The sequence below is a fragment of the Hyperoodon ampullatus genome, assembly GCF_949752795.1.
Source record: "Hyperoodon ampullatus genome assembly, chromosome: 19".
NCBI classification, from domain to species: domain Eukaryota; kingdom Metazoa; phylum Chordata; class Mammalia; order Artiodactyla; family Ziphiidae; genus Hyperoodon; species Hyperoodon ampullatus.
Genome location: NC_136932.1, coordinates 50,085,883 through 50,228,041, shown reverse-complemented (window position 1 = coordinate 50,228,041; position 142,159 = coordinate 50,085,883). Strand labels below are relative to the sequence as shown.

General features: G+C 52.7%; 1 protein-coding gene across 1 annotated transcript; it reads right to left on the bottom strand.

The window, feature by feature from the left end:
- Nucleotides 1-83,690: 83,690 nt before the first annotated feature.
- On the bottom strand, nucleotides 83,691-132,536 carry TMEM132E (transmembrane protein 132E; the record flags this gene model as incomplete). Its single annotated transcript, XM_079724988.1, has 9 exons — nucleotides 83,691-84,746; nucleotides 85,672-85,863; nucleotides 87,059-87,347; nucleotides 89,169-89,374; nucleotides 91,846-91,989; nucleotides 92,650-92,842; nucleotides 93,090-93,236; nucleotides 94,893-95,823; nucleotides 132,470-132,536. 9 exons carry the CDS (start codon nucleotides 132,534-132,536, stop codon nucleotides 83,691-83,693), a joined length of 3,225 nt encoding a protein of 1,074 aa, XP_079581114.1.
- Nucleotides 132,537-142,159: the final 9,623 nt, after the last annotated feature.

The window sequence follows — 142,159 nt, the reverse complement described above, 5'->3', positions numbered from 1 at the left end:
GGGTATATGCCCAGTAGTGGGATTGCTGGGTTGTCTGGTAGTTCTATTTTTAGTTTTTTAAGGAACCTGTTTTTTAAAAAGCTGAGAGCCAAGTTCTGTGAAGCTGCATGGAGTTCTGTAGCATCAAGTGGAATTCTGTGTGTGAGGGCAGGCGTCTGGGTCCACGAAGAGGTCTCTGTGGCAAGTGCGCGGTTATGTGTTTGGGGGTCAGAAAGCAGATTTCCATTTGGCAAAGAGGGGCTCTGTGTAAAGGCTGAATAGGGTTCTTCTAACAGATTGCAATCCTAAATGACAAAGCAGCCCTTCCTGTGATCTCTGTGCAGCAGGCAGGGTCCTGGGTGACAGAGTGAGGCACGGCATGCCTCGGGTGAACCAGCCCAGGTCACGTGCCTGCAGCCTAGCTGCAAGGAAGACTGGCAATGTGATTATTTGACATTTTTAGTGCCCAGGGTGGGAAGCTGCTCTTGCCAGAAAAGCAGGGGACTCCTCAAACATAGGAAGGGGGTTCTAATGCTGGACAGCCAAAAGGAATGACATATTTCCATTGCTCCTGCCTTCAATCACACCAAAGTCTCCCTAACCACAGGGCCTTTGCTTATGCTGTTTTTTCTACCCCATTCCCCACCTACCATTGACCGGTACGCCCTCCACAGAGTCCAGGTCTCCATTTAAACACCATCCTCTCCTGGAGGTTTGCCCTGCTCCTCCTCACACAGCCTCTCTATAGGCTCAGACAGCACCTGACTCTTTTCCTTCTTTGTACTTATCACATTGTGTTTGAGTGTTTGTCCATCTCCTCTCCAAAGGTTTTGGTCACCCCTGTGCCTAGACCTGGGCTTCAGCTCCTTAGAGAGATGGCCCCTAAGTCTCCACCTCCAGCCCCCCAAAACTCCCCTGCACCCTGGAGGTCGTGCACACCCCTCAACTCCATGGGTCCCAGACTGGGCTCATCACCTCCCCTCCCCTCCCAGGTGGCCTCATCTCCCCATCACGCCCTGTAACCAGCTCTGTCATCATTCTTCTCATCTTCCAAACAAGACGTCTTGGAGTTCATCACACACTTCTCCATCTTCATCACCCTCCTCCCTAATGCAGTCTCTTCATACTTAATGTCCCATTGGTCCATTCTCACCTCCACCCTCAGGTTTTACTGGAGCAGCTTGCATGTGCACATCACTTTACTGTATGCAAAAACCTTTCTCCTCGTGTTTTTTTCACTCCTCATGATCAAGCTGCAGTGGTAGCTGTGGAGACTCAGGAAAAATAGTCTTATTTCAACTGAGATACAGCTTCAGTTGCTGTACCACAAGCCTAAGACAACAGTGGCTTGAACAAGATCAAATTTTCTTTTTCTTTCTCTTTCTTTCTTTCTTTCTTTCTTTCTTTCTTTCTTTCTTTCTCTCTCTCTCTCTCTCTCCCTCTCTCCCTCCCTCCCTCCCTCTCCCCCTCTCTCTCTTTCTTTCCTTCTTTCTTTCCTTTCTCATGTTTATAGGCTGGTCTCTTGGTGTTGGGGATCCCTTCTATCTGACTGCTCCACCTTCCTCAGGGTGCCGCCCTACTTGACACAGGCAAGATGACTTACCAGCATGTCCACTGGGTCTGCCTTCCAGCCAGTTAGAAAGGAGGTGGGGAACTAGAGGCCCCCAGCCACCTTTCCCAAGAGCACAGCCCGAGTTGCACAAGCCCCTTCTCACAAGCAGCGTGGATTGAGCTGCAAGGGGGGGCTGGGAAATGTAGTTGATCCTGGAAGGCTGTGCGCCCAGCTAAAACCTGGAGCGCCATCCATCACTTAGGGAAGAGGGAGAGACAACCAGCCATCTCCACTGCACAGATTTAAGGGACTAAAATAACAGACACTAAAACCAGGCATTTATCGAGCAGGCACGCGCTCTCATTTGCACCTCTCGGCAACACTGCCGGCAGCTGCGATCACCTCCTCTTCACTGAGGAGGAAACTGGGGTGAGGAGGGGTCATTGAATGACTCGTTCAAGATCGCAAAGCTTGAAAGTGACAAGATGGGGTCCACAGTGATGGCCCCTGAGGTCAGAGCCCAGGACTTTCCCATCACATCCCATGGAAGGGATATTCCAAGAAAGGAAGGACATTGTCAGTTTTCCTCACGGCTTTATTCCCAGCACTTATAACAGTAGGGGGCGAATTACTAACATTTCTGGAATGAGTGAATTTCTGTTATTTTCTTTCTGTTGGCACCTCAACCCAAGAGGAGAGACTTCCATTTTTTCTTGCCCTGTGGGAATGTGCCGGTGGGGTCTCCATTTCTTTACTTATTCCCTCCCATTGGGGGTACCCACCACTGCAACTTTGCTTTCCTTGCTCTGTGTGTGTGTGTGTGTGTGGTGGCATCGCACAGTGAGTCTGATTTTCAAGAGCGAGAACTCGGCCAAAAAGAATTCTTGCTGTGTGGTTTCCTGGCCCTCAAACCGTATCTGCGTCTCACTCTTCATGGAACACAGCTTGGGAGTTAGAGGCTGAGTAATCGGAGGGAGGCTGTGCCTCTTGAATCAGTTTCTTCCTGGATATAACATTAATAGCTAACATTCATCAGTCCCTTACTGTGTACTGGCTCTGTTCTAGATGCTTTAAATATACTGCATTTACTTCTCACCCAGTTCTTTGATTCGGGCACCTTTATTAGTTCTATTTTGCAGACAAGGAAACTGAGGCACAGAGAGGTTAAATAACCTGCCAAAGATCACACAGCAAGTGGTGGAGCTGGGATAAACGCCAAGCACTCACCAGTGGCTGCGACACTATAACTGTGTACAGTTGACAAGTTCTGGTTGTAGCTACGATGTATTTTGATTTGCAATGAAACCCATTTTCCAGATAAGAAGACCGAGGCTCAGACAAGCAGGTATGCTCCCCAATGGCCCAGCTTGCGTCCGAGCCTCTCCAGGGCTCCATGTGGTCTATAGTCGGCTGAGGGTTTTAGGAGAATCTATCCTGAGGTCCTTCAGCTCAGAAGGCAGGTCTTACTTCCTTCTAGGGGAGCATCCCTGCTTTCCTCGGGGATCCACGCCCCCGGCGGGCCTCCTTCCCTTCCCATTGTTGCAGCTGTGCATGGTGAGGGGGCATGATGGTGGATGGTGGGTGCTGAGTGGGGGAAGAAGTCTGTTTATTTACAATGTGACAATTTTGATGTATTTGCCAGTGGGAAAAACACCCCAGCACCACACAATTAAATTAAAAGCCCAGCGCTTGTGGGCGAAGCTCTTCTACAGCTGACTTAGAACCAAATGGATCGAAGAAAAACAATATAATTTGAAGAGGCTCCAGTTCCTCAGCCAAGCAAGTCCCCCCGCAGCTCTTAGATGCTGCTCTGGTGGGGTTGGGGGATTTGCAGCTCACCCAGGTGAGCACCCTGGCTAGGACACTGCTTAGGTGGGTGGTGGGGTTCCTGGGGGAAGCTCTGTGTGTACTGGCTTTCAAGGTGTGACGGACCTCCCTGGGGCATCGTGGAACAGAAGGCGTCTGTATTCTTGGTGAACTGCTCCATCTCCTCCCTGCTGCCAGGAGGGTGGCTGTTATTGTGAGCTTCTCTTGCCTTCCTCCTCTCTTTAGCCAGTTACTCATCAGGTCCTGTGGGTTTGGTTCTAGCATCTCTGTGCCTCTCCAGTCCATACCCTACCCTCTCCCCTCTGCTCACTGGGACATTCATCCTGCATCTCATCTGAAACATGGCAACAGCCTCCTACCTGGCCTCCCTGCCTCCAATTTTGCCCAGTTAGACCTACTCCACACTCAGCTTTTATTCTCCTCCCTGTACTGATCCCAAATTACTTGGTGTGTCGTTCAAAGCCTTTGTATTCATCAGGCTTCTGCTGTGATGATGGTGTATAACGAACAGTCCCCCAGACTTCAATGGCTTGCAAACCCAAGCACTTCTTTTTCTCACTCCTGAGTCTTCAGGTCGGCTAGGGCAGCTCTGTTTCAAGCTGCAGGCTGGATTCAGGAATGTGACACATGGCTCTTGTTCTGGGACCAGCAGCTACCCAAAGCATGCTCTTCCCATGCCAGATGGCACAAGCACAAGGCGCCAAGCTGACCCACATAAGCGAGATTAAAGTCTCTGCTCACGGCAAGTCCACTAACACTTCATTGGCCAAAGCAAGTCGCGTGGCCAAGCCCAGTGGGGCAGAGAAATACACTCCACTTCCTCTAATAGGAGAGGGCAAGCTCCATGGCCAAAGGAGCAGATATGTGATTCTATTACAAGGAGGAACTGAAGAACTGGGAATAATAATGCAGTTTGCCACAGTCCTTTACAACTGTGGTTCATGAAGGTATAGTCAGTCCCTGGACTAGTAAGTATCATCAGCCTCACCTGAACCCCACCCCAGACCTACTGAAGCAGAAACTCTGGGAGTGGTGCAGGCTCTAGTTTGAGAGCCACAGGTGTACAACCAGGCTGCCCCTTTCTTTATCCCTGAGTGCCACAAGCTACGTCCCTTCCTGGAGCCTTTATCTTCTCTCCCTGCCGGAATGCTTCTCTCTCCTTCCTCCCTCACTTGGCAACTTCCTGTTTATTTTTCAAGGCTTGAGCCACATGTCCCCTCCTCTCGGAAGCCTCTCCACCCCACCCCAGCCCCAGACAGAAATAATCACTCCCTCCTCTGCATTTCCTCAGGATTCATACAGGCACACTCAATATGCAGGCACCAGATTGTGTGACAACTCTGTGTTTGGGACAGGGGATCCCCCAGGGGCAGGACCGTGTCTTATTGGCTGTTTCCTCCCCAGCACATTGCACGTGCTTGGCACGTGATAAGCACTCGATAATGTTCACTGCTTTTGTTGCTGACTTTCAGGGACTGTCGCCAGGCTGAGTGGACACTACTATTTCTGCCTTAGGAATCCAGGCTTTCCAGAATGTTTGGTGGGGAATGTGGATGGAGGGGCAATGGGTGAGAGTGGGCAGGGCAGCCCAGGCTGGGCCCTGCTCAGGCTCTAAGTGTGAGTAGTGGGGAGAGGTCCTGGATCCCAGGGCTGGACAGGAAGCAGATGAGGAGAGCATCTGGTGCCTAGACACCCAGCGGCTGTCTGTGCTTATGGCAAAGCTGGTAGAGGCTCATCCAGGGAATTTTCAGGGCTAGGGAATCTCTGGTTGTTTGATTGTTTATTAGATATTGGAAAAGCTGACCGACCATCAGACTGGGGGATCTTGGGTAGAGCTGTCCCCTTCCATCAGTGTAGGAGCACGTCTGAGGTAAGGCTGTGTCTCCTCTATCAGGCTGGGGCTCCTGGGAAGCATGAGTTGTCTCTTGTCTCTGCCCCGTCAGACTAGGGGAACCCTGCTTCTCCAGTTGGGTCATGTCTTTCCCATTAAACTGAAGGCTCTGGTGCAAGGACTGGGTCTTTGCTACCAGACTTGGGCATCCCTGGGATGGGGTAGGGATTGTGTCATTTTCAATCCTTAGATAGGTGTCCCTTTGCTCTGATGAAAGAGGCAAAGCATCCTCAATTCACTTTCTATACCTGAGAGCCTTTTAAGGATCCCTCTGCCTTCAACCCAGACATGTCTCCAGAGGAGCTTTCTCCTCCCTTCCCGAAACACCCTGAGAATGAGCAGTCAACCCAACGAAGAAGAGATTTCAGTAGCTGTGTTGAGGGGGAGCTGGGGGATTGGGGGCCAGGCAGCAGGGCAGATGCGGTAGGCCAAAAAGAGCCCTCGACTCTCTAATCTTTCCCTTCTGGGCTGACAGTACATTTCAAGGGAAATTGAATCTGCACATTTCAGCTGCATTTGCAGTTAACACATCTGGTTGGCCGTGGGCAGGAGGCTTTTGATGTCTGCATCTTGGTGCCCAAACCTTTTTAAGCCTCTTTTCTTTGAAGCCAGGGAGACTTGTGTTTCTGCCAAGGAGTAAACAGACTTGTGTACCCTCTGGTGCCTCAGTCTTTGGAGACCTGACTCCTAAGGGCCCTGTGGGCTGGGGTCCCCACTTTTTCATTCAGGACTTACTATGTGAAAACTTCTGGAAAATTGTCTTCGATAGAAGGGGATGGGGAGAAAGCTGGTAGATTTCAGAATGGGACTCACCAGGCTCATCCTTCTAAGAAGCCAGGCAAGGGGGGTTGCCTCCTGCCAAGGCTTCTGGAGTGGCTTTTGCTTCCCCAGGATTTCATCAGCCTCCCTATCTCCCCACCTACCTCTAAAGTCACCCTTTAAAGTGGTGGGATCATTCGCAATATAGGCAAGTGATGATTTCTCAATCTCATGGGAAGTATGAATAAGGCACCTTTAGAAGCTTGGCTGTTTTCATTGATCTGAAATAATCTACAGAGTAATAGCAGGCTCACTGTGCAAAGGCAGCCCATGTTGAGGAGTGTTGGAAGCTCCTTTGGAAGAAATTTGTGCCCTGGAGCCCTCCGTATAGAAAATTTGCAAGAGACACAGGAAAACACCTTGACCCCTTCTTTCCAGGCCCGCTGCCTCTGCTGCCAGCCCCCAATCTCACCCCATCCCTTTCCCTACTCCTCTTGAGCCTCTGGAGGGAGATGTCCCACTTTTGGCCCTGACCTGCAGGGAGGTGGGCTGGGAGGAGGTGGGCATTAGCTGCTGCCATTGCTCTGATTGGAGCATTGGTGTCTTGATGGGAGGGGGAGGTGCAGACCTCTTGCCCTGCTTACTGGCCTGGCCTATGGACACTGAGATTCAGGGGGGCCCTTCTGAGGGCTGGATGGCTTTCAGAGCTTCAGTGGGGTCCGGGGCATCTCTCTGCACTGCTCCCCTGATCAGACATCTCCATGACCAGCGGGGGTACAGCTCTAAGAGGCTCCAACCCAGCTTGGTGCTTCGGGGTCTGGGGGGAGGTGGAGTCTGAGCCTAGTGAAAGGGGTCCTGAGGGATCTGAGGACGGAGGGAAGCAGCATTTCCATGGAAACGGGTCCCTTGTGTGTGGTGGGAGACCCACTGTGGGCCTGGAGGAGGCCCCATTCCGATAGAGAAGGCACAGCTCTTTATGGGGGAGGAGGGGGCATCCTCGACTACACCATCATGTCACAAACAGGAACGGCTGGACCTTGGCCCCAGGAGCTGTGGAGTAGACATTGTTCTCCCTCTTCATTGTCTTATGGTGACTGAGATGGGTAGGGCAAGCCGATGAAGGGGCTACGTGGCTCTTCTGGGGCCTGAGCAACAGATGAGAATGACCTGCAGGATGTCTCGGGTTTGAACCATAAGCTGGCAGAGCTTCAGGAGTCTCCAGTCAATGGTGGGGGGAGGGATAAGTTGGGAGACTGGGACTGACATATGCACACTACTACATATAAAATAGATAACTAATAAGGACCTACTGTATAGCACAGGGAACTCTACTCAATACTCTGTAATGGCCTATATGGGAAAAGAATCTAAAAAAGAGTGGATAGATGTATATGTATAACTGATTCACTCTACTGTACACGTGAAACTAACACAACATTTTAAATCAACTATACTCCAATAAAAATTAAAAAAAAAAAAAAAGAATCCCCAGTCAAGCACCTTTGACGCAGGGGTGGGCATCCAGCATGTTAGTGGCAGATTCAGGACTGGAACTTGGGTTCCTTTCAGGCTAGTGTCTTAGCCCTTCCCATCACAGGTTGAACTTGAGAAAAAACTCCCTGCCTCTGACAGTTGACACAAACACAGAGGGATCTCAGAGTTGGTTGAGAGAGAGCTCTCTGGTAGCTCATCCACCGAGGGCAGCCTGAGAGTTCCAGCTGTACATCAGGGAGGCCGAGCCTGGATCTCCAGCTACATGTTCCCAGTGGGTCTCAGCGGAGGTTTCCTGTGACTTGGAAGGGCGGCTCATGGACAGCAGGCCTTAGTCAAGAGCCGAGGTCGCCGTAGGAGGGGGCACATGACACCAGCCCCCTGCTTAAGAATAGACATAGAGTCATTATCCAGCAAATAATCCTCATCATCCTGGAAGACGTGCGGTTCCCCTCCGGTGCCTTCAATCACCACCCCTGAATGGGAAACTTGAAGCAGGCATCAAACCCACGCAGATGGGAGCTGTCAGCATGTCTCCCAGCCTGCTCCCGCTGCCGCTCCCAGCGCAGCCTGTTTCCAGGTGCTTGGAGGCACCTGGTTCGGTGAAGGGGCTGTGCTTCATCCTTACCAACTCTGACCTAGACGGGGGAGGAGGAGGGAGCTCCAAGAGATGGGGGGGTGTTGGGGTCACCGACATGGGAACCTCGGATCCTGGCCGAGCTACTCACTGGCCGTGTGACCTGGGCCTCGGGGCCCTCATTGCGAACATGGCAGTGATGCTCTCATTTAACAGAGGGGTGCATGAGACGGCATGTGGAAAGCCTGGCACAAGCTTAGCTCTTTATCACGATGATGAACCTACTATGTCCCTGGAGCTCCATCCTCTCCATCTGCTGTGTCATCTCACCCCCACCCAAACCATAAGAAGTAATTATCCACTGGACCAAGATGACATTAATCCAGTCATTCCGGCCTCCCCAGCACCCACCAGTTGGTACTGGCTCAGGGTCCAGGCTTCTCAAACGGCCCCCGAGCCTGTGGGAGGAGGAGCTCCCACAAGGGGAGGGTGGCAGGGGGTGAGTGCCTTTGTCTCAGCCCCCCACGGACTGGGGAGCTTGGCTATGTCCCTGCACTCCTGTGCACCCCAGCTTCTCCACCTGCCAAATGCAGGGAGGGTTGGTGGAGAGGGTCCCTAATGATCATCCAAATGTAGACCTTGTGGGCTCTTTGAGCCTTTCCTGGGGATCCCTGAGGGGACAGAACAGAGGAACCCTTGACCCCCAAGGGTCAGGAAGGAGGGATTCAGGAAGTGGTAGGGGTTGACTGCTGCTGGTGGCCACCTCTATGGGTTTAATCTGCTGGGTAGTTGCCAGGAGGCCATGTCCCCCTCCCCATCGGACATGATCCGTGTGGCAGCTGGCACATCCAACGAGGGACATTTAGCCCAAGTTTTCCACTCAGGCAGTGTAATGCCGCAGAAAAAATACAGGTCTGGGGCCAGAGAGATCTGGGTTCAAATCCTGATTCTGCTACTTCCAAGCTGTGTAGCTTTGGCTGAGTCCCTTCTCCTCTCTGGGGCTCAATTTGCAGCCTCTACGGTGGAGACAGAAGTGCCTTCCTCGCAGGGCTATCTGAGGATTAAATGCAGCCCGGGGTGGGAAGGGATACCCCTTCGCCCCCCACAAGGGTTTGACACTGTTTGCTTCTCCAGAGGGGTTAATTGCCTGCCCTCTCCCTGGCCCGTCTCCCTTAGGGCCCACAGCCAGATCTCAGGGTGGCAGGAGTATGAGGTGGCTGCTTGGGACTCACACTGCACATGCTCCCAGGCCCCGTGCCATCCTGCCCTGTCTCTCCAGTGCGGTGCCCCAGCCACCAGTACACACCGCGGTCACAGTGCCCTTTCGAAGCAAGCCCCGAAGGTCAGATTTGGTGAAAAAAGTCATTTGGGGAAATTTCCATTTCCTGGTAAACATTTATTCAGGAACACTCAACCGAGGCATTGACAGGGAGCCGGGTTCCAGGAACCAGGCTGAGGTGGAAGCTGGCCCTGTAGATGCTGAACTGCGCGAGGACATGGACTCCAGACCCAGGGGCTGCTCCGGGAGGTCTGCCTGCCAGGGCTGGGTGTCCTCACCCCACAGCTCCTCCACCCTGCGGGTAACAGGTGAGGGGGCGGCAAACCCGGGCTTCAGAGCCAGGCCGCCCCGGCGTGAATCCCCGCTCTGCCCCTCACAAGCTGTGCGGCCTTAGGAGAGGAAGTCAACCTCTCTGAATCCCAGCTGCTAGGTGGGGACAGCCACAGCTCTCTGAGCATATTGAAGTGTTGCTAACATGAGGCAAGATACGTGAATTCTCCTAGCAGAGAGCCTGATTCACAGTGAGTGCTTTAATAAACACTTGCTTCTTTCGTCTATTGTGACACATATTTATTGAACTTCAATTAAAGGCAATTTACTGTGTTTGATACTGAGGACTCGACAAGGAATACGATCCAGTTCCTCCTCTTCAGGACCTCACAGTCTAGTGCAAGGGGCCTCTCCTCCCTCCCCTTCCTCCTTCCTTCCTCCCTTCTTGCTTCATTAATTCACTTCCAATGGGGCTGGGGAAGACCTGTGGAAACTCAGGAGGGCTCAAGTTAAAAGAGGCTGCTGCTTAAAAAAGAGGATGGGGCTTCCCTGGTGGCGCAGTGGTTGAGAGTCCGCCTGCCGATGCAGGGGACGCGGGTTCATGCCCCGGTCCGGGAGGATCCCACATGCCGCGGAGCGGCTGGGCCCGTGAGCCATGGCTGCTGAGCCTGCGCATCTGGAGCCTGTGCTCCGCAACGGGAGAGGCCACAACAGTGAGAGGCCCGCATACCGCAAAAAAAAAAAAAAAAAAAAAAAGAGGCTGCTGCTTAAAAAAGAGGATGTTCCCAGGTCCAGGCTTTATCAGCTGGTGGTCCCTGTGTCCCTAATCCCTTGTCCTTGTCTTCTCTTAATTTCTCAGTTGAGTGATGTCTCTTTCTAGGGCTGTGTACCAAACCCCTTCTGTTTTGAGCCCCGCTGGAAATGGGCAAAATCCTGGGCTTATGAGGAACCTGAAACGGCTGAACCTCGCTCCTCGCACTGAGTTTCATTCCCTTCTCTTCTGCCATTCGGAAAGCTCACTTTATTTCCTCAACCGAGCAGAGCTCAAGGTCAGGTTTAAAGAAAAAAGGTTTTACAAAAGAGCAGGAGTGGGTCAGGCTGTCCAGACAGCCTCTAAGTCAGGTTGGAGCTGAGATTCCACACCGGCAGGGGTGGCAGGCACTGCCTGTCTGGTCCTTTGGAAAGCTGGGGGAGGGGCTTGGCAGACAAAATGACCTAGCGCCTCTCGCAGCCTCGAGCAAGTCAGTCCTCACTGGCCTTCTGTTTCCTCACCTGTAAAACTCAGGGGAGAATGTACTGGGCTCCCACTGGCTAAAAACCTTTGCCACCCCCATTTCCTGTTCACAGCAGCTCCAGCTCCGCCAAGGAACTCAGGGTCCTTCTGGCTCCCAAGAAAGGGGCTGGGGAAACTGGGGTGACTCCCTCATGGAAGGGCTGTGGGGTGTCCAAGAACCAGAGAGCAGGGTCTCCAAGGCTCCTGCACATCTGAGCTCTGACCCCAAATCCAAGGTGTGACTATGCCGCCGAGTGCCTGGATTTTCTTGGAACAGAAAGACGAGACGGCATATGTGACCTGAGCTCTGTCCACCGTGCTGGCATTCTCTCGGGAGGCACAGCACTTGTTCTGGTGACACTGTGCTTGCTTGGACTGTCTGGGAGGTCCTCTTTGGGCAAGGCCATTAGAGCTACCAGGAGACCTAGGAGGAACTGACAAAGTGCTCCAGGCACTAAGACTTGGCCAGTTCTTCAGATCGCATCCTGCATCCCCTTGGGATGAGGCTGCAGAGAGGAGCCAGTGGGGCTGTGAGCCCCACATGGTGCTGTGGAAAGAGGGCAGGAGGCCTTCCCGCCCCTCCCACTCTTCCCGTGGCTTCTGCCCTGGTCCGGTGACCCTCCTGATACCCCCTTTACCTCCACCCGCTCCCTCTCCAGGTGTCCTTCCGTCCTCCCCGGCTAGAGACTCTCCAGGGCTCTTCCCCATCCTCAGGGGGACGTCCAAACTCTCACTTGGTACTCAAGGCCATCTACCACCTGCCCTGTGCCCACTTTTCCAGCCTTGGGCTCTCTACTCCCCCTTTGCCAGTTCCCACTCCAACTGCACCACCCTCCTTGCCATTCTGCAAGTGCAACTCGCTGTTTCCTGCTTACCTCTGTGCCTTTACGTATGCTGTTCCCTGCCTGGAATGCCTTTCTCTCCCTGGCCAGTGTCTTAATCAAACTTGAGCTCAGGTGTTACTGCCTCAGGACAAGCTTCCCCCCAGTCTGCTCTTGCTTCCATCCAGCACAGGTCACAGAGTCACCTCGTCTCTCTACGGGTTTCCACAACCCCCTAGTCTGTGAGGTCCACAAAGAAGAATTATTATTTTTATTAAATCTTGTATCCCCCGGGCCAAGAACAAAGCTTGGCAGAGTGTGTGTCAACAAATGATTGTAGAGGGTCAATTGAGGGTGCAGGCTGTCTGGAATCTACCAGGATGAGGAGGAATTAATCATTAGCATGCTTATTGAGTGTTTACTATGTGCCAGGCACTTTAATAACAAGAGCTGACATGTATTGTGTTTATACTCTTGAAGCAGACTTGTATTTATTCCTCACAAGAACCAGGAGAGGCAGGTACTTCTATCATCCCTCTTTTACACAGATGAGGAAACTTAGGCACAGGGAGATGCCAACATTTGTGACAGAGCTTACTGACCAGCTGAGGTTGTCTGCTCCAGAGGCCAAGCTCTTAACCTGGCTCTGGGCTTCCCTTCTCCAGACAGAGCAGTGACTGCAAGACCCAAAGTGGTCCTGACGACCCTCTGCTGTTGTCTCTTTACATAGCGGGCAAGGAGATGCTTGCTGGGCTTCTCCACTCCCGCTGGAGGGCCATCTCTCTTGCCTGGCTTCTCCTCTCTTCACTTCCCCCCTCAGAAAGAGGGGAAGGGGCTGTTTCTGATCGGACCCTGCCCATCCTCAGCACTGTTTCCAGGCAGCCTGTTTCCTGGGCAGTGCCCCCTGGTGCAGTTGTGTTGCCATGGGGACTGCATTGGGTACAGGTGCATCTTCAAAATGGTGAAGGAAACAGCTCCAGTTCCTAACTGGCTTTCAGTTCCCCTCCAAGGGAGACCCAAGGGTGTGCAGACAGGTCCTCTGACACGCAGCGCTCACTAGGCATGTCTCCGGGGAGGACAGGGTTAGGCTTCTGGTGGGGGTGGCGCTGAGGGGCAGAGACAGAAGAAGCGTAGGGGGGAGGGAACAGGGCCCAGAGTCCGGTTCACTTGAGAGCAAAGCATATTCCCCTTGAGAGTTCTGGCTTCAGAATCCACGGCACCGGAGCATCAACGTCTAACCTCTGGCTGCGTCTTCCTAGAGCAAAGAGGAGATGGGGATTTTGTATTCTTCAGGGGAGGATGTATTCTGCATCTTTTCTTTTCATTTTTAACTTGAAAAATATATTAAAAATACCTACTGCAAGGTAAAAATTGCCTGTCCCACTACATAAAATTGCACAAAAATAACATTGCTGCCCCCAACATTGTCTTATCACTGAGAGGTTTCACTCAGAGCTTTCACAAGCTATGAACCATTTGTGAAATCTACTTACTGATTTTTCTATGCGTATACAGATATATGTCTATATACTCATACATACAACAATATATTGTATTAAATTGGAATCATACTCTACAAATTGGTTTCCATCTTGCTTTTTTACCTTCAGGGTATATGCTGCAGATCTTCCATACTGGCAAGTATTGATCTATCTTATATTGCTGACAAGGATTAAGAGCAGAAGAGGAGGAGGCCTGAAGTGGGGCAATCCTGAGAGGCTCCCTAGAGGAGGGGGCGACTCACTGACCTAACCTGAGAGGAGCAGGGAGGTGGTTACAAGCAAGGCAGGAAAATAGCATTTGTTATAACTACGAGGTGCCAGGTATGTTACTCCCATCACCTCCTTTACTTCTCACACCATCCACAAAAGACCTGTGATCCCTCCCACGTTTACAGATGCAGAAGTGAGGCCCAAGCTCCCAATGCCAGGATGTGGGGAGAAACTGTGACTTGATCCCAGGCTGGTATCTGCGAAGCCTGTTGGGTTTCCTCCACCTCACAGTATAGGCAAGCTGTCCAGCCCCTGGCATGCAGGACCTGGGAGACCACCCACCCCACCCCTTTCTCCAGCCCCTGTGTCCTCTCCACGGCAGTCAGAGCCAGGTGGAGCTCTGCCCTCCACAGAGCACTTTGGAATTCATAAAAATGGTAATTTACTGAACCAGCCTTTGGAGAAGGGAAGTAATGAAAACCACAATATAAATTACGAGGCCATGTGTGTTATATGGGGCTGCAGCTAATGCTGTTAGTCCCCAGGAGGATACAGGGAGCCTCCCCCGACTCCACCCTCCTTGGCTGAGTGTCTGCTCCTGGGAGCCTCAAGGAGTGAGTGGTCTGTGCTTCCACAAGGCAGGCAGACTTTTGCCTGGGTTTAGCTGGGGGATCCCTGGGAGGGTGTATGCCCTCCCTAAGCCTCAGTGTCCTCATCACTGCAGTGGAGAGAACGGTAACATCTGCCATACCTCGTGGTGCTCTGTCAATGGACAAGGGCTACGTGTGTTGGGCTGTGCATCTATTAGGGTTATTACCATGACCGTATTTCCTCAATTGAAAGCCTCCCCGTTCTCTTTCCAACATTTTAGTTTTGCCATCAGGAGGCATTCTACACATAATGTAATGTAATATAAGGTATTGTAATGTAGGTCTCCTTCTGCCCTTGAAAAGCTGTTAACTTGACTTTTAACTTAAAATCAATGGCATCTTAGAATTGAAGAAACATTACCTTATTATTGTTGTTATTTATTGTCATTAGTAGTTTGAAGACCTGGATGCCACTACCTATTCCTCACCTTAAAAAGTAAAAGAACTCCTGGAAGAGGGAGGAGAAGGAGGCTGTGGGGACTCATGCTGTGTGACCCTGAATGTGTGGCTTATTGTCTAGAGTGGCCAACAGTCTGTTTTTTTTCCCACAGCCGAGGATGTGGGACCTTCAATGCTAAAGTGGGGAAAGTCCTGGCAAACCCCGGGGTGGTTGGTCACCCTGCTGTCGTCTCTGGTCCCTGACCGGTTGCCTCCATCCACAGGGGCTAATAGCCACAAGGAAGGTGTGATGATTTGTCAAAGTCAAGCAGCTTCGTTGCCGTCCAGGGGGTGTCCTTCTCCTCTCCAGGAGGCAGAAAGGGCACATCTCAAGTTGCAGATGAAAGAAATGAGGCCCAGAGAGGGCAAAGAACTTCCACACAGCACATCCATGCCAGGCCCAGAAGGAAGGGTTATGGAGTCATCAGCTACCCCTTTCTTGTGGAAGGCCCTACCCTGACTTTCCACATTTGGTTACTCCATGGGAAGTGGAGGTAGAGATGAGGGGCAGGTGGTGCCAGAGGAGGCCTGGGGCTGCTAATGGTCCTCCAAGTGGAAAGTGAGCTGGGACTTAGGTCTTACCTACTTTGGCCTTTTGCTGTGTGACCTTGGATCAATCACATACCCTCTCTGGGTCTCAGTTTTCACATTTGTAAAATGAAGAATTTGGGTTAATAAACTCATTTATAAACCTATATACAAATCTGAACTACTAAAGGCGGTTGTTAAATACAGATCCCTGGGCCCCACCCCAGCCAGGCCTAGCATCTCTGGGAGAGGGCTCAGGAATCTCTGTGTTGAACCAGCTTCCCAGAAGGGCAGGGCTTGGCTTCAGAACAAGTGAGGTTTTGTCTCTTAGCTAGGTGACCTTGGGCAAGGCACTTAACCTCTCTGAGTTTTAGTTTCCTCATCTATAAAAAATGGGGGTACTTATTCCCTGGAAGGGCCATTGAGAGGATTAAATTACATGATCAGTGCAGAAAGATTCCTATTTCCCTCTTCAATCACGCATCTCAAACGTCAGCCTGGTCCAGTCTTGGCTCACCCTGTGACCAACGTCTCTGTCCCTAGAATCTCTAGGGAGTGAGTGACAGGGCCAGGGTGGGCAGGGGAGGGGCTTGACAGAGGAGGAGGAGGAGGAGGGGAACAGGAGGCAGAGGGAAGGAGGAGGGTCCTCTAGGGACTGAAATGCATTCCTTCATTCTGGAATGTGCCTCTTAATCAACTTAATGGGCCTCTGGCTGAGCAGGGGCCATAGAGGGTAGGAGAAGATGGAGATGGCGGCTGAGGCTGCGACTGTGGCATGTGGGCAGGGGGCCAGCAGAGAGGGGCTGCTGCTGACCAAGGGGCGCCTGAGGGGGGGGCCCGGGGGAAGCCTGGACACTGGACTGGTGGTCGAGAGTGTCATCATTTCCCTCCTAACCTTCTCCCCAGCCCACGGCCTGGCCCCTCTGGGATTTGGGAAGGGAGAGAATTCTTCCTGGGAATTGGGAGCACCTGACCAGAGGCATCTGATTTCCAACCCCTGACCCAGCTTAGCAGCCCCTGCAATCCAGGTGCTGGGCTGGATCCAGAGAAGGTGGGGAAGCCCACTCTAAGTGGGTCAGGGATCATGGTCACGGGGGTGGCCCTCAGTGGTGACTCTCAGACACCATCAATCACTGGGGCTCCAGAAATCTCCTGGCAGACAGCTGCATTGATCCTCAGCTTCGATTACCGGTGCCAGCGTCCTGAGCAGGGAAGCCTCGCTGCCTCAGGGGCACTAAGGCTGGGGCGTGGGGTGGGGGGAGGGAAATGGGCTGACATGGTTCTCTCCACCTCTTCTCCTTTCTCCACCCTGGAGCTATAGCCCAAGGGAAGGAATCCCAGCATAGTGAGCCTCCGGACTCCCGGCTCACCTTTCCAGCAGGGTGACTTCTTAGAAGTTGCTTCGTTCTGAGCCGCAGTCTTCCCATCTGTAAAGTGGGTGTCCTGATACCACCCTCCCAGCAGTGAGGGAGAAATGTGAAAAAGTGGTTGAAGGGCCCAGCGCAAGGCAAATGTACACCTTGGTGGTATGCGATCTGCTGCTCAGTGCCTTCTCCCTGATGGTGAGGGATTCTCAGGCCAGTCCAGGCAGAGGGGGAGGGGGCCAGGGTGGCAGGGTGGGGGCAGTGTGGGCAGGGGTGGAAGCAGGAAGACCAAACTCTTCCCGGGTGGCTGGGCAGTGTCCCAGCTCCCTGGCCTGCACAGGGATGGCCCCAAGGGCCCTTCCCATTTGTAAGAGCTGAGGAGTACAAGGGAGGTGGTAATTTGCATGTGTTTTACATTGTGCTTTGCATATGACAAGATGCCTTGGAGTCTGTTCTCAGGCAGCCTTGGAGCAAGCTGGGAGCTACTCAGTCCGATCTGCTGTGTCACAGTTTGAAGGGGGCCTGGACCAGTCCCTTCGGGGAACAAAGGCCAAAAGGGCTAGGGGATTTTCCCAAAGCCACACAGTGGAGGAAGGCCTCTACCACGTGATGATGATGGTGGTGATGGTGATGATGGGGGTGAGGGTGATGATAAAAACAGTAACACCAATGAACACTTCCCAAGCCGTTGCCTATTCAGGGCTCAGCTCTAAGTACTTTATGTACATTAACTCATTCTCTCCTCACACTAACCCCACAGGGTCGGTGTCACAGTTTTTCCCATTTGACTCTCAAGGGCACCGAAGAACAGAGAGGTTCCGTGACTTTCCCAAGGCCACAGAGCTGCATGTGGCAGAGCCGGCATCCAGACCTGGGCAGTGTAGTCCAGAGCGCATGCTCTTGTCCACTACACCTGCACTGCAAGTTCACAGTAGAGCAAACTGAGGGGCACTCCTTGCCCTGGGGTCTGGGCCTGGCCCCCTACTTTCCGAGCTCCCCACCTCCAGCTCCCCCAGCACTGACCTCTGGGTGGGGGTCAGAGAGGCAGGGTCCAGAGAGGATCAAAGGTCGATTGTCTTGAGAACATTCTTTGTCTCCCAGGTGTCAAGCCCCCCGGAACAGCCCGGGAGACAATTTCTGCAGGAGTCGCATTTGCTAATCTTGCGTTCGTTAATTTATTTTATTTTCCGTCCTCAGAATTAGGACGAGCCTCTTGAACTCAATATGCAAATGTATGCAAAGCAAGATGAACAGGCATCTTTAAAACCCTGACACATTTTTTTCCTCCTTGCATTAGTGGAATTGCAGCTCTCCCCAGTCTGCGGGTGGAAAGGTGGCAGCGATGGCAGATGCGGTGGAGGGGGTCCTGTGTCACTTTCCAAAGCAAGTTCTAGTCCACTTGCTCCTCCGCCCCTCCCAGGGGCCCTCGGTGGGTGTTAGTAACATTCCCATTTTACTTCAGAGGCCAGTGAGGCCCGAAGGCGGGAAGTGATGTGCTCAAGATCACATAGGAAGGAAAGGGTGAAGTTGGGCCTTGGGTCTTTTGCTTCCAAATCCCATTTTCTTTACTCTGCCCTGCACACACGCCTCCTCCTGCCCGTGGCCTCACCACTGACTTCTTCCCTGGCCCTTGTGTGACGGGAACTGCCGCTCAGAGGGCCTGGTGGGGGCCGAGCGGGGCCAGTGGCCCTTGGAAAGGTGGCCTGTGGGGAAGGACTTTGGAGGCCCGTATGCCCGCGGTAGCATCCACCGCCCTCCCCAGCCCTTCCTGTGGTTGGCCTTCCCTTGACCAGGAGATGGAGGGAGGCCCCCACTACGGCCCTCTCCCTCCCCCTGCCTCCCCGCAGAGCTCAGCGGAGCGAGTTATTGCTGGCCAGGTGTTCAGCGATCTCTCGGATCAGAGGCCTTGGCCTAATTGCTAGAAAAGCCTTCCTCAGCTCCCCAGGAAGCAAAACCTGACAGATTTCCCAGCAGCAGTCATGTCGCTAGAGGGGGAAATAAAGAGAGAGAGGATGACAAAGAGAAGAGAGACAGAGAGAGAGAGAGAGAGACAGAAGTTAGTAACATAGTAACAAGACTTCTGGTCTCTAGAACGGAGGACCCTCTTTCCTCCTCGCCTCTCCTCTTCCTTCCCCTCTCTTCCTTAGTCTACCAGGAACCCCTGGTTGAAAGCTAACATCCTGAAGACTGAGGACAGAGCAGCAGAAGGATTTGGGGACTGGGGTGGGACAGAAAGCTCCTGGGGAGGATATGGAAATGCAGAGGACGATGGGACAAGCCCCCAGGGGCAGAGGCAGAAAGCACCAGGGAGCCTGAAGAGGAGACGATTGGACACAAATTAATACAAAAGGGGAGGGAAATGTTTCTATGTTCTTTAGACCAATCCCCAATGGGTTTGTGCAGACTCTATATTCTGAGGTTGGAATATCATCCAGGACGTGCCCCGTTTCCCTGCCTGGACCGCCCCACCCCTGGCTCATAGCCCTCCTCGGTCCTTAGAGACCTGGGGAGTCAGGAGGGCGATAGAGACCTGGGGAGTCAGGAGGCGGAGAACCGGGACAGGGGTCCTGTAGACAGACCACGGCCACCTCCCTGGGCATCTCACACTGGGTCCCTGCACGCGCAGAGCGTATTCTAGGCTGCAGCCTGTTGCCCGGGGAATTATGCCCAGGCAGAAAGCTAGACTGCAGCCTGGAGTTGAGGGAGAGGTGCCCACCATCCGTTCTGTGAAGAAACAGGCACCATTGGCTCAGCCAAGTCAAACAGCTTGGATAAAAACAGGTTCCCCCTGAATCCCAGCACCAATAGCCAGCTTCTCAGTGACCATCCAGGGTCCTAGGCAGAGGGACCACCCAGCCCTGCCCAGCGCAGCAGCTTGCCTGCTCCCCCCAGGGCATGTGGGTGCCCCTCGGTTGCCCACCCCCATGACACTTTCCTTCCACCCCTCTTCCCTTCACTGAGTTATTCTCCATGTCAGGTTTTATTGAGAAAGAGTGGGAGGAAGTTTGAAAACTAAACATTTTAATGAGAAATCAATAAATAAGGGAGCAGGCCACTCTTTTCCCCTTTAATTTTTTAAAGGAAAAATTAATGTTCCCTTTGCCTAAGTACCTGTCACCTTAAATTAATGTCTCTGAGAGCGAAAATGATGGAGAAGTTTGGTCATTAGGCAAATTTTAATTAGAGGCTCAGATGTCCTTTACTAATAAGATGTTACATATATTTCATTCTGTTCTTGCCTCCTGACTGCCAGGATATCTTTGCAATGTAATCGAGGTCCCTGGGGGACCAAGGAGATGGGGCCTTAGGGTGTGGCGGTGGGGCAAGGGAGGGGAATAGTGGGTGACTTTTTTCTCATTGAGTGGGCTGGGCAGGCGAGAGGGATCATGGGGAGAGTTATTTCTGCATTTTTCCCAGGAAGGGGGTCAACTCTAGGGCCCAAACCAGCCTCTCTCCAGTGGCTCCCAGTGTGTGTGTGTGTGTGTGTGTGTGAGAGAGAGAGTGTGTGTCCTTTTGTGCAAAGGGCCAGCCAGTACGGCAGAGATAGCAGAGCAATTAAGAGGTTGGTTCTGAAGCCAGACTTCTCAAGATCCATCTTTAGGCTCTAACTCTGTCCTTGAATAGTTACTTAATGTCTCTGTGCCTCAGTTTCCTTACCTGAAAAATGGGGACAATGGGTACCTACCTCCTACGGGTGTTGAAAGGGTTCAACTTGACTTAATAACCCTTTAGAATGGGGCCTGGCAAGAGTAAGTCCTTAATGTTGGCCACACGCTCCCATGTGCTGGTGAGGGCGTGTGTGGGCCCGGCACGCATGTGTGTTCTTGTGTGCGCACTGTACTTCATTGGGAACGGCACTGGATTTGGACTCAGAAGTCATGGCTGCGAGCCGTACATCTGCCACTTCCAGCCTGGGTGATGTTGGTTGACCCCTTTTGGGTTTGCCATCTGCCAAGAGGCTCGGAGATGAGAACCGGGACTCTGGATGTCCCTCCCTGGGTGGGACGAGTCCCAGAGGGGACACACAGAGTGATGGGAAGCACTGGCCATGAGTCAGGAGGGGGGTCTTCTCCCACTCACCTACTCACCTGCAGGCAGCCCTCATCAACACGCTCAGCAGGATGCAGCTTGTAGCACGTCTCCAAGCAGGTGTGTACACCTGCCTGTGAATGTGACGGGGGAGGGCGTAGGGTGGGGAGGATCTTCAGAAAGCTCCCCCTGCGCCCCTCAGGGGCTCCTCTGTGCTCTTCTCAATCAAGTCCTCCTCTGGTTCTGCAAATGGGCATCATTTCAGCCATGCCCATGCAGACCACATGTGCAGGCCCAGAGCTTGGGGGCCCCTCCGAGGGTCTGGTGGTGGTTGGGGGCAGGGCAGATGCAGAGAGTTAGCTTATCCCACCCAGATCAAATGTGCTCAGACTCAAGGCTGGGACATGACCCAGAACAAGCTTCTCTTACCTTGCATAGGAACCCAGGCATGAGGGACCCCTGGCCTCTCTGGAGACACGATTTCCCACTTCTGGACTTTAATTCCCTCTAGAGGCCATTCAACATGGGGCAGGAGGACACACTGGCTGCGAGCCTCACCTGGGTATTCTTGCTCCCCTGGCAATGTCTGGGGAAGAAATGGAGAGTGGAAACCCGCACAGGGTCTGAGAATGGGGCTGAGAGGGACTCATGCATTATGAAGTGCCTGCCGTGTGCCAGGCACTGTGTGCACCACCTAATTAATTAATTTATTTTTAACATCTTTATTGGAGTATAATTGCTTTACAGTGGTCTGTTAGTTTCTGCTTTAAAACAAAGTGAATCAGTTACACATATACATATGTTCCCATATCTCTTCCCTCTTGTGTCTCCCTCCCTCCCACCCTCCCTATCCCACCCCTCTAGGTGGTCACAAAGCACCGAGCTGATCTCCCTGTGCTATGCGGCTGCTTCCCACTAGCTAGCTATTTTCATTTGGTAGTGTATATATGTCCATGCCACTCTCTCACTTTGTCACAGCTTACCCTTCCCCCTCCCCATATCCTCAAGTCCATGCTCTAGTAGGTCTGTGTCTTTATTCCCATCTTACCCCTAGGTTCTTCATGACCTTTTTTTTTTTTCTTTAGATTCCATATATATGTGTTAGCATACGGTGTTTGTTTTTCTCTTTCTGACTTCCTTCACTCTGTATGACAGACTCTAGGTCCATCCACCTCACTACAAATAACTCAATTTCGTTCCTTTTTATGGCTGAACAATATTCCATTGTATATATGTGCCACATCTTCTTTATCCATTCATCTGTTAATGGACACTTAGGTTGCTTCCATGTCCTTGCTATTGTAAATAGAGCTGCAATGAACATTGGGATGCATGTGTCTTTTTGAATTATGGTTTTCTCGGGGTATATGCCCATTAGTGGGATTGCTGGGTCATATGGTAGTTCTATTTGTAGTTTTTTAAGGAACCTCCATACTGTTCTCCGTAGTGGCTGTATCATTTTACATTCCCACCAACAGTGCAAGAGGGTTCCCTTTTCTCCACACCCTCTCCAGCATTTATTGTTTCTAGATTTTTTTGATGATGGCCATTCTGACCGGTGTGAGATGATATCTCATTGTAGTTTTGATTTGCATTTCTCTAATGATTAATGAAGTTGAGCATTCTTTCATGTGTTTGTTGGCAATCTGTATATCTTCTTTGGAGAAATGTCTGTTTAGATCTTCTGCCCATTTTTGGATTTGCTTGTTTGTTTTTCTGTTATTGAGCTGCATGAGCTGCTTGTAAATTTTGGAGATTAATCCTTTGTCAGTTGCTTCATTTGCAAATATTTTCTCCCATTCTAAGGGTTATCTTTTGGTCTTGTTTATGGTTTCCTTTGCTGTGCAAAAGCTTTGAAGTTTCATTAGGTCCCATTTGTTTATTTTTGTTTTTATTTCCATTTCTCTAGGAGATGGGTCAAAAAGGATCTTGCTGTGATGTATGTCATAGAGTGTCCTGCCTATGTTTTCCTCTAAGAGTTTGATAGTGTCTGGCCTTACATTTAGGTCTTTAATCCATTTTGAGCTTATTTTGTGTATGGTGTTAGGGAGTGTTCTAATTTCATACTTTTACATGTACCTGTCCAGTTTTCCCAGCACCACTTATTGAAGAGGCTGTCTTTTCTCCACTGTATGTTCTTGCCTCCTTTACCAAAGATAAGGTGACCATATGTGTGTGGGTTTATCTCTGGGCTTTCTATCCTGTTCCATTGATCTATATTTCTGTTTTTGTGCCAGTACCACACTGTCTTGATTACTGTAGCTTTGTAGTATAGTCTGAAGTCAAGGAGCCTGATTCCTCCAGCTCCATTTTTCGTTCTCAAGATTGCTTTGGCTATTCGGGGTCTTTTGTGTTTCCATACAAATTGTGAAATTTTTTGTTCTAGTTCTGTGAAAAATGCCAGTGGTAGTTTGATGGGGATTGCATTGAATCTGTAGATTGCTTTGGGTAGTATAGTCATTTTCACAATGTTGATTCTTCCAATCCAAGAACATGGTATATCTCTCCATCTATTTGTATCATCTTTAATTTCTTTCAGCAGTGTCTTATAATTTTCTGCATACAGGTTTTTTGTCTCCTTAGGTAGGTTTATTCCTAGATATTTTATTCTTTTTGTTGCAGTGGTAAATGGGAGTGTTTTCTTAATTTCACTTTCAGATGTTTCATCATTAGTGTATAAGAATGCCAGAGATTTCTGTGCACTAATTTTGTATCCTGCTACTTTACCAACTTCATTGATTAGCTCTAGTAGTTTTCTGGTAGCATCTTTAGGATTCTCTATGTATAGTATCATGTCATCTGCAAACAGTGACAGTTTTACTTCTTCTTTTCCGATTTGGATTCCTTTTCTTTCTTTTTCTTCTCTGATTGCTGTGGCTAGAACTTCCAAAACTATGTTGAATAAGAGTGGTGAGAGTGGGCAACCTTGTCTTGTTCCTGATCTTAGTGGAAATGGTTTCAGTTTTTCACCATTGAGGACGATGCTGGCTGTGGGTTTGTCATATATGGCCTTTACTATGTTGAGGAAAGTTCCCTCTATGCCTACTTTCTGCAGGGTTTTTATCATAAATGGGTGTTGAATTTTGTCTAAAGCTTTCTCTGCATCTTTTGAGATGATCATATGGTTTTTCTCCTTCAATTTGTTAATATGGTGTATCACGTTGATTGATTTGCATATATTGAAGAATCCTTGCATTCCTGGAATAAACCCCACTTGATCATGGTGTATGAGCCTTTTAATGTGCTGTTGGATTCTGTTTGCTAGTATTTTGTTGAGGATTTTTGCATGTATGTTCATCAGTGATATCAGCCTGTAGTTTTCTTTCTTTGTGACATCTTTGTTTGGTTTTGGTATCAGGGTGATCGTGGCCTCGTAGAATGAGTTTGGGAGTGTTCCTCCCTCTGCTATGTTTTGGAAGAGTTTGAGAAGGCAACACTTTAAATATGCTGACCCATCAATCCTTTAACGGCCGCAGAGATGCCATCATTGTCACCTTTTACAGATGGGAACATTGAGGTTAGGTAATTTTCCCAAGGTCACATAGCTAGTAAGCTAACATTCAATTTAGGTCTGTCTGGGTTTTCATTCTTTCCTTTGTAGATAAGCGCACGCTGGGCTAGCGGCAGGGCCCCGGGGAGTGTCAGAAAGTCTCGCAGCCTCTGCCAGAGGGGGGGTCTATGGCTCAGAGGCCGAAGCGTTCTGAGCAGCTGTGTGCCTTCAGGTGAGACCCTGCCCCTCTCTGGGCCTCTGTCTCCCCCTGGTGCACTGGATCAAATGAGCTCTGGCCGCTTCTCCTGAGACCAGGTTTGGGGGACTCCCGGGAGAAGACAAATACTGCAGAGGGTTGAGGAGCTGGTGTGCGTGCTGGGGCTGAGTTGAAGCTGTCGCTCCCCCTGACTCATTGGCCCCTAGTTCATCTTTGGGGCACGAGGTACAAGCGGAGGGCAGAGCCATTGCTGGGGCCATTACTCACCACGGCAACACCTTAGCTGCCGCTGTCTCACTGAACCCAGCTTCCCATGGAAAGGAATGGAAATTGCACTCATTTTCCAGGAACAAAGAGGCCAGCTTGCTGACCTTGCCGGTTTCTTCCCACCTTGTTCTGGTCCCTGCCTCCACTTAGTTGTGTTAGAACCTCTGCTACCCCTCAGAGATGGGTGGAAAGACAAAAAAGAGTGAAGCAGGGAGGGAGAGAGCTCAGAAGGGACTCAAGAACTCTCCTTCCCCAACTTACTCTGGGGGGAGGGAGTTGGGGGCACTTAGACGGTGGCAGGAAAGGTGAGGGCAGAGGCCGGTGGGGAGAACAGATTTGCTGATGGTGTTGAGAAGGAGCTGTGGAGGAAATCCAGACTGGGGAAAGAGACTTCCCTTCTTTGATTGTCTGTTACGTATGAAGCTCTTCCACACATGCCATCTCATTAAATCCCCACAGTTCCCATCATCACCAAGGAAACAAGCTCAGAGAGGTTAAGTGATTTGCCCAAAACACAGCATGTCAGGTGGCAGAGTCAGGATTTAGACACCAGTCCTGTCTGAATCCGGAACCTTTTCTACTTTACCATGGTGCCTCTCTGTGGCTCAGGAGTTGGAAGTTCTGATTTTTGGAGATGTATGTTGATGCTAAATTGCCATGTGAATCTCTCTGGGCCTTTATTTACCCATCTGTAAAATGAGAAGATTTGATTAGATGATGTCCAAAGTCCCTTTTAGTGCTGTCTTTCTGCACTGAGGAGGTGAGAGTTTTGGGGCTCCCTCCCCAACCCAAAGTTGAGAACAATGAATAGCTTGGAGGGATATCCAGGCACCTGGGCTGACCTTTGTCATTAGTGAAGTAGAGTGGAGTCTTCTTGCCTCTTAGGACCTCATCATTACCACCTTCAGACACCGAGTCCTCTGGCTATTGATTCTAGTTCGGCAGACATGTGACTGCCGCCAGGAAGGGGGAAAGAGACAGCCCAGTCTCAGGGCTCCAGTGCGTAAGGAAACCTGAACAATTCCTCTGTAGCACAATAACTCCTCCTTCTTTGACCCCTCCCTCGAAGCCACAGACCCCAATTAGCAGCTTAGCAGCAAAGTTCCCAGATGCTTTCCTGCTGTTGGATGCACTGATTAATGAAGATGTTTCTGGGGCTGGGATGAGGAGAATGGGAGGTAGGATGTGAACCTGTAAAAATGTAGTGAGATTTCAGACTCCGGGGTGTTGCACTTTCTTCACACTTTTAGGAAGGTGTCTGGTTCCTGAAAGGACTCCTGGCCCGAGTATAATTTTCTTATAATTACCCCCATTCCTCTGGGCTTATACTATCATCCTAAGTATTGAGGAGGAAGAGGAAAAGACCAGGCTCTGCCTACTGGGGTAGACCAGTCCCTGTCCTGTGGGAATATGAGCCCAATGAGGGAGGCGTAGCTCCCAATGGGAAGGAGTACTCACCCCAAAGAGACACCGTGGCTGCCTCCCATAGGGAATTCTTGGGCTGGTGAGGAAGATAGTATGCTTGTCTTAGCAGGGGCTGGCCTGAAGAAGTTAAGGGGGCTGAAAGGGGAAAATATAAAGTTCAAATGCAGAAAGATGACTGAAGAAGAGTATTCAACTTGATGCTGGTGGCGGGGGGGAGAGGAAGGTCTCTGCCCTCAGGTGGCCTTTCTCTTGAAGGGAGATGAGTCACCCTCAGGGAACCCAATAATATTGATTTTGTGTGTGTGTGTGTACAATTTCATGATCAGGACTGGAACTCTTACTTTCTAAATTTGTTTGACAGAGACTATCACAAAGAAACCTCGAGAGAAGGATTCTCTTGTCCTTTTCCTTGTCATTTGGAGCAGAAAAGCTCAAATTGGGAACAAACATAGAAACATCATCTCCCTTTACCAAGTTGAAGTTGTTGGACTTTGTATTCTTTGTTGAGTTATGAGAAAAAGGTCTGGGAGTCATAAGAACATACTTGGTCACTGTATGACTTCAGAAGAGTCCTTCCTCCTCTCTGGGCCTCAGTTTTCCCATCTCTAAAATGATTAATTAGGGCTTCCCTGGTGGTGCAGTGGTTGAGAGTCCGCCTGCCGATGCAGGGGACACGGGTTCGTGCCCCGGTCCGGGAGGATCCCACATGCCACGGAGCGGCTGGGCCCGTGAGCCGTGGCCGCTGAGCCTGCGCGTCCGGAGCCTGTGCTCCGCAATGGGAGAGGCCGCAACAGTGAGAGGCCTGCGTACCAAAAAAAAAAAAAGATTAATTAAATTTAGAAAATCTCTCTGGTCTCTTCTAGCCCCTGACATTCTTGTTTTTGTTTTTGTTTTTTTCCCCCTTCTGAGTCTTCTCGACCAACTTCCCCTTGGGGGCAGGATCAGTCCATGGTTCTGAAGACCTTGGGGCCAGTGAGAATTGCCTATCTGGCCCAATTAATTGTAATTTTTTCAACTTATCAGTCGTCGAGGTTTTTTTTTTTTTTTTTTCGGTACGCGGGCCTCTCACTGTTGCGGCCTCTCCCGTTGCGGAGCACAGGCTCCGGACGCACAGGCCCAACAACCATGGCTCACGGGCCCAGCCGCTCCGCGGCATGTGGGATCTTCCCGGACCGGGGCACGAACCTGCGTCCCCTGCATCGGCAGGCAGACCCTCAACCGCTGCGCCACCAGGGAAGCCCGCGTCGTCGAGTTTTGTGCACACATATGGAAAGCACAATAATCAGATCTAAGGGTGACATAGTCAAAGTACAAGGTTCAAACCTTGCCTACAAGCAGCTTGTGTAAGCCACTGTATACTTACAACCAGATCAGGGCTGAAGGAGCTTAGAGGACATTTACTCCAATCCTCTCACTGTATAGTGATGCCCACCACCTGGTTGCATTGGTTAGGAAGGCGTCTGGTTCCTGAAAGGACTGAAAGCACCATGCCCATTTTCCCAAATATTTGCATGTGTATGGAGGAAGGGGTCATGGAGAGGAGCTATGGGGACATGGAGAAGAAAAGGAACAGATTATTTACTTAAATGGCTCTTTTTTCCCCCAATTGGATGAGTGTGGGTGCTCTATTCCGTGGTGTGCCAGTGATTCTTTTATCAATGACTAGTATCCATGACCTTACGATTTCCCCCCCGAATCTTAAGAACATGAGAATTGGCCTCAGAAAGCCCACCTTTCTCTCTAGTCCTGGCTTTAGAGCATGGTAAGAATTTGAGCTTCAGCAATCTGAAGTTCAAAGAGCCTTTGCTTTTTGGGTTTCTGAGGAGGTGTTCAGAGTCTCATTGTATATCTGAGAAGAGTGAGGCACAGAAGGGAGGACAGGAGAGAACCCCTCTCCCCATTGACTGAGGCCTCATCATGCTTTGGGTGTTTTACACTTATTATTTCATTGAGTCCTCATGAGAATCCTGTGAAGAGGGATGTTGTTATGATGCACTTTACAGATGTGGAAGCAGAAGTCTAGAGAGATTAAATACCTGGCGCAAACTCACCAGCTAGCAAGTGGTAGATTATAATTTTCCAGTTTAGAGCCCATACTTCTTCCACTCCAAAATGAATGACAAGTCCATGGGTAAGAGCAGAAGGGACGTAAAAGAATCCCTTAGGGAGTTCTTTCAAATCACCCATTTTTTCCCATTGTAGCCCTGTCTGGGTTGTAGCAGGTAAAATACCAGATTTCCTCATACAGTGAGTCCATCCTTCTCCCTTGTCTGGAGAGTGGAGCTGAGGTGGGGCTTCTCCCTCTTTATCCTTGCCCTCCAGATCTCAAATCTGCCTCTTGGGAGAGTTTTTTTGTCACACTAAGTGGCTTTGCAAAATTTGAAATGTTCAAACAACCCACTCTGCTCCACAAGGGCTGTTTGGTGGCTCCCTAGAATACTAGATCTTCAGGTGGAGAGGCGTCCTGCTGGGACCAACTTGACTCACCCAGTAGCTCCTGCTGATGCCATTCTCTCTCCACTTCTCACCTCTGCATCGTGGGTAAGGACTGTGTGAGAGGCAATGCTGTGTTAGGGGGAGGAGTCCTCAATGTGCCCAAAGGAAAACACTTTCTTGGAAATGTGATAGAATTGTCAACATTACTTGAAACAGATTGCATCAATTGTGAAACACAAGTTACAATTCTGTTTACAGCAGTGTAAAAATTGCTAAAATGTCATCAAGAGAGGAAATAAAAGCAAGGGAAGATTGGACAGGAGTCACCAGAATCCTGGGGTTAGGGAGAAACAATCAGGACCAAGTGTTACAAGCATGAGTCAGCACCAGGGATAGAGACAGAGCTTGTTACCTGCCCTCCTCCCATTGCTCTTTGTTCAGTGATGCTGTACCTATGGCTAGGGTCAGGTCCTCCAACTGGCAGGCCTTCTTTTCTTGACCTGTTTATCTGACCCCTGCCCTCCCTTTGCCTTAGCCTGGGCATCTCCTGGGGCCGTGAACAGCTGGCACTACCCTCGCACACTTAGAGGATGAACTTGCTACTTTCAAAGCTCAGACCTCCAACACAGAGGGCATCTGGGCTGCTCAGGCCTCCTCCCTACAGGGTAGGTGACCTTCTTCTTTGATGGAGGAGCAGGTGGGTTGGTTTGGCTCTAGCAAGAATTTTTGCTGTGACAGGTGGCCTAGAGTGATTGGGCAGGAACCCTCTCCCTTCTCCCACATCCAGGAAACTCTGGCTTCAGGGTAAGAGGAGAAAATTAAAACTAAGGTTTAGTATGGAATTAGGGCCATAAAAGCACAGGCTACAGCAATGCAACAGCTACAACCATAAACCTAGAGCCCATTCAATCATAGAATAGGTGTTTTTACACATTAAGTAGGAGCATTTATGTACCGGTGACAGAGAATAACTCCTGATCTTTGTTTGTAGCAATAACGACCTTTGTGGAGTTTCTGTGGCTGTTTAATTATGGTGAATGGACAAAGAGGTCTGGAATGGGGAAGGTCAGGGCATATAGAACTGTGGCTAAGGTTGAATTTCATGACCAAGGAAGCAAAATGTGGTCAAAGTCAATTTGTCCGTGTTTCTGACCCCAGGAAGGATGAGCCTAATGTCCAGGTCAGATTGGTGGTGCTCACTTTAGGATTTAGGAAGCAGGATATTTTTTTTTGAACATTTTTATTGGTGTATAATTGCTTTACAATGGTGTGTTAGTTTCTGCTGTATAACAAAGTGAATCAGCTATATGTACACATATATCCCCATATCCCCTCCCTCTTGAGTCTCTCTCCCACCATCCCTATCCTACCCCTCTAGGTGGACACAAAGCACGGAGCTGATCTCCCTGTGCTATGTGGCTGCTTCCCACAAGCTGTCTATTTCACATTTGGTAGTGTGTATATGTCATTGAGGAAGCAGGATATTTTGAACTATTCCTTGGGGTTTCGTTCCCCATCCCCTCAAATCTTGATTCAATGAGTCATGGTCACTGTCAGCATCAGGAACTCTGGGTTGGTCTTCGATCTTAGGATCCTCTCTTCCCATCTGCTTTAGCCTTTAGTCTTTTAAGGTCTCCTATGATCTGTCCAGGTCATAAGGCAGATGTGGATTTGTGCAGTAAGGCTCCTGCTGCTTCCTAAGTTCTAAAAAAGGCAAAGAGGTGCAGTTGACAGCTCTCCAGAAATAATTCTAACAACTAATGACACATTCTAACCTCTAAACAAAAATTCACTCAAAAATTGAGCTACTGTAGTATGCTAGGCTCTGAACACAAGGGGTATAAAGTGAATCCCTTCCTTCAAACAGTTCCCAATCTGGAGTTGTAAAGGTAACTTTAAACTTTATGAGGTGTTCCACTTGGGTGTACTCAAAGCCCTATAGTATGAACAAGTTGGAAAGGATTATCAGCTTCATTTTATAGAGAAGGCACTTGGACCTTGGAGAGATTGCCTTAGGTGGTAGAGCTGGGGCCACAACTCAGGTGTCCTGACTCCAAGGCAGAACCCTTTGGCTCTACCACACTTGAAGCTCTAACTCAACCTAACCAGAATTCTTATTGCCGCACGTGATTCTCCTTTCTCCTTTCTTGGTATTTGAGAGGATCCACAAGGGGAGAGCCCCACATGCTTTGAGGTTACCGGGGCTTAGCTCATATTTCCTGAGTAATAGCGATAGCTGGCATTTATTAAACACCACTTGCAAGCATTGTTCTAAACGCTTCACATATATTAACTCACAACAGCTCTTTGAGGTAGGTACTGTTATTATCTTCACTTTGCAGAAGTTGAGGCACAGGGACGATAACTGACTTACCCTAAGTCCCATAGCTGGCAAATGGCAGACAAGGCAGCCTGCTCCAGAGTCTGTACTCTAACCACTACCCCACACTGTCTCTCCTGTGGAAAGAACACTGGAGATTTAGGCTCAGGCTCTCATCTACATTTACTTACAATGTGACTTTGGATGAGTCACTTAATCCCCCTGGGACTCAGTTTCCTTCACTGACAAATAATAACAGTCACTCACATTTATATGGTACTTTGCAGTTTACAAAGCACTTTGTCAAGCGTCGACTCACTTGATCCTCATGAATATCAGTGAAGATGACAATCTTGATTTTATACATGAGAAAACTCAGGGCTCCGGGGTCTGGCCAAGGTCATATAGCTAGTACATACTGGAGTAAGTCTTGGAACCCAGGCCTTTGTGGTTTCCTTAACTTGGAATATGTAGGTCTTGGACCAAATGTGCTCTAAGCATCCTGCCAGCCCAGATCTTCTCTGTGCTGGGAAATTAAGAATCTGGGATGGTCTTAGTCAGTTCGGGCTGCTACAACAGATTACCATAGACTGGGTGGCTTATGAGCAAAAGAAATTTTTTTTTAACATCTTTATTGGAGTATAATTGCTTTACAATGGTGTGTTAGTTTCTGCTTTATAACAAAGTGAATCAGTTACACATATACATATGTTCCCATATCTCTTCTCTCTTGGCGTCTCTTTCCCTCCCACCCTCCCTATCCCACCCCTCTAGGTGGTCACAAAGCACCAAGCTGATCTCCCTGTGCTATGCGGTTGCTTCCCACTAGCTATCTATTTTACGTTTGGTAGTTTATATATGTCCATGCCACTCTCTCACTGTGTCCCAGCTTACCCTTCCCTCTCCCCGTATCCTCAAGTGCATTCTCTAGTAAGTCTGCGTCTTTATTGCTGTCCTACCCCTAAGTTCTTCATAACCATTTTTTGGTTTGTTTTTTAGATTCCATATATATGTGTTAGCATATGGTATTTGTTTTTCTCTTTCTGACTTACTTCACTCTGTGTGACACACTCTAGGTCCATCCACCTCACTACAAATAACTCAATTTCGTTTCTTTTTATGGCTGAGTAATATTCCATTGTATATATGTGCTACGTCTTCTTTATCCATTCATCTGTTGATGGACACTTAGGTTGGTTGCTTCCATGTCCTTGCTATTGTAAATGGAGCTGCAAGGAACATTGTGGTACATGAGTCTTTTTGAATTATGGTTTTCTCAAGGTATATGCCCAGTAGTGGGATTGCTGGGTCGTATGGTAGCTCTATTTTTAGTTTTTTAAGGAACCTCCATACTGTTCTCCATAGTGGCTGTATCATTTTACATTCCCACCAACAGTGCAAGAGGGTTCCCTTTTCTCCACACCCTCTCCAGCATTTATTGTTTCTAGATTTTTTTGATGATGGCCATTCTGACCGGTGTGAGATGATATCTCATTGTAGTTTTGATTTGCATTTCTCTAATGATTAATGATGTTGAGCATTCTTTCATGTGTTTGTTGGCAATCTGTATATCTTCTTTGGAGAAATGTCTGTTTAGATCTTCTGCCCATTTTTGGATTTGGTTGTTTGTTTTTTTGATATTGAGCTGCATGAGCTGCTTGTAAATTTTGGAGATTAATCCTTTGTCAGTTGCTTCATTTGCAAATATTTTCTCCCATTCTGAGGGTTGTCTTTTGGTCTTGTTTATGGTTTCCTTTGCTGTGCAAAAGCTTTGAAGTTTCATTAGGTCCCATTTGTTTATTTTTGGTTTTATTTCCATTTCTCTAGGAGGTGGGTCAAAAAGGATCTTGCTGTGATTTATGTCACAGAGTGTTCTGCCTATGTTTTCCTCTAAGAGTTTGATAGTGTCTGGCCTTACATTTAGGTCTTTAATCCATTTTGAGTTTATTTTTGTGTATGGTGTTAGGGAGTGTTCTAATTTCATACTTTTACATGTACCTGTCCAGTTTTCCTAGCACCACTTATTGAAGAGGCTGTCTTTTCTCCACTGTATGTTCTTGCCTCCTTTACCAAAGATAAGGTGACCATATGTGTGTGGGTTTATCTCTGGGCTTTCTATCCTGTTCCATTGATCTATATTTCTGTTTTTGTGCCAGTACCATACTGTCTTGATTACTGTAGCTTTGTAGTATAGTCTGCAGTCAGGGAGCCTGATTCCTCCAGTTCCATTTCTTGTTCTCAAGATTGCTTTGGCTATTTGGGGTCTTTTGTGTTTCCATACAAATTGTGAATTTTTTTGTTCTAGTTCTGTGAAAAATGCCAGTGGTAGTTTGATAGGGATTGCATTGAATCTGTAGATTGCTTTGGGTAGTAGAGTCATTTTCACAATGCTGATTCTTCCAATCCATGAACATAGTGTATCTCTCCATTTGTTTGTATCATCTTTAATTTGTCTTATAATTTTCTGCATATAGGTCTTTTGTCTCCTTAGGTAGGTTTATTCCTAGATATTTAATATTTTTGAGCAACAGAAATTTATTTCTTACAGTTCTGGAGGCTGGAATTCCTAGGATGGAGTGCCAGCATGGTTGGATCTTGGCGAGAACCCTCTTCTGGGTTGTACACTGCCTACTTCTCCTTGTATCCTCACATGGTAGAAAGATGGGGAGAGAGATCTCTGGGGTCTCTTTTATAAGGGCACTAATCCCATTCATGAGGGTTCCACCTTCGTGACTTAATTACCTCCTGAAGGTCCCACATCCTAATACCATCACATTGGGGGATAGGATTTCAACATATGAATTTGGAAGGAGGAACATATATTCAGCCCATAACAGGGATAATAGTGAGCTCTTAGTTTGGGGCCAGCTGAGGCTGGTGGTAGATAGCATCTAATTTGTACACTGCACTCAACTGGGCATATGAAGCTGTCCTTTGCAATCCCTCAGCAATCTCAAGACTCAATGGGGACCTCCCACAGACCATCCTCCTAACAGAAGCTGGCTTTAGGAAGCAGCCATGAAACCACCTCTTGACCAACGGTCTCTTCCCTAGCCTGAGCAGCCCTGTCTTCCTTGCCCTTCCTTCTTTTTCAGGGATCAACCTGAGGATGGCCAAGAAGCATGTCTGAACTGAGGCTCTGTGCCCAGAGAGGCAAAGGGATAAAGGGCAAAAATATAAAATAAAGATTATGCAAAAGAATTACCCTGCGTGTTTCTCCCGTCTCCCTCACCTTTCTGTGTAAATTACCCTATTATTCTGCTGCCTTAGGACTCATGGTCGTCCTTATTTCTTCTTTTGAGCTAAAGTCATTCATGCAGTAAATTAGTTCTTTGCTTTGAAATAGCTCTGATTGTAGCAGTTTCTGCTACCACCAGAAGCAACACCACATCCCCCGGACAGTTTCCAAAAAAAAAATAATAATAATAATGAGAAAAGAAAGAAAGAAAAAAAAGAACCCTCAACAACTCTCGCTTCCTCCCACTCTATTCACCCACACACAGGGAGAGACATGGGGTGCCCATTTCCTGGGAAATGTTTTCTTATAAAGGCAAATAAATGCATGCTGAGAGGGACTGCAGACGAATCCTATCCTAGTAACAACTCAGGTTGGGACAGGGAGAATTATAGTCATCAAGGCTAAGGATCAACAGCCTGAAAACTTCCCCTCTGTTCTCCCTCCTCAAAAACCAAGTCTTGGCTCACCATGGGTTACTGGGGAAGCAGTATAACACAGAGGTTAAGAACCCAGGTTTTGGAGTGAGTCCTGGGTCCTGCCACTTTTTAGCTGTGTGACCTTGTGGAAGTGTCTTAGACCTGAATATTTGTTTCCTTACCTCTGACGTATCTCACTCCAGACTTATGCATCCAGTTCCCTACTCAGTAACTCTTCTTAGACATCTAACAGGCAAATCAACCTTAACATGACCCAGTACAAACTCTTGATCTTCGCCCTTCCAAATCTGCTCCTCCTACAGCCTCCCTCTCTCTGTAAATGTCAACTCCACTGATGCTTTGCTCAGGCTTAAGTCCTCAGTGCCATCCTTGACTCTGCCCCTTCTCTCACACTCTAATTCCACGCTGTCTGTACATCCTATTGACATTATTTACAGAAATGTAAATTACTTCTTACCACATCCACTGCTACATCCTGGGTCAGGCCACCATTGCACCTTACCTGGTAATTTCAATAGCCTCCTAACTGGTTTCCACACTTCCCTCATTGTCTCCAAAGTGGTTCTTTAAAAACCTAAATCAGTTCACATCTTGCCCCTTCGAAACCTTCCAATGGCTTTCCGTCTTACTTAGAGTAAAAGCCAACTACCTACACAATCTGCACCCCTCCCCCAATATGGCTATGATGATAGTTCATAGCATGTATCAGAACTTCATCCTTTTTATGGCTGAATAATATTCCATCGTGTGTGTATACCACATTTTACTTATCCATTTACCGTGTTATTTGGGTTGTTTCCACCTTTTGGCTAATGCAATGAACATTGGCATACAAGTATCTGAATCCTTGTTTTCAGTTCTTTTGGGTATATACCTAGGGGTGGAATTGCTGGGTCATACAGAAATCTATGTTTAAATTTTGGTTTTTCAACCAGCAAACTGTTTTCCAGAGTCTGTACCATTTTACATTTCTACCAGAAATGCATGAGAATTCTAATCTCTCCAAATCCTAACACTTGTTAATTTCCATTTATTATTATTATTATTAATACCATCTTTGTAGATATGAAGTGATAACTCATTGAGGCTCTTATACACATTTCCCTAGTGGCTAATGATGTTGAACATATTTTCATGTGCTTATTGGCCATTTGTATATATTCCTTGGAGAAATGGCTATTCAAGTCCTTTTTCCATTTTTGAGATTGGGTTGTTTGTCTTTTTGTTGAGTGTAGGAATTCTTTATATATTCTGGATATTTAGCCCTTAACAAATGATTTGCAAATAATTTCTGCCATTCTGTATGTTTTCTTTTCAATTTCTTGATAATGCCTTTGATGCACAAAATTTTTAATTTTGATGAAGTCCAATTTATCTGTATTTTTCTTTAGTTATTTGTGCTTTTGGTGTCAAATCTATGAATCCATGGCCAAATTCAAGGTTATAAAGATTTTCCCCTATGTTTTTCTAAGGTATTTATGGTTTTAGTTCTTATATTTAAGTCATAATTCCATTTTGAGTTAATATTTGTATTTGCTGTGAAGTAGGGTCCAACTTCATTCTTTTGCATGTGGAAACCCAGTTGTCCTAGAACCATATGGTGAAAAAAGTGTTCCTTCCCCATTGAATGGACTTGGCACTCTTTTAAAATTTTTTACTATTATTATTTTTTGCAGTACGCGGGCCTCTCACTGTTGTGGCCTCTCCCGTTGAGGAGCACAGGCTCCGGACGCGCAGGCCCAGCAGCCATGGCTCACGGGCCCAGCTGCTCCGTGGCATGTGGGATCTTCCCGGACTGGGGCACGAACCCGTGTCCCCTGCATCGGCAGGTGGACTCTCAACCACTGTGCCACCAAGGAAGCCCTGGACTTGGCACTCTTGTTTAAAATCAACTGGCCATGGATGTATGAGTTTATTTCTGGACTTTCACTTCTACTCCATTGGTCTATAGGTCTATCCTTATGCCAGTACCACACTCTTTTGATTATTGTATCTTTGTAGTAAGTTTTGACATTGGGGAAATGTGAGTCCCTGTCTTATTACTTATCAAGATTGTTTTGGCTACTCAGAGTCCCTTGCAATTTCACATGAATTTGATGATTGGCTTCTTTTTTCTACAAAAAAAAAGGCGATTGGAGTTTTGATAGGGATTTCTTTGAATCTGTAGATCACTTTGAGTAGCATAGGCAATCTTAAAAATATTGCCTTCCCGCAGTGGTTGGGAGTCTGCCTGCCAATGCAGGGGGCGTGGGTTCGCGCCCTGGTCTGGGAAGATCCCACATGCCGCGGAGCAACTGGGCCCATGAGCCACAATTACTGAGCCTGCACGTCTGGAGCCTGTGCTCTGCAACAAGAGAGGCCGCGATAGTGAGAGGCCCGTGCACTGTGATGAAGAGTGGTCCTCGCTTGCCACAACTAGAGAAAGCCCTTGCACAGAAACGAAGACCCAACACAGCCATAAATAAATAAATTAAAAAAAAAAACAACTTAAAAAAATATTGCCTTCCTCTCCATAAACATGGGATATGTTTCCATTTATTTAGGTCTTCTTTAATTTCTTTCAGCAATATTTTGTGGTTTTCAGTGTATATGTCTTTCATGTCCTTGGTTAAATTTATTTCTAAATATTTCATTCTTTTAGATGCTATTATGAGTGAAACTGCTTTCTTAATTTCCCTTTCTACATTGCAGGTGTGTATAAATACAACTGATCTTTTGGTTTTGATCTTATACCCTACACTTTTACTGAATTTTAGCTCAGGTAGCTTTCTTGTTGATTATTTGGGATTTTCTACATATAGGATCATGTCGTCTATGAATAGACATAGTTTTACTTCATGCTTTCCAACTTGGATGTCTTTATTTTCATTGTCTAATTGCTCTAGTAGTACAACATTGAATTTCAATGATGAAAGTAGATATCCTTGTCCTGTTCCAACACCTGCGTTTCAAGTTGTCTTGCTGCTTGTTATTCATTGCCTTAGTTTCAGTGAATTTGGGGGGATGGATGGGACTATAACATATTTCTATTACTTATGTTGACCCCAGAAATGCGCTCAAGACTCTTTTAGCAGAAGCTAGTTGTTTTGTAGTGAAAAGACCTTTTACGTTATCTAGTCTGCTACTGCTGGAAGTAAACAAGATGACACTTTGAAAAACTCTGATGTAGAAAATGGCAGATTAGTTCTCATGGCCCAGCTTGATGGTCCTCTCTCCATCTCACCCAGAATAATAACAACAATCTGGGTTATGACAATAGAAGCTGAGTCCCAAAGAAAATCTGGAAGTTAGTCAAATTTATAGGGGTCAGAGTTGTCTGTGTGTTGGGGGTGGGGTCTAGGGAAACTGGTTTGAAGGATGAGAGATAAATATCAATAGATCTTGTATCCCATATAGCAACCAGGTTTGTTCCGTTTCTCAGCCAGGCATCTACTCTAGTGTCCTGTATGCAACACCTTGCAAATGTGTAATCAGTTGCTAGGGAACTTACCCTTGTGAATAGAAATCATATTTTAAGTTTAAACTCCATCTGTGTGTGTGTGTATGCATGAGAGAGAGAAAGAGAGAGAGAGAGAGAGAGAGAGGGAAATGAAGGAGACATATTTTGGCTCTTCCCCTCTCTTCTCTTGCCTGTTCTTTTTCCTGGGACCTCAGCACCACCCCTTACTCTCCGGATCTCTGGGTACACCCCGCCCTTAGTTCCTGTAAGCCCAGGTGTGTGGAGGTGGCTGTGCTTCCCCCTGCCCAAGGAGCTGTTGAGCTGCGTGACCTCCTGCCGATGCCTGGGGGAGATGTTTCCCAGCTACAGCTGCTGGGGGAACCTCATGTTAGAATTTCTTCACTTTAGAGTGTGTAAAGTCTCAGTCACTCCAGTGAATTAATGTTGCTTTCCCCTGGCTAAATGTGAAACCCATATAAGTGAGTGCTTGTGGGATGATTGAAGTTACAGCATTCCTGCTAGGATACTGTCAATCGCTCCTCCCTCCTCTCTGCTGAGTGAGCTCAAGCTGCAGAGCCCAAGTAGGAGTCTTGAAGGAAATAAAGAAAAATGATTGACAGCCCTCTGAGAAGCCCCTATCAGGTGGCAGATACATCCAGAGAGGCCTTCTGGTCTGATGGTGGAATTAGTCCCCATTCACAGGCTGATGGGAGATACATACTAGTCTAAGGAAGCTCCTGGTGTGATGGGGAAGATCTAGGTCCTGCTTGAAGTAAGCTCCTAGTCTGATGGGGGAGACCCTGCCATGGAGAACCTCTGGTCCAAAGGGGAAGACACCCTCCACTGGGAGACGGAAAATGTGATGGAACCATCCTGTCCTCAGATATCCTGTTGGATAGGATCAGGCTGGCTGGGGGGTGACTGTTGACAAAAGAGCCTTGGGGACACATGCTGACTGGTTTTCTTACAGACGAGGGCTATAAACCCTAGCTGAACCCTCTCTGTCCCTGGAAAATCCTGATCACTCCTTCCTGCCCTCACCTCAAGGCTATTCTGAGTTTTTTTTATTCTTGACCAATCCTGAAACCCCTCTCTTGACTCCCCTACTGAAATTTTAAACATATAGAAAATTGGATAGAATTTTGAGTACTCACAGTTGAGTACTCAGCATTTAGAGTCTACAGTTGTCAACGTTTTGCCGTATCTCTTTCATCAAATACCTATCCATATATCTAGCCTTCAATACATCTTATTTCTGGTATATTTTAAAGTAAGGTGCAGACCATCAGTATACTTCATTCCAAATACTTCAGCATGCATATCATTAAGTAGAATTCAATATTTGCTTGTGGTTTTTTGTGTGCATGTGTATGGGGGAGGGGTGTTAAATTTACATCAGTGAAATGGTGAAATGCACAAATTATAAATGTATTCTTCGAGGAGATTTGACAAATGCTTTGTATGTGTAACCCAAATCCCTATCAAGATATGGAACATTTCTATCACCCAGGAAATCTGTTCATGCCCCTTTCCAGTCAATCACTGCTTTCATCCTGCAGAAGCAATCCATTTTCATTTTTAAAAAAACCTTTCTAAAATTTCACATAAATGGAATCAAATAGTATGTACTCATCATATTTTTGAGTTTCATCCATTTTGTTGCAAATGTCAGTACTTTGTCCCTTTTGTATCACCAAGTAGTTGTTACAATTGGTGTATCCACCTTCCTGTTTATGGACGGTTTATTTGGGGTTGTTTTCAATTAAGGTCTACTGTGAATAAAGCTGCTGTGAATATTCTTGTACACGTCTTTTTGTGGACATATGTTTTCCTATCTTTTGGGTAAATACCTGGAAGTCGAATTGCTGGGTCATCGCGTAGGCATGCATTCAGTATACCTTCCTTACTGTGAAATGTCTGTTCAAGCATTTGCCCTTCTTTTTACTAGGTTGGTTTTTTTTTTTTTATTGCATTGTAGTTTTTTATATATACTTGATACAAGTTCTTTAATAGAGTGTTTTGCAACTATTTCCTCCTAGTCTGTGACTTGTTATCCATTTTATTTTTTGGATAAGAAGTAGGATATATTGGTGGGTGTGAGTAAGGAGCAGGCAGTGCCGAAGCCCTTAAGAGTGCAGGGCTCACCATGTGTCCACGGCACCATCATTGGGGATGTATTTGACCCCAAAGCCATCCAGGATGAGCCACTTTTCAGTTGCCAGGGCTTCAAATTCATCTGCGTTAAACTTGCTAAAGCCCTCTTCTTGGAGACATGGATCTTCTGGCAACCAGGGAACTTGAACTGGGCCCCATGTAGAACCTCAGTCACATGCTCCTGGTCCTGCAGCTTGGTGTGACAGACATGATGACTTGGAAAATGTGGACCCTGGTCACCATGTCCTGGGGCTTTCTGAAGGCACCTGAATACCTGTCTGGAGCCGCGACTGGGGACAACATGAGGTCAAATATAAACATCCACCAGAAAGGGTGGTCTCCAATGTCCCTTAAGGCAACCCATGTAAGCAACAGGTTTCACACACTACTGAGGAGGCTGCTGTTCGCAGCCATTGCACATCATTGTTTTCTTTTTTCTTTTTTTTTTTTTTTTTTTTTTTTTCGGTACGCGGGCCTCTCACTGCTGTGGACTCTCCCGTTGTGGAGCACAGGCTCCGGACGCACAGGCTCAGCAGCCACGGCCCACGGGCCCAGCCGCTCTGAGGCACGTGGGATCCTCCCGGACCGGGGCACAAACCCGCGTCCCCTGCATCGGCAGGCGGACTCTCAACCACTGCACCACCAGGGAAGCCCTCATCATTTTCTTAATTATGTTTCTGATGAGCAGGGGTTATAAATTTTTATGAAATCTGAATTATCATATTTTCTCTGATACTTATTACCTTTTGCCTCCTTTCTAAGGAAACTTTGCCTATCTCCAGGTGATGAAGACGTTCTCCTACGTTTTAGTCTAGAAGCTTTACAGCTTTCACTTTTGAGGTTAGATCTGTGATTCATCACAAATTAAATTTTATGTATTATGTGAGATAGAGGTCAATGTTCATGTTTTTCTTATACTGATGGCCAGTTGTCCCAGCCACACCTCTTGAAAAGACTGCTTTACCCATAGAATTGCTTTAGTTCCCCTCTTGAAAAATCAAATGACCACTTAAATGTGCATCTATTTCTGGGCTCTCTATTCTGTTCCATTGAATGACATGTCTCTCTTTATACCATCATACTGTCCTGATGACTGTGCACCAGTTTTATAGCAAGACTTGAAATTAGGTAGTATAAGTTCTCCAACTTTGTTTTTCTTTGTCAAGATTACCTTGGGTATTCTAGGTCATTTGCATTTCCATGTACATTTTAGAATGAGCCTATCGATTTCTACAAATAAAATCTGCTGGAAATTGGGATTGGGATTCTGTTGACTCTATATATCAAATTGGAGAGAATTGACATTTGAATAATATTGAGTCTTCTCATACAGGAACATTTATTTAAGTCCTCCTTAACTTATCTCAGTATCTTTGGGGGTAATTGTCAATGTATAGGTCTTGCACATCTTTTGTTAAATGTATTCCTAAGTATTTTAATGTTTTTGGGCCTTAGTGTAAATGGAATTTTTAAGGATTTCACTTTCCAATGGTTTGCTGCCAGTATAGAGGAATACGATTGAACAATGAGTGTTGCTCTTTTATCCTGTGACTTTGCTAAATTCATTTCTTAGTTCTAGTTGCTATTTTATAGATTACCAGGGATTTTCTACATAAACAATCATGCCATTTGTGCATCAAGTTTTAGTTCTTCCCTTTCTGTGCCTTTTATTCCTTTATCTTGCTTTATTGCCCTAGTTAAAACCTCCAGTAAAATGTTAAATAGATGTAGTAAGAGTGGCCAGCCTTGCTTTGTTCCTGATCTTAGAAGGAATGTCTCTTAAATCATATTAAATATGATGTCAGCTGAAGGTTTTTCATCGATGTCCTTTATCAGATTGAAGAAATTCCTTCCCTTCTTAATTTGCTCAGATATTTAAAATATGCTGAACAGGTATTGGATTTTATAAAAACAATCATATGGGATTTCTTCTTTCTTCTGTTAATATAGTAAATTATATTAGTGAGTTTGAGCATTCAAACGATCTTACATTCTCAGGATAAACCTTGGTCATGATGCATAATTATTTTTGTATATTGCTGGATTTGATTTGCTAGTAATTTGTTAAGGGTTTGTGATCTATATATGTGATGGATATTGTTTTGTCATTTTCTTTCTCCTTTTGTAATGTCTTTGTCAGGTTTTAGTATCAGGGTTAATCTGGCATCATGAAATAAGTTAGGAATGTTCATATTCCTCTATTTTCTGAGTTTGTGTAGGATTGGCGTTATTTCTTTCTTAAATATTTGATGAAATTCATAGTGAAACCATACAGTGCTGGAGTTTTGTTTGTGGGAAGATTTTTGGCAACAAATTCACTTTATTTAATAGATATCGGGCTATTTACATTTTTCTATTTTATCTTGTGTCAGTTTTAGTAACTTCTATTTCTCAAGGAATGTGTCCGGTTTGTCTAAGTTGTTTATAAGGTTCTTACTTACCCTTCTAATGTCTGTAGAAAATGTAGTAACAGTCCCTCTTTCATTGGGCCCCTTATACTCTCCCAAACTTTTTTTTTTTTAACTAAAGTCCTTGCCTCTGACTTTTCTGGAAAGGTCAGGGATGGACCTCCTAGGCCTGTCAGTTCTCACTCCCTACTTCAAAATGTCTTGTGCTTGGGCTTCCCTGGTGGCGCAGTGGTTGAGAGTCCGCCTGCCGATGCAGGGGACACGGGATCGTGCCCCGGTCCGGGAAGATCCCACATGCTGTGGAACAGCTGGGCGCGTGAGCCATGGCCGCTGAGCCTGCGTGTCCGGAGCCTGTGCTCCGCAACGGGAGAAGCCACAACAGTGAGAGGCCCGCGTACCGCAAAAAAAAAAAAAAAAAAAAAAAAGTCTTGTGCTTTCTTTCCTCCTTCCCTCCTACCTTAAAGGAAGAATTGTCTCTGATTTTTCCCAGCCAAACTCTCCTCTTATGTGTCTGACTCCAAACCCACGTTGTAAACTCCTATCTCCTTCTCCTTCAGGGTTCCCACATCCCAGCACAACTCTGTTCTTGATCCTTCCCTCTTTCTGTATGATGGCCCACACTGCTGTCCAGCCCATGGTCCCTTGAGGCATCTCCAGCCTCAGCTCTGGATCTGAGAGTGCTTAGTATCAGAGTGACTTATTAGTGTAGAACATGGCATGGCTTTTCACCCGCTGGTATTTCTCTCATGCTTTTCCTTCCTATGGGTATGTTTCCCCCAGTCTTCCTGGAGAACATCTACTCAGTTCATGAGTAACTTCTTCCTTGAAGCCTGGTGAAATCAATCACTTCCTTGTTCTGCAGCTACTTGGACAGATACTGTGGATAAAAGTATCTGTTATGCTTGTTGCATGCGTTTGGGATGTCTTTACTTCCCGCACTGATACTACAAGGTCCTTGGGGGGCAGGAACCATATCTGTTCATATTTTTTTTCTTATTTTTTCTTGCTTTATTTTCCTCCTTTTCATTTGGCACAAACATTCTTTTTTTTTTTTTTTTTTTCGGTACGTGGGCCTCTCACTGCCGTGGCCTCTCCCGTTGCGGAGCACAGGCTCCGGATGCGCAGGATCAGCGGCCATGGCTCACGGGACCAGCCGCTCCACGGCATGTGGGGTCTTCCCGGACCAGGGCACGAACCTGCATCCCCTGCATCGGCAGGCGGACTCTCAACCACTGCGCCACCAGGGAAGCCCATATTCTTTTTTTTTAATCTGCAAAAATACTCAACAAAATACTAGCAATCCAAATCTAACAATACATTAAAAGGATCATACACCATGATCAAGTGGGATTTATCCCAGGGATGCAAGGATTCTTCAATATCCGCAAATCAATCAGTGTGATACGCCACACAACAAATTGAAGAATACAAACCATATGAGCATCTCAACAGATGCAGAAAAAGCTTTTGACAAAATTCAGCACCATTTATGATAAAAACTCCCCAGAAAGTGGGCATAGAGGGAACATACCTCAACATAATAAAGGCCATATACGACAAACCTGCTGCTAACATCACACAACGGTGAAAAGCTGAAAACATTTCCTCTAAGATCAGGAACATGTCTATTCATATGTATATTCTTAGTGCCTAATGCACTGTAGGTGCTCTAGATATGTCTGTCAACTGAATAGGGAACACTTGCATCGTATGAAGATCGGGGTTTCCACGTGGAACCACTCACCCTTTTCCCCATCAGTCCCTCTTGTTCTGTCAGTCCCCCTCCCTTCCCTACAAGTGTGGAGCCACTGTGAGTCCTTGCTCTTCTCCTTTAGTTACCAGCTTTGCTCTGCTGCCTCTTCCTTCAGGCTGCCCCCTTTCCTTTTTCTTCCTTTTGGTCTCTCTTGTCTCCATTAAATTTTGAAGCAGCATTGCCTACTCACGAACCACTATCTCTAAATCGATCCCTTGGCCCTAACAAGTACTAAGCACTGGGGAGACAACCAGAGTGGAGGACGAGGATGAGATGATGATGGTGATGGTGATGGTAGCACATGGCTATTGGGTACTTGCTCTGTGCTAGGTTCTATCCCAAACACTTTAGATGCGACATGGAATTCAGTCCTCACAATAACTCTATGAGGTGAGCACTGTTATTAGCCTCATTTTACTGATGAGGAAATTGAGACACAGAGAGATTAAGAAATTTGCCCACGATCACACAGTAAGCGGAAGACCAGGAGCCAGTCGTCTTGGCTGAGTCCAATCCAAACAGCTGGGAGCTCCCATTCCTTTGTAGGTTTCCTAATTACAGAATACTAATAATAACAACTTATCAGGTATTCAATATGGGCTAGGTACTGTACTAAGCACTTTAGATACATTGCTTCGCTTTAATCCCTTCCAGAAAATCTTATAAATCTGGTATTATGCCTCACATTTCACAGATGAGGAAATAGAGGTTCAGAGGAAGTTAACTTGTTTAAGGTCACACAGCAAGTAAGATGCAGAGCTGGGACCTGAGCCCAGGTTTGTCTGACTCCAAAATACACACTTGTAACCACAATATTCTTCTGCCTCTGCTAACACAGGATATCAGAATTGAAAGAGCCACCCTCAGAAGCTACCAGGCCCAGCCCAGTTTGAATGCTTCCAGGGCTGGGGAGCTCACTCCCTCCTGGGGCAGCCCATCTGTGGTTGGGCAGTGCTGATTGCCAGAGAACTGTTTTTTTCTAAGGAGCCCAAGAAGTCGGCTTCCCTCAGTTCCCCCAGCCAGTGACCTCTAGAACTGCCCCACCCCCACCCCCTCAGGACAGATCCTGTGTTCCTCCAGCTTTGCCTGTGGAAAGATTGAGTCAAATCCTCTGGCCAGAGAGGGGCTGACCTGCCCAAGGTTGTGCAGTGGGGCTGGGGAGCCGGGGAAGTCACAGGCATCCCTGGGATGTACAAATGTTCTGGGTCTTTTATCTTAAGTGGTTTCTGATCTGTCTGGCTGAGTGATTGCCTGGAGCCGCCCCGTTTAACATTCATGTAGATTCTGGGCTGGGCTGTTACAGGAGTAAATCACCCGTGCCTGCCTTCACCCCCCACCCGATCCCCAGACCCCCAAGACAAGTGGCTCCCTGGTCTCCACGGCAACAGGCCCATCTGTTTTACACAGCTTCCCAGGCCAGGAGAAGTTCATTCTGTCCCAACTCTGCTAAGTTCTGGGCAGTGTGGGAAGAAGCAGGAAAAGGAGGGGGACGAGGTGGGGGGAGCGTGAGCCTGTGCAGTCCTTCTGATCCCGTTTAGAACAAGGCAGCCTGTCAGAGCTGGAAGAGCCCTCAGTGGCCCACCGGCCCAACACTCTCATGTGATACGTGAGAAACTGGCTTCAGAGAGGAAAATTGGTAGTCCACAGTGTATCAGTGACAGAGATGGGTCTAATAGGCAACCAATAAACATTTCTTCAATGAATGAATCATAGAATCCTAAAGAGTTAGAGGCAGCCAACAGGTTATGCCCAAATTCCCATCTAGTGCATGAAAATGTCTGGAAATCATACTCTACAACAGATGGTCATCCAAACTCTACTTGCGTGCTTGAACTGTGCTAAATCACTATCTGAGCTGCTTCCATTGCCGGGCACTTTGAATGTAGAAAACTCTTTTATACACTGAACGTAAGCCTGATCCCCTGTAAATTTACCCATTGGTTCAGATTCTGTCCTTTGGAGCCACAGAGATTCCAGTCCTTTACATGTATTGTCTTGTGTGACTAGCTCTGGTGTAGGTCTGAGAAACCATGATTCCCCATCTGACAGGGGTCTGGAGGGGTGAAGTAATTGACAAGAGCCAGGTTAAGAGCCCAGGTGTCCCGGTCCTTGGGTTGGGTGGGGGGCAGTTTTCTCTTATGTCCTCTGGGTGCTTTCCATTCTCCTCCCATTTGGGAGACAGGGGCTGGCCCAGCCCTTTCCTTGTCTGCACCATCTGGGGAGTTAGTTCCTGAGATGCCTCTTTTCCTGGCCTGCCCCTCCCTGCCCAGACCTATTGTCTCTGTAAGGAAAGAAAGCAGTTCCTCTGCTCAACTTCAAGCCCAAGCTTTGTGGGTGGATGAAGATGGTGCCAGGCCCTGTCTCCCCAACCCAGCCGTTGCCCCCCAGCTCCTCCATCACTCCTAGAATAGCCCTCATGATCCTAAATGGTGTGAAGGCTGGAGAAGTGAGGAAGGGTCAGAGTGTCTCTCATCTCCCTGCTGGTAGAGACTCTGCTCTTTAATTTTTGGAGGGCTACTAAGCCCCTCAAACATTTCCCTTTCCCTTCCTCAGTGTCCCTTAGTGCCTTGTATTTCCTGCAAGAAGCTCCAGGTGGGGGAGGGTCTTTGGGGTGGGCTTTCGGCACAGTGTCAAAAGGGTGGTGGCCTTGGCACAGAGGGCCAGAAGAATAGGAGTAGTTGGGGCAGGATGCAGAGTTAGTTAGGGCTGGGAAGGAGGCACTAGAAGGTGACCATTTTAATTCTTTCTTCCCACCTGTCTTAAATTCCACCCCTCACTTCTTACAATTACTCTGAGGAGCCCAGAACAGTAACAGACCATCCTTCCTAGGCCTCAAAATAAACAGACTGCCATTGGATGGATGGACACTTGGATTCCCTCTGCTTTAACTGGGAGCTTACTTTCTACTACAGGGGCTGTGGTTTAGCCAATCAGTGCAGGCATGCAAATGAGAGAATCCTGAGTAGCCTTTTCCCTGGCCATTCATCAGCTGAGCTAGAACCTTGGCTCTCTGATTGGTCCATCAGAAGACTGGGCTTGGGTGGTCAAGCTCAGTTAATTTCTTTAATGGTCCAGTGGGCAGGGGAGAGAACAAAAGCGTAGATCATTAGAAGAACACACACACGCTTTCAGTTCACTGGAATGCATTGCATCAAAATTTTGCAACATGTTTGACTTCAAAGAATGTTAATAATTAGTGACTTCTGGACTTCTCTGGTGGCGCAGTGGTTAAGAATCTGCCTGCCAATGTAGGGGACACGGGTTCAAGCCCTGGTTCGGGAAGATCCCACATGCTGTGGAGCAACTAATCCCGTGCGCCACAACTACTGAGCCTGCACTCTAGAGCCCGCGAGCCACAACTACGGAGCCCACGGTGCCACAACTACTGAAGCCCGCGCGCAACAAGCCCGTGCTCCGCAACAAGAGAAGCCACCGCAATGAGAAGCCTGCGCACCGCAACGAAGAGTACCCCCACTCGCCGCAACGAGAGAAAGCCCGCGCGCAGCAACAAAGACCCAACACAGCCAAAAATAAATAAATAATATAAATAAATTTAACAACAACAAAACAAATAGTGAATTTTGCTAGTTGGAGGATGTGAGTGTTTGGAGAGGGTTGAGAAAGGCAGACCGGGACGAACATGGGATGGATAGGGTAGCTACCTCCTTCCCTCTCTCCCCCTACCAGTTACACTTCACATTATATTTTGTCTCGTTTTTGATGGTGTCATACCCCTTTCCTTTGCCCCCTCCTCAGACATGTTCACCCCGAGCTCTTCAACATTTAGCACCAAGGCCTCTGGGCGTGCCTGGAGCAGGGTTCTGTGTGCACAGACCAACATGAAGATGGATTGTTCCCTGCAATAAATATCGACTGATTCATAAATCTGGTTGCCAGATTCGATCAAAGTCGCTGTCTGTATAATCCAAGAGTGGGAAGATGCCAGCTAATTCTGTGCTGGGCTGGCTGATTCCCAGTGGAAGATGTTGCATAAACGTCAGTGTGTCTCAGCTCTGTGCAACTTGGGGGCTGTGTGAGGGGTTGGGGAGAACAGATCCTTCCAGCTGAGGAGCCAAGTGGCAAAGACTAGAGTGAACCAAGGGTCAGAAGGTTCCTCAGGGCAGGACTGTGGCCCCTTCTCCCCGACTGTCTCCACGCCCCCTCCCCCCCAGCTTGAACCTGTCTCTACAGCAACCATAGTCGGGCTGAACATCTGGACGAAAAGCAGAATCAGCCAGCCCGTCACCCAGATGTTTCTAAATACCTAGAGCTTTGTACAGAGAAAAAACACCCTGACAATGAGGATTTTTCACTTTTCATCCAGATGTTGGATGTCAGGTAAATATAGCCTTGGGGGCTCTTCATTGCTCTTTCCTAGAACTTCCTTACTGACTCAGGTACCACAGCCCCTATGGGGAATTTACTAGAAGGGAAAAGGCAGTTGTTTTGCTGGCACATACCCTTTGGGTGCTGTTGGTCTGTGGCTGCCTGTTGACTCTGAATATGTTTTTCTAAAAACTTCTCTCTCATCTCTCTCTCTCTCTCTCTCTCTCTCTCTCTCACACACACACACACACACACACACACACACCCCCCTTAGTGTTGGTCTAGACCCTCCTGGTTGAATAGAAGCAGATGCTGCAGTGGAGAGAAACGAGGCTGTAATTACATGATAATTGGGACCACACGGTGGAAATTTCCTCCCTGCCCTGGCTGGCCTCCCACTGCCCTCACTCGCACACTCGTTCACAGTTGGGTAGTCTTACAGGTGCCTGGATGTGACCAGTGGTTGGTGTTTGCCACTTCCAAACATCCACCCAGACTGTGGCCCAGGTGATGCCCATTTCTGCCTTTGGAAAGTTTAAGACCTCATTCAAGGACGATGCATGTACGCGCAAGGCACTGTTGGAAACTCCAGGAAGAGAGCAAAACAGACAAAATCCCTGCCCTCACAGAGCATATGTCGGACAGACAAACAAATACAGGCATCCATTAGGACAAAATATATTATACTAGACGGCCAGAGGTATTAAATAGAAAAGGTGAGAACGGGGGGGTAGGCAACGGTGAGCTGACTTGCCGTTCTAGGGAAGAGATGAGTCAACCGTGTGAGGTCTGGAGGAGGTGCAGGCAGAGGGACCTGCAGTTGCAAAGGCTCCGGGGCAGGACTGTGCCTGGGGTATTTCAGGAATAGCGAGGCGGCAGATGTGGCTGAGGAAGAGCAAGGACCGAAGAGGGCATGAGGTCACTGAGGTCACAGGTCATACAGGGCCCTGACGGTCATCTCAAGACCGTGGGCTTTTACTTGGGTGAGCACCAGTCCCACGGAGAGTCCTCCTAAGACCCAAGCTCTAAGGAGAGAGCAGCTTCATTTTTCTACTGCCAGAGGCTTCTCCTTCTCCCTCTCCTCCACCAGTGCAGGACTTTCTGGAATGGGGGCGGGTCCGTCCACGGCCCTGGCACAACTCGCTTCCATCTAAGTCTCCTTTGATGCCACCCACCCCCATGGTCCAGGGCCACACCCCTGTTCAGGTACAGGTGTACAGGTATCTTAGCCTTGGAATGGCCTTGGAATGGCTGGCCTGTCCACACAGGCAGGGTCAGCCTCCAGGGGAAGAAAAGAAAGGCCTGATCCCAGGTGAGTGTCTGATCCGCTGATGCTGCCGGCTGGGGTCCACCCTGGTTGGCAACAAGGTCAGCCATCTGCTGATTTGCATGGCCCCAGGCACTCATGACAGACAGCATTTTTTTTTTTTTTAATTAGTGGATGGAATGGCCCTCAGTCCTACTCTGGTCCTCTGCCCCTGGCTCCTTCCCAGCCTGTGGAACTTCAGAAAATCTAATCTGAGGGGCGTAATGGGAAGAGTGTGGGCTCTGGAGCCAGACAGCTTCTGATCCCAGATCTACCTTCTATCTGCTGTGTGACCTTGAACAAGTTGCTGGGTTCCTCTGAGCCTCAGTTTCCTCATCTGTAGAGTGGGTATAGTGGAATGGTGGCGGCCTCGCGGGATTGTTGCGAAGGCTGGATGTGACCGTGTGGGTGCAAAGGGCCTGGCACCTAGCAAGCCCGCAGTGAACCTCGAGCTCTGTGATGACAGCAGCCAGAACAAAGGGTAGATCCTGGGATCCCGGCCTCACCTGGAGTGTCAGGGAAGCAGAGGCACCAGGGCCACTATTTCTTAGTGCCCGAGGCCCTGCTTGGGGGCCAGGGGGCTCTGGAGGCAGCTGTGTTCTAGCACTGCCCACTAGGCCCAGCCGCCAGCTCTGTGGTCACACAGTGATTCTCCTCATAATTGTTCTGGTCTGTGCTGGAGCTGGTTTGTCTTCTGCCTTCTCTCAGGTGATGCTGGCTGATCTAATTCCCTCCTGTCTTTCTCTTTAAGCACATAGTTGCTGCAAGTTAGAAAAAGTGACCATCTGCAGCAGAGTGAAAATAGAGGAGTCCAGAGGAAGGGCATCAGGAGACCTGGGTCCTCAGCCCACCTGCACTCTGTGACCTTGGGCGGGTCGCCTCTCCTCCTGGGTCTGAGCAATCATTTCTGTAAAGGCAAGAGCTCGATCAGGATCAGGGGGTCCCTCTGGCTGGGAAAAAAAAATCTATTCTGAGGATCAAAAAATAAATATATCAAACCCCAGTTCTAGTGCCAAAGTTGAAAGCTTCTCAGCTGTGAAAAGAGGATTTAAATTACCCTGTGTTTAAAAAAGAAGAGAGGGGAAAAATTTAATGGGGCTTAGAATGGAAAGTCCAAATCAGACCCTGCTCTACAGACAAAGGGGGTGAAGAGGGCGGGATTATTATCTTCAGCATCTGAGCATTTTGACTGTGAGCTCTACTTTAAAAGATTTTGCAGGTGTGGGAGGAGGTGGAAGAGTAACCCGCCCCTGAGAGTTTCAGATAAGGTGTTCAGAAGGGGGGGAGATGGGCCCCAGAATGGGAAACTTGGGAAGATGGGGGCCTCAGGGGGAGTCTGGCCGAATAGGTCTGGTCTGAGGGTGTGGGGTTAGCTTGGAGGCTGGGCTGGCAAGGAGACATTTTCTCAGGCTAGAGGGGGAGTCAGCTTGGCTGCGGAAAAGCCTGGGTTTTCTCAGTGAGTTAGCCTCACTGTCCTGATTGGGTCTGCAGAATATGCAATTGCTTTTCCCCTATTCAGTTTGTTTGAACATCAGTGCAGGGTAAGGGGTAAGGACGTTGTGCCCGGGCAAACTGCGGCTGGGCAGGACCAAATCCGTGTGCACTGGGGAAGAGCCCAGATAAACCAGGAGTGAATCATTGGAAGAGGCCATGGGGGGAGAGGTGGGGTAGGGGCCCAACCCAAGGTGTTGGGGGTGGGGGCTTTACCCAGCTGGGGGGCTGGAGAAATCAAATAACTTGCTCTGGACCACAAAGGACAGAGATCTGTGGGCAGGTGTTCAGGCGGAGAGACAGCAAGAGCAAAGGCTGGCAGGGATAGGTCTGTTGGAGGATCAAGAAGGGGCCCAATGTCAACCGTTGTTCTAGGCTCACTGCCGGCTCTTAGAGACCCTGAGCCCTTAGACAGCCCTTAGACAGGGCAGTCCTATGTCCAAGGAACTCCATCCCTTGTCGGCACAGCTGACTGGACCAGACGTAGAGCCCTGACCTATGCTGAGCCAATCAGAGCCCTGCTTCTGGGAATTTGAACCCTGAGAACTAGTCAGATGGATGGCGGTGAGCAGGTGAGTGGACAGGAAGCTCATCCCGGAAGCGGGAATTGGTGTCAGCCCACATTATGGAGCTACGGGTAGGCAGAGAAGGCCGGCGTGCTTGAGGAGCAGAAGGGAGCAGAGAGAAGCCTGGGGCCCCAAGAGGTGTCCTGTGTGCTTCCCTTAAACTCCCTTGAGTGAGTATGAGTGGCTTTATGTTCCTGGCCATCAACAATCCCTGCATGGAGACCCCTGGCTTGCTGTAGGATGAGGTGTGTATGCTGGGAGGTGCCAGGTGTTAGAAAATGAGCTTGAAGAGTTTGGGGCCAGGCTGGGCAGGGTTTAGAATGCTGGGCTGTGAGAACACAGATTACGTGCGTGTGTGTGTATGTGTGTGTATGAGAGAGAGAGAGACTGAAGTTTCTGAGCAGCCCTGGCAGCCCCAGTGTAGTGGAAGGGAAGTCCCTGAAGTTTAGGCCCGGAGTGTCCCCAGACAAAGAGGCTCAAGGGCCAGGGGGCAGCTCAGACAGCCTTGCTGGGTGCTCCCTGCAGGGCCCGAGCCCAGATCACATGCATGAAGGGGGCGCTTTCGGTCTGATTCCCTAGCAAACCACCTCCTTCCAGTACGGTCCGTCTCAGGTAGCTGCCCGCCCCACCCCAACCACACACCAAGTGGTCACCAGCCATCCACAGCTTCATCCCTGCCCAGCCCACAAAAATAAGACCCTTCTCCAGTCTCCAGCATGGTGGCCTCAAAGGAGCTCAGGATTTGGATTCTGACAAATCTGAGTTCAAGTTACGGCTCACACTTACAGTGGTGTGACTTTGAGCAAAGCCCTTGACCTCTCTCAGCCTCCCAGGGCCCTCATCTATAAGTCATGTTCGATGTACTTCTTCCTAGAGTTGCCATGAGGATTAAACGATATGGTGAATGTAAGAGGTCAGCGTACGCCTGGCACCTTGTACATATTCAGAGAACTTCCTTCCCTCCCTCCCCCTTCCTCCTCCAAGGGGGGAGGTCTGGTCAGGTGGACGCAGCTCTCATTGCTGCGTTGTGAGGTCCAAGAGCGCAGGACCCTAGTCCATCACGTTCACTCTCCCATCCCACGGAAAAGGGAGGGCCTACCTTTTGCATCTGGCAAAGCTGGCTTCCATCCTGCTCAGTGCTGGCTCTGTGGCCCCAGGCAAGTTCACTGGGAGCCTCTGTGACCTCAGCCTGGATATTAGGCTTCGACTTTCCAGCTGCTGAGAGTGAGTGATGCTGTGTATTCAAGGCCAAGCCCAGTGGCTTGGATCCGCGCTCCACAGAAGGTGTTTAACTGGAATCGCAGTAGCAGCCCCTGGCTGCAAACACCCAGGGTGGCCCTGGTCTGCAGCTTAGAGCTGCAGCAGCCTCCGGCCTCCCTCCTCTGTCCCCCGTAGGGTGACAGGTGGGAGGGGGACCTGATAGCCCAAGTGGGAGAAGAGCCTGCCCCGGAGAAGATCAGATGGCCCTGAGCAGCATGCCCAGCCCACTGTCCAGCACCTGCCGCTCTTCTGGGAAAGAAAAGACCCAAAAAAAACCTTGCTGTCATTAAGCAATTAAGTGGAAATCAAATAAGCCCAAGAACAGAAAAGCCAATTAATAAAGGAGCAACAAAAACTAACAGAATCATGGGGGCTGCGGGAAATACTGAGAAAACACAAACAGGGCCGGATGCTGGAGGCTGTTGGGAGAGGGCTGGGCTCTGGGCTGTGGCATCTGAACGCAGAGGAAGCCCTGCAGTCCCCTGAAGATGCTCTCACGGGAGGATGCCCTAGTCCGATGGGGGAGACAGAGGCTGGCCCGTGGGAGCTCCCGGACTTATGGAGGAGACATGGCCTCTGCCCTGGAAGTTAGGAATTTCAGTTTATTAAGCTGCTGTTATATTTCAGCACTTGTGCTATGTATTCTTACACAATATTAATTCTTGAAAAGTTCTTACTCTCAACTTGACCATCTCATTTGATGTAAAACCCAAAGTGCCCCCTATGGCCCACCAGGCCCTAGTGACTGTGACCCCCATTGCCTCTCCAAAGTCCTTACAACTTGCTTCCTTTCACCACCCTGGTGTCCTTGCCACTCCTCACTCTCCAGGCACACTCCTGCCTCAGGGCCTTTGCATGTACTGTTCACATCTGCCTGGAATGTCCTTCTCTTGATATGCATTCACAGGCCTTGACCCATCCACTCACTTCATTCAGCTCAACTGTCACCTCTTCAGAGAGGCTTTTCTTGACCACTTTTCCTAAAATAACCTCTCACCCCACCCTTCAGTCCTTTTACCCTTCCCCTGCTTATTTTCCTCCATAACAATTATTCCCACCACCTGACATTTAATATATTGATTTGGTTCTTTTCTGTCTCTCTCCCACTAGGAAGTAAGTTCCATGAGAGGAAGTCCTTGCTCTATCCCCTGAACTTAGACTCATTGTATAGTAGGTGGTCCATGCATAGTTGTTGAATGAATGAGATAGCTGAAGCACAGAGAGGTTAAGTCACTTACTTAGGGTCATCCCAGCATTGAGGGGCAGAACAGTTTGTGAGCTGAGACCTCCTTACTCTCCAGCCCACGCCCTTTCGCCCTCAGTACGCTGCTTCCCTGGCTTCCGTGGCTGTTGGCATAATGTGGTAGGCAGACAGTGGCCTCTCAGAGACGTCCACATCCTAATCCCTGGAACCTGTGAATATGTTAGGTTACGTGGCAAAGGAGAATTAAGGTTGCAGGTGGAATTAAGGTTGTTAATCAGCTGACCTTAAGGTAAGCAGGGTGTCTTGTATTGGGTTGGCCAAAAAGATCGTTTGGGTTTTCCCGTAAGATGTTACAGAAAACCCAAATCAACTTTTTGGCCAACCCAGTATTATCCAGGCGGGCCCAAAATAATCACAAGGGTCCTTAAATATGGAAGAAGGCAGAAGAGGCAGAGAGGATGTGATGGCAAAAGCAAGGTTGGAACCAATGCAGTGTGAGGGGCCACCAGCCAAGGAATGTGGGCCGCCTCTAGAAGCTGGAAAAGGCGAGGGAACAGATTCTCCTCTAGAGCCTTCAGAAGGAACACAGCCCTGCGGACACCTTGATCTTAGCCCAGCAAGACTCATTTCACACTTCTGGCTTCCAGAACTGTAGAGTAATAAATATGTTTAAGCCACCAAGCTTGTGGTGCTGTGTTATTGCAGCAATAGGAAAAAAACACAATGATCTCAGGGTGGGAGCCCAGCCACAGGACAGAGACAGAAGGGGTGGTTGAACCTGGGGGCAGCACAGTACACAGACCTTCAGTAAACCTGACACCCTTTGGGTTTGGGGAAGGCAGCTGGGAGAAGGGGCTGCCTGTGGGCTGGGGTGGAGGGGAGGCCCAGCAGGAGGACATCTCAAGCCTACATTCTTGACGATGATCCCCCTGCCAGGACTTGGGTGGGGTAGGACCTGGCTGGGTGGAGAGGTTTTTTCCAGAGCACCATGAAGACACGCCACTGACCCACAGTCCCTGTGTCAGGGCAGGGCACGTTGCCCTCGTCCCATCTTCTCCATGCCTGCCTTTGGCTCACAAGTAAGCACACACATGCCCCCATGGGTACCAAGCTGTAATGGACCTTTGACTCTGGCCTGAGTGAGGCCTGAGGGATGGGCACTGTGTAAGGAAAGGGCCTGGGCTGGAGAGAGAGGCCAGCAAGGAAGGCAGGTGAGGGCAGCAAGGACAAACCCCTGGATCACTGCAAAAGTCACTCCCCAGTCTGGGACTTAATGCCTTGTTCACAGACATTAAACCTCCCCAGTTTGCCCCTCGGAGATTACCGCGTTGGAAGAGGGGACCTGACATGAAGGCACTGGGTAGGAAGCAAGAGGCAAAATCACGTACTGATCACTCCAGAAGGTGAGGTGACCACACAAGGACTCAGGTCCTGGACGCAGCAGACAGGCCTCAGCCCTGCTTCCACTGGCTGGGCGTCCTGGGGCAATGCAGCCTGAGCCCAGCTTCCGACGCCTCACCTAAAAAATGGGGATGGTAATTCAGGTCCACCTGCAATTCAGGAAGCCAACAATGTCAGAAAACTGAGTTTTGTTTCAAAACTCATTTGGTGAAAAATTTGACCTGATGTGAGGCTGTAACCAGAGAGTTATCACACGATTAGCCGCAGATGCATGTCTCTGATGATGGGGTGCGCCCCTGGAGGCATCATGAAATAAACAGAACATGCACTGAAGTCCTTTTCAAAAATCTGGTTCCAAGGATTCTGGAAAATCGATTTGAACTTGCAGCATCTACTCTGTGGGGCAGAAAAGAAGCAGTCCTTTCGTGGCTCCTGGGACTCAGTGGGCCCTCAATAAATGCCCAGATGACCCCTGTAAGGAGGCGGTAGTATTCTCATTTTACACATCAGAAGATAGAGGCTCAGAAAGGTTAAGTAACTTTCTCAGGGTCACCCAGCAGCTAAATGGCAGAGCTGCAGTCCTACAAAATTTACGATCTTAGACACTATGTAAGACACTCAATTAGGTTGCCTATTGTCAGGTGACTTGTTTTTCCCAGAGCCAACCCAGAATGAGTTCTAGCCAGTGACTTGTGCACTGCCCACCCCCCTTGGCTCTTACCCCTACTGGACACAGGACTCAGGGACAGGCCGGCTGGAGTCCTGGGCTCCTCTTCCTTGTCAATTTGACGCAGGTGGAGTTTGGGAAACCACAGCTACCGCATCCCTGGGTGACTGGGGCCTTGTGCTGAGAGCTGTTAAGTACCAGCACTGGGAAACAAGCTGCCATCCAGTAGCCTCTCCTCCCGTGGCCACGCTTACCAAGGCCTCCGGACATCGGAAGGGCAGGCTCCTGCTTCGTCACAGCTGGTGGGAGGGTGCAGCCTCCCTCTTTGTTATCTGGAGCTTGTGTGAGCTCTACGTTTATGGAGTCAGGGAACTGTGGGGTCAGAGATGGCTGAATGGAGGTGCCTCAGCACCAACAGACCACCTTGGGCCATGTGAGCCCCGTCCCGTGACGCCAGGATCCCGGCTCTCTGGCACAGCTAGGCCACTATGTGTAGCGTGAACGGGGAGCTTGATGGCAGTGGGCAGTTCAAAGAGCCAGAGCAGCCCACACGTGGATCACCACTGAGGAGCAAGGGGAGAGAAGGGTGCCTTGTACCCAGCAACACCCAGAGTGCCCCCAGAGTGCCCCTGGGCCCATCCCCGGAGACTGAATTGGGACCAGAAGGGATTGCAAATAAGCTGGGTGATGCAATCAGGATCTAAGAGCATCTCTGTTGATTGGAGCAAAGACCAGAATCTGACAAGATGAAGCTTAACAGGGACAAAGAGGACATCCTGCTTTGAGGGTCCCAAGAGCCAAGGCTGGGCCAGCAGGAGTGACAAAGACCTGGGGGTTTAGCAAGTAGTCAGCTGATACCAGCCAGCAGTGATTCTTTTTTTTTTAATTGAAGTATAGTTGATTTACATTGTTGTGCTAATTTCTGCTGTACAGCAAAGCGACTCAGTTATACACATATATACATTCTTTTTTAATATTCTTTTCCATTATGGTTTGTCTTAGGAGATTGGATATAGTTCCCTGTGCTATACAGTAGGACCTTGTTGTTTATCCATTCTATACGTAATAGTTTGCACCTGCTAATCCCAAACTCCCAGTCCGTCCCTCTCCCTCTCCACCTCCCCCTTGGCAACCACAAGTCTGTTATCTATGTCTGTGAGTCTGTTTCTGTTTTGTAGATAGGTTCATTTGTGCCATATTTTAGATTTCACATATAAGTAATGTCATATGGTATTTGCCTTTCTCTCTCTGATTTACTTCACTTAGTATGATAATCTCTAGTTGCATCCATGTTGCTGCAAATGGCATTATTTTGTTCTTTTTGATGCTGAGTAGTATTCCATTGTGTGTGTGTGTGTGTGTGTGTGTGTGTGTGTGTATCACATCTTCTTTATCCATTCATCTGTCAATGACATTAGGTTGTTTCCATGTCTTGGCTATTGTGAATAGTGCTGCTATTCATAGGGGTACATGTATCTTTTTGAATTATAATTTGGCCAGGTATATGCCCAGGATTGGGATTGCTGGATCATATGGCAGTTTTATTTTTAGGTTTATGAGGAACCTCCATACTGTTCTCCATAGTGGCTCAGGCAGCAGTAATGCTTTTTAAGGAGCTGGCAGGGAGAGGTACCTATACCCAAGCAGCTAACTTCTCCTGGACTCTGTTCATACACAACAGCAGCCAAAATAAGGGGCAAGCTTGTTTTACTCTGGGCAGGTCCAGTTCCGCGTGAAGATTTAGGAAGGATATTGACAAGGTGGGCCAGTCCAGAGGTAGGCACAGGAGGGGCCTGGAAACCTATTTGAAAGGAGGGCCTGGGACTGACACTAGACATTGAGATTTAGAGTCAGGGATAGAAACTCCCTCTCTGAGAGGTCACCCAGTCTGTTTTTAGGCAGGGGGGAAACCTCAGGTCTAAAGGCTGGAGGGCATGGAAAACCATGAGGGACTCAAGCTAGAGACAAAGGAGAAGTTTCTAAATCCATAGGAACACCAGTGCTAAGGTTTTACCTCCCTCAGGCTGCTGTTAAGAATAAGATGCGGGCTTCCCTGGCGGCGCGGTGGTTGGGAGTCCGCCTGCCGATGCCGGGGACACGGGTTCGTGCCCCGGTCCGGGAGGATCCCACATGCCGCGGAGCAGCTGGGCCCGCGAGCCATGGCCGCTGAGCCTGTGCATCCAGAGCCTGTGCTCCGCAACGGGAGAGGACACAACAGTGAGAGGCCCGCGTACCGCAAAAAAAAAAAAAAGAAAAGAATAAGATGCTCTCCACGTGTAGGTGGGCTGACTCAGCGTGGGTCATTGGCCGAGGTGTGGCTCTCCCATGCCCAGGGTGTGGCTATGAGCTGGCACTGAGCCAGGAAGAGAGGAACACGGTGGGGAAGCGGGTGAAGAGCCAGGGACCCGCTCCAGACCGGCAGCCTCAGCTGGCTCCCAGGCCCGCAGGGGAGGAGGCGGGCAGGGCACTAGCAGGCACAGGCTCCCTGTTAATTACCCCTCAGCCTAATTAGTCTTCCAGCCTCCCCTCCCGCTGCTAGGAAAAGGCCTTTGTTTGCTGTCTGCATGTTTACCAAGCAAATGGTTTTTAAAAGCTTTCATAGACACAGAGAACCCATTTAGGAGGCTCGGTGGATAAAATTATTTATAGAGTTTAATGGTTATCGTTCTCATGCCTTTAGGAAATCAGGAGCCATGTGGGTGGTGGGTCTGGGGGTCCAGGCTGCCTCTGCCCTCCCTCCTCCTCTTCCTCTCTTCCGGACAGTCCTCTTGCTCCCGTCCTTTCTCTGCTTCTGTTTCTTCTGCACCTGTTCTGTCTTCCTTTTGAAATCACCCTTTAGCTCACTCTGTGTCTCCCCTCTTCCCTTCCCTTCTTCCTCTCTCTCTCTCTAGCTGTTAGATTCCCTGTTTTCTCACTGCCTGTCTTCCTCAAGGTCTATATTTGGATTTGTAGGTGTATCTCTGTCTTTCTCTCTGCGTGTTCTCTGTCTTGGTGAATCTCTCTGGCTCTCTGTCTTTTTCTCCGCTTCCGTCTGTGTGTCTCCGTCTCTGTCTCCCTCTGTCTCTTCTCCATCTCTCTCTTTCTGTCATTTATCTCGCCCATCTCTTGGTCTCTGTCCCCGGCTTTTTCCCTCTCTCTTCATCTCTCCACCTGCATCCTGTGTACTTTGTCCAGACAACCGCATAGGCCCCAGGCATTGGTGGGCAGCTCATTTCCATAAGAGCCTTTCACACGTGTCTCCTACCCTAGTGCGAGGGCATCCAAGTGGCTGGTGGGTTGGGTTCCTGAGTGTCCTGGGCCCACTGCCTCCGCTGGGCCGGGTCCTCTCATGGGTCAATTTGTGTGCGGTCTTGAGGGTGGGACCCTCTTCTTCTCCCGCAGGGACAAGGCCCAGAGTGGAAGTGCCTGCCGCCCAAGGTCACCCAGGGGTGGACGGGAGCAGAGAGAGATGAGACTGGGAGCCAGTGCACCCTTCAGGCTGAGACCGTGAGACAGAGGGTAGGTCATAAGGGGGGTGTAAGGGACTCCCAAGGGTCAAGGATTCCAGAGGAAGCTCTTGGGAACTGGGTAGAACTTTGAGGTTCCTCTGAGATCGGGTCCACGGAGGCCCACCCCAAGCAGGTCTCTAGCGACCTTCCCTCCAGCCTCTGATACAGACCTTCGGGGATAGGAAACTCCCTACCTGTTAGACAGCTGTGCCCAAGGAAGCACCTTCTCTACGGGGAGTCCCTCCTGGCTGCGTCTGTGTGAGGAAGGTCTGGAAGTGGAGAGGTGACAGGCCCCTAACTCTGGCAGCACCTGGTCTGATGGGGAAGATGTGGACTCCACAAGTGCAGTGTGTATGGAGTCCTGGAAAGCGGTCTTTGGAGTGTGGAGACAGACATGCTGGCACTGGTCCTGATTAATGTACTACTGTGTGCCCTGGGCTAGTCACTTTGCCCTGAGGGCCCTGGTTTCTTCTTCTGGAAAATGGGATTGGCGATAACACAGCTGCATCTCAGGGTTGACAGCAATATGACATGGTGATGGAGAGCCCGAGCTTAGGGTACGGGTGGCTAATATGAATTAGCCCTGCGTCCTAATTCACATTCTCCTTACTTCTTAGCTGTGTGGTCTTGTGCAAGTTACTTGACCTCTCTGAGCCAGTTCCTTTCTCTATAAAATGGTGATAAAAACAGTCCCTTATACCACAGATTTGTTGTGATAACAATTCAATGAGGTGCTGCATGCCTAATGCTTTGCTTGCACAAGTGACTGAATCTCTCTGTGCCTCAGTTTCCTCATCTGTAAAATGGGGATGATAATACTACTCACCTCCAATGGTGGTTTTGAGGACTAAACGAAATAGCACGTGTAAAGCATTCGGACCAGTGTCTGGTACAGAGCAAGCACCACATGAGAGTCACCTATTGTAATTAGCACAGTCTTAGCCCATAACAGGGTATGATCTCATCCCTATGGACTCTGACAACCTCCTCCTACTCCCCTCCTTGAGCCCCAACATGTCCACCACGGGTGGTGGGGAGAGAGTGGGGCGGGGAAGTGGGACTGTCCTCTCCTGGGAAGATCTGGCTCCACTCTCCTGTTCATCCATCCATCCATCTTGCAGCCGAGCCTCCAAAAGCTCTTTAACGAGCCTCCAAGGGGGCTTTCAGATCATCTGCTTCCCGGGAGACCCGCTTGCATCTCGCAGCAGGGTGGTGCCCATAGCGGGAGGTGGAGGCCAGGTGGGAAAGCATCCTGAGCAGAGTGGCAGGTAGAGGGGTCTCCGCCTCCACACTCCCTGGCGGGGTTGCCTGGAGCTCTCAGCCTCGGTGCCAGGAGCAGCCTGCTGCCTACATGGCCCCGTTAACTACACCAAGCTAGACACAGCAAACTGGGCGCAGGACTCCTGGGACTTTGGTGGCTGGGCCTTTGCAGCCAGTATGATCCTTCGGCCCCATTGACTCATTAAATGGCCCTGTCCTTTTTCCTTCTGGGGAACTGATGAGGTGAATCCAAATTGGGGTGTGTGGGATCCCCAGTCCTTGCTTTCTGGCTTCATACTTGAACTTAGATTTAGGGACATTTTGAACCTCCTTAACATCTGGATTTCAATTTGCCAGTTTATAGGACGGAATTAACAATGCTGACCCCACTTAGCCTTTTATGGGGGGATTAATAATTAATAACGACAATGATCGCAGCCGGCATTTATTCAGAACTTGCTGTGCACTCGGCCGTGTGCTGAGACTTCTCAGCGTGGTCCTAGTTCACGTTCACAGCCTCATGAAGTAGGGGCTCTTATGGTCGTGTCCTCGGTGTGGGAAAACGGACAGGGAACACCTCGGCATAAGGCCACTCAGAGAGTAACAGGTGTATGATGCGCTGCCCACTGCTCTTTTCACTGACCCACACTGGGGCTCTAAAGACCCAGAGGTTTTGGTGAGGAAAAGGTGCCCATTTCCTCCCTGGGGAAGGAGGCCCCAGTGTAAGGAAGTCTCCCCTAGGGGAGGAAGTGGCCGTTGAGGCAGATCAGCTGCCCAGGAGTCTGGGAGCCTTGCATCCCACGGGAGGATTTTGGGGCCAGGCTTGCTGGGCGGCTGGGGGTGGAAACATAGGGCCTCTCTGGTTCCTGAAGGCCCCATCTGAAGGCAGGGTCAGTTGGGAGATGAGTGACAGCAGGGCTGAGGCCTAGGGAAGGTGAGAGAGACCAGAAGGGGGAATCCTCCTGGTTGACTCTATTCTCAGAGCACCTGGCACATAGTAGGTGCTCATTTAATGCTGCTTGAATGAATATCTCACCGAGGAACCCAGCAAAAGATCTTGCACCCCGTTTTTCCAGAGCCCTCCTCTGTGAGCCCCATGGTCTGGGCATGACTGGGAAGAAGGCCCCTTTCTGCTTGGGAGGGAGCACTGAAGCCTTTCCACGCTTCTGTCAGGAAAACTTAGTTAGTGAGTAGCATCACTAGGACCCCTCCCTCCTCACCCCTGCCCGCCGCCATGCCCGATGACAAGGGAACAAGTAGCTGGGAGCAGCAGTACTGGGGCCAGTCAGACATTTGGGGTCACACTCTTGCCACCAGGGGCACCCTGTCCCTAAACCCCCACCATCCTAGTTTCCAGATGCCAAGCTGGCCGCAGGAGTATTAAAGGATAGTTTATTTTGAATAAGTACCATCATGACTCTCCTACCGGAACAAAATGAACATGTGTCAAAGATTGTATTTAACTCATTAATTAGCTTCGGACCCCATGAGATGTTACAACCTGTTCAAAGGAGAATTCAAATGATCTCATGTGTAGAGTCAAAGAAGGCGTCCTGAAATGAATTCACACAGAGTTGCGAAAACTGGCAAATCTAGTCTGTATCCACAGAACAACAATCAATGGCGTTCCTCTGAACACAATTTGCATTTCTATGGGCAAGAATTATTTGCATTATTATCAGCTGGCATGTGAATGACAGCAGGGCATGGGTTTAGGAGAAAGAGCTGAGAAAAGGGGCCCCGCATTTGCATGTCTGCATGGGCAGCCTCCGGGCTTGGCTGGTCCACTCCCAGTGACGGGGCATCACCTGCAGGGACTGTGAACTGCACACCTGTGCCCAACCCAGAAGCAGGCTGAATCGAGTGGGCAATCTGACACCTGCTTTTTTTTTTTTACTTTTTATTTTCTAATTTCTTTTCTTTTTTTAAAATATCTTTATTGGAGTATAATTGCTCTACAATGGTGTGTTAGTTTCTGCTTTATAACAAAGTGAATCAGTTATACATATACATATGTTCCCATATCTCTTCCCTCTTGCGTCTCCCTCCCTCCCACCCTCCCTATCCCACCCCTCTAGGTGGTCACAAAGCACCGAGCTGATCTCCCTGTGCTATGTGGCTGCTTCCCACTAGCTATCTATTTTACGTTTGGTAGTGTATATATGTCCATGCTACTCTCTCACTTTGTCACAGCTTACCCTTGCCCCTCCCCATATACTCAAGTCCATGCTCTAGTAGGTCTGTGTCTTTATTCCCATCTTACCCCTAGGTTCTTCATGACCTTTTTTTTTTTTCTTAGATTCCACATATATGTGTTTACCTGTTGGTGAGCAGTTCGTGACCTGAGCACTCTATGTGGAATAGTAAAATGATCTGTGCAGCGGCACCCCTGGCTGAGGAGGGTGCCCTCTGCATCACAGACAAAGCACACTAGAGGTGAAGCAGGCAGCGAATGGAAGGCCGGATGTAGGGGGAGATGGAGAGAGGAGGAGCCCTGGGTGACAGGAGGTTGGCAGCCTCCTTAGCAGGTGGGTGGGGGTGGGGAAGGAAGGAAGGGAAGACTTGCAGGGACTGAGGGGGAAGAGGAGGGAAAGGGAGAGCAGAGGGGAGAAACAGAGAGGTAGCTTGACATGGGAGCAAAGTCCCAGCCTGGAAACCCGGGGCTGGGGTCCCACACTTGGCTCTGGCTGCCTGGCCTTGGGGGTGGAGCCCTTCCGGGCCTCAGCTTCTTTCTGGTTAAGGGGGGAGGATGACACAAGAGGACCTGCATGGCACCATTAATTCTGACTTCTCTTGGGTCTGGCCACACTCGAGAGCTTGGTGCTCCCCAGACCTGTCATGCACCTCTGTGCCTCTGTGCCTTTGTCCATGTTGTTTCCTTTGCTTGGAAAGCCTTTCCTTCCTTGCCTGCCTGGCAAAGTCCTATTCATCTACCAAGGCCCATCGTTGTTGGAACATCACCTCCCTTTAGCATTCAAGACTGTCCCAGGGGCTTCCCTGGTGGCGCAGTGGTTGAGAGTCCACCTGCCGATGCAGGGGACACGGGTTCGTGTCCCGGTCCGGGAAGATCCCACATGCCGCGGAGCGGCTGGGCCCGTGAGCCATGGCCACTGAGCCTGCGCGTCCGGAGCCAGTGCTCCGCAATGGGAGAGGCCACAACAGTGAGAGGCCCACGTACCGCAAAAAAAAAAAAAAAAAAAAAAAGACTGTCCCAGGCGTTATGGAATGTTCCTCGTCCCTCCGCTGCGGTGATATAAGTAGCTTATCTTCACAAGCAAGGGACTTAAAGTCAGACAGACTGGGTCTAAACTCTGGCTCTGCCACCTCTTAGAGCAAGGATAGCCTCTAAGTGTTCAAATCTCTAAAATGACATTGGGACCATTTCACTCAAGTAATGGCACCCACCTTCACAGTGCTGTGATGTTCCCAGGGGACATACTTGTACATCTCTCAGCCCTGCCCCTGGAACCTGGGATGTGCTCAAAAAATGTTGGCTGTTACTGTACACCTGTGAGATAGCACATCGTTCTCGGGTCACTGGGGTCAGTTCTGTCCAGATGCCCCACTGAGCAGGTGTGTCTTACTTCCCTGTGTGTCACCCCTGCCTAGCGCAGCACCTGGACCTTAGCAGGCTGGCAGTGAATCCCCACTGGATGTAATGACTTTGGATGACGTAAATGGAGGGACAGGGAAGCACTGATAGAAGGAGAGAGACTTAGCCATGCCAGGTGTGGAGGTCTGAGCTGCCAGGGATGGTGATAATTAGCTTGGGAGGGAGGGGAAGGGCCCAGCTAAGGCTGGCTGCTGGTAGGAGAGCTGGCGTCTGGTTGGGAGCTTATCCCTCAGGACAAGAACCCCCCGGACTTCCTCCAGGACACAGGAACTCTCCCGGGACGTCTCCGAGGATGGCTGGAGATTGGAGTTATGTGAGATTCAAGCCTCGGCTTTCTCTAAGGGCCAAGAAAAGAAACTTAACGTTTATCACAGGCTGCTGCTGCTAGGACATGCTCTCTCCCTTCTCCTGGAGATGGGGATGTGGGCCAGGAGGGGAAGGAGCGCTATACCCATCCTGTCCTAGTGCTGCCTCAGAGAACTGAGGCACAGAGAAGGACAGCAACTTGGTTAAGGTCACACAGCAAGTGGGCCCACAGGTAAAACGCATCCTCTTGCGTGGTCTCATTTCACAATCACAGAGTCGTGGCAGGTAGGGAGGCCAGAGCTTATTCTTTCCATGTTATAGATGAGAAAGTAGACCTGGAGAAGGGATACACAAGCCCAGGTTAAAGAATGAATCAGCGTTGGAGCAGTGAGCTCAAGATCAAGACCCTCACCCTGCCTTCTCTGTCTGGGTTGGGGGCTGCCCTCTCATACCCACAGTCGGGTGAGGAGACCGGGCTGGGGCTTTGTTCCAGGATAGCTTTTATCAATCTCTTTTTTTTTTTTTTTTTTTTTTTTGCGGTACGCAGGCCTCTCACTGTTGTGGCCTCTCCGGTTGCGGAGCACAGGCTCCGGACGCGCAGGCTCAGCAGCCATGGCTCACGGGCCTACCTAGCTGCTCCGCGGCATGTGGGATCTTCCCGGACCGGGGCACGAACCCGTGTCCCCTGCATCGGCAGGCGGACTCTCAACCACTGCGCCACCAGGGAAGCTCCAGGATAGCTTTTAGTCAAGTTTGGGAGCCTGGAGCCTGGTGATGGGATGGACAGGGGCCTTACTCTCGGGGCTCAGGAAGGGGCGCCTCAGCTTGCGGTGGCTGGCTTGGCAAGGTCCTGGACCCCCAGCCTGCTCTGGAAACGGAGGGGCCAGGGGCTGCCAGGCTAGTTGGCAGCGTGGCGGCCACTCCGGGAATGGAGAGAAGGTGGGATTTGGGAAGCGGCGTTGGGTGGTCCTCCAGCAGCCTGGACCTGCCCCTGGCAGTGCCCTCCTTGATGCCAGCTGCTCTGGACCTGTCCTGCCACTACACAGGGTCCACCCTGGCGGCTGACTCCAAGCCCGGATGCTGCCGAGAGAAGCCGCCTCTTCACTACCCTTAGCCACATGCAGATGGGAACCAATCCAACAAATCACTCTGTGGGCCTCATCACAGTGAGGGGCCAGTGTGCCCCTCACTCCCCGTTCTAGCTGCCTATCTGATCTGTCTGGCTTGTATGCAGAGACTATAAGGCCAGGTGAGGGTGGTCAACTCCAATTTTAAGAGGGTCCTGGACCTCTAAGCAAAGGGGGGAGGCATGGGGGGGTGTGCAGGGACTAATATTTACTCAGGATCTATCTGTGCCATAGACTTAATTAATCCTCAGAAAAACTCTGCAAAGTAATTATCATTATTCCCATTGTACAGACCAGGAAACTGAGGCTCAGAGACAATAATTCACCTGGGCAACATTATAGAGCTTCTAGGTGGTGGAACCAGGTCTCAAATGCAGCCGTGAAGCACACCACTCTTTCTCCACTCCCCCACCCCTCAGTGGTGGGAGGTACAGAGGCAGAGACAAATGACCCCTAAAACATGACACATGCAATTACAGAAGTGTGAGGAAGGTGCCCTGGGAACTCAGGGGAAGGGGCTGAAAATTCAGATAGGAGACACCAGGGACGTTTTCGCAGAGGGGAGGCATTTGGAGCTGGGCTTCAGTGAATGAGCAGGGGCTTCTGTAGGTGGAAGAAAGAGCCAGAAGGGCTTCTCTGGCAGAGGGGGCAGCCGGAACAAAGGCTTGAGTGTCTGTCTAGAAAGTTTGGGCTAGATTCTGTAGGTTTTATCCCTCGTGGATGTGACCATTTGATTATCTCCTACCAATTCGTAAGCTCCATGAGGGCAGAGGGGACATCTGTTATTTACATTTCCTCCATTATCACCCTAAATCTTAGCACACTGAGGGCATACAACAGATGCTCAAGAAGTATTTGTCGGTCGAATGAGCAGTGCCTGTTTTAGCTCGGCACCTCAGGGCCCCTTGCTTTGCCCCTCCCTTCATGGGTCTCCAGCACACCCTGGACTTGCCACGTTTGAACTTGTCTCCTCTGTAAGGGATTTCTCTGCTGGCCCTCAGACAGCTGGAGCATCCTTTCAAAGGAAGCCCTGAGGCTGAGTCCCACCTGCCAGGCCAGGCTTCTGAACTATAGGAGGTGGAGGCTCCCCTGCGGCCCTGGCCTCCGTGCTCACTCCCTCCTCGGCCAGCCCATGCCTACCATCTGCAAGGCCCCAGGCAAGAGTGCAAAGGAGGCCCACATACCACACGTTTAAATACCAAAACGTCATTGATTCAGCGATTAGGCTGGCAAATAAAATATGTTTTAGCCCCCTCCCCAGGCAAATACACCTTCATAATGACAAAAATGAAAAGAATATATAGAGCTATGGTGGGAAATCCCAAAGAGTTTATTTATTACCGTGCATGTATGTCCTGGTGTCCCATTGGTGGGGGCCGATGTCTGGATGAGAAATAAAATAAAGACACATAACAGAAGCCAGATGCAAAAGCGATAATGCGTGATTCTGATGATGTGAAGTTCAAGAACAGGCAAAATGAACCTATGATGATAGAAATCAGAAAATCAGCTTCCCCTGGGATTGAAAGGATTGTGAAGGACCTGAGTGGGCTGATGAAGTTGTTTTATGTCTAGATTAGGGGGCTGGTAGTATGGGTGTTTACACTGATCCAAACTCATCCAACTGTATTCTTAAAATGAGGGCATTTCACTGTATGTAAATCATACCTCAAATACAACCATAAAAGACTTGATAACATCAGAACCATGAGAAAATTAGAACAAATCAGTGTTAAAATCACGTAAAAAAAGATGTGCATCATGCTTAAATTATCACATATTTACTCCCTAAAATTTATCTTTTTTGCCATTATGTCAGCAAAATCACCAGTTGTGTTGTTATAATCAGGATTTTCATATAATTTGTGTTCTCTTGACAGTAATGATCTCAAGCAGCCCTGTCTGATAGAAATACGTGAGCCACGAATGTGAGTCACATATAGAATCTAGTCCATGTTTTAAAATGCAAAAATACGCAGGTGAAATTAATTTTAATAATATATTTATTCAATCCAAGGTGTCCAAACTGTTATTTAAACAGGTAAACAATATAAAACGTTATTAATGACATACTTTATGTTCCTTTTTTTCATATAAGGTCTCCAGAATTTTGTGTGGATTTTACACTTACAGCACATTTCTATTCAAACTGGCCACATTTCAAGTGCTCAATTGTCATATATAGATAATGGATACTCTATTGGACAGCTCAGCTAAAGAATTAAAAAATAAAATGCAATTTTATTCAAAGCGTACAAAATTAGAAAATATTTTCATTAAGCATTTAAGTTCAAATGATAGTAAAATATTTAAAAACGACCCCTTTTTCATATATGTTTCATCAAAGTATTAAAAATAATCTATTAAAATTAAAAGGTGCAATTCCCACTGTAATTAATGAGTATAAAATTAATAAAAATTATTTAACTAACCTGAAATTTTAAAAATATTTTGAAAAGTTATTTAAGTATTATTAAATATTTTTATTTAAAAAATTGTTCACACCTCTAGTGTTAAAAGTACAATTTTTTGTTAATGTAATGAATCAGTGTCATGCTTTTTACATCTAGACCTACATTTAGACCATATGATTAATATGAATTGTTGAATGTAGCAAAATGTTCCTTAGCTGCTCTATCAACTAGAGCAAACACTACAAATAATAACTTGAGAATTGTGAGTACTTCCAGAACCGTTGATTGGAACAGTCAGACAGCTAGAAAAGGACACTTGGCATTGCTTGGAAATGATACTTTGTTTTTTAAGAATCTTTTGCATTCATGCTATTTGAGACCAAGGATTTGAAAAGCTAATTAACTCATCTTACCCAAGTGCTTCTGCGGCTCCTATGTGCCCCGTGTTCTCCATTCCATCCAGTGGAGCCATTTGTTGGCAGCAGCAGGTCCCAGAAACATTCTTGGCATTCTGACTCTGTTGTCTTTTTTTTTTTTTTTTTTTTGCGGTACGCTGGCCTCTCACTGTTGTGGCCTCTCCCGTTGTGGAGCACAGGCTCTGGACGCGCAGGCTCAGCGGCCATGGCTCACGGGCCCAGCCGCTCCGCGGCATGTGGGATCTTCCTGGACTGGGACACGAACCCGTGTCCCCTGCATCGGCAGGCGGACTCTCAACCACTGCGCCACCAGGGGAGCCCTCTGTTGTCTTTTTATTCAGCAAACCCAGAGCAAAAGATGTGGAGACCCATTTCCCTGGAGCCTGAACAGTGTCAATTGTGAGAGCAGGGGTTTAGGATTAGGGGCTATACGTGCCAGCGCTGAGCATAACAATCCTGAGTGACAAGAGGTGCCCATGTGTTCTTTAAGGGGTGTGTGTGTGTGTGTGTGTGTGTGTGTGTGTGTGTGTGTGTGTGATACTTGAGTTCCAGCAGACAGCTGCCTGGTTTTGTAAATAAAGTTGAATTGCTGCACAGCCGTGCCCACTTGTTCAGGAATTGTCTATGGCTGCTCTTGGGCTAAAAGATCAGAGTTGTTTTAACAGAGATCAGACCATACAGCCTGAAAGCCTGAAGTATTTGCTACCTGCTGCTTTAAGACAATTGCCAACCGAGGGCAGGATCTTGCCTGGGTCTGAGTGGCTCCCCTCCTTGGGGCCTGTTGAACTGAGACCTTGGGTGCCATGGGGATTCCATCTAGACTTCTGCTGCAGTTGCAAGCCCCTCAAAGGAGGAGATCTAGGGGGGTAGGAAGGTCCCCCGAAGCAGGTCCTCTAAGTTAAATTCTGAGGGCTTCAGTTGCAGACTGAGAGAATGGTCCTCTTCCCTTCCTCATCCTTTGTAAGAATAGCCATGAGGGAATTTCCCACAATCCTCTCCAGGAGCAGAGCTGGCACTAAGCTCTCTCTTCTGGCCCCAGCGTCCTGGACAGAGGTGGTAACTGCCAAGAGATCTTGGTGAGCTGGGGACCTTGTCTGCCTGGGCGAGCCTGAGTGTATGCCAGAGTGGCCAGAGATGGAGGGTAAGTAGATAAAGGAGAGAGTGTGGGCATGGCGGTGCCCACCCCTATTGCCTCCCTGGTCACAGTGGCATTTTGTTGGATTCTGCACCTGTCACTTCTACTAGGTGCATCATTCTTGGTCAGCCCCTTTGTGGCTGTCCAGTGCTGCTGGGCATCTGGTGGACCCACCATCAGGAGATGTGGTCTGCCAGGTTGGCATGTGCTCTTTGCCAGGCACAGGTCGGAGTTGCACAGATGAATGCAAACGGTCCATGCCCTCAGGTAGCTCACCCCCACGCCCGGGAGAGGCAGAGAGGCTGGCAGCTGGAGCCCTCACTCTGAGGAACAAGTGTATGATGCCTCGAGCAAGCACTCACTCTGATGGTTCCAAGCAGGGCACCATAATTCAGCTTGGAGGGGTCGGGCCGCTTCAGCAAAGAGGTGACAAATTGAGCTACTTGTTGAACGAAAGCGTGAACAGATGAGAACAAGAGCCTAATGCTGGGGCCGTGAACTCTAAAAATGTGAGAAGGGATTGCTTCTGAAGTTTTAAATGGAATTCATTTAAAATGTCCCTTGGCTGAAAGGGGGACAGGGGGAGAGGGCTGGAGGGAGATGGCTGCTGAGAACAGGAGGACCAAGGCCAAGGAGATGGAGCCTCCTGTCCAGGCTCTCACCCAGCATCCCTGCCCCCAACTGCTGGCCCAGGAACTCCTCGCTGCTGAGGAGAGAAGGATGAGCTGTCGCAGCTCGAGGACAAATCTCTTTTAATTTTGTTCTTCGGAGGACGGGGTGGGCCAGCGTTGAAGCGAGAGATTGGCTCCGTGAGTAATGGTCCTGCCGCCTCCACTAACACCCCAGGTGAGGGATGAGGGAGAAACGCTCCCTCCCCTAACCTTTCCTGGGGCTTGCAGCCAGGGGACAGGGACTGCTCTGCCTGGGCGCACGGAAGCAGTGCGCCTCAAAGGGCTGAAGCTGGGGTCCTTAGGAACCATCTTACAAGGGCTTCTGAAGTAGTCTCCTTGGAGTTTTAAGGGGGAGTCCATGGGAGGGTCCTTAGGGGTTCACCACCCCCACTGAGAAGTGTGTGAAATTTTGTATAAGTAGAAAAGCGCTGGGGGGAGGGTGCGTGGTTTTCATCAGCTTCTCTAAAGTGTCCGCACCCCCGACCGGGAGCTAAGATCTCCTGGATTCTTCCCTCTTGCTTAACAGATGGGGAGGGGAGGGACTCATCCAATGCCACATGGCAGATCTGTGGATCCTGGGGGCTCGGCTGGGTTGTCACCTCCCTACTGTCTCTATGGTCCAAGGCCCGGCTAAGAGGGGCACTGAATGAGAGAACCCAGGTCTCCCGGTCCTCCCTTGCACGCTCTTTCTCCTGGTGAAAGTCTGGGAGATAAGAGATGGGGGCAAGACCAGGAGGTTTAAGCAAAGTCTGGTGTATGTAGCTGCGTGGATGAGCTGCCCTCCCCGCTTCCCCAGGGGATCCTCGCGGTGGGGAGGGGGCGCGGACACTCAAGGAGGCAGATCAGAAGCCTCTGCAAGGACCTCTCACCTGGGGCAGCCTAAGCCTTCACTCTGCAACACCCCCTCCGCCTGCAGCAAAGGACACCTACATGGGGCAGGGAGGGGGAGGAGGGCAGCATCCCTGAGGGGCAGCATGACGATCAGATACAGATTAGAGGTGATTCTGACGCCAAAGGCCGCAGTGGGGAGAGCTGGGCGGAGAGGCTGGGTAGGAGGGTGTCGTAGGGGTCCTGGTAGAAACGAGGGAGTGGGAAAATAGAAAGAGCCCTGGAGTTGGCCCTGTCCCTGCGGGTGACAAAGGAGCCAGCAGGGCCTCCCGATGGGGCTGAGAACTTTAAAAATGTAGAAAGGGATTGCTTCTGAAGGTTCAGAATCAATCTAGCCCCAGTCCCTGCTTTGACTTCGTGTCACCGTGGGCAAGACTTGTGTTTCTATTGGTCTCAGTTTTCCCATCTGTTAAATGGAATACAACATTTGGAACCCATCTGTTAAGTGAAACAATTATAGTTGCAGCCCGTCTTAGCCAGTGAGGCCTGGAGACAGGAGAGTGGGCATGAAAGCACTTTGGTGCCGAGAACAGATGTAGGGATCGTTGACAAGGACTTGAGAAAAGGTGGTACAGGAAGAAATGATGGGGTGTGGGGGGAGGAGGAAGGGATGGGGTGGGCCAGGAGAAGGAAGGGTCAACCCCACTCGAAGTGTCTAGGTGTTTTCCTGGAAGCACAATATACTTGACAAGAGCATTTGATAGAACCTGCCAAGGGGTGGCCTCTGACCTGGGAGGGAAATGTTGAACTTTGGTTTTACGAGTGTTCTAGCCGAGTCCTTGATTACTCTGGAATGCAGGTAACTCACTACAGGGAAAGCTGGGAGGATTAAGGCTCAGAAACGATATGGCTGTGCGTGGCAGAGGTAGATACAAGTTATTTGGTGACCTAAAGCCTACCTGAGATAACTACTGAGCACTGAGAGATAAAGCTGGGAGGATCTGGGAAGCCTCCCTGGAGGAGGTGACTTGTGAGCTGGTCACGGGTAGGATCCCGAGAGTAACACGAGGAGAGAAGCAGCCCAACACGGGAAGGCAGGGCTTCAGGAACGTGGGGGACCCTGGCCATTTCCCCTTGGATTATGAAATGGAATCGTGGTCCATCTCACTTTCTAACTTCTGGTTCTTGAAGGTGTGTGTGACTCCACCAAGGGTCCGACCCCGTAGGGCCACACTCAGGAGTCCTCCCAGCCTTGGGCACCCAGGGAAATGAATCCCGGCACTTCCTCCCGGCCTCCCACCCCCGCAGGAGGCCTGCTGAGCTAGGCTGGGCTCCAGGCTGCTCTCCGTGAGGCTCGCCTGTTTACCACTTCGCTGCAGAGCAGATGGATGACACAGAGGCCGCATTTTTCTCCCCTCGCTGCAGGAAAATGAATCTCACCAAGTGTTGCCGACACCATCCTACCAGGTTCCGCATCCATCGTGGACCGGGGCTGCTGACAGAGCACAGGCCCATCCCTCAGCCCGGCTCCGAGCCCAGGGGAGAGAGTGGAGACGAGATGAACATTTCGCATCCTTCTTTTCTCGGTGCCTCACCTCCTCTCCCCCCAGATCCAACCACTCTGCCGAGCGGCCCCTGCAACACCCCCGGCCTAGGTCTTAACAGCACTTGGAAGCAGATGCTCCCTGACAGAGAGAAGATGGGGTTGTGATCAGGAGAGAGGTGGCGAGAAGGCATTGGATTTAGACCTGATAACTGACACCGTCTGAAAGCATGATGAGGGGCAGTCATTTCACCGCAATACCTGAAGGTCAAGTCTGCCTGGGAGTGAGGCAGCTGGGAAGATGGGACGGTGGTCGGGAGAACTGGATTCGAATCCCAGCTCCTTTATCAATGTACTCTAGGAATCTGGGTGAATCATTCCATTGCCCTGGGTCTTGTTTTCTTCCAAAATGGGAGTGGATTCCTTCCAGTGCTGGTAATGGGTCACGTGCTGGGAATTTAAAGACATGCTGGTAATATTCCAACATCTGTTGAGCACTTACTGTGTGCCTTAAGACTGTGGGGAGAAGATCATCGATCTTCACATGAACCTTGGGAAGAGGCCCACTTCAGCCCCATTTTACAGATTGAGTAACTGAGATACTGATTTGAAGTGACTTGCAAGAAGTAAATGGCCGAACCAAGATTCAAACCCACCCTGTTAATTCCAAAGTCCTTTCTTCTTACTAAATGATATGACTATCCCAGGGCAAAGAGACTCTTGGGGGTCTGGACCTGAGGGGAATCTAGAGGAATAAATAATTGAAAGGAGGGATTTGAGAACCTCAAGAGAGCCGTTTGGGAAAGCATTTCCTTTCCTGGCCTCAGCTGACACCTAGCACAGCTCCATCGCTCATCGGGCCCTAGTCCTTCCTCATCCTTTTGCATCATAGCCGTCTTTCCAAGACCCAGTCTTCCTGGACCACTCTGTAGAAGTCTCCAGTGAGGCATGTTGACCTTGGGATACAGTCCAAAGTCTTATTAGGCCGTGTCTGCCTTCTCAGTTTGCTCACGAGCTCAGGGGGAGAACCCTGGTGAATTTCCAAAATCCCCAGGACCTTCTCTTGCTTCTGAGTCTTTGCTAGATTCTGAGTTTTCTCCCTTACCAGCACAAGTCCTCCTTAGGTTGTTTCCAGAAGAACGTTTTGACCTTCCTAATACCTTTTCTATCTATTTGGCCAATTGGACTTTGTTCCTTCCCATTCTTCCATCCTACCCCCCGGGGAAACAGTCCAGGTGAGACAGTAGAACCTCTTTTCACAGGAGACTGAGTCACAGGTAGGGGTGAGCCTGAACAGTCGAAGGTAGGGTTCTTCCAATCCGGTCTTTGAAGATAGCTCCTGTCATGCCTGCCTAGTGGCTGTGGGTTTGGGTGGGCCAGGAAATGCGGGAGTTGCTGCCCACTGTGTAGGTTGGGGACCAGCTGGGGCTGCCTTCCAGCCTCCGTGGGTCCCCAGTGGAGAAGAATCAAAGTTGTTGCCCTTTCCTCCCCTTCTAGCAGACGGCCCCAGAGTATAGAGCATCCCAAAGAGAATCACGTGCCAATTCATTTCCATTTAATCTGGGAATCCTTTGTGGGCCAGTTGGGGCTGGAGATTTGGTCCCATTTTATTTTGGTTGTGACCTCTACTCCCTGTTGAGATGAGTGGCTTCATGGACTGTAGAAATGCCCCCTTTAGGTGTGACCTGGGGAGAGGTTTCTGCTGGGACCCTACAGGGTGAAGGAGGGGTGCGTAGGGCCTGGAGTGATGACTTAAACTCTTCCCCATACCTACCTCAAGTTCATGTACCATTTCAACAGGTCGTGGACTCCCTGAGCCCATCCACAAACCCCCAGCTAACAAGCCCGCTCTCAGGCTTGAATTCAGACCTCAGACCTGGTCCACCTCCCGTGAGCTGGGCCCTCCCTTCTCAGCGCCCCTTCTCCCCTGTGAGTTCCCCACCCTGCTCGCCCCACCCTTGCTGGGATCCTGGCTCCTTGCTGTTGCCGGTGGGCCTTCCATACCTGGGAGTACCCTCAGCTGCCTCCTACACCCAGGGCCACCCCAGGGTCAAGCTGCCCCTGGATGAACCTGGGATGCTGGATTGGAGGCTGGGAGGACGCCCGGAGCTTGTTACATTGGGTTACATTTCCACACTGGGAAGGAGACTCTCCTGGTGGCGGACCCTGGCCTGAGACAAAGCCTCATTGGACCACCTTGCTCCCTCTATCTGGGTGTCACGTGCAATAATTTATTTAATCCTCACGAGAACCCTCTGAAGTACATGCTGTTGAATCCCCATTTCATAGGCAGGGAACTGAATCAGGGTGGAGTCAGTTCCACTGCCTTCCATGCTAGGCCAGCTTGGCTAGGGTGACCCCCAAGTCACCCAGGGTGCCCTTTCCTCCCAGCCAGCCTCAGCAGGGCTCTCTCCATCCACAGGTGTTTTAATAATCTCTCCAGGATCTCTGTCCCTTTCCTCCCAGAAATCTTGGCTTCCATGCAGAGAATGTCAGCCCAGGAACCAGGGCACGCCCTCTGAAGGAGGGCTTCTGGTTCTACCTCACCAGGCACGGGGCCCAGAACAAATCATTTCATTAGAGTTAATAACAAAGTCCCTTTAACTGCAAAGTGTTTCCAAATAGAAGGCCCTCCAGTCTGCTTTAATGAACAGATAAGAATCTTTGTAATTAACTCAGCGATGGCTTGCATGTAAATGGGTATTCTTCAGAGTGCTGTGAGACTATTATTGTTTTAAGTACGGGGTAAATGTGCTCCTGACCCCTCCTTCCAACAAGCTTCTATACAAACCACCACCCCTGAAGGTTACTCACAGGATGGGCAGCTGCCCCTGTCTGCAGACACCCCGTGGGTACACTAGATCCCAGAGCGCCACCTGTCTTTATCCCACCCTCTCTGTGTTGGGTCCACCCATCCTTCACTCACAGCCCTGGACCTGGCCCCCAGCCCTGTGACCTCTGCCTTCCCTCCTGGCAGGGTGGAGGGGCTGGGAGGGCTCTGCCCTATCATGTGATCAAGCACTAGCTGCCTCTGGTTATGACTGCACTGGAGCTGTTGGCTCCCACTGGCAGTGTACATGCATATGTGTATATGTGTGCATGTCGGGAGTGTGTGTGTGTGTGAGGGGCATGCCCCTGCTTGTGCACACCTGTGAGGTTGGCAGGCGTGTGAATGAGTAGGGATGCTCGGAGAGAGTGCATTTGTGATGCGCGCTCTGTGTGAGTGTAGGGAGTGTGTGCACACGTGCTCTATGTGCCCCGCCCACAAGAGCCCAGTTCCTCCTCTTCTAACAAAGGCAGCACTTTAATTGCTGGATGCATCTGGTGCTTTGTTGTGTCTGTTCCTGAAGCAAGGTTTGCTGGGGCGGAGGGTCACCCCGTGGCTCTGGCCTCACTGGAGATTTTTCCTCGAGATGTTGCAGCTGCTGGAGCGTTCTCTCCTCGCCTTCTTTTCCTCTCTTCCCTCCCTGGGGGATGTGGTCCTTGCCCGGTGGGCTTAGCCACAGTCCAGCTCCCCTCCCCTGGGCCCGCCCCTTCCCTTGACAGAGAGCCATCTCACAGGGGATCTGGAATCTGGAACGGAGCCCGGAGGGGGCAGGGAACAGATTGTGGAAGAAGGACCCCGTGGGCAAGTGTGTGGGAGGGAGGAGGCCCTGGAACAGCATCCCAGCTTCTGTCAATGCTGATGAATTGCCTCCCATCAGGGGAGGGGTGGGCTTCACTCTCTGTGCCCCTTGGAGGGGCGGACTGTGTGCGTCGAGGTGGCTGTAGGGTGTACGTGATAAGAAGGAGCAGAGAAAGGGGAGGCATGCAGGACCCCTCACTTGCTGCCTCCCACCCACGGCACCCTCCACCCTCCCTCCTCCCCGACATGCCTGGGGTGGGGGTCTGCAGGTGGAGTCCATTTCAGGGCCAGGGCTGGGCTGCTGGCTTCGGTGTAGAGTAGGAGCACAGGGGTCCACTCCCAGGACACTGCTCATTTTTCCTTTGCTCCCAATCGACTGTCCTAACTGGCAGGACCCCTCCTGATGGGAGAAGCTACAGGAAGCAGCCCCAGAGCCCCTGCCCCAGTACAAGTCATAGGAGGCCTGTTGGGAGCTTTTGCAGTGGAGGAGAAAGAAAGTCATTCTAGAACTGCAGAAGGTCGGGAGGGAAAGGGCCTCTCCAGCCCTTCTGTGAAGCCCAAAGAGGGCTGGGGGGCTGCCTGAGGTCACACAGGAAGAAGGCAGCAGAACTGGGACTCAAGCCCTTCTGACCTTGTTTTTCTTGGGAGCCCCATAGTGGCCTGCCCCATGGGGCTGGGAACTCCGCCAGGGGCCGAGGCCCCGTCTGTGCCTCGGGGAAGTCCTGGCAGGCACTTCGAGTTCTGTGTTTGAATCCACTTGATAGATGGGCTCACGGTTGGGCTCTGGATGGGGGCACAGAGGGTCCTCAGATAGCATCTAGTCCAGACCCCTCTTCTCACAGAGGAGGGCCAGAGACTCGTGCAAGGTCACACTGCAGCTGCGGGGGGAGCCAGGGGACTGGAAGCCAAGCAGCTCTCTCCCAAGCAGCCCAAGGCTTCTCCAGGGTCGCCTGAGGGAGGGTCCCTTCCCCCACTTCCCACTCCTCTTAGCCGGGCCCCTGTGGGGCTCCATCCTCCAGCCACCGGGATAAATCCATCCCACCTCCTTACCCTCAACGGTTTGTTTCTGAATTCCTGGCCATCTGGTAGACCCTTCTGAATGCCTCCCCTCAATCCACCTATGGCCCTGGTCCAGGCTACCTTTCTGGATTAACTTCCCAGCTTCCACATTTACTTTACTTCTTCTGCTCTGTGGGCTAAGTGCATACCTAGGTTACTTTGCACTTATTAGCACCTGTTCGTATGTTTCACTGAATGCATGGTGGCATTTCTTCGGGTGTGTCAGTCTCCCCGCTCAGACTGGAAGGTGCTATGGGACAGGGCCCAGTCCTCTTCCATCAGACTGGGAGCTCCCATGGAACAGAATCTGGGTCTCTTCCATCAGACTGGGAGCTCCCTGTGGGCAGAGGATCCACAAGCTGAACTTCCAAGTTCTGTCTTAGCCCTGAGACTCGCTGCTTCTCTGGCAGACACAGGGATGGTTACCGTTCCCATCCCCCATGCTCCTTCCCTATGGACACCACCCCCACACACACACAATCTGGCAAAGTCCAAACTCACAGGAGCAGCTGCCAGTGGCAGCATCAAGTAGAGGATGGCAGAGCTGGCAAAGCTTGGAGAACTGCTGAGGACCATTGAAACTGTTACCCGCCTCCTGCCCACAGCATCTCTAAGAGGGTGGAGGGTGGAAGGTATAAACTAGCAGGTCTGGGCAGTGCCTTGAGCTTCACACCTGCAGACCTGAAAACCATTAAGACTGAGGGGGCCGTCTGGCCCTGGATTCTAGTTGAGGATCCTGGCTTGTTCTAGACATGGGCAGTGCCAGGCTCGTGGCCACACAACTAGTCAATGGTAGAGAGAGAACCCCCACCGAGGCCCTGGACACCCAGCCCAGTGGGCTTGACACTGTCAGAATCATTCTCTGAACTCCCGGTCCCCACGGAGGAGGGCAGTGTGGCGCAGAGGGAAGATAGGAGACTTGAGCCAATGTAACCTGGGTATGAATCCTGGCGCTGCTATTTGTTTGCTGTGTGACATGAGACAAGTTACATAACTTCTGAGCCTCAGTTTTGTCATCTGTAAAATGGATATAATGATAGCACCTACCTTACTTGGTTATTGTGAAGACTCAGCGGAATGATGGATATAAAATGGTTAGCGTGGAGTGAGCTCTCAGGAAATGTTAGTGATGGCTATATAACCCTCCTGATTCCCCTGTGCTTGGCCCTCCGACTGATCTATGATAAGGATTTAATAAACACTCACTGTGCTACCGTGGCCGGGGTGGGCGCCTAAGGGATGGCCTCAGCTTCCCAGTTTCTCTTGCTTATACTCCAGAGGCTGAAGGGACAGCCAGTATCCCAAGGGAAACGGCAGGTGCAACTCACACCCACTTCCCTGTCTGTGCTGCCCGCTCTCCTAACAAGCCCAGCTCAACACCTTGCTCAGGAAAGCCCTGCTGGTTCTCTGCTCCAAAGGTGACCAAGAGAGGGTTGGATGGTTGTCTGTTGTGACAGTCAGCTGGGGGTGGAGCTTCTAGTAGGGGAGGGAGTGTGTTCCCTCTAAAAATGGGAGAGAGGCCATAGCGCTTACTGTGTTCCAGCTGCCCCCCAACTCTATCCATGGTCTATGCCTTAAATGGGGGTCCCACAGCCTTGCCCCCATCACTTGAGCACATCAAATCCTTAGAGGCCCCTCTGTATGCCCCTCGCACCTTCCGATCTCTCCAGCATCATTTCCCTTCAGTTGCCAAGTTGCTTCAGGATGTAGCAGAAAGAGGGTAGGTTTGTAGCTGCCCGGAGGTTACTTCTAAGCTGGAGACCCTGGGCAGATTACCGTCACCCTCTGTGTGCCTGTCTCCTCATCTATAAAATAGGAGTTAGTAGTTCCTATCTCCCTGGACTTTGGTGCAGTACAGGTGCTAAAACAGCACAGCCCCTTCAGAGAGGTCAGTGAATACCGTCTAGTAGCGGGGACTTCCATGTTTATACAAGTGAAGAAATGAGGGCCCAGAGCTGGTTTTGTGTTGGCTGAAGGTCACACAGCAAATGCACCGTCAGACCCCAGGAGTCCCTGCCAACCTGTCTTAGGAAGTTTTATCCCTTTAAATGAGAGTTTCCTTTCCTGGCCCATATACTGTATTTCCCATGTTCTCAGCTTGGCTCCAAGTCTCTCGCTTTCTCCCTGAAGCCTTCTCTTAAGGGGGGGCACAGTGCCCGGCACATAGTAGGTGCTTGTCAATATTTGTTGAAGACAGGTTTGTAGGCACGTCCTGGGTGGCGTGGGGGCGAAGCCGGGAGCCAAGCCGGGCACTGGCTTCGGGCAGGGGACAGGCTCTAGGTGGCTTCTCCACACCCCGGCCCTGCCTTCGCCTGACCCCGCCCCCGCTGTTGGAGAAATCTCATTTTGCCAGCAAGCTGATTCCTGGGCCTGGTTCCCTGGCGCTCCCTGAGCAGCTCTCTGTCAATAACTCTTCTTTACAAGGTCCCTTGATGAGTTTTTGGGGCTGAAGACAAAGTTTTAAAGAGGACTTCAGCGCCAGGGCCATTCCAGGGGGCGTTAACTTAATGTCCCACCTTGTTGCCTCCAAGCTTCCTGCCTCTTGAACCGCGTGAGGGTCAGGTCTCGCCATTTCTAGCAATTGCTTCTGAGTTCTTGCCTTTGGACACGGGGTGAGGAATGAAGAGAAAGGGACACATATTACAAGCCAGGGTGGCAGGCAGGGCTCTGGCCCTGCTGCCAGGTTCGCTGTGTGACTATCAACCAACCGCCCCCCCTCTCGGGGTCCTCGTTTCCCCGTTTGTGAAAGCATGGATGCTGACAACCACCATTAGGCCGGCTTCTGGGGTCTCCCCTGGAGCAGCGTGTTCTCTGAGGCTCGTTTGGGAAGGAGATCTTGGTGTCAGCGGCATCTGACGTCCTCCCCTCATTCCCACGTGGGATAACGCAGTTGGCAAATCCTGCAGTGAACGCTACTGTGTCCACCAGCTCTCTGTTGCCGCTGTCCTGCTGCTGCATCCTCCTCCTAACTGGTCCCCTTGCACCCTTCCTTCCTTCCCCCAGCAAGAGGGAAATGATCTGAACCTTGAGTCAAGCCTGATTCCCCAATCCATTTTGAACCCACCATACTCCCTCTGGCCTCCACTCTTCGGCGTATACATTTTGTGTGTTTCTCCATCATCAGGGACCCAAAGCCCAGGCACGGGGAAAGCATGTGCAGAGACAAGGCAGCAAAAGAAAGCCCCGTGGTGTCACGTATGCAGCTTCTGGGCCTCCGCACCCACTATTCTCCCTTCCTGGAATGTCCTTGGCCTTGTCCTCAGCAAACTCAGTTTGAGTATGTCTCCCCCTCCCTTCTTTGCGCCCCACCAACCCAGGGCAAAGCTCTATCATCAATCATCCCAGGCGACCATAGCCAGGCACTATGTCCATCTTCCCCCGTGGGGTTGGGGCTCCCTGGCAACAAGCCCACGGTTTTGCCTCCTCTTTTCCTGGCAGGAGCTGGCACACAGTAGGAGCTTAATGCGTTGAATAAATGAATTGCATCCACTTTCCAGCATTCATACCAGCACCTCCGCTGTGCACACACACCCAAGCTGGGATGTTCCTCCTTCCTTGACACACACCTGTGTCCTCCTCATCTCAGATAAGTGGTGAGGTGGCAGAGTATGGAAAATCCCCAAGTGAGGGATAACAGGGAAGCCATTGATAGTTTGCGTCTGAACTTGAGTTAGCAAATATTTGTTGAGCACTTGCCAATTCTGGGCACCACGGGTGATGAAAAGTGACTGAGGGCCCCCCTGCCCACCCCCTAGGGCCCTCTAGGAGGGCACCGTCAGGGCACATTTGAACAGCAGGTACCTGATGTCCTGGACACTCCAGGAGAGCCCTCACGCTCTGGCCTGCACGGCGTTCCAGCAGCTCCCAGCTTCCTTGCCGCTGAGCTACACTTATTCTCTGCTGCCAACACATCTTGGGCAGAGCTGGCCAATCTCAAGCCTTTCTTTCAGGCCCACATCTTACCTGAACATTAAGACCTGGATGCAACAAACTCCATTTACGGAGCATCTCTGTGTGCCAGGGTCTGTGCCGGGAACTTTGTCTGCTGCTGGGCACCGCGCACAGCACTTTACAGACACCATCTCATCTAATCCTCACGACAGCCCCGGGGCTGCCCCGATCGGTTGAGCAGAGGATCGTGACAGGCAGGCTTCCTTCTGGGGGGGGGGGGGCAGCTATTTGGGACAGGTGCCATCACAGCACTAGTCCTGCCCCTGGTCCCTTCTGGGGCAGATGCTGGTTGCTGTAGCCACCTGTCCAGGGCACTGGAGGCTGGCCAGGCAGCCTTGGCCGGGCTCTTCCTCCCCCTCTAGGTCTCCTGTGGTCCCTGGGGCTGCTGCCTGTGCTGGGGAGAGGTCTCCCAGGGCCATAGGAGGCCATGAGGGGTGAGGGGCCAGCCCATGGCCCACCGAGCAGGGAGGAGCCCCCCAACAGCCATTGCCCTTTCCTGCCTGGCTTTCTGACTTGGAGACCCCCAGACTGTCTCCATCAGTCCCTGGAGAAGAGAGGCCTCCCTGGGAGGTGGTGATGGTGACGAGGAGGGATGCCCTCTGAGAGGTGGACTGAGGCGGAGGAGGAAACTGGTGTGAGCTCAGGTGTGCACACAACCCTCTCGCCTCTCTCCTTCCTTTCCTGTACCCTCCTGCCCTTCTCCTAGAGGAGGCATCTCTTTAGAAGGGCACATTTCTGGGTCAGCGAGTCCTCTATCCCCAGAGGTGAGCATGCCCCCAGCACCACAGGGTTTAAAGGGGCCTGGATGTTGGAGGAGGAGCAGGACCGCAGGTGGCTCAGCCGTGTTTCCGTCTCATGTCATTTAGCGTGACCTCCGTGTGTGTGTGTGTGTGTGTGTGTGCGTGTGTGTGTGTGCATGCACGCGCCTGCACGCAAGGAAGAGACACAGAGGAGCCAGCCACCACGTACTGCCTGTTCTGCGGGAGCTGCTGCGCCCGCCCCCCGCAGTCTGGTCGCCTCCATTTACTTAAGAAAAATCCGACACAGTGGTGGGTAGAACCCGAGAGAGGGGTGGCTGTGGGATGGGGTAGAGGAGCCGCGGGCTCCCTTCCGCCTTGCTCGTCCCAGGGTCCCTCCCAGCACTGCCTGGCGCCCTCTCCCCCTCCCACCTGATTCTGCCTGGCAGGGGGGCGGGTGGCTGCCCCTGCAGAGAGGAAGGAGTGCTCGGCAGAGCAGGAGGGACGGCTAAGGCGTAGTGCTGATCTTGCTGAGGGGTGGGCACGAGGCACCCAGGGCTCCCGGGCACCCGGACCACAGTGCTCTGGGGTGGACCGAGGACTCCTCCCCCTGAGGGCCTGCCCACAGCCCTTGGGGGCACAGGATGGAGTCCTGAGATCTCAGGCGCCTGGCTTGGCCCCAGACCCCTCTGGAGAGTCAGCTCCCAGGTCCTGGGAAGGGACTGGGGGGCACCCAGAAGCCAGCAGATGCTACAAGTATCCCCTGCCCCCGAAATGTTCTTTCCACAGCAAGATCCTTGGCAGGGCAGGCAGCCGCCGCCTCCCCACCCTGCAGGACAGAAATCCCTGAATAGCGGTTTGAGAAAAGTCTTTGTGCAGCTTGTGACACAAGACCCCCCAGAGACCCCCACACAGGGGGAAGCAGGGGACGTGGGGGGATGCGGCGGGGCAATGTGTGGACCCTCGGCCCAAGCTTGGCTTCCTTGCCCCCGTCTTGGGGCGGGGGGCTGTCTAAGACGGGAGGCGGGTTGGAAAGGGTGGAGCGAAGGCTGGGATTGCTCTCCTCTTAGCAAGCTCCAGGAGGAAGCCCCCTCCACCTCTGGGGGCGGAGGAGGGTAGGGCGCGAGGCAGGGAGGTGGCCGTCCGGGAGGAGCAAAGCTGCCGGGGGGGCCGGAGCGTAAGATCCACTTCAGCCGGCCCGTGTCAAGTGTGAGCTGGGTCCCGGCTGCGTCCCACACGGAGCCCACGCCGTGGCGGGCAGGGGACGCACCTCTATGCCATGTCTTTGACTCTGCGCCTGTAACTGTGCAGGTCAGGGGGCGGGGTGGGCCGCGCGGTGCCCGCCGCCTCTGGGCAGCCCCATCCCAGGTCCTGTTCGTCCTCCTCGTCCTCCTCGCCGGCGGGCACCGAGTCGTAGGCCAGCCCCTCCGAGGGCAGCGCCGTGAAGGTGGTGAACTTGACCCGCTTGCGCTTGGAGGTGGGAGAGCTGGCGGGGTCTTCGGCCTGGTCCCGGGCTGAGCCTCCCGAGGAGCCGTCGCCCCGCCCGTGCACCTGGCTCTGGACGCTGCTCTGCGAGCTGCCGCTGCTGTGGTGGTCGCCGTGGCAGCAGGCGGGCACGGCCTCCAGCGGGTTGCTGGCGGGTGGCGACAGCTCCCCCTGCCCCCGCAGCGGCTGCCCATTGCCCAGGAACACCCAGTGGTGAGAGTGGTCCATGCTGGTCTGGCCCTCGGGCGGGATGCGCTTGTGCCGGTAGCGCAGCACGAAGACGATGCAGTTGATGAGGAAGACCAGGATGGCGAGGCAGAAGACGCCCAGCAGCGCGTACATGCCGATCTCCAGGTCCGTCAGCCCCCTCGGCATCTGCAGGAAGCCGGTGGGCAGTGGCAGGAAATCTTCTGTGGGTGGCACCGCCGGGCTGGCGGTGCCCGGGCCCACGGCCTCGGGCGGGGATCCGGCAGTGCCCGGAGGGCCAGCTCCCTGGGCCTCGTCCTCACCCCCGCCGGGCCCTGGCTGGCTCGGGCCGGGGTAGTCGTAGGTGGGGTCCCCCTCTTCTCGCCCAAAGTGCACCCGCAGGCCTACAGGGGTCGTGGCCAGCACACTCTTGCGCTTGGTTTTCTGGCAGCTCTCGGCGATGGTGAGCTCCGCGCGGAGCAGCTCCCCGGCCCCCTCGGCCTCAGCCACCACCAGTGGGAAGGCCCGGTCCTGGGTCACTGTGGCCACGCGCTCGTCCAGACTGCTCACCAGCAGCCCATAGTCCTGGGGGCTGTAGAGGGAGAGTGGGGCCGTGGTACCGTCGCTGTAGGAGAGCCAGAGGCTCAGGAGGCCTTCCTGGAGGAGGAGGAGGAGAGGACAGGAATCAGAGATCTACTCCTGCTGGCTTCCCTGCTAGGTTCTGAGCTCTGTGAGGGCCAAGGCGCTCTGGCTCCCCGCTGTATTCCCAGTGCTGGAACAGTGCCTGGCAGGTGGTGGGTGCTCAGGAATGGTTATTTGAGGGGAGTTGTCCCACTCCAATCAGTGCAGGGAGCTATGGCCCCACACTGCCCTGAGAACGTCCTTGTCCACTTCGCCCTTCTCCCCCGGGTGAGTTGATGGTAAATTCTGCCTTGGGTCTAACTCAGATCCCTTCTGCTGCAGGAGTCACACGGTATCTCCATGCCTGATCGCCCCCAGCAGACACGTGGAGACTGAGAACGCACATATACTCAACCCCAGCCTTGTCCTCTGTTAAACCTTCTGAGAGTTGACCTCCTTGCAGATGAAGAGGCAGGGCTCAGAGACAAGCAACTGGCCTGGGGTCACGGAGCAAGTTGGGGCCGAGGACTCCTGTGTCCTGACCTCTGGCTCGGTGCTCAGTGCCCACCTTCTCCCTCCCTGTGCCCCCCACCTGTAACTTTTCCACCTTTGTCCCATGGCCAGTGCCCTGGCGTATCAGTGGGGGGCTATAGCTGGGGGTCCAGAGATGGATGAGGGTATTTCCGGGGGGTGGAGGCAGAGGTGACGGACCCTCTGAGAAATGCAGGAGTGGGAACCTTCAACAGGAGCATCTCACCATGGCAGGTGCAGGAAGTGAGACCTCGGCCAGACTCCCGGGCAGAAGGTGGGGCACGGGCCCGGTAGGGCAGGCGCACAGGGCACAAAGGGTAGATAGATCTTCCATGATCAAATCCCTAATCTCGGGGGCTCGTGGCCAGAACCTGCAAATCCTCCTTCCACACCCCAAGCCCCCAGGCTGGCCAGCTGGGCATCCAGTTACCTGCTTGAGGAAGCTGAGGGTCTGCTGGGCGGCCGTGGTGGCCAGGATGGTGTGGCTGCTCCCGGGGCTGGGCCGCAGGGAGAGGGCGAGGCTGGCCACCACCTGGGCCTGCAGCTGTGTGATGCTGACCTTCTCCTCTGTCACTGTCAGCAGTGTCTCCCCAAGCACGGACTCCGTCAGGGGAGAAACCACCTGAGGCAGGGCGGGGCGGGGATGGGTGAGAGCCAGGAGAGAAGGACACCCCGCCCCTCTCCAAATCCCCAACCAGGGAGGAATCTGAGTGCTGCTGGAAGGGAAGCCCAGGGGGTGGGGCAGATTGGGAGGCAGACTCCTGAGCTCCGCCTTAGGTCTGCAACCGGGAACCAGGGTCCAGAGGCCAAGCAACGGTCAAGGGCTCACAGGAGCCAGGCAGGAACACAGATGAGTGAGGTGGGTTGATTTTAAAGGAAACAACAGCCCTCCCGTAGAGTGATAAGTCACAATTGATGGTCAGCCTCAATGTCAGGGAGACAAAAGGGAGTGGTGGGTACTGGGGCAAATGGGAGAACTCGTGCTCATGTAAAAAAGGCAGCAGTACTGACTCCAGCTGATGATTGCCAGGCGGGAATGCAGACCCTGTGCTGCCAGATTCATATTTTCTAAAACCAGAAATTTACATTTTTTTAAAAATGAGAAACCTCGGGCTTCCCTGGTGGCGCAGTGGTTGAGAGTCCACCTGCCGGTGCAGGGGACACGGGTTCGTGCCCCGGTCCGGGAAGATCCCACATGCCGCGGAGCGGCTGGGCCCGTGAGCCATGGCCGCTGAGCCTGCGCGTCTGGAGCCTGTGCTCCGCAACGGGAGAGGCCACAGCAGTGAGAGGCCCGCGTACCGCAAAAAAAAAAAAAAAATAAATAAATAAAAATAAAAAAATGAGAAACCTCCCCATTTTTAAACGGTTGGGTCAATCGTTTTACAAACAAAATATGTCTGCAGGCAGATTTCAGCCCATGGGTCACTATTTATAGTCTCTGAGATGGATGATATCTACCCAGGCACCCAGTTATCAAGGAGGAAGGTCAAAGTTGAGTCCCTCAATCTCCAAAATTCCCTCTTCTGGCCTCTACGCTGGCTGGGCCCCTCCACCTCCTCCCCTCCTCAGCCACATCTCTCAGCGATCACACTGAGCCATGCAAGGTTCACAGAGGCTGATGAGGCTCGAGGCTTGGAGAGAGAAGCTTCGCCAAGGTTCCTGACCTTCGATGGTAGAATTTCAAGCAGAAGGGCAGGTGGGGGAAGAAAGTGTGTTTGTGGGGCCCGTCTGGGGTTGCTCCCCGAGGCCGAGGCGCTGGAAATCCTGTCTTAGGAGCGTCTGTGTCAAGGCTCCCGGCACACCCGCCCTGTGCTTACCTTGAAGGGGGTGGTGCCTGGCTCCAGCCCGGCCAGCGTGCTGCTGTCTACCATGCGTGCCACTCGGGGGTCACCCACCCGCATGAAGTCGCTGACCAGGTCGGTGACCTCCACCAGCCAGTCTGGGCCCAGCATGGTGACCACCTGGTCGGTGCCCTCCGCCGACATCGTGTGGAACTGGGTGAAAACCTGCAGGGTGGCGTGCTGGTACTGCAGGGTGCAGCCACGGCTCGCGCTCTGCCTTCGCTCCTCCTCCTCCTCGTCCGCGTCCTCGCTCTCCCGGGCTGATCTGGGTGGGGGGGGCCTGGAGTCAAGGCTCCCCACCCCGGCTCTGACCTGCACGAGTCCCTCCCTCCCTCTTGCCCCGCCAGCCCCTCCCCGGCTCCCGCTCCCATGGGTGGAAGGCTTTCCCTGGCCACCCCTTCTGTCTCTGACAAGCTTGGAGCCCGAAGTCCCAGGCGTTCCTCTCCTAGAAAGGTACCTTCTTGACTCCCCACCCCACCCCGTGTCCCCTGCCTGGCTGCGCCCACACCTGTGAATAGCTGGCATCAAATCTTAGCAAACACTGGCTCTTTCTCAGCACTAAGCACTTGCTGGGCCCTGGGCTCAGCTCTAACTTGGATCAAAGGTGATCCTTGCTCAAGTGCCAGGAGGCCTAGCTGCGTCGTCGTGTCCTACAGCTGTGTGGCAGACGGAACTTGGATACTCAGCTGATGAGATTGCCAAGCAGAGTGTGGGAGGTGTGTCCTGGCTTCCTCTGGCTGCTCAGAGTAAAATGCAAGAGGAGACAGATAAATGGAGGGAGGAACTGGCAGGCAAAATGGAACCAGGACTTGACAATTTGGGGAATTCTCAGCCTGTCCAGATTGCCAAAAATGAGAAAATCAGGAGATTCACCCAGGAAAGCGGGCTGTGGAGAGAGAGAGAAGGGTGTGGCCAGTGCTTGGCTAGTGCTTCAGAAGGATTAAACCACCAGAATATTCATTCACATAGAGGGCTCTTTTACCTGTGTTAACTAATTTAGTCCTCACAGCAATCTGCTGAGCTAAGTGTGAACGTGCCCATTTTAGAGATGAGGAAACGGAAGCACAGTAGCCTAAGGTTACCCAGCTAGCAAACAGCAGTCAGGATTTCACCCCAAGCCGTCTGGCTTCAGAGTTCACTATGTCCTTCACTACTCGAACCTCACTGGGAGCTGGCCTGAAATGCAGACTCACAGGCCCCATCCCAGTTTCACGGAATCAGAATCTGCATTTTAACACCATCTTTGGGCAAGCCGTGTGCAAGTTCAAGAGGCCCTGGTCTATGCGGGCTTGCTTTTCCAAATCTCCGCAGAACTGAACTGATCCCAACTCTCACTAGGCTGCCTGCTTCTCTCTCCAGCTCCGCCCCTCCTGCTCGTAGCTGCCTGTCACTCTGCCGCTCTTCTCTTCCCTGCTGGCTTCTCTCTCCAGCAGCGATGAGTGGGTGAGCGGAGTGTGCTGAGTACACATGGACCTGCCCCACAGATGGGCACCCAGGTGTGTGAGCCTGTATCCCAGCGAGGGAGCCCAGGGGGGGTCACCGTGTGCCTGGCTGATGTACTCACAAGTGTGCCCCTGGTGTGCCCAGGCTGGGGCACGCGTGTACAGGTGTGTGAGCACCTGTGTGGGTGTTTCTGCTCCATTTTGTCTGCTGCTTGACTGCTCTTACCCTGTCTCCCTAGCCAACTCCTTTCCACTCATCCTTTAAGACTTAGCTCCCGAGTCACCTCTTCCAGGAAGCCTGCTTTGACTTCTTCTGGAGGAAGAGGTGGTTCTTTCCTTTGTGCCACTTGCTTCCCTGTACTCAGGGCTTCCTTCATCCACCACGCTCCGTGGTATATATAAGACGGCTTCCTGATGGACCCAGAGCTCAGCTGGGTCAGGCTCTGGCCACACTTAACTGCTCCCCTCTCTGCCCCCATCCGTGCCTGGCACACAGTAGCTGCTCAATAAGTTTGTTGATTGCATAACCGACCTGCAGACTGTGTACACCTAGGGCCTTACACACACATGCAGATCAGACGTTGTGCCAGGGCTGTGTCACCCATGAGTATCCCCAGCATCCCCCGTGTTTGGAGGGGCCGTACCTCCGGTCAGGAAGGATAGGTACCCTCCAGCCCTTCACTTGGCTGAGGCGGGCATCCGAGAGCTCAATGTGCAGGGGCAGCTTGGGCACCCAGACTGTCATTTCCAGGGGGGCATTGAGGACGTCATAGCGGAATGTGACCCTGGCGTTCATGGAACCGCGAGACTCCTTTCCGCTAACAAACACGTAGTCACAGCTGCTGGATACCTGGGGAGGGGGAGAGAGGTTGGTTGGCCTGTCTTGCCCTACAGGTCATCCTGTGGGGCAGTGTGAGGACTTCATTCTGACAACGAAGGCCAGAAGGCCATTGGACAGAGAAAGTGCCAGTCACAGGAGGCTGAAGGGGAGGGGCTGGGTGGGAGAAGACCCCTAATTTAATTCCTCTGGGAGGTGTCAGCTTCCACTCCATTGCTCCAGAGATCACCTCTTAGTGGCTACCTTGGGAGGATTTTGCTCCCTGGCAAGAAGCCAGTGTGCCAATATTTTTGTAAGGGGCTGCTTTTGATGTGCCAGGCCACACCCTGGGGGAGTCTTCAGGCTGAGGGTCCCCAGCGCTGGCTTCCCTCCCCAGCATGACCACCTGGGCTCTGGAGCAGGAGTCTGATGGGTAGAGTCCTCCACAGTACACAGGGGTAGCCTGTCCTGAGCAGGACACTGGGGTGCGACTGGGCGGGGAGGAGGTCGAGGTGAGGGAGTGGGGAGAAGGGTCAGGCCCACAGCTCCTCCAAGGTGCCTCTGGCCCAGTGGTCCCAGGCAGATGGGCAGCTGGTTAATCTCCGGGAGGGGGCTGCTCTAGCCAGGGGTGGAACTGAGGGAAAGGGAGAGGAAATTTCAGGACCAGAGAACCCCCAGCACAGACAGGTGGACAACTGCCACCCACAGGTGCAGCTTTTGCAAATGCATGCCCACCTGGACACCACCTTGCATTCTTCACGGTTCCCCGGATGAGCATATGCTCACTGAACATATCTTGGTGGATAGCTGTGCCCACTCACAGAGATGTCCCTGCTAGTGCTTCAGGGCAGATGCAACGGGTGTCCGTGTAAGTGCCCACGTACACACCTGGCATACCTGGAGTGAATCCTGTGTGCAGTGCATTTAGGTGCTCCTACTGGGACACGCCCCAGGGTGCACATCCTTGAGTTTGGAGGAGGGTCTATCAGGCAGCCTACGGGCTGATGACAACCTGAAGGCTCTCGTGGGGGTGGGGAGGGGCTGGGACTGTGGTTCATCTGTGCAGATGAGCCCCTGACGGTCCCAAACTCCTTCGAGCTCTCTTAATCATCTCAGGGGGTGGGTGGAGAGGAGTGGGACAGTGGTTCTGCTAGAAATGTTCATTTCCCTGTTCGGAAGGCAGAGAATTCCAGCTGAAGGCTGGCAAATCCCATTTAGAATGTTGGCAAACTCCCGAAAGAACCTGAGTGTATTTCGGTGAGAACGGAAACATATTCCATTTCGAATCTTTGCTAATTCCCTTTGGTATCTAAGCCACGGTGACTGCTCTGGTCTGCTCTGGGGTGGGGGTGTGGGAGTCTGGGTGGTAGAGGAAGGTGCTGGGTGAGGGCTCTTGGGAGCAGGCCCATTTCTCCCCGTCCCAGCCTGCCAGCAGTGGCAAGCCCCATGGGCCTGGCGAGGCTTCCAGTCCTCAGGAGGCCGGGGGGGTGTGGTACCAAGCCGTCTGCTCTGGCTCACTCGGGGGACATTCCTCCTGGGTGGGGGGATGGGGGAGGTGAGCCTCGGGCTCCAGAGACCAGGAGGGATCCAGGGGGGAGAGAGAGAGAGAGAGAGAGAGAGAGAGAGAGAGAGAGAGAGAGAGAGAGAGAGCACACTCCCAGGGAGGGAGAAGGACACCCACATCCCCACTCCCCCTGCTGAAGGATTTACAGGAACGGGAAACAGATTCTGTTGCCCAATCATTTGATTTTGGCACCAGCTGGAGGCTGGCACAGCACACAGCTCACCCATCCCAGAGGGACCAGGGCTGGATGCCCTCCTGCATCACTGCCCGCCCCACTGCCTCCTCCCCGCATCTCACCTCTGACCACTGTCCAAAGCCAGGGGAAATCTGGAGGCCCTCCTGGGGAGGTAGCAAACTGGGCCAATCAAGTCAGATCAACGTCCTGTTTGCTGGGCTGTGGAGGACCCACTGCCCAGAGGGGGCCTCTGGGGAGGAGCTCAGGGCAAGGCCTTTGGGAGGTGGAGGGCTGGGCTGGGTGCTCCTGGAGTAGGTCCTTTTACCCAACCTTCACTCCTGGCCTAACTCATGAGCTTCTGGAGGCTTCCTCCCTGGGCTGGATCTCCTCCACCTGGTCACCAGCACCCAGGTTCAGGGCATGTCTCTGAGACCCCCCAGGACCCCCTCCCCTATTGCTTTGCCTGGTGTCTGCCACACAGCAAGGGCTCAGTAATGACTTGGGGACTGAATTCAAGCTGTCAATGCTGCCTTCTCCCTTCAGCCTGCCAGAGGTCTCTTCCACATTTCTGCAGGAAGCCCTCCAGGACCTCCCCTTGCTCAGGCTGGACATGGGATGCTCAAACCCTCACCCCCCGCCACGTCCCCTCCTCCTGCCTACCAAGGGGACCTGCCTGGGATGTGAATTCCCCTCTGGTTTGGGGTCCCACTCCCCTGGAAGGCCCGAGGCCTTCTTCCCAGGCTTCCACACCTCCAGGAAGCTCACCTTGATGATGTCCTCATTGTCAGATTCGCATTCCACCAGGGCAGAGACATCTAGGACAAGGCCGGTCACTTCGATGGCAATGACCTTGACAGGGATGGCCACCGTCCGGCCAGTCAGGATGGCTGTGTTGATGATCTCTGTGTCCTGCAGGGAAGAGAGGAGGGCGGGGCTCTGCTGAGCTGCTTGAGGTCCCCTGCTCTCCCAGGACCACCAGCCAAGCCCCGGCAGCCCCCAGCTGTCCCCACTCCTCAGATGCGTATCCTTCCCGTGGGGACGTGGGCAGACAGATGCATCTACCCGGTCTCACGTGCCTTCTCAGACACTCTGCTCACTTGGACTCCCGTGGTAGCCTTCAGGGTGTACCCCACTCTGCTGCCAGAAGACAATGCTTCCCCAATCCTCCACCATCTCCTCTCAACATCTTCCATGCTCCTCCGGACTCAGGGTAACGTCCAGCACATTTGCCTGGCTATTCCATGTGCCCCTGGGCTGGTCCCAGACAATCATTCCACGGCACTCTTCCTAAACCCATAGCTCCTTTGAACAAACTATTCCCATTCCCATCACCACACCTTTGCCCAGGAGATCCCCTGCCTAAAGCACCTTCCCCATCTTCTCTGACTACTGCATGACCCCCTCCTCCATGGGACCTTCAAGGCTCCACTGCATGGTCACCTCATCCAGGAAGCCCCCCGCCCCAAGTGGCCCCTCCGCGGTGACTTCTGCCTCCTCCGTGCCCCTCAGCAGCCGCCGTCCCACTCCAGCACCAGGCGCAGAGCTCACCTGCCTCCTGTGTGCACTCACCATGGCCAGGGGCAGGATGGCCTGCACATCCCGCTGGATGACCGTCAGCTCGGTGACAGCCCGCTCCAGGTCAGGCAGGGCACCGTGGCCGCGGTAGTCGATGTGCCACATGATCCTCCGCTTGACTGACTGGCTGGTGAAGTTCTCCATCTCAAAGTCCAGCTGCAGGATCTCCAGGGGCCCCTGGTCCTCCCTGCACGGTGGGGAAGGAAGGAGAGCCCAGGAGGAGCTCAGGAGCTCTGAAACCCTCGCTGAGGACCCTAGCCCTCCTCACTGGCCTTTCCCCGGAGCCCTCTGAGCCTTCCCCAGCCTGGCCTCCAGGGTCCCCAGAAAGTACGCCCCGGCCCTTCCGCCGGCCTGGCCTCCTCCGTCAAGAATTCCCCCGCCCCTCCCCGGTGCTGTCCTGCAAAGAGGTGGGCAGAGGAGCCACCCTGGCTCACCAGAGGGGCAGCGGTGTGCCCTGGGCCCAGGACACATCCACGGTGGCTGTTGAATGCTTTGCCCCAGTCAGCAGCTCCGAGGTCACGTGCCACTGGCCACTCCGTGACTTGGTTCCTAGAAGGGTCACGCCCTTCTTGGCCTTCACTCTGGGACAAAGCAGGAAGAAGAAGAGGGAGGGGGTCAGCTTGGGGTCCAAGGGCTGCCCACCTGCCCACCATCCTTAGGCTGGGGCTGGGAGAAGGTGCGCAGGTGAGGAAGTTACCCTGAGTTCTAGACTCAAAGCCTGAAACGAATTTGGGGGATCTGGTGTCATGTAGCTTCAACCTCTGGCCCTAGTGGAAGCTGTAGTCCCTTCTGTTATATCTCTGCCAGGTCTTTACCTCACCTCTACTTGCATACCTTAGTGACAGGGGACTCACTACTTCTGCACACATCCCATTACATCTTTAGAAAGTCCCTAAAAGGAGAAACTTCTTCCCTGTAGGTAGCTGAAATAGAACAGCCGTGGGTTCTGTTGGGGGAAGGGAGGACAACTCTCTTCCACCTGAATAGACACCTGGGGAGGTGAGCAGGTGTCCTCTGAGTCTTCTTTTCTCCAGGCCTAAAATCTTCAGTTCCTCTGATTGTTGATCTTTTGCCATAGTTTCAAGTCACCCATATCCTAGTCACCCTCCTCTGGACATTCTGAATACATAAGGTGTAGTGTCTTATACTAAATACAACACTTCAGCTCTAATTAACACTAACTAAAGCAGAATGATTATCACCTCCCGAATTCTACCTACTTTACTCGACTGATTTAACTCATATTCACATTCAGGTATTAATCGCTGAATTAGGTATGACTCTCTCCAGGAATACTTGAACTTCAAGGTAGTACATTCAGGACAGAAGGCAATACTTAAAGAAGTTGGAGGTTAATGGTGCTGTTTCAGGTCCCATGTATAGTGCTTGGGTTGGTGGGGCCTTTCTTATATCCTCAGACTCACCCAACATGGCTCAAACCATGGGTTGCTACTGTGAGACATCATTATATTTTGTGAGGATGTGATATGACTGAAGGCATTTCTGAATTTGTGAACTTATTCCTTCACAAAGAAAGAGCTAAGACTCCTGAAAAGATTTCTCCCCACTCCAGGATTAGACAAATGTCCTGACAGACACTCTCCTGTTCATCTTTTTTTTTTTTTTGCGGTACGCGGACCTCTCACTGTTGTGGCCTCTCCTGTTGCGGAGCACAGGCTCCAGACGCGCAGGCTCAGCGGCCATGGCTCACGGGCCCAGCCGCTCCGCGGCATGTGGGATCTTCCCGGACCGGGGCACGAACCCGTGTCCCCTGCATTGGCAGGCGGATTCTCAACCACTGTGCCACCAGGGAAGCCCTCCTGTTCATCTTTTGGCTCCCAGGCAAGGGGCTGCTCTCTGATCTCCATTTCTCCTCTTAGGCCTCAGTCTCCTCATCTGTAAACTAGGAGCGTTGCACCTGCTAATGTCTAAGGGCCCTTCCAGTCCCGATTCTATCATTCTGGATATCCGTGCTTGTGAAAAATGGATGTTTCCTCTTCACCATGACACCACTTCTGTGAGGTAGGGAGGACAGGGCAGACATTTTCGTGGCCATCAGGCGGATGAGGACACCGAGGCTCAGATAAGTGAGCTGTCTTCCTGAAGCTGCTCAAGTGATAACTGGAAGAGCTGGGATTAGGATGCTGGATGGGCAGGTCTGGGCGAGCCCTCTACAAGGGGTCAGGTGTGCATCAGGCCTTGGAAGGGAAGCCAGACCCCCGCCCATACCCCCCTACCTGAGAGTGAAGTGCTCCACGCTGGGGCTGGAGGGAGAGGAGGAGTTGGGGGCCAGGTAGAGGAGGACGCTGAGCACGTCCCCGGGCTTGAGGGGCCGGTCGGGCAGGCGGATCATCAGGTTGCTGTCCAGCCTGTGCTCCTGCAGGGCCCTTCTGGGGGGCGGGCGGAACAGGCTGATGCTCCCGATGCGCAGCAGGGGGTGCTGGGTCGGGCTCTCGGCCCGGGCCCCGCCCCCGGGCCCGGCACCCCGCCGCGTGCCTCCACAGCCTCCCGACGCATCCGGGGCATGGAGAGTGTAGTAGAGCTCGGCTTGCTGACTCTCCCCTGTCGCCTCGGGCTCCAGCCCATCTGGAGACTTGCGGCGGGCACTGGGTGGTGCGGCCGGGGCCGGGGGCCCGAACCAAGCCAGGGGCAGCTCGGCCCGCACGAGACAGGTGGCCAGACCCCCGCTGAGGCGGCAGGAGCTCTTGACCTCCCGGGCATCCCGGAAGGCGTGCAGGCGGACGCAGGGCAGCCGCTCGGTGACGCCGAAGTCATCCCAGTCCCGGCCGGCCACGTAGAACAGCACCTGGGCCACGGGCTGCGAGGCAGGCACGCGGGGGTGGACGATGAAGGCTCGCACCTTCCAACTGACCGTCAGGCGCTCGGGGATGTCCAGGGTGCTGGACGGCTGCAGGAGCTCCCGGGCCACCACCTGGCTGGCGCTGAAGGGTCCCAGGGAGACATTGAGGACGGGCAGCTCCTTGGTCTGGAACACCACGAAGGGCTCGGAGCGCTGCAGGGAGCCGTTGGTGACCGTGGGAGGCGTGCGCCGCGCCTCCCGCAGGAAGAAGGCCAGCCGCGTGTGTGACAGGCGGTAGCTGACCGGCAGCACCGGGCTGGCCTGCGGCCCCGGAGGGCTGGGGCTGGCCGGGTGGGAGCGGCCAGAGGCTGGGGACAGACAGAAGAAAGACCCCAGAGTGGTCAGGAGAGGCCGTGCTGAGACTCCAGGGCACCCCAGCCTCCCACCCTTACGGAGGGCCATCCGCTCCCAGCCGAGCCCAGCTCAGCCCGGCTCTCCATCCTCCAGGCTCCAAGCCGGGCTCCAGCTTTGCTGGTGTGTTAATTGCCCTCTTGCTGCCGATTCATTTCTTTATCTGCGATGCAGGGGTAAAGCTAATGCCGGTACAAAGAGTCGTGAAGCTTTAAAGAGGTTTTATCCTCTGGCATCTTCATTTGTAAAATGAGTACAAAAGTTGTTTCTGCCTCAAAGAGCTATTGTGGGGACTTACCAAAGCCACGTGCATAGAGGGCTAAGAGCAAGTGTGATGCCGAGGCGGTAAGTCTTCACTGTTACCATTATTAAAGGTACAGTACAGTATGTATTTAACGATTTAACATTGTTTATTAAAAGTAAACTATTTTTCATGGGTTATTATGACAGGCAGTGGCTTATTTGACCCTCATCAAGCCTTTGAACCGGGTATTGTTATGATCTCCATGGATTCACCCAGTTTTCTATCAGTAACTTCTCTTTTGGGAGAACCTCTTACAAATGAAGGTGCCGGATGCTTGAATAACTTACCCAAGTCCCATGAGTGAAAGGGGCCGCAGCTGGAGTTGAACCTGGGGCCACCTGGCTTTCAAACCCGAGTCTCCACTCCTTTACTGCTTCACCTGCCTCAGCTGGTGCAGGGTCCCCAGGGATCCCACATCACCCCCCCCCCCCACACCCCCTATATGTACTGCCCCACAAACACACACCGGGAAGTTGATCCTCGTCCCCCAAACCCAAACGTGGGTCTTGGGGTCTCGGGCTTGACTTCTCCCTTCTCTCGGCCACTCACCCCATCCTCGCAGGATTCCGCCAAGCTGTAGCAATTCTACCTCTTGGCTCTCTGGTCTGTCCCCGGCTGCCCCTGACCTCCATCCCCAGGCCCCTGCTCCAGCTTTGGCTTCACTCCTGTCGCTATGACAACATAACATTGTCTAAGTGGGTCTCACCTCTCCCCAGCTCTTCCCTTCCCTGGCATACCCTCCCCCCATAGCAGCCAGAGGGATTTGTTTCTCCCAGACACAGATGGGACCTTGTTGGCCCCTTACTCCCAGCTCAACGCCTGTTGGACACTGTTAAGGAACAGGAAGGACCAAGATGGGGAGGGTCTGAGCTTTGAGAACCAGTTCTGGATCTGCTGCTTAGAAAGCAGTTGGGTTGGCTGCTGTGCCCTGGCCCAGGTCATTACCCCAGATCCCACACGTGTGCCTGCAGCCAGCCTCCCTTCAGGGGGCAGGGACATGCTCTCAGAGACTCCAGTGGACCCCTGAGCCATGTTTCTCACCTTTAATGTTGTGTTGTCATTTGTCTTCGAGAATCAAGAAAGCGCTCTATAATTCAGGTAACACAATGCAAACGTGTATCATTAAAGACTCTCCCTTCTGCTCACAGAACTCACCTTGCGCCTGAGCGTGGCATTCAGGGCCCTCTACAATGAGCTCCAGGCTCCCCTTTCCGCAGTATTCCTCTTCCCAGGCTCCTGCTGCCAGCATAACTGGACAACTTCGGGCTTTAGCGCTGGCCGATGCTGCTTTACTGCCCCCCCCCCCCTATGTTCATGCTGCGCCCTCTGCAGTGGATTCTCTCCTATCCTATCTGCACACATCCAAATCCGAATCTTCCTCTAAGGCCCTGCTCCAATGCCACCTCCTCCACGAAGCCCTCCAAGATATGACCTCTACTCCTGGGAACTTCCTCAGAGCTTTGCCCTTCTCTGAGGGAACCTCTCATCCTACCTTGCGTGAGAGTTATCTATGAGGCCTTGCACTGAACAAGTCTTTAACAAATCACGGTTGATCTACACTGAGTGATTCACAGAGACCTCCGTCCCAAGGAGACTCCTAATCAGTGCTATGGTGGTTACTTGCCGCTTATGCATATTATCATGTTACCACCATCAATGAAACCTTGATGGTTCCGCAAATGTTCACACCCAATTCCTCATAAATGCGATGAACTAAAAATTCCCTGCCCTTGAGGCTCTGGTGTCTATGTCTGATGTTTTTAAATTTGTGGTTTAATTTTCTCATTTAAAAAATGAGGCAATTGGCTTGGGGCACAACAAAGGCCCTGGGTCAAGTGTCCTAAGAGGAGTGGCACCTGGTCTGTGTGACTTCTTAGGGACCCGCTTGAGCAGTCCTTAGGACCAGCTGGTCCCTGGTCCTCTAGGCAGCCCACGCTTTAACCATCAGACTGCTCCCTCTGTTCCCAGGAGAACTCTGTGCTCAGGCCACCCTTCACTAGACGTCCTGCAGCCCTGAAATGTAAGCCAGCTGCCGATGATGGGGTAGAGATGGGCAGCCTGGTCCCAGATGAGAATAGGAAGGCGTTTGGAGAGACGGGAGCCTTCCCTGCTGCTGCATGGAATCCCTGCCCCACGGTTACCACTGCAGTTTCTGGGAAGGTGTCCCTGCTGCCTGGGGCGAAGCTGGCCCAGGCACACATGTGGGGTCTGGGGTAATGACCTGGGCCAGAGCACAGCAGCCAACCAACTGCTTTCTAAGCAGCAGGAAGCAGGCAAACGGAGGCTTCAGGACTCAAGTTCAAGGCTTCTCCCTGCCACGCTCATGAGGCAACTTGCTTCCCATCTTGAGCCTCGGTTTCCATCTCTAAAATTGAGGAGGTGATATCAGCCCCCTCACAGGGATGTTGAGAGTAGCTGAAAGACCAAGGGGAGGAGGGGGCACTGCTACAGGTGGTGGGATGTCCAGGACCTGCAGGTGCTGAGCTGACATGAGGAGAGGCCACCGTGCTTGTCCTGCTGGGGTTGGAGAAGGGCACCGCTGTCACTGAGCTGTAAGTGCTCAGGCCGGGTGGACAGGGTAGGGATGTGGACGTCAGAACCACCGGCCCTGTCTCGTTTACCATCCCCAGGAGACCCCAGAGGCTGCTAAGTGGCACTTAGTCCCCTTTGGCCCTCTCACCGTCCCAACCTCAGGCAGGGCCAGCCATCTGGACCCCTTGGAGGCACAGTGGGGCGGGGCCGCCAGACAGGCAGCAGACTCAAGAGGGGCGCGGAGAAAGGGATTGGAGAAACGTGCTCGCGTGCACCCTTCCGCCCTCAGATTTTTGTTGAATGAATGCAATTCTCTGAATGAGCTGCCCAGCACTGACTGGGATGCCATGGGCTAATGAAAGCGCCCTCCATGGGGCATGCCAGAGGAGACTGGATGGCCCGTCAGGGCAGGGTTGCTGGGCTGGGGGTTCTTGTTGATCCCCCTCAGCAACCTTGCAGGTAAGGAGACTGAGTTTCTGAAGCAGGAAGCAACTTATATTAAGAGGGCAACTAGCATTTAGAAAAGGGAGCCAGAAAAGATGGTATTCGGGTACTACCATTTTTGTACTGATGTCATCGTGACACACAGCACCGTCCCCCATCACCACCCATGAATCATTCTATCCTCTGGGGCCCTGAGACCCCTCTGTGGGCTGAGCAGGGGCGGGGGTGTTCCTGAGACCCCAGCACTAATCTCAGCTCTATGGCTCAATGACTCTGGAGCCTAAAGGAAGTTGCTTGATGTCTCTGGGCCCCAGTTTTCCCAGGGAGGTAGGGGAGGCCCTGGAAGCCGTCTGGTGTGGTGGGGCTGCCGGGAGGAAGAGGAGACTGGGGGAGTTGCCAGCAGATCAAGTTTTTGGAGACACGATGTGTGAATGTGTGTGCACACGTGCATGTGCTGAGCTGCACGCTGGCCGGCATCTCACAAGGAGCTCTAAGCTCCGGGTATCACGGAGCGTGGAATGGGCTTGGGAAGGAAAAGCTGCTAGAAGGTTCCCTGAAGGAAGACGGATGGGGTAAGGGAGGGTCAACCCAGAGCCGAGCTCGGCTGGTTCCAGAGGTGAAGGAGGAGTGCTCCAGGGGTGCCGCTCGGGTGGACTTGCTGGCCTGGACCCGCCCTGCCTTGGAAACACCCAACACAACTCCCTCCAGTCTGAGGGGGGAGCGCGTGCACACACACACACACACACACACACACTCATGCTCGTACACAGCCTGGCACACACCTGCTCGCCAGGCCCCCCACCAGGAAGCCCGTGACAGGGAGTTCGGAACCCTGGCCGCCCCCGGGCCTCTCACCGGCCCCACTCGGCTCCCCGGACCCCAGGCTCCACCTGCTGACTTCTGTTTCAGCCCAGCTCGCCCTGTGGACCAGACTTAGTACTGCCTTCCTGTCAGCAGCCTCCCCTCTCCTGGGAGCAGCGGTCGGATTCTCCCTCCGTCTAGGTGGCCTTGGGCCGAAGGAAGCATTTGGGTCTGGCTTCCCTGCTGCTGTCTCCCTAGGGAAGGGGCTCTCCCTGTCTCATCATGTCTCATGGTCAGCATGACATGCCCCCCTTCCAAATTCATACGTCCAAGTCCTAACCCCCAGCACCTCCTAATGTGACTGTGTTTGGAGATGGGGGTCTTTAAAGAGGCAATTAAGTTAAAATGAGGTCATACGGGTGGGTCCTAATCCAATATGACTGGTGTCCTTAAATGAGGAGATTGGGACACAGACACACACAAGGGGGGAGACCATGTGAAGACACAGGGAGAAGGCGGCCGTCTACAAGCCAAGGAGAGAAGCCTCAGAAGGAACCCACCCTGCTGTCACCTTGATCTCAGACTCCCAGCCTCCAGAACTGTGAGAAAAGACATTTCTGTTGTTTTTGTAAAAGTCTCTGGGACTTCGCTATGGCAGCCCGAGCAGGTTAATAATAGATGGGGATGAGCTATTTCTGTCCCTCACAGCCTCAGTTTCCCCAGTAAGATGTGGAGATACCGTATGGGGGTGGAGGAGGAAGACAGGCTGGGATCATGCAGCTTTTGTAGGCAGGGATAATGATGGAGGCTGAGGCGTTCCCAGCCCCTGCCCTGACTGTGCCTGGCATGTGACCCTTCCTAGCTGAGCAGAGCCAGCTCCTTCCTCCCTCAGCCCTGGAGGGCACATCCGGCTCTTAACAGCTTGGTAACTAAGGTTGAGGTGTCTGCGGATGTAGGAGGTCTGAACTCCCATCTCCCCCACCTCCACCCGTCCCCTCTCCCACCAGCTCCCCTGGGCCCTGAACCTGCCCACCTCAGGGACCCTTGGGAGCACCGTCCTGGGGCCACTTCAAGATTATGCTCCGCTGAGAGCCAGCAGCCTTCATCCTTCCCTTCTTGTTCCAGAACGAGACTAAGGCATGAAGAGAGGCTTCACTGGAGCTAAAGAAGGGCACTGGACCCACCAGCACCCAAGAGAAGATTTGCCCAGGAGGTGGGGTGTGGGGGTCCCCGCATCCTTGCATGCCCAGCTTAGGCATCACCTCCTCCCTGAAGCCCTCCCGGATACCTCCACTGCCACCACTGCTTTGTTCCGTCCAGCTCTGGCTCTGGCTGCTCGGGAGCCTGGCCCTGGTATAAGAGATGCAAGTAATCAATGATCTGCCTCAGCCACTTCTGTGAATTTTTCCTGGGGGGCAGGATGCTGGTCCATGGGCCCCTTCGTCTCTCAAGCCACCTCCAATCCAACACCAGAAGGCAGGTACTTGTTTATGCTTTTGTTTCTCCAGCTGGATTGGGATCTGGGCAGGCACTGGGTCTGGACTAGCTTTGCATAATGCCCGGCGTGGCACACGGTCGGTGCTTAACAAATGTCAATTCTACCCTCTTATAAGGCTGGGGGCACCTGCTCAGGGCCATTGGCTGGAGAGAGGCCCTCCCTTTTCATCTCAGGCTGGCCCTAGGTGTCTGGGAGTGCAGCAGGGGCCTTTGCCCAGCCCCAGATAAGCTTCACACCTTCTCCCCAGGCACAGAGGCCAGACCCTCTCCCCAAACTATAGAATAGATAAATGAATCTGCGTGGAGGCTAGGGCCAGGTAGCCTGGTGGGGGGGGGCGCCTCTGGCCACCTCCCTGCATCTAATCAAGATCAGATGCCTCCTGCTTCTATCTCTAATTGTCCCCAAATTAAAACTAATCGCTTGTAAATCAGAAAAAAATAAAAGATTGTCATCAGCTTTGGTGAGTTTGAGGCTGAGGGGCGCAGCAGGGCATGCCAGCAGGGCCAGAGGACACGGGGCTGTGCTGGGAGAGGGATTGGCCTGCTCACCTGTGTGTGTGTGTGTGTGTGTGTGTGTGTGTGTGTGTGTGTGTGTGTGTGTGTAAGAGCCACACCCGAGGTCCGGTGCTTGGGGATCCTTCTGCTCTTACTCCTGAACTTGCCTGAATCTAAGAATCAGCCAGAGGAAAAAAAACAGCAATAGCAAACAGATTCGCGGGCTGGATCCAGGCAGACACAGTCACAATGTCCAGGGGAGAGACCTGGTAATCTGTGTTTATTAAGGATCCCAGGCGTTGATATTATCTTAGGAGTCTGGACCACACAGCGCTAAGCAGGAAGGGCTGGGAGATGCTGAAGGGGTCATGACCTGCATGGCATAACGTGGTGATGCTGACGGTGCAAGATGAAGCCCCCAGAGCCCAGAACAGTGCTGGGCACACATTGGTGCCAATTCTACAAAGGGATAAATGAACGGGTGAGAGGAGGTGAGAGCCAGGGTTGATGCAGGTGGTGAGGATCCTAGTGAAATCGAGCAGGACCCTGGAGGGCCCTCCAGGGTACAAAAGCCTTTCCCTGTCCCCCATTTCTTGTCTGTAAGAAAAAGCCTTCGGTCTCCTAGGCCTTCCCAGAGTTCCACAGAGCAGGCACAAGCAGTTAGTGATTTGGACAATAGAGTCACAGGGCTCCTAACTCCTCCTGCAGGGATGTAAATAACAATCTGATGCATACCTTTGAGCTGTTTGACTGAAACTAAGACCCCCACCCAGGTGGAGGGTGGTGCCTACATGCTGACCACAAGCACGTAGACCTCAGAATGGTTGGAACCAGAAGGTTGAGATTCTGGAAACATCACCCTGTTACCTCACCACCAACCAATCAGAAGAAGGTCCACAAGCTGGTCACGCATGCTCTGACCCTCTCCCCTGGCACCATCTTAAAAAACCCTCGCCTGAAAGCCATCGGGGAGTTCAGGTCTTTTGAGTACAAGCCGCTCGTTCTCCTTGCTTGGCCCTTGCAGTAAACCTTTCTCTGCTCCAAACTCCAATGTTTCTGTTTGTTTGGCCTCACTTGGCATCGGGCACATGGACTTGGGTTTGACAGCACTGGGGGCCATGCGGTCCAGGATCAAGAGGCCAGGGATGGGCTATGCACAGTGACCCCTCCCAACCCAGACCTCCAGGCCCACAGGAGGGGTGTGACCTAGGGGGTACCCTCCCCCGGCCCAGGACAGTGGCAGTGGAGGCAACCCTCCACTGAGGACGCTGAAGAGTTAGAATAGGGCTCTCACTGGTAGGAGGGATGCTTGTGTTCCAGCCCTGCTCTTCCTTGGCTGATGGGTGGATCGGACCCAGGGCAAGCATGTCATTTCTGCACCCCAAGGCCCTGTTTCTCCATCAGCAAAGTGGGGAATTAGCAACCAATATACCAGTTACTCCAGAACGGGGTGCTGAAGTAGAAAAAAACTATGTCTTGAGAAAGGTTTTAGTTTTTAAATTAGTGATACCTGGTGTTAGTAAGGGTTTTAAGATATGGGGCGATCACATGACCTACTGTCGGAGGGTAACCTGGGCAAGCTTTCTAGAAGGCAATTTCAAAATATGCTTTAAAGGCCTTGAAACCATTCATGCTCCTTGCCCCAGTAACTCTGCCTTTGGGAATCTAATAAGCAGAAATCGGCTCAAAGATTTATGTGGAAAGATATTCACCACAATGTTCTCTTTATTAGTAAAAAATTAGGAACAACCTAAATGTCCAAAGGCAGGGTATGGTTAAATAAAAGCAAATGGCTAAGCATGGAGGTTTCCAAAAATTTTTTACTCAGGTTGGAAAATGCTCCCAAAATAGTTTTTTTTTTTGCGGTACGCGGGCCTCTCACTGTTGTGGCCTCTCCCGTTGCGGAGCACAGGCTCCGGACGCGCAGGCTCAGCGGCCATGGCTCACGGGCCCAGCCGCTCCGCGGCACGTGGGATCTTCCCTGACCGGGGCACGAACCCATGTCCCCTGCATCGGCAGGCGGACTCTCAACCACTGTGCCACCAGGGAAGCCCCCCAAAATAGTTTGAACTAAACAAAGGATGGTGAGAAACTGGCTACATGGCATGGTATCAGTTTTTATGTAGACACTGGGAGGAAATACATCAAAATGCTATTGGTGGTTATCTCTGGGGGGGTGAGGATTATGTGTGATTGTTATTTTTTACTTTATGCTTTTATGTATTTCTAGTTGTCTGCAAAGAACACGTATTGCTTGTAAAATTAGAAAGAAAACAATAAATGTCATTAAAAATGAAGGAAAGTGTTTGAAGCTATTCCAGGAATTAAAAAAAAAAAAAGGAAATTAAAAAAAAAGAAAGAAAGGAAGAAAGAACCCGTGTGGTTTGGGAGCCACACAAATTCATATACAAACCTCGGATCTGACACTTCTTAGCTGTGTGACCTTGGGCCAGTTACATAACCCCATCTGAGCCGCTACTTCCACACTTGTAAAATGAGAATAACAGAATCTATTTCATAGAGTTGTCATGACTAAATGAGCAAATTGCTTGGCGTAGTTCCTGGAACAGAGTCAGTGATCAGGGTTCATTCATTCATTCATTCATTCATTCATCACTTATTGGTTATTTAGTGCTGAGAGGAGGGAAGCGCTGACCTGCTTTTCTCCAGCACTTCTTGGTGCATTGTTTAGCTCATGGTAGGTCCCCTGTCAAAGTCTGTTAAGTTAAATAGGACAAGTACAGAGGTGACAGGGACATGAAGCAGAATGTCCCAGGGACCTCGAAAGCAGCGCTTAGGCTGGAAGGAGGGCTAGTTGTTGGGGGCTGTGAAGAACCCAGACCAGGAAGCTAGCTCTATGTGACCTTGAGCAGCTTCCTCCTCTCTCTGGGCCTCGGTTTCCTCATCTAGGAGAAGAGGCTGGTCCCTGCTCAGCCTGCCATATGTGACTTAGGGCTGGGCAGGGGCCAGGTGTGCAGGGAAGCCTGGTGGGTTCTGAAGCAGGCAGGGGTGGCTGGATAAAGGGGAGGTGACAGCTGGGCCCAGTGGTCCCAGACATGGCCCTCCCCCCACCCCGCTAGGACAGGGCCTCTACCTACCGTTGAGCAGTTTGGATCTTGCACAAAGATGCTAAAACCCAGCCCCAGATCTGCTCACCAAGCCCGGCACCTAGTGTGGGGCTGCTTCTATCTTTTTCCAAGCTGACAGAGATGCCGTATAGGCTGGTCCATACCGGCGTGTTCCCACCCAAGGTGGGACTGCGGTAATCCACCCCTTGGAGCAGGAGTCCAGCCGGTACTCCACCCCTTGGAGGAGGAGTCCAGCCGGTACTCCACCCCTTGGAGGAGGAGTCCAGCCGGTACTCCACCCCTTGGAGGAGGAGTCCAGCCGGTACTCCACCCCTTGGAGGAGGAGTCCAGCCTGTAATCCCCCCCTTGGAGGAGGAGTCCAGCCGGTAATCCACCCCTTGGAGGAGGAGTCCAGCCGGTAATCCCCCCCTTGGAGGAGGAGTCCAGCCGGTAATCCCCCCCTTGGAGGAGGAGTGCAGCCGGTAATCCCCCCCTTGGAGGAGGAGTCCAGCCGGAATCCCCCCCTTGGAGGAGGAGTCCAGCCGGTAATCCCCCCCTTGGAGGAGGAGTCCAGCCGGTAATCCACCCCTTGGAGGAGGAGTCCAGCTGGTACTCCACCCCTTGGAGGAGGAGTCCAGCCGGGGAGAGGGTGACTCCCGGACATCCACCCCCTCCCTGAGCACCACTGCATCTCCCTCCTCCACCTGGCTCTGCTCTTTCCCAAAGCAGCTCCGGTCAGGGCTGCATGTCCCCCATCAACCCGGTCCTCTGGCCCCTGTGTCCCCAACACTGAGGGCCGCTGTGTGCCTGCAGCCTGGGCTGGGCTGTGGGCAGCAGGAACTGCAGGGGAGGACATCCAGCCAGTGAATATGTGAGAACTCCCTGCAGCGCGGGGGCGGGGTCAGGGCTGGCCACTGAAGGCTGCAGCCGTCCACAGCCCCCAGTGGCTCCTGCCGTCTCCTAGGAGGCTGTAAATCCTGGGGAGGCAGCTTCCCCATACTGTCCCCATGCCCCACCCGGCTGGAGCACAACATTGGAATAAGTAAGCTGGGGGAGGGGCCAGCGGAGGGGTCCCCTTCCCCCACTTGGCCCTAAATTCCCTCCTGCCTGCTCACTGCCAGCAGCACTGGTGATTGGCCAGGTCATTTCCTCCTATCCGCCTGGGAACTCCCCATGTTTTAGCTAAAGGGATGGCAGGGTCCCTACTCCCACATTTTACCGATAAAGAAACCGAGGGTCTGGAAGGCTCCCGTCAGACTGGCTCTGCCAGTTATTAGCTGTGTGACCTTAAGCAAGTGGCTTAGCATCCTTCTACTGGGTTTCCTAAACTGTAAAAGGAGGTGATAGTGGCCCCTCTTTGAGAAGGTTGCTTTAAGAATGAAATGCTCATGTTATAAGATTACCTGCAAGGCACTTCAACCATGCCTGACACCCAGTTAGCCCTCTTTAAAGGTCAGCTGTTGTCTGGGTGTGATTACCACCATCATGAAACAGATCCCCACACAACCTCCTGAGTCAGGCCTCTCCTGGCCATTCCTTTTGCTTCCTCAGCCTAAAATCCTTCCCTCCACCGGACCAGATGCTACCGCTCAGCTATGCCCCCTTGTCTTGTCTTGTCTTTTCTTGGAGAACAAAGGAGGAAATCAGAGAGATGTAGGTGGAGGAAGAGAGGAGGGAAGGAGCAGATATTGGCGGATGCAAGAAGGAACTGAGCTCAGCTGACTTGGGAGCTAGGGATGCTTCCCGGGGTTCAAAGGAGGACCAGGGCACTGGAAGATCAGGCAGCCACGGGTCCCCGAGATGTTACTGCTGGGACAGCCCCATGTGCTGGAAATGACCATCTAGTCTTGCTCCAGAGCACCTGGAAGGCCCCTGGGGTGGGGCTGGGGGGTTGGGGGAAGGCCTGCTGGGTACCCAGCAAGGTAGATCACAACTCACGGGAACAGGGCTCTCATTTCCCTGGTCATCCCAGGGGCACCTTCTTACCGTTCTGGAGCCTCGCTGCCAGACGGGGAGCCCGAGGAAAGGTCTCCTGGTCTTGAGAGACTGTTTGGGCTGGGGATCACTCCCTCCTCCTCCAGCTTCTGCTCTCGTGGGATCCTGTAAGCTACATGTGACACTGGGGTGCAGAGCCTCGGGGCCCGAGAGAGAGGCTGAGAAAGGGTAGCCCGGGAGGCGGTGATACAGACCTCTTGGGGGCGAGGACCTTGAGATGGACAACTCAGATGGTGTTCCCTGGGCTGGAGGAGCCTGAGCTCAGAGGGAGGGCTCCTGGCGGGGGCGGGGGCGGGGGCGTGGAGGGGGGCAGGAGAGGAGGGGCGTCAGCTCCGGGGACAGAAGCTGTCCCTGCCCCTTCCAAGCGCACAGTGACCCTACCCTTGTAAGTTGTGAGCATGTGTCTGTCTGTTAGTCCGTCTGCATTTGTGATCTCAGGATCAGGACCAGAGGCTCAAACAGGCTCCTGAAGACAAGGAGGCCTTGTATTTCCAGGCAAGCATCCCTCACCCCGGGAACATCTCTTTTATAATTTATTTCTGAAAATCTGGAGGGGCCTCATCCTCACCCCTGCCCCCAGCAACAACCGGCAAGGCCAGGGCACACCCTTGGCCCCAGACCTCAGTCCGCCCAGCCTAATGGGCCAGATGTGAGGTCCCTTCTGTTATGCAGAAGGCTCAGGGCTCGGTGGGGGGGAGGGAGAGGGTCTGGTTCATCTGCTGCCAGGTCTGCCGGTGGCTATGGGACCAGGGACAGAAGGCAGCTGTGGGAACAGCTCCTTGTCCCTGGTGGACAGATGGCCCTGCACCCACAGCCCTCTTGGACCCCACCTTCACCCCCACACTCGCCTCTCAGGAGGCCTGCTGCAAAGCCACCTGATGTGGTCTTTTGGGGAAGGGCCTTTTTGAGACAAAGGCCTGCCTTTGCCAGTCCAGTCCTCAGGCAAACAAGGGCCAGGGACCTCGGGCAGGGAAGAGGGGTGGACAGCAGCGGGGGATGGGCACCCTCCAAGGGAGTGGGTCTGAGGGAGGTCACCCTGTATAGGAGAACTGGCCCCTCCCCCAAGGACCCGGAAACCCGGGCTTGACCTACTCGGCTGACCTACCTAACCAGACCGCTGGTCAGGCTGCCAGGGAGGGCTTGAGGAGGGCGAGAGAAAGAGCAGAAATAGGCAAGGATGGGAGTGGGAACTGAGAGGTACAGAGGGAAAGGAAACAGGAGGGAAGAGTCGGGGTGGGGAGAGAGAGAGAGAGAGAGAGGAGGTAACCCCAGCCTGGTGGGTGGCGAGTGGGAGGCTGCGGGGGGGCCAGGGCCCCCAGGAACCCCTGTAAATGTGTACAGCCCAGCCTGGGAGCTGAGCGAGCTGCAGCGGGAGCAGCGGGGGAGGGGAGCGCGGGGGAGGGGCTGCTCTCTGAGTTACACTAAATGACTAATGTGCATTATCCTAATTATAGCGGAGCAAGCTGAGCCTTCCCACTGGCACAGCCGCCTGCATCTCCTAATAAACAATTAGCGGCAAAACAACAGAAAAAGAAAGTGTGTGTGTGAGAGAGCGACAGAGCGACGGGTGGGGGCGGGTTTTGAGCTGGGCTTTGCGGGGGTGGGGGTGGGGGGGGTAGCTGGGGAACCACATCACTCTTCCAGCTCATTCCACCAGGTCAGGGGTCAGGGTTGCAGCAAACGGCAGGGCCCCAGAGGTATAGGGCAGCCCAGCTCATATTTAGAGGCTGCTTATGGGGTGCAGGCACTGGGCTGGATCCCACCTTCCCACCTTCCTCACAATAACCCCCCCAACTAGCATCCCTGGTTTTTTTTTTCTTTGCGGTACGCGGGCCTCTCACTGCTGTGGCCTCTCCCGTTGCGGAGCACAGGCTCCGGACGCGCAGGCTAAGCGGCCATGGCTCACAGGCCCAGCCGCTCCGTGGCATGTGGGATCTTCCCGGATCGGGGCACGAACCCGTGTCCTCTGCATCGGCAGGTGGACTCTCAACCACTGCGCCACCAGGGAAGCCCTAGCATCCCTGTTTTTGCCAATGAAGGAACCAAAGCTCAGAGAGGCTAAGGGGCTTGCCCAAGGACACACAGCTGGGGTTAGGCCCCGTCAGCCCTCCTGAGTTCCCTGAGCTCATTTATAAGGAGACTGGAAGCTGGGGACTGACTAGGCAATCAACTAAACTATGCTCCCAGATCAGCACTGGAGGTGGGCATGATTATGAAGGTAAGATTTTCTTGCTGGTCCACAGTGCGTTTTATGTGAACCATCTCTGATGTTTTGACAACAGTCCAGAGACGGGAGCCTTCTTCCGATGCCCGTTTTAACTGAGGCTTAGAGACGGGCAGATATTTGTTTGAGGTCTTGGAGGTGTAGTGGCAGCTTGAGGTTTGGAAGTGACTCCTGATCCTTGGGGTGGGGTGGGGTGGGGTCCCTCAGTCCTGGGCAAACTGGCACAGTTGTTCACCCTAGGATGGAGGCCAACCATCCCTCTCTCTGCCCACAGGGTGCTGATGGGCCCTGAAAGGAAGAACTGAAAGTGTGCAGGGGTGACTCTGAGGCCTGGGCCAGTTTCCCAGGCAGGGGGTGGGGGATGGGAGCCCCTGGAAGATGAGCTCTGCCTGCCCATCGGGGAGAGACTCAGAGGATCACAATCACAGCCCTGGATTCAAGTTGCTTAATCTTTGAGCCTCGACTTCCTCATCCACAAAATGGGGCTAATGAACGCAGGTGTCATGAAGAGTAAACGTGGGGATCCATGCAGAGAGCTTCACACAGACCCTGGCTCACAGGTGCCCCCCGTGTCCCCCATGGAGCCCTCCCTGATCAGCCCTGTCCTGCCCTGACCACCCCTCAAAGCCTAGGCCCTGTTGCACCTGGTTTCTCTTGGCATCACATTGATTGTCTAGCAGCTGGTCCGTTGGTATTTCTAACTCACTGCTGGACAGAGGTCTTCGAGACTCTGGTTCAAACCACCCACTTTACAGATGAGAAGACTGAGGTTCAGAGAGGAGAAAAGCCCTGCCCAAGGTCTCGCCTCTCCCTCCTGCCCCCTTGCAGCCCATTCCTCTTGCCTGTGGGATGCTTGTTCCCATGAATGTTTCCTTCTTCCCACAGTGCTCTGTGTTACCTGCTCTACCCCTCCCCCCTCCCCAGCCCACACACCTGGGTCTGGGCGACTCCAGCCACGCTCTCCCTGCCTTCCGTGCCTTCACACACGCTGTTCCCTCTGCCTGCTGTGCTGTTCCCCTCACACTCCACCTGGTAGGTGTCACTTGCCCTTTGACTTCTCCCAGGTGTCACCTCCTCCATGAAGACTTCCTTGACCCTCCCCCAGTGCTGGGTTAGGCCCTGACTTCTGAGCTGCTCACATGCATCATTCTGTACTTTTTTTCTCTGTGCTGCCACCGTTGGTTTACAGAGTTTGCTTTCTCTTAGACAGAAGCCTTGCTGAGGGCAGGGAGCGGGCCTTGCACTGTGCAGCCTGACTGCCTAGTACAATAGTAGGGCTTGTAACTAACACTCAATAAAGATATTCAACAAATAAATATTTATTCAGCCCTTTCTCTGCTCAAGACCCTGCTGGGAGCTGCCAGGGAGACAGAGATAGAGAAGATGGTTTCTGCCCTTAAGGACTTTGCTGGCTAACAGGGAGACCAGACAAGTACATAAATAACCACATAAATAAAAGGTAGGAAGTGCTGTAAGGCTTTGGAGAAGAGCAGAGGTCCTTGGGTGTTTGAAGAAAAGCCAGATACCTACACAAGAAATGCTTGAGGAAGGTGGAGTGATTTGAGTGTAGGGTGTTGAAGAATGGGTGGAAATTCAACGGCTGCCTGGGTGTGATGGGGCCTAGGTGGGGGTCGGGGACCTTTCAGGTAGAGAACAGGGTGGCAAAGGGGCCAGGGGTTAAAGGCAGCTTTGGACTGAGTGGCATGTCACAGGGAGAGCTGAGACTGGATGGGCATCGGGGGCGAATGGCTTCGAATGCCAGGCGAAGGCGTCTGTGGATTTTATCCCAGGGGTTTTCAAACTGTTTTCTGTGGAGCCCCGGGGCTCCATGGAAGTGTCTCCGGCCCAACAGGAGGAGGGTTCACAGCCATCCTGATCAGCTTTTGTAGTCACCTAGGCTTTTACACGAATAATAGCTCCTGTGCCTTTAAAAGTCCGCCCATTGTGCCATGGGCGATCGGGAGCCACTAGGGTTCCTGAGCAGGGGAGTGACGCCAGGAGGTGTCCTTGACACCTTGGCAAGGTGGCCTTGTCTCCCTGCCCGCCCCCCCATACACACACACTACATACACTCAAGATTGTGGGGCAAAAGCAGGGGAGATGGATGAAGCTGCCGCTCTGAGGGGCTGCTACATAGCGTGAGAAGCAAGTACTGTAATTAATTTCCCTGAGCTTATGTTACCTCAACAACCTGGCAGGTCGGCCTGGGCTCTCTGCCCCGGGCTCTCTGCCCCGGGCTCAGCTCCTGGCATCCTAAGGTGTAGGGGCAGGAACCCCTGTCAGGCACCTCCCCCAGTTAAGCCCCGCCCCCACCTGACAGCCCTTTCTGCTCCCAGTCGCCTTCCTCTTCCTCCTTCTCCCATCCCCATCCCACTCCGCTTTAACCCACCCCTTCCTCTGGCCTTGCCCAGCACCTGTTATGAGGGTGCTGAGACAGCAGAGCAGCCGTAAGCCTTCTCCTCCAGCCCACGTGCAAAACTGAACACAGGATTCTCCCCAGACATCCCCCAAACTCCACACCTAGATCGCGCTTTCCCCACTTCTCACTGTGATTCACACACCATTTAAAAAGATCCTGAAATCCCACCTCTTCCAGGAAGCCTATCTGGGCTGCTATAAAAAAATCTGAGCTGAGAATGATTCTGAATCCTCACTCAGGGGAAGAAGAGATCCATAATCGATGAATGATGTCTGCTGTGAGTGCCAGGTAGGAACTGTGGCTTCTGCGTCACATCTTTATCGTCTTCACCTTCTTGATTCCCAGCATCAGATGGGGGTATCCAACTAGATATTTTTTTGCGGTACACGGGCCTCTCATTGCTGTGGCCTCTCCCGTTGCAGAGCACAGGCTCCAGACGCGCAGGCTCAGCGGCCATGGCTTACGGGCCCAGCCGCTCCGCGGCATGTGGGATCTTCCCAGGCTGGGGCACGAACCCGTGTTCCCTGCATCGGCAGGTGGACTCTCAACCACTGTGCCACCAGGGAAGCCCCAACTAGACATTTTTGAGGTCGCTACCGCCCTCAGATTCTGGAAGAGGCTGCACAAAAACAGAGGATATCCTCTTCAATGCTGAGGCCACCTCTTCCCCCATCTCTGCTAAAAAGATCTGCATTAACTCTTCTGTGGTCTGATCACCCATAGCTGGGGTCTCACTGCTGGTCCTCATTTCTGGGAGGAGGCAACGAGAAGACAGATAACAAGAGTCGCCTTCCCAGCAGTTCTTTGCTCACTCCAACTTGGGGGTAAAGTCCCACTTTGAAGGTCAAAGTTTTAACTGCAGGAGTGCAGACATGCCAAATGCTCATTCCGTCTTGGGGTGTGCAATTAACAACAATAACAGCGACAGTACCATTCATGGAGCTCTTCCATGTGACAAGTGCTTTCTGTCCTCTACCTTCCATTCTTCCATGAGAGCATGTATCCATTATCCCAATTTTATGCAGAAGGATGCTACCGCCTAGCCATGTCCAAGGCCACAGATAACAGATGACAAATCTGGAATTCAAACCCACCTTGGCTTCCTGGGGAAGAGCTGTCTGTTGCCCCTGAAAGGTTAGGTGTTCTTCCCAGGACAACCATGGATCCCCTACCTGTCACCTTGCACCCTTGCCTGCCTCCCCTTGTGGTCTGCGGCCCCTTAAGCATGTGGTCAGTGACTCTCATCTCTGTATCTCTAGTCCCCAGCTGACACACAGTAAGGTTTCCCTAAATATTGATTGAATCAAGATCAGTGAACAGAGTTACGGTGGAGGTAGACTTGGAACTAAGAATGCGTTGGTAATTTCTTGGGATCAGAGCTGCCCAGCAATAGAAGGGGCTGCCTTGTGAGGTATCCCCGTCCCCGAGAGGATCCCAGCCACCTGAGACTGACGATCTCCATCGAGGATGCTGCGCAGGGGCTTCTGTACAAGCAGAGGGTTGGCCTGGATGACCTTTCAACCGTGAGATTCTGTGAGGCTGCCGTCCTTAGGAATTGCCGTCTGCTGTGTTGAAGGCACGGGAAGAAAGAAGGAGGCAAGAAAAGGAGGAGAGAAGGAGGGGTGGGTGGGAGATGCCGAGCTGGGGAGAAGAGGGCCCCTGTGCTCTCCTTCGGGCAGGGCAGGTGTAGCCAGGGATGGCAGATGGGACTACGGCTAGAGAAAAATAGCCACATCTCTGCTTATTTGGAGAGGTCATGGGATTGGGGTGGCCCAGTCCCCCCCTCTTGCCAGGGGACACAAGCACAAACTTAGGGTATGAGGCTGGGTCCCATGGCTCCCCGGGCACCCCCTCCCAGGGACCGGGCCTCATAGAAGTTCCTGAGGATGGAGAAGCAGGGCCGAGAGGCAGAACCAATCTAGAACCCTGAGTATCCGGCTCTGCCCGGCCTCTGCTGTGTGACTTGGACATGTCCTGTCTCCTCCCTGGGCCTCAGCTTCTATGCCTGTGACTGCTCTGGCCCTTTCCACTTCTTACTGTGGACCACTCTCTTCCTGCATGGTAGACAGAATTAGCATCTCCATTCTTCTGGGCCCTGCCTGTAGTATGATGCAGCCACACCCCTGCCCGGGCCTGTGGTGGGTGGGGTCTACTTCCCCACTTCCTGATTCGGGGCTTGGTCATGGGGACTTTCTTGAGCCAATGAAACACACATAGATGCTTGAAACGTACTTGCAGAATTGGGCCTTTTTGCCAGGAGAAGAATAAGCCTCAAGTAGTGCCCAGTCCAAAGAAGATGCAAGAAACATGGACAGAAGGAATCAACCAGCAGCTTGGAGTCTTGCCAGCCAAGCCCAGTCCTGAACAGCCAAACCCCAGACACCTGCAGACTTGCAAGAAATAAATGCGCCATGTTTTACGCCACTGAATTTTGGGGCAGTATGTTATGCGGCATTATCATGGTCGTAGCTGACTAATAAATCTTTCCTGGATGCATGGAATCCTGTGCTTTGAGGGGTTGTCTCAGCCCTTCTTCTGCTTGGAGATAAGGCCATAGCTTATTGGAGGCACAGGGCAGTTCCCCGCAGCCCAAGGGGGACAGCAGGATGGAGTCTGGCTGCTTTGAGGTTGGGGGTGTCTTTTGGGGAGGCTGGCTCAATGGGGCCTGCTCTGGATAATGAGGGAAGGGCTTCCATCGGCACCGCTGACCCCACCACCGAGGTCAGGGTGCTGAGTACACCTGGTCTTCTTATTCCAAAAGGAGACACCTTTGCTGGGCTGAGCTTTGAAGAGCCACGTGCTTCTGGAGCTGTGCTGAGCCTCACTCATCATACGGTTCATGTTCTGAGGGCCGCAATTGCCTGTGTGAGAGTCAGGGACGAGGGACCAGAGTCTGCTCACTTAAGACTTCACGGCTGATTACATAAGGAAATACAAGCAGCTCTTCAGGCAGTGGGGGATAAGCACGTCCCTCTGAGTGCTGCCTCGGCATCTGCTGGCCCTCCAAGCTTGCCCTGGGATTCTGGGTATCTGGGCTGTGGGCATTAGAAGTCTGCGGCTTAGCTTCCAGACTCAGATAAACCTGGCTTTGAATCCCAGGCCTGTTTCTTTCCAGCTGTGTGACCTTGGGCAAGTCGCTCACCCTCACTGCACCTCTGCCACCTCTCCTCTAAAGGGCCCACAACAGTAGTAGACATTCCACGGGGTTGCCATGAGGATGAATGCAAGTTCTGTGTGTGGTGCCTGGCACAGAAGTGATTGGTGATACAAGTGAGCAGGGCTATTAATAATAACTCATTCTCATTAGACTCAGGACTTTATCTTCCTCAAGATGCATTCATTCCTTTACTCGGTCCTTCAAAGGCTTTCCATGTGCCAGGTGGGGCACAGAGAGGTCACAGGTCGTGTCTGAGGGGGACGGATCCACAGGCAGCTGACTCAGATGCTGAGGGCGTGCAGAGCCAGCACCACCATCCAGCCCCCTGCAGCTGCTTCCGCTGTTTTGCACCAGCACTTCCAGAAAGATCTCCTGAGAGGTGGCTCTCATTTCTCTACAGATAGTTCACTTACTTCCCTCCCACTTGGACCTGCTTTTCCGTCTTCTGCCCTTGGCGTACATGATTCCAGTCACGAGACAGGTTAAGGCAGCCAACTGGTAGGGTCTGAAAGGGAAGCTCAGCTAATTGCATGGTGGGTGCTGGCCCTGCTCGTGCACGGCTCCCAGACTCTCTTCCCCCACGGACCTCTCCAGAAATGACTGCCCGGGCCGTGCCCTCCCTCTGTCCTGAGTGTTAGGCCCAGATTGGCTCCATGAGGATGAAGCCTGAGCTGCAGGGGACACTAGGGAACTCTGGGTCTTCCTCTTCCCTGCCGGTCTCCCAATGTGACAAGTGTCACCTGTTGGGAACGGAGATAGAGAGGGAGCACTCCGTTTCCCAGCCCCTTCCGCCTCCTCCCCCATCACCTCCAGGAGGACTCGTCAGAGGCCAGATGTAGGGTCCTAGCCTCACTTCTTCAGGCCCTGCAATACTAGAGATGGGAAATTGAGGCCCACAGGAGAGAAGGGGCCTGTCCCAGCTCACACAGCTCAGGGTGAACAGAGCTGCGTGTCAGTCTGGGGATCGGGCCTCTGATTCAGTTCTCACCTAAAACGCTGCTGCTGCCGCCGTCCCTTTTATGGGTGAGGCCAGGCCGGGGCACAGCCTCACTACCTCTGCTCCAGAGACAGACAGGCCCTTGACTCACAGGGCCCAGCTTCCAGGCAGCACTCCTACCCCTGCCAGAAGACTGACCTCTCCTTGGATGGGAGGCCCAGCAGAGGCAGTTGGCTTTTTTCTGGAGACACCAATTTGGTCCTGCCTCCCTTTTCTTGTGGAAAGTGGAGCCTGATGGGGTAAGGGAGTGCCTTCCAAACTGTGTTCCTTGGAACCCCTTGGGGGCGTGGCAGCAGGGCTCCCCTGGGGCCAGAGCACAGACTGAGTGCCTGGAGGAGATTGTAGAGTCCAAAGGATGCAGCAAGAGGGGCACTGGCCCAGGGCACTCAGTGCTGGGCTCAGGTCACTTCTCTTCCGCTAACCTGGTGCTTCCTCCTCCCTGGAGGACCCTCAATTGCTCATCTGCGGAAGGTTTAACCCTGCCGACCTGCCTTACGGGGCAGCTGCAGGGAGGACAGCTGTGCAGGCCCTCGGGCAGTGCCACGGCCGGCACCACAGGTTCAGGAATGTCCCTGAACCCGGGGCTTGGGGACAGGGTGGGAGAGAGGCAGCCGTGTCGCCAGGGCACTGCCCCCTCCTTCCTTCCTTCCTCGGAGGCCCCAGAGGGGCCAGAGCCATGACAGAGAAGGGACTTCAAGTCAACAAAGACAAATTGGCTTAATTGACCCAAATTAGCAGCAGGGAGGGCCCCAATGGCCCAGCTGCTGGTACATTTAATCACTGTCACCCCTGTGTGAGCAGGGACAGCGCCCCTCCCCCAAGGCCGTTAGGGTCATCTCCCCTGTGAATGCTGCCTCTCTGGAGTCCTCCATCAGCAGGAAGTAAGGCTGGGACTTCGGGGACAAAGACAGCCTTAGGCCAGAGGTCAGAGCACCCTGCAGAGCTGAGCCTGGCTTCAGGAGAGACAGCCTGATCTGGGAGGGGGGCAGCCCCGGGAGCTGGGGGCTCTTCCCAAGCCCCTCTTTCTGAGCTCAATGGCCACCCCTTGGAGAGGGAGGGATCCACTGGGGCCAAATGACCAGCAAGGCTTCTCGGAAATGCTGCCCAATTCCTGTGCTTTACAGAGGCTCACAGAAGGGAAGGTGCCCCCGGGCTCTGGACCGGCTTCTCTCCTCTCTTTCTGCTTTCCACCCTGATGGCTGGGATGATGCTAGGGTGGTGATCAAATCGGCATCTCCTGCAAACCCTTAGAAGGTTTAGAGCCAGAGCCCTCCTTGGTCTCTGGTGACACCGTTAGCAAGATTACTGTTGGCTGTTTCTGCCAAAAAGTCCTGTGCCGTGAGAAGGCAGGAAGGACACTCTCCCCCCACCCCACGAATCCCCTCCTGGTGTCTGCCTGCTCCTTGGTGGGGACCATCCCTCTCCCCTTCCCACAATACCCAATGGCAGCTGGGCCTGGGCCCAGGAGCTCCAGGTCAGCGGTCCTGTGACCTCAGGGCCTCCTGTGACCTCACCCCCTCTCCAGCTGCATCTCTATTTTTCCTGCTTGGAATCTTTGATCAGCCAGACCTGTCTTTGCATCCCCGACCAGGACCTGAGGCCATTCGAAAAGTACCCTCGCGCTCTGTGTGCTTCACTGACCCGTCCTGGCCCTGGCCACACCCATGGCTCTGCCTGCCCTGATGCATCAGCCCTTCTCTGGGCTCTTCCCTCCTGCTTCTCTCCTCATCCACCACTCAGGCCCTCCTCCCTCTGACCACGTTCCTCTCTTTGTCTCCATAAATGCTCCACTGGCTTCCATCTGGGTGCTGATATTACACAGTACAGACCCCCAAGGGTGGAGTCCGTGCTAGGTTCATTGAAAGCAGAACATCCTCTCTCGCTCCAACTTATAAATGGGCCACTTATCAAAAGTTCATTGAAGATTGGCTGTTAGAACTGGGAAATACATTTCCACACCTTTCTCTATAGAGACTATGATATCAATAGCAGTTACATTCCAGGCCAGCCCACCAAAGAGACATTACCCATAATTAATTCCACAAATATTTATGGAGCACCTACTATGTGTATAATGAGACTGAATAGTGGTTCTAAGTGTGTTACCTTGTGTTCTGGGTCCTGGGACAGAGAACTAAGTGAGGGAGAGAAAGGGAACGAGAGAGAAAGTGGAAAGAAGTCTCCGTGCAAATCAGTTAAAAATAGGCCAAGTCCAATCATCGAAACCTTTTCCACACCCCTCCTCCTTCCCAGGGCCCCTCTCCTCCGGGGCTTCCAAGTCTCCCCTCCCCACCGGGACTCCCAGCGTTGGGGCGACCCCTCTAGGATCATCCTAATTCCAGGAAGCTTTATAGAATGCAGGTTCCCAGGCCCCTCCCCAGCCAAACGAATCCAGAAGTTCTGGATGTGTCCTGAGAGGTGAATCTTACTCTATTCCCACACCCTCTACCATTTTGGGGGAGTCTTGCTCTAGCAGTGAGCCTCAATCATGGTTTCCCTTTCGAATCACCTGGGAGCCCAGACCACACCCCAGGCTAGGGAATCCAGAATCTCTGAGGCTGGGACCCAAGGCATCCGCATTTATTCAAAAAAAGACCCTGAACGTGTAGCCAAGATTGAGAACCACTGCCTGGGTTGTTCTATTTCTCACAAAGCTTTTCCTTCCCTGCCGCTGCACCCACAGATGACCAAACTCATTCCTGCCCTCTCTCCCCACTCCCCTCCCCCTCTCTGTTTCTCCTTGGGACCCACGCTCGTGCCTCCACGGTGACACTCATTTCCATCTGCCTGGACTCGGACCAGGCAAGGGTCTGTGGGACCTGGGATGGCGAGTCCACATCTTGGGTCAATACAGTTTGGCTGAACGTGAATATCAGAGGCTGGGGGCCCGAGGCTGTGCTCCTGCAAAAGGGGCTGGACCGGACCGCCCTGCAGCTCTTCCCACTGTGGGGTTAGGAGCTCTGCAGGTCACCACTTCCCCACCCCATGGAAACCCTAAACTGCTGGGCCAGGGCCAGGTGTCTCACAGGCTCACGCTGAGCACAGTCTCCCATCCCCAAGTTGGTGGAAGGTGATTTCACATTTGTAACAATTATTCACTTAACTGGGTTCCAATGAAATCGGAGAGGAAGTGGAGGGCGGTGTCTGTGTTTGTTCCCCTCCTTCCTTCTTCTGCACATCAAAGTGCAGGGAGGATGACAAAGGGCTTTGTGGATCTGGAACAATCCCGCCTTCTGTACTGGGCTGGGCCTCACCTGCTGCTGAGCGGCTCTCATGCCTGCCTTTCTACTTGGGGGCTGGACTCATTCAAAGGTCCTAGGGGGTGCGGGCAAGAGCCAGTTCTTTTCACGGGCTTCCCCCGCAACTGGGAAACAGAGCGGGGTCTCAGGGAATCGGTGGCAGAAGTGAAGGGACCACCCCCCATCAACAGCACCACCCAGATTCCCCCAATGGCAGAGTGGCAGGGCCTCAGGGGTGGGCTAAGTGAACCCAGAGCTTGCCAGCTAGGCGCACTGGGGGTCTCCAGGGCTGCCACGGGGTGAGAGGGTGGGACAGATAAGTCAGTGAGACACCGCTGCTCTCCATTCAACCAGCAGCGGCTCTGCTTTGATCTGCATTATATATCATCTGGACTCTATATAACATATTTTGTATGCTATAATATATTATATATTACATATATATTATGTATTTCTCTGGCCAAAAAAGAAAAAATAACAGAAAATCAGTGATTGAGTCCAATCTTATCACATCTCAGAAAGGGAAACTGAGACCCAGAAAGGGGAAGGGACTTGCTCAAGGCCACACCACCATTTTGGGGACTAGGTTGCTTGGATCAAGGTCTCCTGGCCCTGATCTCAGCCCCCAGTGGCCAGGAGATGGTGGAGCTCCATGGGCAGGAAGTGAGGAGGGGGCTGGACGGAAGGGTGAGCCAGGCTGGGGTCTCGTAGGAAGCACCTCCCTCCCACCTCTGGCCTCTGCTCTCCAAGAGGGACCCCTCTCTGGTCCACACTGAAAAGAGGCCAGGAGATCATGATGGTGACCAGGGGCTGAGGCTGGGTTCATGTCCACAGGGCCCTTTGGCTGGATGCCCTATCCCATGGAGAACCAGGCCATGTCTGGGGGCTCTGGTCACAGGGGTGAGTGCCTCAAAGGGGCCAAATCTATAGAAGGACACACATGTCTGGTCAGCATCTGGAACACAGTAGGTATTGAGGAAAGCTGTGTAGAATGAATGAATGAATGAATGAATGAATGAATGAATCAATAAAACAATCTCAGTTTAGGAATCAGGACCAAGATTTCTAATCCGGGGTAAAGGAGGTGAGGCCCTGTCAGGGAACTGGTTGCAGAACAAGGAAAGTTAGAATCAGAGGGGGCTGCTGAGTGCCCCCCGCAGCCCTGCCCAGAGAGAATCCCCTGACTGATGGGGCGGGCACAGTCTCTCCTGGGGAAGCCCGTAGTCTGATGAGAGAGGCCCAGTCTTCTCTGCAGGAGCCCCAGAGTGACGAGGGAGGCCCCGCTTCTCCTGGGACAGTCTGCAGTCTTGGGGCTAGGCAAAGGAAGGGAAGGATGTTGCTACCCGGGGGAGCTCCCTGTCTCATGGGGGATGTGCTTGACTTGCGCAGCCTCTTGCTTGAGAGAGGAGGCAAGGCTGGGTCTCAGAGGCAATGCACCCCTTCCTGGGTGTGGAGAGGGGCACGCGTCTGGGTGCCCAGCAGCAAGGACCTGGGAGCTGCGGCCAGGCAGGAGAGCCATCGACATTCCGGTCAGGCAGCCAGTCGCTGAGTTATTATTATTTCTTTTTTTTTTGAGCTACTTAGAGCAATTTACAGAAATCATTTAGGGGCCGTTTAGGGAGAAGAGAAAAGATGAAGAGTTTTAAAGGCAGGGCCCAGGGATGGTTTTATGCAGATCGGCTTTGCAGGGATATGGAGAAGGAAGGAGACTCTGGATTCTGAAGGTTGTGGGTTGGGGGAGGGTTCTGGTCTGACATATCTGCCTGGGAGCCCCCCAGGCAGCAGCCAGGGACTGAGGAAAAGGGATGGCTGGAGGGGGGGCGGTGTATCTTGGGCAGAGACGGCTGAGACACATGAGGAAGAGGGAAGGGGGCATGGGTGGGTGAGCCAGCCGCCCTGCCTTGGTTTCCCCTTCTGTGATCGGGGCACCTGCATGGGTGAGTTGACCATACTGGGATCAAGCTGATTGAGTGTGTCACTTCTTCTGATATTGGGGCCTGGAGGAGGGGCTTTGGGACCCAGAGCTCCACAGTCAGGAGATTAGGGCCCCCGGGGGAGTGGAAGACACAGTCTCTCTGCCTCTTCTTCTTCTGTGACCTGAGCCAATCACTTCTCCTCTCTAAGCCTCAGTTTCCTCATCCACATAATGGGCATCATGATTATCAACTTCGCCGTGAGGATTACCTGTAATAAAGTCATAAAGTGCAGCCATTTTTCAACTGCCAATGGCTCTAGCTGCCTCGGTCATGGTGGGGAACACTAGGACACTTCGAGGTTGAGAACCTGACCTTCAAATACTCACATCTCCTGCCTACCACCCAGACAGAGAAGTCATACATTTAGCAAAGTCTTCCCCACAGTTCACATTTCATGCTGTTTGGGATGTGATTATTGGAGATGGCATCTGGTTACTCCATGTACACATCATGCCTGCTGGGCTCTTCCCCTGGATATGCCCCTGGGGAAGCTAACTAGGTGTTGGGGGGAGCCCCAATCTGTGACCAACCTGCTTCCTCCAGCAATAGTTGGCCACGCTGCCCCCAACCTCCAACACCCTCATGCAAAACCTCGGAAGACACAACAGCAAGCCCACTGGCCTGGAAGCAGGGACCTGAGTCTCAGGTCCGGCTCTGCCACGCCTGACTGCTGTGTGCTGGGCTAAGATCGTTCCTCTCTCTGGACTTTAATCTCCCCATCTTTCAGATAAGGATCGTTCCAGGATGAGAGGGGCCTGAAGCTCCCATCTACCTCCCCTAACTTTAAGTATCTCCCCCCACTGAGCGGCCCCTCTACGCCACAGTCCAGGGAGAATTTCAGAGTGCAAACCAACAGGTGCTGATGGAGGGCTAGGGTGAGGGAAGAGGAGGGAGGCTGGGCCTCTATTAAAAATTGCGAGAGAGATCCTGTCTGTCTCAGTGCTCTCACTGGGCCACCTTCTCCAGTACTCCTGACCAGACAATAAAGACATTCCTGTCCCCACCCAAGGGGGTCAGAACTGGCTGTGAGCCACAGGCAAGTCCCTTCTGCTCTCTGGGCTTTAGCTGCTAAAATAATAAAGAAGCTCCAAATACTGAGCCATATGCTACAGGCTCCCCATTTGCCATCCTGTCTTACAGCGGCAGAAACCAAGGAGTAGAAATGAGAGGTCAGGCTGCTGCTACGTGGCAGGGCTGGCGCTCAGATTCGTCTCCCCGGTTGTCTGCCATGTGGTGGTACCTCTGATGACTTCTAATGGTCATTCCCCATCCCAAGAGCCCTCACTCCCAGATCAGCTGCTGGAACAGCTTCCTTCAATACGGCTCCAATCTGCAAATTGCCCCCAGCCAAGTCAGTGTTGCTAGATCCCTGCTTTGATCAAGCCACTCCCCCACTCCACAATACTCCACAGCTCCCCAGTGCTCCAGGGAGCACAGGGTCAAGGTTCTGAGAGGTCTTAAGAGATCATCCAGGTAACCCTGCATTTAGCCCGCTTGCCTGCTCTTCCCTCACAGGCAGCTGTGGCTCTTCCCATGCTGGACTCAGAGCTGGTAGGCCAGGGACAACTTTTGCCCTATGTTTCTGTCTTCCTCAGGGTCTCAGACACAGAGTGGATGCTGACTGATTAGTCTTAAGAGGCAGAATTCTTGAACCTGGGTTAAGGCTTTCTGCAGTGGCACCTCTTCCATGAAGTCTCCCCTGATTTCTCTAGCAGATATGAGATTTCTCCCTTCACAACTCTGTATCCCTTCCAACATGTCTGTGGCATAATTTTATCACAATCTGTGGAGAAACAGCTCATCTCCCCAGGGCAACGCCTTAGAAGCTCCTCGTGGGACAGGCCCTGTATCTTCTTCATTTTCACACTTAACACAGTGCCTGGCATGTGCTGATAATATTAATAACAATAATACTGAGAACTATCATTTTCAGACACTCTGTGCCAGGCACTGTTCTCAATATCTGACTTGGAATAATGACTCAACTCATCTCAACAACCCTCTAAGTTGTTTTTTTTTTTTTTTTGCGGTACGTGGGCCTCTCACTGTTGTGGCCTCTCCCGTTGCGGAGCACAGGCTCCAGACGCGCAGGCTCAGCGGCCATGGCTCATGGGCCCAGCCGCTCCGTGGCATGTGGGATCTTCCCAGACCGGGGCACGAACCCGTGTCCCCTGCATCGGCAGGCGGACTCTCAACCACTGCACCACCAGGGAAGCCCTAAGTTGGGTATTTTTATAATCATTTGCAGATGAGGAAACATGCACAGTGGTTAAGTAACTTGCCCAGAAATCACAAGGGGATGGACAAAGCCAGGCAGGTTGGTGTTAGAGCCGAGTGCAGGGAAAAGGTGAAGGTGGAGGAGAACTATGAACGTCAGGAGAGACCGAACAGTCTCCTGGCTCCAAAGGTGCCCAGCACAGGGCATGACACATATTAGGTGCTCAGTTAGTAGAAGTGACTGTTAAGATAACTAGAGGGCTTCCCTGGTGGCGCAGTGGTTAAGAGTCCGCCTGCCAATGCAGGGGACACGGGTTCAAGTGCTGGTCCGGGGGGATCCCACATGCCACGGAGCAACTAAGCCCGTGTGCCACAACTACTGAGCCTGTGCTCTAGAGCCCGTGAGCCACAACTACTGAGCCTGCGTGCTGCAACTACTGAAGCCCATGTGCCTGGAGCCCGTGCTCTGCAGCAGCAGAGGCCACAGCAGTGAGAGGCCCGCGCACCGCAGCAAGGAGTAGCCCCCGCTCGCCACAACTGGAGAAAGCCTGCGCACAGCAAAGAAGACCCAACACAGCCAAAAATAAATAAAATAAATATATTAAAAAAAAAAAGATAACTAGATAGTTCAACAGCCGCTCAGACCCAGGTGGGTGGTCGGCAGGCGCTGGGTGGGGAAGGGCTTCCCAGGCAGGAGCGCTGCAGCCAAGTGGGGAGCTCAGCCCTCTGCACCAAGCCAGCCCCACTCCCACCCCAGCTTCTCACCCCGCCACCTCCCCCAGCTGCAGCTCCCTTTCCTCAGCATCTCAGACCTCTCATGAACGGGGGCTGGCGGTTGGCAGTTTTTCTCCTGTCGGGAACAGCCACAGAAAACTGAGATCATTTCTCTGCTGTGTTGGCAGCTGAGAAAATGGCAATTTTTCGTATTTCCAATCCAAGAGTTCCCTCCTATTGGACAAAGGCCCCACATGCCTGTCTCTCCCCAGAAGGGACAGGGCAGGGGAGACTGGGGTGACCCGGGGAGACTCAGGACAGGGCAGTGGGTCAGCGCGGGGCAGGTCACCTCGTTGGCTAAGAGGCATGGGCTGCAGTGGTCTTGCGGTGGCAGGGGGCCGGTCGTGGGAGGAAGGGGCCACCAGCTGAGCACTTGCAGACAAAAAACAGGGACAGGCAGAGAGGTCAAAGCAACAGGTAATCCGGAGTCGCTGTGGGACTTCTCAGAGATCCAGGCAGACTGGGTTTTGCTGCAGCCCCATTTTACGTACAGGAAGCTCGAGTCCATGGAAGAGGCCTGGGTGGCCACATAGCTAATTTGGCTGGGCGGGTCTGGAAGCCAGCCTTGCAAATCCTTGGGTGGTCTCTGCAGCAGTCTGCCCCCTGCACACCCTGGTCCTGCCTCCGATGGGGTGGCCGCGCGGTGGCATGGCCGCGCGGTGGCAGGAAAGACAGCCACAGCCAAGACTGTGCGGGGCAAGGAGCTAAAGAGAGCAGACAGAGGTCTCCTCTGTGGCACGGGGGGTGGGGTCCCTATCCCCACAGGTCTGGAGCTCTGCAAGCCTGCAGCTGCCAGCAGCTCAGGTCACTCTCACTCCAAACCCTGCGATGGCCATTTCACTCAGTTTACCAGTTAATCTTCTAGGGCCTCCTTTCCCCACTTAATCTCCGTGCACCCTTCCCAGCCTGCACTGTGCTCCAGCCCCTCTGGCCTCCTTGCTGTCTTGAATGGTCAAGCTCACCCCTGCCCTAGGACTGGTCCCAATGTGATATTCAGATATTTGCTTAGTATGCTCCCTTGCCTCCTTCAAGTCTGCTTCATGATATTTAATCAAGTGAACATTCATTTTAATACTGCACAACCCCTCCCAACACACACACACACACACACACACACACACACACACACACGTGCGCTGGAATTCCCAATTCCCATACCCTACCTTTCTTTTATTTTCCTCAGCTCTTGTTGCCTTCTGACATATAATTTACTTATTGTATGTATTTATTATTTACTGTGACCTCCTCTCTGCCCCCCACAAGAATAAAGGCTCCATGAGTGCAGGGCTTTTTGCTGTATTCATGGATTAAGACCAAGTGCCTGGAACAGTGCCTGGCACACAGTAGGCAATAACTGAATACTTGCTGAGAGACAGGGAAGCGGTCTATGTGTACATGTATGTGCACAAGTGTATGTTCAGTGACTCGTCTGACAAATTGTTAAATGCCTACTTTATTCCAGAGATCCCAATAGACACTGGGGGATACAGCACCGGGAAGAGGGCACACAACTTCCAGGTCCATTCAAGTTTAATGCCAGTGAGGGGGCCAGGCAGTGCAGTTTACAAAGAGGGCAAATCGGAAATGAGTGGCAGGGGTTGGTGGGTCTTTGTTTAACTCAGAATCAGGGCAGGCTTCCAGGAGGAAGTGTGGATCCACTTGGGCCTTAAGGCTGAGTAGGAGATGGGGCAGAAACGTGTTCTGGTCAGAGGGAACCGTATGTACAGAGGCTCTGACATGGAAAAGCACGTGACCCAGGCAAAGGACTGGAGAGATGAGTGCGTCCAGATGGGTGGGCCTCGCTCAGGTATGGGGGCGTGTGGCTGTCGGTCCCCATCTGTGCTTATTCCCTGTGTGCATGAGACAGAGGGGTACGGCAAGAAGACCTCCGTATTCATGGTCAGAAAACCGGACCTCAAGAGCTGGTGTGGCCAGGTCTCCATTGAGCCTTAGCTTTACCCTCTGTAAAATGGGATGCTAGTTGCTGCCTTTACCTGGCGGTCACTGGTCTCCCAGTGACCAAATGAGATCATGGATCTAAACTCCAAAGAACTGCTGGGACCCTCAAGTGTACGGGTGAGTGCCCCTGACCATGCGGGTGTGCATTTGAGTGCACTGCACTGCCAGCTCCCACCGACACCTTTCTCCTGCCGTGACAAGTCTGCTGCATCATCTGTACCAAGCCACCAAAAATACACTTGCTCCTGGCCCTGACCCAGGCTCCCCACCAGTCTTGGGGGCTGGGGGAGGGTGGGTGGAGGCCTGCAAGGTGGGGTCCTACAACCTCTGGGCAAAGGCGGTCATCTTGTCTCTCACCATCGGCCCCTCAATGTGCAAGAGGACAAAGGCCACCTCGGAGGGCTGGGGCTGCGCCTCCCTCATCAGATTAGGGCCTCTCTGAAGATGGGCATGTCTCCCTTGTCATAGTGATCCCCAAGGGCAGGATCCATTTCCCCTCCACCCCTTCTGTCCTGCAGAAAAGCAGAGAGATTGTCACTCAGCGTGACTCTGGCTGATTCTGTTTAAGGGCTGACCACCTGTGGGGCTGTGTTCCTGTGGAGGGGTTTGGGCTTGAGGGTGTCCTGGTTGCCTGTTCTCTCCCAGGGTTAAGGGCTCGCCCTGTAAGGTCTGATGCTGTCCAGACCTGGATCCTTGGATGGGGATGCCTCTGAGAACCTGGACCATTCTGAGTGTCATCCATTTATCCAGGTGATCCTGGGCACATCACTCTCCCAGCTCTGAGGATCCTGAGAGATGGGCTCAGGAAACAGAGAGAAGCTGAGAAATTCCCCCAGCACACGACCTGCCCACCGCCCTTCAGTTTGAGTTGAATAGGAAGTCACTCAAGAGGAGAGAGTAACCAGTTGCCCATTCTCATGGGCCAAAAAAGGTGTGGGTGAGAATGCAGCAGGAAGGATGCAAGTCTGATAAAAAGCAGAACTTTCCAAAGGCAGATAATTATCTAGATAATTTGGACCCAAAAGGGTTTTCTTCAATTATCTTTTCTACCCTTTTTTTCTTCTGCACTGAATTATTCATTCTTGCGTTCATTCATTTGTGCAACAAGCATTGAATAATCCAGGTAATTGCTTCCATTTTCCACTTCATCCTGCTGGGTTGTCTGACAGCCAGCAGGGCCTGGGGTGGTGGAGTGGAGGGGGGGACCTGGCGGGGGGGGGAGGCGGTGGGGGAGGAGCGGAGAGGGGCAAACTTGGCAGAGGAAAGGAGATAATGACTTCTGGACCCTCAGCCTATCTCCCAAGAGTGGCTTGTCCCCTCTGTTACCACACCGGCCTCACCTGTCTTAGTGCGTGCCCCGCCCCCTCCCCGGCAGCCCATTGGTCCTCCAGAGACTGATGCCGTAGCTGGCAGAGAGTCGGTGCTCCCCGATACACTGCCCCATCCTTGGGGACTGCTGGAGTATGCCACCGCCAGCTGAATTGATGATAAGGAGGCCCACTTTTCATTTAAAAAGACAGAGCAGGAAAATAGAAACATTAATTTATTTTCAAAAAAAAAAAGCCACCCCACAACTGGTTCATTAATCTCTTATTAAAATTCTGTGCTGAGCACTGGCGAGGAAGCAGTAAGGAAGACCCTGGGGAGGGAACGGGGAGGAAGAATCATATCCATTTGCTAGCGTCTGTGGCTGGCCTCTGCGGAAGGAGCATGGGTGTGGGGCGGAGAGACAGGGGAGGCGACAAGAGGCTTCTCTGTGGCAGAACAAGTGAGCTGGAAGGGGGCTTGGCGGGCATCGCCTCCTCTCACTCTGCAGAGGAGGAAAACAAGACTTGGAGAGGGAGGTGACTGTCCTGTGGCTATGCAGCAAGCTGATGACAAAGTCAGGATTTGAACCTCTATGTATGATGGATCCCAGGGACCCAGACCGCCTTGAGTTTCAGAATGGGGGCCTTTTTCTCATCTCCCCAGCTGGACTCCAAGCTCATGACAAGGAGCCGAAGATCAGGTTTTGAGCCCCTCCATGTGCCCTCTGTCGTGCTTGGCAAGGTTTAGTAACACTACTGGTGACTGATTACCTTGACTGCTTGGGACCCGAGGCTAGTTTGAGGCCAGAGATCTTTGTATGAAGCGGAAGCCTCAGACAGAGGGGATGACAGAGGTGGTGGAATCTCTGCCGAGGGGCCTGGGGCAGACTGCCAATCTAGGAACCCCCTTTGGGCCCCGGTGCTGGTCCTGGTTCCAGAATGAACTGGCAGGATGACCTTGGCCGGTCCCTTTCCTTCTCCGAGTGTCCATTTCCACATCCGCACAAAGGTTGGATTTGGAGGTTCTGTGATCTCTTTTAGTTTCGGTGTTGTGAACCGCCATCACTGTGGGTAGGGCAACAAAGAGAGACCACCCCGCCCCCTATCCCCTCTGCCTCAGGTTGGAGTTGGTGCCTCTCTGGTTCTCAGATTCTGCAGCATCACAAGCACTCACTACCAATCTCAGGCCTGGGGTCTATCACTTTCAGACAAGTCCTGAGGGGGGGCCAGGAGGTGCCCGGGTCCCGTCCTGGTGTCCCAAAGTGGCCTTCCGTCCTTCAGCCAAGCACTATCCTCAGAATGGATTCCAATACAGCTCATTTTCTGCCACCAAGTTTATAACACATCCCCACCTACTGGTCTTAAACATTAACAAGGCTGTGTTGTGGCATAGGGCTCCAGGTGGCCAGGAAGATGGGTGTGTGTAGAGGGGGAAGGGGGAAGCATCACTCCTCACTCCCCGTAGTGAGGGAGCCTCCCAAGGCCAGCATTGACCCTGTCCTCCTGCTGTGGCCTCCCTCCATCTCCAAAGGAGCCCAGAACTTGGGTAATCGGTGGGGTGGGGAGAGCACGGACACAACCCGGAAGAGAAGCCAGGCTGGTGACCACGACGGTGAGGACACAAGCATTTGAGATCACGCATTCGGAGCATCATGGGACACGACATTCACATCGTGTTACAACACGTCACCCCAGACACGTATACCCTGTACGGGCCACTCGAGGGGTATGGCCACTTGCTCTCTTCCTGGTGTCTCTGTCTGTCTCCTCCCCCTCCCCTCTTCTGCCTCACGCCCCAGAGCTCCCTTTTCAGCTGACACCGCGAGGGCCCCCAACAGAGCTTTCTTCACACCCCATTCATTTCTTTTGAGTGCCTACTTTGTGTCAAGCACTGGAGAGTGGGGCAAAACCGAAGAAGACATGGCTCTTGCCCTAAATGCAAGTGTGTGGGAATCAGGAGGCTTACATGTATAGATACGCCCATAAATATGCCCACACATACCCTTCACACACACACTGACGTCCCTGAGGAGCGCTGGGAAGGCAGCATGAAGGGCCAAGGTAGCACAGGAAAGAGACCAATTACTTCTGTTGGGGTTTAGGAGCTGCTGATGAGCAGCCAAGGGGTAATCTAGGCAGACTCCCTGGAGGAGGTGATGTTTCAGTTGGGCTTTGAAGGCAAGGTAAGGATTTCTGGAGGCAAGGTATTCCAGATGAAGGGGCTGGTGGGTGCCAAAGCAGGAAGGCAGGAAGGTGAAAAGAGCGATATCTCATAAGATGCACGGAGGATGGAGGGGGGCAGTACCACAGAAGTGAAGATGTAGATTGAGACAAGATCCCAGAGGGTCTTGTATGTTGAGGGGGCAAAGAGTGTATCCTTGATCCTACAGGCAGTGGGGAGCCAGTGAAGGATACTGAGTAGGAAGCTGACAGAATCAGTCCTCTAACAGGTTAAGCAACCACCATGCCTTGCTAAACTCCTATCCAAACTAAAAATGAAGCAGAACAGCTCTCCAGAGACCAGATGCAGGAAAGTGGCCTTCTCAGATGGTTTCTGGCAGAAGCCTTGAGACTGACAGCAGTGTAGGGGCTGCCACCCCAGAGGCTGAGCTGGGCCCTGAAAGGTAGTGGGGCTCCGTTCACACATGGCATCTGCCCAGCTGTCCTGGCAAAGAGTGAGAAGGGGAGGGATGGGCCAGGGGCCACATTGTTGGGGAAGATGGGGAACATGAGGGAGGCAGCCCGAGGTCAGCCTGCCCGATGGCGCCAGTCAGAAACCCAGGCTCTTTGGCTCCCGGTCTGGCTGTGTGGTCAGAGCCCTGTGGCCTCGGTAGCCTGCCAGGCACGAAAATGTGCAACTGTACCCCTGCTCCAGCATCTTTGAAGAGCCCAGAAAACCCTACCAAGAGTTAGCTTGAAATGAGACTAAATCCATGTACCCTTTTCCTGATAAAGGCATGGTTTGGGTGTGTGTGTGTGTGTTAGGTATTCCTGAAGGGGAAACCCAGGCGAGATGGTATTTTTGCGGGAGGAACTTCTTTGGCCTTATCCATCTGGGGGGGGGTCCCCAAGCTTTGAGCATCTGCTGGTACCCTTCCCTAAGGAAGGGGAGTCTGAGGCATGGGCTGGGGATTCAGGGAAGAAACTTAGAAAGGGAGACAGATAATCAGGAGGGGGAAATGTCTGCCCAGTGGGGGACCCATGCTCCACCTCCTCAAATAGTTTCCTTCTAATCACCAGCCATTCCTGGGCCCTGGGTGTCCTGAGCACTGTGCTAAGCACTGGCTGTGTGAGGGACAGAGAAGAATAATCCCACCACCTGCCTCCACCACTCCAGGACTAACTGGGTACAGAGAAGACACCGATATCTGAGGAGGAGAGGAGGCAGACTTATTCCAAGAGAAGCAAGGCCAGGACAGCAAGGCCCTACTGGGGCTGGGTTTTAGGATGCCGACAAGATTCTGGCAGGTGAGGGAGGGGAAAGAATCCTTCATTGGAGGCTGAGGGGTCAGAAAGGTGGGCCGTCGGAACCCAATAAGAGTGCCTGAGCTGCCTGGAGGTGAGGCCATGGCTGGGCTTTTGGAAGGGAACTCTGGGAGCAAGACGCAGGGGATGGAGGCAGAACCACGCCTAGACCCAGGCCTGAGCTGGCTTTCCTCCTGCTGTGCCCCCAAACTCCCTGCTCACTGGGTCCGGGTCTCAAGCCTAGCCCCTGCAGTTGCAGTGCGCAGACATCCAGAGTCCCGTCTCCCTCCCCACCCTCAGTCTTGCACACGGAGCCCGAGATTTCTGGGTCCCAGCAGCATCCCCCCTGTCCATTCTTCTGATAAAGAACTGAGGTTGGCTGTGCCTGGTGAAATGAACGCAAAACAGCCCCCCAACCCCGAGCCACCACCTCGCTGAAGCCGGGGAGAACCAATCTACTCATAGAGGGAGGTCAGCCTGTTCCCCACCCCATCCTAGCCTCAGGACCCTAGTTTCCCAGAGCCCATTCTTCTCCTTATTCTTTCAACCTTGAGAAGGCGCCTTGGTCTGGGTGAGAGAGGCCGCTGGTTAGAGACCTTGGGCGCGCTCACGGCCCGCCTGGGCAGGCTCCTAGGGACCGAGCAGACGTGGGCAAAAGCTGAGCAGGGTACATGGAAGGTCCTCCGCCAGCGCGGAGAGCCCACTGCCCCCTCCATCCTAGCCCCTCCCCAGGCTGTCCAGGCTCACCCCTCGGCGTGGGGCAGCCAAGTCCCCCATCCCTTGCTGGCTGGGGAACTATGTGCCCGCTCCGCTCGTTTCCCGTTGGGAGGGGGCAGAGAGCCCCTCTTTCTCCATTCTCCCCTCCCCCGCCCCCAGCTCTCTCCCTCCCCTCTCGGTCAGCGCCCCTCGCCTCCTGGAGCGCCTCCAGCTTGCGGAAGGCCCGCTGCAGCCTCGTCCCGTCGGATCGGAGTTCCCACTCTGGGGGGCTGTTCCGCGACCCTAGGTCCCCCACCCGTATCCCTGTTGTCCCACTGCCAAAGCGCGCCAACCCCGGCTCCCACCCCCTTTACCGCGGAGCCCGGGGAGCAGACGCAACAGATTGCAGAACGCGAGAGCGCGGAGCCCGCTCCCTCCGCCCGCCGCCCAGACCCCCGCCCTCTGGCTCGGCTAAGCCGGCCATTTAGATGCAGCTCACAGGACGGCGGGCAGGCGATCCCCAGGCCCCTGTCCACTTCCCTTCTCCAGGACCGCCGCAGGAAGCGAGGCAGCGGGCGGCGCGACCCCGCACCGGCCTGCGCGCCAGGGGCGGGCGTAGACACGATCCCCGCGGTCCCCAGCGCCCTCAGCCCCGCCGACTGCCGGGCTGGGAGTGGCAGGAGGGGCGGCCCGGACGCGATCCAGCGGATCCCTCGGGTCCCTTTAGATTTCCGTGGGCGGACACGCCCCCAGACTCCCGGGTTTGGACCCTGCTGTCTAACCAGGAGGAGGTTGGAGTGATACCCCCTCTCGTCCTTTTCCGGGGCCGGATTCGGTCCCCAGGGCGGGCCTCGCAGCCTCCGCTCCCGCCAAAGGGTTTGGGGACTGGAGGTAACTCGAGCTGCCGCCCGAGATGCTAAGCTGGGAGCGGCGGCTGCGAGCCCTGGGGTGGAGGTTCTCCTTCTCCAGGCTCCTCTCTGCCCCCTCCAGCGGCTCCCGCCGCATCTTCACTCCCGAGTCCGCGCCGCGATACTCACCGTGGGCGAGCAGCGCCGAGAGGCAGAGCAGGGCGGCGCCGCCGCGGCCCGGCATCCCTGGGGCCATGGCCGAGGAGGGAGCGGGAGGGGGCCGAGGGGGCAACGGTCGACGACGACTTGGCCCCAGGCTGGGCTCGGTCACATCCAACTTCGGGTGGCCGTGGCGTCCGGCTGTCTCTGCTGAGGCTCTGGGGGCCAGGGAGTGCAATTCGGGGACACTTTGAGGGGAGGGGGCGTCCCGGGCGCCGCCGGCTACACCCTCGGAACTGGTGGGGTCGCAGCACCAGGCGGGAGGAGCCTCCACCTCCCGGCTGGTGCCCCCTGCAGGATCTGTGCGGCTAGGGGGGAGCCGCACGTGCGCTCCTGGGGCCGGGTGGCCACTGGCGTCTCGCGGGTTGCCTAGGGCCAAGTGTCGGTTTCCACAGCCCCGCGGCCCAGCTCGAATCCGAACTCGTTCGAGGGTGCAGATTTCCGATGCAAACCCCAGTTTCTTCGGTTTCGGTAGTAACCCCACATGGATAGCGCGGCTTCCTTCCTCTGAGCGCCCTGCAGCAGCAGCTCCAGCATAAAAATCCCAGGTTAGGTGCAAATGAATGATTTCTCTCGCAGAGAAAGAGAAAATCCAGGCAACTTTAATCCATCTGGAGAAGGAAAAGTTTCCGTGCAGTGATGAGACCGGCGACGCGGGTCGCCACGACCCGAGGCAACGCCCGGACCGAATGCCCGAGATGGGCAGCCCGCGGCTTGTCCCCTCGCCGAGCTCCCTGCTTGGCTCCAGCGCGCTATCTCCAGTCTCGATCAGGGCCCGGGCTCCACAGAGGCAGGCTCAGCGCCGCCTGCCTGGGCAGCGGCACCGCGGCTGGCGCGAGGGTGGCGCGGCCGGAACGGGCTGCCCCATGGAGATGGGGTTTAGAGAAGCGAGTGAGCGGGAAACCCGGCTATTGCGCCTGACCCCAGCCCTTCCTGCCCCGTGCGCCGACTCCAGCCTCCTGGCCGTGAGCGTCGTAGGATGGAGAGGGGCTCGGCCAGCCCGCGGCAGCCCCGGGTCTCCCCCCTCTCCTCCCTGGTCTCGCTGTCTCAGCAGAGGGCCACGCTGCTCCGCCTCGCTCCTCGCCTTTCCCGGGGGAACCTGCACAAACCTTGAACTTTTCCGGGGTTCAGAGTCTCCGATGTCTCCTCCTCCCCGCCGCCCCCGCCCTGCCCCCGGATGCCCGATGTCTCGGTGCAACCGGGCATCTGCTCGCTCTCTCTCTCTCTCTCTCTCGGAGTCAGTTTGGGTGAGCGGAGCGCCGCGCCTGCCTGGGCTGCGGGCGGCGAGACCCGGGCGCCACGCCAGGGGCCGGGGCACCGGGCGCCCGCGCAGCCCGCGGCCAGGGAGGCGGCAGCTGGTGCCTACGGGGCCGAGTGGAGAGGAGGTGCCAGCAGGGGGGCTGGCTCCCCATGGACGAGTGTGAGGGGAGGAGAAGAATCAAGGAGCAAAAAGGAAGAGGAGGTGGGGGGAGCCACAGTTGCACGAAGCCGCCGCCGCCGCCGCCGCCGCCGCCGCCTCCTCGGCGATCGCGCCGGCTGCTCCGCCGTAAATGACTCGAGAGAAACACACACGCTCGCGCTCGCCCGCCCTCCTCCCTCGTCCGGGATTCAGCGCCCACTCCGGCAGTAGCGGGCGCGGAGCCTGGCGCGCTCGCTCCCTTCCCCTCCCCTCCCCGATTCCCCGTGGTCACGTGGCCCCGGAGCGCGCGGCCCACGACTCGCGCGCCACGGAGACGCCCCCCCACCCCTGCCTCGCGCCCCAGCTCCCCCTTCCCTGTCCACGCGTCCATTCCGCATTCCCAGCCTGGGAGCGCGCGCGCGTCTCCTTAATGAGACTTGGGCAAGGGCCGACCTCACGATTCCGCTAACCCCTGTTTCATGTTTTATTTTTCCTCCCCAGAGCAGGCTAGCGCTGGGGCCCCAGTGGGGCCGGCCGGCTGCGGCGGCCGCATTTCCCCCCGGGAAGACGCCACCGCAGCCACTGTTGTCCCTTTTCAAAGGATGCTCTCTCCTCGCCGGGCGCCAGAGGTGTTTTACAGTCTCTCGGACAGAGGCGCGCATAGAGGGTACTCTATCCCCACCCCCAGAGTCTGCGTGGGGCTCTTCGGAGCCCTGGGTGGGAATCAGCCGAGCTGTCGCGCCCAGCCCCTTTCGGGCCGCGCCGGAGCTCGCCGGCTCAGCTCCGTTTGGAGATGGGTCTGGGACGCAGCTGCTGGAAAACCTGTCCGCTGCTGGGGGTGGAGGGACACGGAGAGGAGGGGACATGCCTTCCTACAAGTTGCTTTGCCAGCCTTTAAAGGGACATGGGGGTGGGGGTGGGGAAGTGTCCTCTTGCACACTCACCCAGGCACCTGCTGCCGAGGGGGAGGGGTGGGGGGTGGCGTTCCTTCCCACCGTCAGGCCCGTTCCATTCGAGCGCAACCCAGATCAGACCAGACGAGTCAACCGTCAACTGTCAGCCAGGCATTGGATCAATAGAAATGATTTTATAGCATCGTTGGGTATCACGCCCCAACCCCCAAGGAACGGCTCTCAATCCCACTCTACTCTGGAGGAAGAGGGTCTTCAATCCTATGGACATAGCTCGTATGGCGGGGGTGTGTGTGGATCTTCAGGGTCACCCCCCGCCCCCCGTGTCTCTTCACTCAACCAGACAGAGTGTGGGAAGAGGTAGGTCAGAGCAAGGCCAGCTGGGGCGCTTCGTCTCTGTCCCTCATCTGCCTGTCTCGGTCCTAGAACTCTCGACACTGTGAGTTTCCTTTTCGTCTAGAAAAGTGACATTTTCTTTTTGGAAAATGGGCTTGGAGCCTTCCCGGAAGCCTCCCTCCTCCCCAGCTGCTGGCTGTTGCCGCCTCAGCTTGGCATGGGGGCCTGCGGAGAGCGGCTCTCGCCCCTCCCCATACCCCACGTCTGTCTGGAGCTCGGAGGTGCAGTGTGGGGAGGGCTGGCCGGGCTCTTGGCGGCCCTGGGGATGGAAGGTGCTGGAGTCGTCAAGGAAGATGATTCTCATTAGGCCCCTAATGCCTGATGGCAATTAGTGTCACCCAAGGGCTTATTCACCCTCCCACTGAGAGGCGAGCCAGCCTCTGTGTGGGAGAAAGGAGGAAAGAAACCACCTCCTGAGACTGGCCCGGGGTAGGGGGGGCGTCCAGGAGGAGGAGGACGGAAGCAGGGAGGTCTCCTACCTCTGCCCACCTCCCCACAAGGAAGGGGCACAGGGCTTGTAAAGAGGAAGTCCAGAGGACAGACACAAGTTTGCTTTTCGGAGCTGAGGACCCACTGCTCCGGTGATGTGGGTCAGAGATTTCAGTCCACTCTCCCAGCTTCCTCTGGAGACTGGGCACAGTGTTCCGGTTCTTCTCTCTACCCCAGCCCCCGTAACCCAGAGCCCTTAGGTAATAGGAATCCAGCCTCCCTTTGCCCACTCAGTTGCCTCTCCTCCCTCCCTCTCTTCCCTCTCCCTCCCTTTCACAATATGGTGAATATTTCTGATATCACAGCCACTGCTCACGACGGTGAGCAAGACCGACGTGGCCTGTCCTTGTGGAACTTCCATTCTAGAGGGGAAGACAGACACTAAGCTTGTGATGATTACAAGCTGTGATAAGTTGTGATAAGTATGTGGCATAAAAATGCATGCATTTTTGCTCATCTTTTTTTTTTAGAAGGTCATTTCCAGAACGCTGTACATATTAACATTTTTTTTGATGTTGGAGTTTATTAATTAATTAATTATTTTTTTGCTGTGTTGGGTCTTCGTTTCTGTGTGAGGGCTTTCTCTAGTTGCAGCGAGTGGGGGCCGCTCTTCATCGCGGTGCGCGGGCCTCTCACTGTCGCGGCCTTTCTTGTCGCAGAGCACAGGCTCCAGACGCGCAGGCTCAGTAGTTGTGGCTCACGGGCCCAGCCGCTCTGCGGCATGTGGGATCCTCCCAGACCAGGGCTCGAACCCGTGTCCCCTGCATCAGCAGGCAGGTTCTCAACCACTGCGCCACCAGGGAAGCCCCTATTTTTGCTCATCTTATGGAGGAGACTGAGACCCAGAGTCAGGAAGGGTTGGGGGGCGGGGGCAGCCTGCTATCATTAGGGAATATGTCATTTCAGCCTCGGATTCTTCCGGTACCTTCTATGTGGATCCACCTTCATGGGCCCTGGAACAACCCCAGCCTTCTGCCAGGCAGCCGGGCAGAAGTTGGGCCCTGTTCCCTGCATGGATGCCCATCAGGGACCCACACAGAAACTGCCTGACCTGCCACGACGGTGGACCTGGTGACATCTGCCCCTGTTTTTCAGGACCCCTGCCCACAGAAGAAGATAGGACAAGTCAATGTGGGCCTTCACTAAGGGGAGCTCATTGTTTGTGTGTGTGTGTGGGGGGTGCTCCTGTGATCCTCCTGGAATCCTAGTCTGGCTCAGCTGGGGAGGGGTTCAGAGATTCCTAAGGTTCCTGGCAGAGGAAAAGGGAGGCCTTCCTGGAGGAGGTGAACTTTGAGCTGCGCTGAAGGAAAGACAAGTTGGTGTGGGCCAGGGGAGGGGGAGAAGAGAGAGGGGAGGAGGCTGTTACAGAAAGAGTGAGCAGCTTTTATAAGGGCGCGGCATCAGGGGGGGATACAGTGTGAGCAGGAAACGGCAGGCTGGAGCGTGGAGGGCTGGGAAGGGGGGGCACTGGGGAGGGACGCTGGAGAGGCAAGCGGGCACACGGCCTCCGCCCACAAAGGTATATGCCTGTGATGACATGCACTCCCAGGGTTATTATGTTCAGTGACACACAACTTCACATGTACATGGTCACAGACTCGGAGATGCTTGTCAAGCATCTTATCAGCTTATGCGTGCGCACAGACACACACACACACACACACAAACCCTTAGCAAAATGAGTTGGCCCCTGTTTAGGGTCTTTCTACTCTCATTTCCCTAGAACACTCCACCTTGAGTTCCTCGGCAGGCAGCACGCTCTCTCCAACCCTCACCCTCTGCCAAACCCTGATCTAGGCGTCCCCCATCCCTCCTCCCTCTGGCACACAGGGACAGTAAGCTAGGACCACCCCCGGGCACGCAGCCAAGGGAGGATTTGGACTCAGGCCATGCTGGCTGGGCTGTGCTCTCCCATCCTTTCCTCCCCACCCCCAACAGAGCTTCACTTAATTCCAGGGCAGAGCTCTGATCAAATGTGAAGCAGAGAAGTAGAGAACCAGAGCCAGAGAGAGAGAAAAATACAAAGTGAGCAAGCACGCGCTTTTTGCCACAGCCCAGCAGCTAAATGGCAGTCAACTCATGACGTTCCTACAACTTACTCAACTCCCCTCTCATTAGCCAACTTGGCTGCCAGGTACAGGTGGAAGAGGAAGAACCAGGGGCCCAACTTCTCCCCAGAGCCTCCCCAACTGTCGCCTGCAAGCCCACAGAGCCTTCGAGCCAGCTCCGCCTGGCTCCTGGGGTTGGCAGTGCCCGGGATTCTTGCTTTGGGTAGAGACTGCCCAAAGCTGCTGCAGAAGATGAGAGGGGAGCCACGAAGTGGGAGGAAGCCCTTACACCACAGATTTGTATGATCTTCAGAGGCCATCCAGGAAATCCATGAGTGTTACAGGTGGGAACGAGACCAGAGCAGTGGGTGATTTGCTTGACTTCACAGAGGGAACTCATTTCAGAGCTGGGATCAAAACCCAGGTTCTCCCGCCTGCTCCCTTAACATGGGAATCCTTGCTTTAATTTCCTGCCCCATCTCCCAAATCTGATTCTCAGTTTCTTCCTGTCTCACTCTTGCTATAAAACCATCTATGGCTACCCACTGCCTCTAGGATTAATTCCCAATTCTTCAGATTTGCATTGATTGCTTGATACATACCTTTTCTCCCCTTGGCCACTCTCCCCCAAACAGGCCGTACATTTTTCTGCCTTGGTGCCTTTTGCCTGTGGTTTTCTCTGCTTGGAATACCTGTTCCTCCTTCCTCACTTCCTTCTGGAGCCTTTTCTGCAAAGCCTTATTCATCACTCCAGAGGGAATTAATCACTGTCTGCCTTGTAGTTGGAATTCACCCGCTCTCTTAGCTTCTCCTTATAAAATCCTTAAGGACAAAGATTATGTCTTACTCATCTTTCAGTCTCCCCCAACATTGAACACAGTCCCATACATACCTTAAGTGTTTAATAACTGTTTACTGAATGAACGAAGAAATGAACAAATGAATGAATGAATGAATGAATGAATGAAGGGCAGAAAAGGCAATAGTTTGGACACCAATGTCCTGCAGTGTCTCCCTATCCATTACCTTTTTGAATCTCCACTATAATCCTGAGCAGTAGGTAAATATTATCTCCATTTAGTGATGAGGAAGCTGAGGCTCAGAGAGGCAAAGGAACTTGCTCAAAGTCACACAGCTTGAAAGTGAGAGAGCTGGGATTTGATTCTGTCTGCCCGTAAAGCCTGTGTTTGTTTCACCTGCTCAGAGCACGTAGGATTAAAAATGCCCTCTCAAGATCATCTCCCCAGGACTCCCTAAGTCCACCTTGAAATCCAGCAGCAGGGGACACTCAAAGAGAGTCTGGGGCCACCGTAGTGTTTTCCTCACTTGGAGATTCCGCCCCCCACCCCATCCTCAGGCTAAGTGAAAGCATCTTTGTTTCCACCTCCCCGTCTGTCTCTCAGAATCTCACGGACAGTTACCACGGGCTGTCTATAGGTGATTCGGAGTCTAATTCCTGGAGCCAAACTGCCTGGGTTCAAATCCCAGCTCTGCTGTCTACTATTTATGTGACCTTGGGCAACTTACTTAACATCTCCTGTCCAGTTCCTCAGCTCTAAAATGAGGATAGTGATAGTAGCTATCTGGCAGTGTTGCAAAGTACCTGGGAGCAGTAACTGGCGAGTACTCTGTGTGTGTTTTGTATCATTATTTTCAGTATCATGTTCTTCCCTGGGAGGCAAACCCCAAAGGGTTTGCCTTCTCCTTTCTCTTTCTGTGAAGAGTGGTCTCTGGTTTTTTCTGTGTGTTGTTGATGGGCCCCCTAAACTTCCTAGGCATCCTTTGTAAGATAAGCAAGCAAAACTGGGCAAGAGAGCAGCTCCAAGGAAAGCCAAATCAAAGTGACTTTTGTGGTGGCAAATGCTTAATAATAACTTTACAAATCCAGTTGAATTACTATGAATAAAAACCCTCTTTTTTTTTTTTTTTTTTGTACGAATACCGCTCCCGTCTCCCAGAGAGCACACAGCTACAACCCTGAAATCCACCCAAAAGAATCATTACTGAGAAAACAAGCTAAAAATAACCCCAAAGGAAGCAGTGCCAGCACAGAAGCAGTTCCTTGGAGATGGGAGCGTCCAAGGAAACTCTTCTGTTGCTTCTGGGGTAATAGAGTCTAATTTTAAATCTGGAGTTGCTTTGGGTGGTGGGTCCTGGCCCCCAACCCCGCAGTCTAAGCCTCTAGGTCATATTCAGTAAACTTCCTGGGCATCCGGCCTTGCGCCATCTGCTGGTGCCCAAGGAGGGCTGCGGTAGGTTGGGGCCCCCCTCCTGGTCCCACCGCCGGCTCGGTTACTCCCTTGTGGGACCTGGGCTCCTTTCCCCTCTCGAGGGCCAGCCTTCCGGAGCTCGCTGGGCTGCTTCTCTGCCCGGTCCTGTGAGTTAGCCTGCCCTGGAGGCGGCTGCCCTCCGCTGTGGGTCCCCGTGTCCCAAGACACTCTGCCAAGTGCTTTACATACACAGCCTCCCCATCTTCTCCTCAGGGCAGGTCCTGGTTTCCAGGTAAAGAAAGGAGGCTCAGAGAGGCTGAGTCACTGGTTCAAGGACGCACAGGGAGTGAAAGCATAGAGTTAGAATTTGAACGCAGGTCAAGTCTGCCTGATGTCAAAGATCCTTTGGGCAGCCCTGAGTTGAGGGGCTCTCCATCCCCAGGGCCCACAAGGTGGAGGTCCCGGGGGGATGTTCATGTGACAGAAACTGCATTTGCCCTTTAGAATGAGTTTCCCAAGGCAGGTGCTGTGTCTGCCCTTTAAGTCTGGGAGCAGGGCTCGGGGGGGGTGGAGGGCAGGTCCCCTGGGCAGGGACTGTATCTCTCAGACTGGGCTTTCCACGAGGCAGGGCTATGTTCCCCCCCACCCCCCATCAGAAAGGAGGTTCCCAAGGGCAGGCCTCCCTGCTTAGTCTGGGACTTGCCCCAACAAGACTGTCATCAGTCCGGGAGAGGCCCCGGGGCAGGACCCCTCCTTCCCCTCTCGAATTGGGGGCTGCTTTATAGAGGGGCTGAAGCTGCCGCATGAGGCAAGAGCACCCCACGCGGGGGCCCCACCCTCCTCGAATTAAGTCCCAGCAGACGCTGTCCTTGGTCTCCCATCCCCCCACTTGCCACTTCCCTGGGATTCCAGAGTTCCCGGCTGGCCGGCCGGCTGGCTGGTGACAGCCCAACAAATGGGAAGCGCAGAGGCATAAACATGGGGCTCTCCTTGGCAGGGGCCAAGCTGTTTTTCTCCTCCTGGGGAGATGAATGCTTGTCCCTGGGAAGGCTGACAGCTTTTCTTCCTGAAAGGGCCGCAGTTCCTCTTGATTGAAATGTGTCCCTGTCGTGATGAGGCTGTCTCCAGGGGGTGCGGCCCTTCTGGTTCCCCCTTGCCTGGCCTGTAGGCTCTGTCCATCTAGAGAAGATAGATGACGTTATTTCAAGCCGAGATGATGCAACCAGGGTCAGAGTGAAGTGTTTAATTGGAATGTCAGGGGCCGTGGCCTGGCTCTGCTGGGATGATTGATTTCCCGGTGGTGCTTGTCAAAGGAGCAGCCACGGCGGGGAAGGAGGTGCGGGGGAGTCTGCCAGTGACCCTGGGGAGGCCAGGGTGGTGGGAGGCTGCCAGCCCCCGTCTATACCTTCAGGGAAGACACCCAATGGGCTTCTGCCTACTGCAAAGGGGAAACTGAGGCACAAGGAGAGAGGGTGACATGGTGGGAGGCATTATGGGGATGAAGATGCCAGAGCTTCAAACCTCAGCCTTCATTTCTGGCTGACAGCTCTGTTTCCCCCCTGCTCTCCATCCCTTCTGGTCCCTTCCCTGTGCTGAGAGGAGGGCCGTGGGAGAGGGCATGGTTGTCCCAGGACACAGATAGGACACAGCCCGTCCTACAGCCTCCCATCACCCCACTGGCTCCAGCCCGCTGAGGACTGGCAGGGTGGCAACTGAGTTTAGAAGCCATTGACCCTCACCTGTGCTGGGCAGGAAACTCTTCTCATCGCTTCCAGAGACTGAGGTCACTTCCTTGTGGGGAAACTGAGGCAGGGAGCTGGGTTTGGTGGCAAATCATGAGCATCCCTCTTCTGCCCCACATGGTCCTGTCCCAGGGGTTGAGGAAGAGCTGGGGGTGGGCAGCAGGCTGGGCCCTGTCCATCTTACCTCCCATCTTAGAAAGCTGACTGCAGGCCGGTGGGGAATGGAAGGAGGCCAAGGCAGGAGAAATGGGAGGTGTTCCCGGGTATAAAGCGCTACGGTGAGCGTGCTCCCTCTCCTTGCCTGGGCGTAGGAGTGAGTCGAGGGAAAGAACAGTCTGGGGAGGTGCTGGGGAAGGGAAGCCAAGGCTGCAGAGAGAGAGGGGACACACAGGCTTGGGCTAGAGTGGCGACAGCCGGGCAGGGACTGGAGGAGATGGGAAGGCTGGAGCCTGGATCTACAGTTTG